At 37.9% G+C, this 144,179-nt stretch overlaps 1 protein-coding gene and 2 long non-coding RNA genes across 3 annotated transcripts; 1 reads left to right on the forward strand and 2 right to left on the reverse strand.

Annotated features, from left to right (window-relative positions):
* Positions 1–13,690: 13,690 nt before the first annotated feature.
* Positions 13,691–27,854, reverse strand: LOC128818944 (uncharacterized). The gene is made up of 3 exons (XR_008440606.1): positions 27,776–27,854; positions 14,781–14,838; positions 13,691–13,764 (listed from the first exon to the last, which is right to left on the reverse strand). It is a non-coding gene; the product is annotated as an uncharacterized LOC128818944 (long non-coding RNA).
* Positions 27,855–45,662: 17,808 nt separating this feature from the next.
* On the reverse strand, positions 45,663–77,246 carry TRPA1 (transient receptor potential cation channel subfamily A member 1). The gene is made up of 27 exons (XM_053990924.1): positions 76,974–77,246; positions 74,345–74,507; positions 73,077–73,252; positions 71,239–71,346; positions 70,714–70,822; positions 70,230–70,375; positions 68,914–69,050; positions 66,621–66,669; positions 63,522–63,621; positions 62,443–62,543; positions 60,990–61,159; positions 60,737–60,901; positions 59,964–60,078; positions 58,429–58,595; positions 57,496–57,589; positions 56,822–56,881; positions 55,793–55,891; positions 54,934–55,004; positions 54,341–54,488; positions 53,673–53,762; positions 53,275–53,444; positions 51,072–51,201; positions 50,764–50,946; positions 49,795–49,863; positions 49,066–49,176; positions 48,510–48,607; positions 45,663–46,745 (listed from the first exon to the last, which is right to left on the reverse strand). Exons 1-27 carry the CDS (start codon positions 77,244–77,246, stop codon positions 46,514–46,516), a joined length of 3,534 nt encoding a protein of 1,177 aa, XP_053846899.1. The 3' UTR covers positions 45,663–46,513.
* Positions 56,857–60,386, forward strand: LOC128814755 (uncharacterized). Its single transcript, XR_008439474.1, has 3 exons — positions 56,857–57,004; positions 58,775–58,813; positions 60,205–60,386. It is a non-coding gene; the product is annotated as an uncharacterized LOC128814755 (long non-coding RNA).
* Positions 77,247–144,179: the final 66,933 nt, after the last annotated feature.

Below are 144,179 nucleotides of genomic sequence, written 5' to 3' on the forward strand. Positions count from 1 at the left end.
TATATAAATTTAAGTTACAATTCCATTGATTTATTTGAAGTTAAAATAAGTTTCAGCATTGCTGCAACTGGAATCGACTTTCTTTCACTCTGACAAAAAAAGCCCCAAAAAAACATTTGCTCTAGATACAGGAATACTTGCATAACCATTCATATGAATTTTATATCTTAGAGCTCTTTCATGAATTTCTAGTCAAATATTCTATCTACAGAAGCATGACATATATAAGGAGACAAATGAAAACAAAGTAAAAGCAGTTTTTAATTAAAAAAATTATCCTGAATTTAATTTCAAAATCTGAACCTTGAAATTTTGAAATGATCTTACAAATGCTCAGCATACTTTCATGCATCCAGCTAAAGGTTAAAAAACTCCAAATCCACCTCTGATGTAAATCAGTGCCTGAACTTACTTACCCAGCTGCTAGCCACTTTGTCATCCTTCAGTTAAACATTTCCAATATTCTTCTTGCAATAGGTAATCTAATTAAGATGTATAACATAGCAGCCAGGACCATATCATTACTCTGTGTAAATATATATCCTCATTTCCAGGGGTGCTGAGATCTCATCATGCTTCTAATAGGATCATTTTTTATATTAAATTATATTAGGTTTGTATTATCTCCTATCTCATTGCTCAAGTGCCACATTCCCTGACACAGCAGCGTGTGTGCAGTTTGCTGCCGGCTCCCTGGAGTATCATTGTGAACTAAACCTGGCATTATTCTTTGAACAGGATACACTTACCAGTATGAATTCTTAATTTGTAGTATAAGAAGAACTGATTGAATTTAACTAAGGTTTTGGTTATCTGTGTGAGGATTCTTCAATGTAAAAATAAAATCCCTGTTTCCAGAAATCCTTAACTTTGTACTTTGCCTCTATTTAACAAGTCAGATTTCATCAACCAGCTCTGTACAGCTGCCAGTAAATTAGCAAGGGCAAATCTGGTTCCAATGACTATTTGTTGGGATTTTCATCCAAAGTTGTTACGAGAAAGACAAAATCATCAGCTGCAATGTAGTCAAAGCTGAAGATTTAAACAATAAAATTTGGGAACAAGCCTGGATGCAAGTAAAGACAAGCATTCTTGGGAAAAGCAAATTTTTCCAGAAATGGCTAGATGAATGTAGAGAGCCTACAAAATGCAGGCTTATAGCTTAGTGCCTGCAGTGGAAAGCAAACTGCTGTTCTGCATGGGTAGGGAGGGGCAGAACGCTATGTGGATACAAGCACATTCTTGTTCCGAGTGGAAGACAACTACAAACTCACTGAGATGAACTACTTCGTAAAACCAAAAAACCTTTAAAAAGTCATTTTTTAATGTGAGTTTTCCAGTCCAGGGACAAAGATGAGAATTTATTGTGAACCCATCCATCTGGTGCAGAAATGGAGCAAGTGTGTGACAGTTCTGCTAGTGAGCAGATTATATTTTGGCTGACTGACATCATGGTAATGAGAAATTTCTGAAGATCCAATGTGTACTTATATCAACTGGCAAAAAAAGAAAAAAAAAACCAAAAAAAACAAAAAAAACAGAACCTTGGCAATGGAATGGATCTGTTAGGCCTTTGGATTCACCCTTCAAATTCAATGTCAAGAAAAAAAAATGAGCTTGATCTTTTGCAGCTGTCTGGCAGCTGAGTTTTTGGTTGAAGCAGAACATAGTCTAGATAAGCTAGTAAAGCTTGGTATGGTCACTATTCTCCCTTCTCTGGGGAAGACCAGAAAGTTGTTTTGTGTTATAGAGATGGTTCATAATTCCGACTTTTCCCATTTAATCTCTCTGACATATTTAAATTGAAGCACCTTATCAGCATGTGCATTTTCTACTATTTCTGTCTAAAAATGGTATATTCTGTTTTCAAACCACTCATAATGAATACAGTCTATTATAAGAATCATGAAGGATTATCCTCACTGAATGCAAAGTGAATTTCCCTGACCTTATTCCCATTGATTTGATCTGGTGTTAGCAAAAGAACTAAATCTCACACTGGAAATGTTGCATTGTGGATATTCTCTGATATTTAATTCTCATCTGCCCAGTCCCATACAGGCTTCACTTCTGATTTTAAGTATTTTCCTCATTTTCAACAGCAGTGATAGGCTCCAGTGATTTATTTTATCACTGGGACACCTCGTGCTAACAGACACTGAGGTGTCACTGCCCAGGTGTGAATTCTGCCATGATTATTTCACAGCCACTCACAACTGCTTTGAAGAAACATTGGCCAAGAATGAATCATAGAGTCATAGAACTGTGACACCTACCAGCTTTGAGGCAGCCCTTATAAATCTCCCTACCCCAATGGCACTAAGCAACTGTGCAATGACAACATGAGCCCCATATTGAATAAGTTCTAGTTCATTGCACCATGAAAATAAGCTCTGTCTCTGTGCCAAAGTATAGACAGTGAAATTATTATATGAATTAGAAGAAATAAATGCAATTTGGGTCAGAACCAAAGTTCATGAGTAATTTTCTTTTTTTTTTTTTTTTTTTTTAATCTTTTCACTGTATGTCAAGGAGATTTTTCTCAACATAATTTAACATGGTGCGAGTGGTTTGCCTTAAGTCAGCAAGAGTAGACCAGAGGAAATATTCTGTATTTTGGTATCAGGAAAATATTTCAATGATTCAGAGCTACAAGAGCCTAGCTACAAGAGCAGGAACTAAGATCCCATTTTTAGCCCTGACTTGATCATTTCACTCTGGGGAAATTGGAAAACAAACACATGGTCAGATCCTGATCTCAGTTCCAGAAATGTACCTGGATAGCTCCAGTCCTGTCGAGGTGACCTGTTGTGACTCTGCTGAGGCGTTTATACAGATTTACACAATTCACCACCACAGTGATTAAAATTGAAATCTGTCCCATAATTAAGCAAATATGGATCCTCTCAACAGCCAAAAGCTACATGACACAGAAACATAAGGATACAAAAATATGACATTTTTCTTAGTTCATGAATGAAAATTCATTCTCATAATCTCCTTTGCTGGAATATTTATTTTCCACCTTTCTTTATTGCCAGCAAATCTAAAATGACTGTACATAAAATTAACCAAAAAGAATAAGCAACCATTGGTTTTAATCAGAAAATCACAACATACATAAACATATGGAGTAGATTGATAATTTGACAGAGTAAAGCTGTCTACACTGACACATAAATAATTCAATACATATATTTGTGGCTATCAAAAGCAATTTTAATGACATACTAAAAAATAATTTGGTTGAAAGAAACAGAGGAATCTCAGAAGAAGCAATTATATGAAAATTTGTATTTTAAGTGCTTAATAAGCCATTTTTAACTCTCAAGGAATCCCATTGCACTCCTCTGACTCATAAACACTCAGCAAACACAGGATATGATATAGAGCTTTATCTCACCAAGTGGCTTCCAGTCTGTGTCTGGAATTATTTTTTTTCATTTTCAATCATTATGTGGGTTTTTAATAGCAAGCAACCTAAGTTCTAAATGAACACAAAAGCTATGTTTTACTGCAATGAACAATTAGGAATTCCAAACAATTTGGCTCATCAATCAAAACTTTCTCATTTTCAAAAAAAAAAAAAAAAAAAAAAAAAAGAAAGGCCTACATCTAGCTGAACAGTCTTTTCACCTGGGGCTCATTAGTGCTGCAATTATTTCTCTCTCCTGTTTCTAACTAATGCACTGCTGGGAGTCCAGACCAGGTGCTCCTTTCAGTTCTGTCTGCTCCCAGCAACTCTATCTGAGAACTCCATGTCTACCCACACCAGGCTAATGTAACCTTTGGCTCTGCCCTGTTAAATTAGAGCACCCTCCAACTCCACGCTAGCAAATGGAATCATTAGCAAGTAGCAAGTTAGCAATACTTGGGTGACTCAGATACATTTTGAGAGAGCATATGCTTTGTTTTGTTTTGTTGAAACTGGTCAGATCCACAGGTTTGTGGATTTTTAAAGGGCATGTTAGAAAAGTTAATAATTATTTCTTTATTTCTTTCAGTTGTAGACTGGTTTTATTTAAACAAACAAACAAACAAACAGAACACCATTTGTGTGATTTAGAAATGACAGTTGACCAATTCCCATCCTTTAGTCCATGAACATGAATCTGGAGTAGTGCTATTTGACTGAAATTACAAATAACCCTATGGGTTTTAAAATAATTAATTAAACATGCCAGGTAATAGAGGACTGTTGTAACCATCAGGGAATCTGATGCCCTGAATCTGAGAACTTTGCTTGATTTATTCTTTTACATATATAACTTCAAATAGCATGGGATCATTAAAAAATGCAATTCTAGTTTTTTAGTCCATTACCTTTTGACTTTTGATCTCTGAATGACAATCAAATAAGAAATGATGTTTATTGAGGCTTCCTGGTTCTGCCTTCACTCACAGTAGAAATAATCTGAGGGACCACTAAAAGCAGGGAATGATTATTTCAGAAGGGACTCCCCATTGACTTTCAGACAATGCTGAAACTTATTTTAACTTCAAATAAATCAATGGAATTGTAACTTAAATTTATATATATATATGCATTTACAGACTGTGAGCTCCAGTAGGCAGTATTTCTTAAAGCTTCCACTAATGTATTCTGTCATAAAGTGACATTGTTGTTAAAACTGTGCTGTACATTATCACAAGTGCAAGGTTAGTTCCAAATGCTCCTTCATGTTTCACTTCTCACCAGTGCATGAAGGTGCTCCAAACTGATTAGAACTTAGAGAAAGAAAGTTCATGGGTAATTTATCCTTGGGACCTGCACAAATAGTTGGGCAGTCTACTAGAATGTGAGCCGTAGCATCTACTTTAAGATCTTAAATGGGCAGGAGATTGGATAAGGGGAGAAAAACCTGTCAAACACTAACACAGGCTGATCCCATTTCTTACCTTCTCATTGGTTCTGCTGCTTTCCATGTCCATGTTTAAAATATCTACATATAAATTGCATGGAATAATGGGATGCTTTGAACAGAATTTACTGGGGAATATCTTATTAGGACAAGATTCTCTTCTACCTATTATTTTCTGAACTACAACGTAGGCAATAATTTACATCTATAATCTTGTTGTCATTTGGGATTGCACGAAAAAATTCACAACAGAGCTTCCTTATTTAGCAATTAAGAATCAGGATCATAGTAAAAATACAGCCATCTTTCAGTTTGCAACCAATTAGGAATAAACTAACTTTGTTTCACTGCTGTATTTTTTCCTCTAATATTATTTTTAAATAAATTAAATAAAAGTCCAGTGACCTCTGATGAAATATTTTATTAAAAATTGTTAAATTTTTACCTAGAAAAACATAAAATAGTGTTTAATTTGAGATCATCAATTAGTTTATAGAAAGAAAGAGACGTACTTTCATCATCATAGACAGTCAAACTTAGATCTACTATTTTCAGTAGAAAGTTCAGATTTTTGGCTTGGTAACTATGCTTGGCAGCCCTCTATACTTCCACGTCTTCTGTGTTGGATCTACCTGGTAAGAGATATTGCAGGGATACACAAGTTATCATACCTGCTGAAATATGAAATCCAAAAGATTATCATGGATCCCTAAGAAGCAAAGAAAGAATGCTTAAGGTATCTCTAGTTTTAGGTTGGATTTTGGGTGCCTATCGAAGAAAGTATAAAAAACGTATGCAGATATATTGCTATGATCCAATCCCACCACAGAATCTGGTAGAGGTAATGTAAGAGATACAGACAGTAATCTATAAATGAAAAGTGATCACAGCATATTAGGTTTAATAGTAAAAATGGCCATGAGTTGCCTGTCTGAGTGTCCATTTAAATCTCCAGCTCTGTATTTAAACTGGGCAGAAAATCTCCCTTCAGGATATGCATCAAATCAAAATCACCTGAGCACAAAAATGCTTTCAGTTTAGGACAGTTCAAATTCAGATCTTAATTCCAGCTTTAAGGACAGAGCTCCTCATTTGACTTAAGTTTTGTTTTCCTTAGCTTTTGTGGATTTCAGTTGAATCACATACTTCCTGTTCTTTCACAAAACCAAACATATTTAATGGGTTTCTTTACCCTGCTAATCCGACTAGGACTAGGTGCACAAGAAACAATTCTAAAAGGATTGCTCTAGAATTAATTGTTAATTTCATCACGGTGTTGCTCAATTTGTCTTCATGTATCAGGCCTCAGTCATAACATCTACCACTTGTTATGCAAAGATCCTGCAAGTGATTTATGGAACTCAGCATGTGTTTTATTTAGGGGCAAAACCTCAGCAGGGACAGATTCCATGCCTGTGTGTGACCCTCTGTTAAATTGCCTACTTGCTGCCTCACAATAAATGACACATGTGCAACTCCAAACATTTCTATGCTTTTACAAATTATTTGCAGCAGTCATGTGCAGGCAAATGAGACCCCTGGGTACACTTTAGAATTGATGTTTGTAAATTTTCAAAATTTCATCTCAGGTGACTGTCATAAAAAACACACCAAAATTTATATTGAAGATTTTCTTAATGAAATGTGGATGAATGAGCAAACTAAAAAGCTGCTGAGAAAAGCTGATGGTGTTTGGTGCATTAGAAACTACAACTGTAAATCCTTAGCATTTTTCACTAGACATTTTCCTGTGCAGCAGGACTGAAAATGGACATTAATATTCAGAAAGATACTAAAAGCTAGTAGACTTGAACTCCTGTCACAACAAGGTTATTAAAGTTTAATATGTAAGGAAAGTACTGAGAAGGACCTAAATTGCATGGCCAGAGACTTAATTCTGTGCTGAGCAGAGTTAGCACTAGTCCATTTCAATCAGTGGGACTAATTGACCGAGTAAAGTGATCCCCAAGATGGATCTGGTACCTGCAGACAACAAAAAGTCAAACACAGGGAGATTAGAGGCCCCTGGAGTCTGTGAAAGAAGCTGAGTAGCTGTTACATTTTTCACTTGGTCAGAGCATGGTGCTAATAACACCAAGGTCGCTGGCCCCCACACAGGACATTCACTTAAGAGGGTGATGACTCCATGATCCTTGTAGATCCCATCCAGCCTAGGATATTCTGTGATTCTGTGTAATCCTGTGATCTTTGCAGAGAAATTCAGAACAATACAAAGCAGGTGAACTTGATGGCCTTTTGATGTGGAATGTCAACACACAAGAGCCCTCCACTGAAAGTACTGCTGACAGTGGGTATAACTGGTCCTGAATAAAGAATATAAGGGGTGAGGTAGGAAAGGCCCCTTTGCTGTGCATTCAGTGCTGCACAGGAACCAGAGGCTGGGCTGAATCTCTCGAGTCTGGCCACCTTGGAGACCATCCCAGCTGTCTCTGCTCTGGCATGATGAAGACAGCATCAAGCAGAGAGTGCATCTGCCATCCCTCATGCAAAGGCCCACTGGACAGACAGGTAAGATTTGCAGTGGTAGCCAGTTGCAAGCATGCTCATGCAACCCACAGTGATGGCTGTGGATGACCCAACATGGCCCAAAAGATTCCTTAACATCAGAAGGTGCAAGACTAAATTAAGATGGTGAATTAATCAAGCCAGGCATACGAAATGTCAATCTTTATTCAGTTACACTGCTAGAAAATAGAAATAACTCTCAATTTACAGCAATCCAAGTGAAAGAGGAAGCTGTCCCAAGATAACAGAAGAAGATAATGTGAAAAGTGAAGTAATCCTGAAATGTGTCAAGCAGTCCCATGCTTACACCATAGTTACTGAAGCAATAGCTCACAGTTATCACAAAACATCAACCTAGGGCAGAGGAAACAATGCTGCTGCATTCTTGCCAGCAGTTCTGGGGAAGCTGTGCAAAACCTCTGCTGGTTTTATTCACTCTCCACACAGGCGTGGCTTGGAGAAGTGAAAGAATGCTGTAAGAAAGGGAATACTAACCAGAAATTAAGCTGGGTTTGGCAGATGTGAGGGAAGTGCAGCACTGGCAAGATAAATAAGGCGCTTTCGGGAAGAAGACATTCAGAGTATTTGTCCAGGAAATCATGACACCCAAAGGAGGGAACAAATGATTTGAAAGAAAGTAAAAGAGTAATAATCTTGCCTCCTTAGTGCTCCCAATATGTTGTGTGTTCTCTCTGATCTTTGATAGTAGAAACTGGGGGCAGCCCAGTTTAAGAGTGCTATAGGGACTTTTATATAAAGAGAAATGCCTCACATGCTATAGATACAACCAAAGATATGTGCTATAGCCTATGAATTGATGAATAAATAATTCTGTTCATTGGGCTAATCCTGTCACTGTAAACTGAATTAAACCCTGTAAGGCACTAAAGCAGCAGGGTAGGGGAATGACTTTCTTCTGGAGTAAATTTCTGCATCAATTTCTGTGAAATGGGGCAAAGGTTTTAGGATTATGAAGATTTCTGTCCTTAAAAGCACATGTGCAAGCAGGTAAAATCTGATTTAAATGAAATATTGGATGTAAGCTTTGTGTGGGTAGACTAAACTGGCTTTCAGAAATCTTGTTTGCATTCATAGAATTGCAGAATCATTTAGATTGGAAAATACCTTTAGATCATGGAGTCTATCCACATGTAAGGAATATTTTAAGATATTGATAAAGTTGCTGTTTTCTCATGAAGGGCTTATCTTGGACATCTCTGTTTTCCTCCTGATTCCCAAAAGAAAGTCTGTAAATAAGCCATAGGACAGGGAGTGTTGGTTGATTGGTGCTATAGGGGACTAAATTTTAAAAGGATGTATACAGGGTTCCTAAAACCATTGTTCATGGGGCTAAATAGGACCCCATTTGAAGTAAATTGCTGCTTGGCATGGGTAAGTTGGCCCAGTTTGGTTTGGGTCAGTAAGAACATGGTAATTGTGACAAAAGGTAGGGTTGGGGAGGCTGCTCACCCTCTCCAAGGGGCAGGAAGTGAGAGTCTGAGACTCACCCCGTTGCTGTAGCTGTCAGGTAGGATCTCACAAGATCAGTTTCCTACTGCTGCAAGGGATACTTCTGGGAGCTAATTCCTCCCAGTCATCACCTCCCTGGCTGGCATGGGACTGCCAGGAGCATCCTGTCAGGATGGCAATGTATCCAGGAGTGCTGTTGACTTGTCAGGATGGCAATATATCCAGGAGTGCTGTTGACTACAGTGTTTCATTGGACCCAGCCATTCACAGATACTTTGTTTTCATGCTGTCTCCACATTGCAAAGCTGAGAAGTGGTCTGTGGATTTTGTATAAATTCCAATTTATCTCTATCAATAATCATGTATATTCATTTTTAACACAGAGTTCCTGCTATTGATGTATTAGGCAGAGGAAGAAATGGGAAAGCAGGCTTCCCTAAGATGGTAAAAGTCAGCATTTTAAATGAGATCTTTATTTGTCTTTACATACCAAATCCATCAAGTTTACAAAACTGCTGCTATGTTTTATAGACTCTCAGAATATAAATCTCTTAAAAATACAGTATTTTTAAAGATCTGAAGACAGGACTGGCAGTCTTAGCTCAGTTAATTTCTATGATTTGTTTTTTCTTCTAAATTGTTTAAATATTTGACATTCACTAACATTAAGATCTGTTTAAATTTGACTAAGCAAAAAAAAATTGATCTTGATAAGTTATAGCTGCATTAGTTTAAGGATTTACACTGGTGTAGCAAATCAATAGACTTGGGAAATCAAACCAAATTTCCTCTAGGAAGTTCCTAAACAGGAAGTTTAGAAGTTTACCTGCTTTATACCAGAATCAATTCAAAATTTAATTTTCACTATAATTATGGTTACTGTAATACTTTAAAGAGTCTAAAACACTAAAATAACAAAAATATGAGATAAAACCAAGTTGTTGAAGAGATTTTAAAAATTATTTGTAAATTCTTTGATATTTTAGATTTGTAAGTTAACATAAATAAGCGCTGTTCTTCCCTTTACTTTTTAAAGCATATAGTTTATCTTTCAGTGAAGTAAGGTAAACGTTTCTCTGTTTTTAGCTGAGTAGTGATTTTTCCTTTAAAAAGACTTAATTCATCCTTACCAATTATTAGCAGCATCTTTAAATGGAATTCTGCTAATTAATCAAATACTTCTGTGAGCTCAGACAAGCCAGCCCCAACTGACCTTGAAAGTATATGAAGGCACACAAGTAAAAACAAGAATTTCTTGGCCAAAGAAAACATCTTTATTCTTTTAATAGGCATGGAGGAAAAGACTGCTTAGTGCAAAGAACTCCATACGGCTGAGCTCTTTTGCAGTTTTAGGTGGAGCAAATGAATCCACAAAAAAGAAGTATTTTAAATAGTATTCAGGCTCTCACTGAAGTTAGTGGTAAAGATTTGTTCTATTTCTGAAAACAAGAGTACTGCAGAAGTCCTCACTGCCTGAAGAGTGAGGGTGCCCCAGCCAGGCTGTTGGCAAGAGTCACCATTCCCTTACTGACACACCAGACCAGACACTGCCTACCTGTGGAAAAATAGGCAAGATCAGGATAAAAACTATCTCTGCCTGGCCCAGGTTTCACACACCCTGGGTAACTTTTATTATGAAACTGTCTATCCCTTTTCAATTTTCTGTCAGTGTTTCCTTAAGGACACAGCACACACATTCCTTACTCAAAACTACCTATAGCCAAGACTGAACTTTTAATTTTCTAACCACTGCAAGCCATTCCAGTACAAAAACATTTTATGAAGAAAGGCATTCAGTTAAAAAAAAACAACTTTTTTTTTCCTTAAGGAAAGGTATGAGCCACTTCCTTTAAAACTTGAGAAAAGTTGCATTTTCCAAATATATGATAAATATCTGATTTGTCTAGGTATTTTTTATTATTCACTGCCTTTTTGAAAGAAGGTGATAGTGACTCCAGACATATTGAAGGAACTGTTCTGTAGGTCCATGCTCCTCGTATTTGCTCCACTCTCACTGTATTAACAACTAAGAACAATAAACAAGACTCTAATAGATGAGAAGAATAGATTTCTGAACATTATGTTTTCTTTTCTTTTTTTTCAAGTCTCCTTTTTATACAGTAATTGGCTGACTAGCCTTGAAAGCGCTGTCTGCTTAAAAATTATTTACTGTTATGCAAACAGCCATGTGGCTTCCTTAGACTTAATTTAGAAAAGAATCCAGGACCCTAAATTTAAGGATAAAATGAGGCTGTTTGTGTCTCTGAGGAATCTGCTCAGCAGATACAGCAGCAACTGTGTACTAAAATGCCAGCAGTGTCACAAGTTCATTTTCATGTCAGACTTCATCTGGAACTGCAACACAGCAGCAAGCTGTTGTCCAGCAATAGTCCAGTGTATTGTTATACTCAGGGTAAGGCAGTAGTATGCTCCCTGTGAAAATGTAGGTAAAAAAATACTTCTGGTTTAGTTGTGACACAAACCCTCATTAAATAATTCATTTGAATACCTCTGAGTGTTTTAAACCAAGCTCTTCAGTGGCAGTGTTTCTTCTCACAAAGCCCTTCTCAGATGCTGCACTTCAGTGGCATTAATCTCTCATTGCCAACTCTTCAACAAATAAAATTCTTTTGCTGCGATTTTAGCTTTCTCTTCTTTTCCACTTCTGATGTGGTTTAAAGCCTGCAGTCACAACTCTGATAGCTTGAAGGCATTTGATCCTACAGTATTTATCCATTTTTTTTTGCTTTGTTACCCAAAGGAAAATTAAGTGCTGTGCCTCAGAACAGTGAGGTCTGTAACATACTGATGCTTTTGGAGATCTCTGACAGACATCAGTCTTTCGTAAAAAATGGAAAACCTGCATCACTAACTTGGGAAGACAGTTTTTAGAAGTGCCTGTCTTTGCAGGTGCACATCTAATAGTTTGTCACAAAAACTGTACTAAGACATGATTGCTTCTGATTAAATGATGATTCAATGTTATTTTAGTTAACAAAATATCCTCTACAATATTGAAACACAGGAAGTTTCACCTGAGTATAGGGAAGAAATTTGCTGTAAGGGTGACTGAGTACTGGAACAGGTAGACCAGAGAGGTTGAGGAGCCTCCTTCTCTGGAGATATTCATAATCTGCCTGGACACAAACCTGAGTAACCTGCTCTAGGGAACACTGCTTGAGCAGGGAGGTTGGACTAGATGACCTCCAGTGGTCCTTTCCAATCTTACCTACCCTGTAGTCCTGTGATTTTGTCTTTCATTCTCCTCATACTCATCAGCCTGAAGTACCCTAGTAGGGCAAATCTAGGGATATGGACTTTGCTCGCTTTTAAAAATACAGTTTTTTGAAAAGAACAACAGAGAATTTCTTGTTTCTCAGAAAATGCAGATTTCTTTAGGTAGGAGTAGGACATAAGTCTGCTGACACAAAGCTTCTCTACAGCACTGTGCATGCTTGTCTTAAAGATTGCTGGGAAATAAGTATGCCCTATTTTATTAGGGTTAGGTCTTAAAATATACTCAGTAAATTCCTGATACACCTTTAATCCTTTTTGACATGCAAGAGTATATCTAATATGTGCATTACAACTTAATGTTGTAAGCAAGTAATATTCCCTTCTTGCAATAATTTGTAGGCACTGGGGAAGGAGTTTATACCATTTTTCTTTGATCTGAATATAAAGCTGCAGAGATGCTAGACAGAAACTTGAAGCCTCTCAGGAAGACATCTAATATGTTGCTCTGTCACAGGAATAGACTAAAAGCCTCATTTTGGCTTAACTTCTGTCAGCCAATGGGTTCCTGTTGCATGTTGAAGCTCTTCAACACTCTGCAGGTTAAAGCCCAGGAGAATCTAACTCCAAGTCACCCTATGGGAGATTGGCAGATGCTGTGACAACCTCTTTTAAGCTGATTCATGGAATAATACAAAACATCAACCCCACAAAGCTGTTCTAAGCATAAAGGATGCATTAAAATGTAAAGCCTTGACCTACTCAATGTAGGAGAGCTATTCTCTGGTATTAAGTTATGTGATCAAAATCCTATTAAAAGGATTGAGGTGATTTACACAACATTGAGCAAAAGATCCTTAGAAGTGTTATTTGTTTTCAAAAAAAGCAGGGAATGGTAGAGAACCAAAACTCTCACCCTTACTTACACTAAATATGACAAGGCTACAATTCCTGTCATTTTGAGACAGGACTTGAGCAAAGAATTTCAGTTAATAGAGGAAGACATATTGTTGAAGGTCTTCTTCTGACATTTTAAAATTGTGCAGCTACTTACAGGAAAGCCTATGAATAAATCTTCAGGCTAAGAAATGCCATGAGAAAATGAGATCAGAGCTTGAAAAGCAGCCTTCATCAAAAACATATCAATAGGAAGCTCATCTTTTTAGAATTAAATAAGACTTGAGTCAAGAATAGAAAAAAATTTCTCATTTTAAAGGGAAAGTATAATCTGAGTATTAGACTTCAGATCTGTAGCTGAAATAGATTGATATTATCTTTCCTGGAATCAGTAGAACTATGTCAGCTGAAAGCTCAAAATTTGGTATGACAAAAAAATAGTGTAGCAAGAAAATCATCATGGCAAAAAGCCTGTTTGTTTGCATTCATACTTAAAATTCTCAATATTCGCCCATCAGTAGGAATCAACAGCTATTCGAAGAAAATATAGTTTTGCTGTCAGATACACAACTCAGGCTAGGCTTAGTTAGCCAAGCAGACACTTGGAGGCTTTTCTTCTATAAAAAGTATTGTAATTGCTTTCACATATGGCAAATACAATTATGTATATCACCAGTAGGGTGGATTATAAATGCAATCCATGAACAATGACTTATATTTCAATAGATAGCAGCTGTGTTTCTGTAAGGAATGTTGCAGGAACTTGTGGCTAAAGCTAAAAAAAAACAAAACCAACAAGGCAGTCAGGTAAAGGGGAAATGTAAGTTCCTGATCCTGAGAAAAGAAAGAGCTAGACTTAAATTAGCTGCTCAGCTTGCTGTACTCAGCCCTATTCAAATATGCAAGAATGATTGATTTAGAGAGTATGCAAAACTTGTCTCTCTCAGAAAGGGTACAGTTACTATTGAAACATGTGTGCCTTGTTTTAAACAATCTCCATGACAGAAGGGCACAAAATGCTCATTTGGACTAAAATTATTTCACAGATTATGGAATTTACTGTGTCTTATTTATAAAAGTGGCTACCATCACAGATGTGAACTGTACAAATGGACAGAACAGATTGATTACTCCATAGATAATCTCATTTCACACATAATTAAGAAAAATTAACATTTGAAATATGGGAATAAGTCCATAATCAATTTCATTTCAAGAATAATAAATAAGTTGTTCTAGATGCATGAGAAGTGCAATTAAAAAGGTGTCCCAAGTAAAAAAAAGTTTGTTATGAGCACTTTATTTTCTGTTTTACTTTTTGTTTTCCTTTTACTATTAACAGATCACCTTACATTAGCCATATACTATTGCTGCCCTAAAGAATATCAGCAACTGAAGTTCAAGACAGCCTGTGAACACAGTAAGAGAATACTGTGGTAGCCTCTGTCTTCACAAACTCATGAAAAACATAATAAAGTGGTTTGTGACATAATTGCCAGCAACAAGAGACAGTCAGTCTTGCATGCACTATGTATCTCTTTTGGAGCATGATTTAAGATTTAAACCAAGTTAGAAATAAAGTCAGTTTCTTTTAAAATATTTTACCCAATTAAAAATTAAATTTTAAATTTAAAATCCCGACTCCATTGAAGTCAAGGATGTTTAGTTATGATCCTTTAACTTGTGACTTAAGATTTTCTAAAACAGCCCCTCTATAAAATTTTACTGACATATAATGAGCATTTACATGACACTAGTTCCAGCAGAAATCAGAACCTTTCTGTACTTTACCTGCTATGAGAGACCATCCAGCCCTGGAAATCCATAATTTCCATCTATTATCATCTACCTAGACAGAGGAGACAGAGGTCATTGTAGTAACAGAGGCAGCAGAGGGATTTGCTGAAGCAAATGATACAATACAGCCAAACATCCTCTATCACCTTTTGCTGCTATGGCTGTTGTGCTGTTTTGTCTGTCCTGTATTTGACTTTGTCCACAAAACATACTCTTCAAGCACCTCCCAGAAGTAGAGCTAATAAGCTTCAGAATTTTCTTGCACACTTTATTTTCTCTGGGATTTTCTAGGGAAATAGTTTTATCTGTAGTTGATGGCTTGAAAGAGAAGACAAAACAAAACAAAATTCCCAAATTTAATATCTTCCAAAGGCTCCCACAGGCTGTACGTCTAGCTGAACTCACAGGACTTGTTTTGTCTGCCAGACAACATTTGTATTTTTTGTTGTTTGAAAATTCTATGAGCAGCGAAAGTAATTTCCTTTCCTTACAAGTAATATTTATAAAAGGACTTTTTGCTTGGGCTCCCAGATACTAGAACCCTCTTAAACCCCCACCCACAAACCAGAGTGAGTAGGTCTGATCATACATCTGAAGGGTGGAACTTCTGCCACCAAATGGAGGGGAGCAGTGGGGGCCTACGGCTCTGCTGCTTCCCAAGTTCTATCCAGCCTCTTTAAACACTGCATCAGACCCTCGACCAGAAAAAAAAGGAAAAATTAACTGCTCCTTTGCGTACGATTTATTCCATTAAAACAAAAAAAAACATTATTGCTGAACCATTGTCAGAAGTGCTTTTTGCTCCAGCTTGGTCCTGTTACTGTCTTTCCCCCTCACCTTGCTCTGAGAGGTACATTATCTTCAAATATATTATGGGATAAGTGTCAGTCAACAACCGGTCTTAGGCACTTAGCAATCCCCTCTTCTGAACTGCAATCAGTCATGTCACCATTTCAGCTCAGACTGAGAAGAAGGTCTCAGGGAGGTGAGCTGCTGCCCTCACACCTTGTTCTGCCTGCAGCCCATCAGCTGCATTGCCCCGGGCCCTCAGCAGGCTCCACAAAATCATGTTTGCCCAAGATTGTGTTCCCCTCTCCCACCAGCCATTACCTACATGGGCATCACCTTTCAGACCCAGAATCTGGTTTGGGTGTGCCTCAGAATAGCTTTGGATATATAACCTCACCTTGTTCCACAGAGAGAAATAATTGTCCAGGAGAAGAGAAAAAGTCTCACAAGTATGATACACTTCTGTTAGTGTGCCCAAGACAAGGAGAGAAACCCAGCAAGTCCTGGACAGTGAAGCCATCAGTGTGGAATTGTACTGGTGGTGTACAGTACTGGGATTGCTTTGAAGCATAGCCTTGCCCTGTGGTTGCTGAGAAGTCCCCTAAGCTCTACCCATCTCCCACGTGGAAGAGATCTTTAATGTTCCTAGCAAGATCACTGTTTTTACACACTGGTAGTGACTGCTAAAAAATACAGTCATGATTAAAAATCTAGTGTGAGAAGTCACCCAGTATAAATGTTCCTGAAGGATAAATATCTTGTGAGAGTAAGTAAAAATACCATAAAACCTTGGCTCATGCACAAGGAGGAGACTCCCAGGGAAGGAGGAGGCTGCTCAATATTCACATGCATAGGACAAGGCCAGGAACAAAATAGTGACAAGATCACAACTAACTCTCAGTTGTGTAACCCCATGGGCCAACACCTTGTTTCTGTACTTTTTAATGTGTAGTACAAGGTCTTTGTCTCAAAACATTTTGGGACATCACCTGAAAGCTGTAAATTTTAAGCAGTTTATCTGATGCTAAAACCAGACCAAAATTCCATCTCACTCATTTTCTTTGTGGTTGTGAAAGTTAAAACCTTCTTCTTCAGGACAATGGAAGGAAGAATATGTAGATTATCTGTGTATAATTAGTTCTGTAAGCATGGATCTGACCAGTTCCTCATCACAAGCAAAGTGATTTTCTTTGAAAAAAGTGATGGCAGAAATTTTCATGTGGGAAATTGTACTACATTATCCTCAAAAATTTTTGTTACAGTGTTTGCCTACGATTTGCTGGACTGTTGTGAATCCTAAACTGCATTTTATGTTTGTCTTATGGGAAAAAAAAAGCCTTAACTAAATCATTTCCTGTGTGTGGTCTGAAGCTGGTTATCATGAGTCAATCAGTCACACTTTCATACACCTCCTCTGTAAGTCTCTGGGGTATGCAGAGAGTTATTTTTATACAAAACAACTATATTTCCCTGTACCTCCAATAAACACAAACTGTGTCTCATATTTTCATCACAGGCATAGGCAGACCACGATTCCCTGCAGCCCTGCAGTGCAAATCATACGTTGTGTGTGATGGAAACTCTGTAATTTACTGGCATTTCTGAAACCAAGATGTATATCCCTGTACCTTATTTTCTCCCTTTTTCAGTTAAGACATTTGCTCAAACATTAACATTGTTGTCAACTGTATGGTGAGTAATGCCTATGAAGTTTAGGGGAAGTGTGAAGCAGGGGAAAGTGTTTTTGGGGTGATAACTATCTGAAGGAAACAGCATGTAAAAGATTCACAAAATCCCAGAAAGTATTTTCATGCAAACCTGCAGATATTCTCCAGAGTCTCTTAAAAATGACTAAGGAGGTGCTGCCTTCACTGAGTTTGTAGAGCACTTTCAACTTTAGTCTCTGTCTCCAGCACGAGGTGAAAAGTCCTGTGATGTTTGCTACTACCCACATCTAATTTGAACCATTTAGCAAGCCTCCAGTTCATTGTTTTAAAATCATACATCTTAAAACTGCACAGCTGTTCACCTCTTATTGCCAGCTAGATAACAGCTATAAAATGCAAGCCATAAGACAAATATTTCTGCAGATTTGCTAGGTTATAGCTATCCAAAAATATTCCCTCTGCTGCCCAATATGCAAACACCCTTTCTACTGTTAGGTTTTATGGCTGCCAAGGATGGAAGCTGCAAAGAATGTGATACCATTGTGCTATACCATAAACTGCTATTTCACTAGATTTCGCAATTTCTTTGGGGAAATCTAGTACCAAGAAAAGAAAAATATGTGGAAACCCCCCTTAATTTATTAGAAGTCCCTTTCTTCTAAGATACAGTCAAATACATTATCATAAATATGTTTTACAAATAGTGCTCCAAGTACAGAGACCACCCTAACTAATGACCATGTATAGAAACCTGGGGTTTGCCTGCACAATACTGCTTCTCCAGTTCTAACAGTTATGCATTAATATGGTGTGAAAAACCTATATATAGAATGCTTTTGTTAAAATCAGATTATACTAATTCTATATGAAGTGCTTTAATGAAAAATGCTTAATGGCTGAAATACTATAAGACTGCAGTTAGAGTGCAGGTGCAAAAATGATATTCTACACTCCCTGGAGAGCAAACTTGTACATACTGTGAAATATCAATTAAAGTTTATAGTTGCCTGTACTGGTTAAATGTCTTTTTCATGGGAAATTTTCATCTTCTCTTATGAAGCACTCACTCGGGTCAAAATGTGTACTGAATTATGTGGGCATTTTGAGTTATTAAGGAATAGATTTGTTTTACAAGCAAGCTGCAAGCATTCTTTGCAGTTTTTATGAGGTCATCTACATGACTTTTAAATGGTGCTCTTGGCCAGCCTCGATTCTCAGATCAGTTCATTAATTCACACAGCTGTCTTTAAAAACTACAAGAATAATATATACTGGAGTCTGGAAGAAAGAGGTGGATTTCAAGGCTGTATTTCAATCAAGGGGCCTGTTGACATCATAAACTATGAGGGGACAGCCTAAGCTGTTTTGTGAACAGCAGCAAGCTCATGATTGAAATACAGCCTGTTTAATTAATTAATTTAGAATATGTGGAGAAAGGATGCAAAATTCACTTTCATGTGAGCACACCTCCCAGAAAGTGTCAGCTGGGACTTGTGCAATGTTCAGCGTTGGCAGAGGTTGTCCCGAATAAAATCTCCTATTCTATGGTATATGCTATGGTAGTCAGCCTGCTCACACGTTTCTGGATCTGAATGGGGAAGACCTGGATTTAATTTCTGATTCTGCCCCACTTCTTGGGTGGTTTTGGACAGGTGGCTGACTTCCCTGTGTTTCTGTTTCACGCTTTTAAATTCTGGGATAGTACATATTTTTTTCATTTCTTACCTATCTTTTTTCTATCTTGTTAAAAGTTTGTGCCATAATCTGTTTGCCAAACAATGTTTGTATCATAGCTAATGCAAACTCTTGAGATCTCAAGATGCTCTTGAAGAGCAAATAAAATCTTAACTACATTAACACAGGAAAAACTTGTTAGGGGGAATGTTTAAAAGCATGCAACACAGGCTGAAAAATTTGTATCAAAACTTTCTAAAAACAGTATGTGCTCCCTATTTTTAATATGCCTCTCCATAGTCTAGTAGAGAGCAAAGGTCAAAATCTAAGAAATACTTGAAACTAAGCAGGTTTATAGTAGAAAATGGATTCATTCAGAATGTGGTGACTAAGGCAGTGATGATCCACCCCAATATTTTATCTCTTCCCCTTCCCCTTTATTTATTATGCAAATAAAAACTGGCATTAAGAGTGAGTACAGAGCTAGAAATTGAGATACATTTATACTTACCTTTATTTATTTTTTCAAGATATTTGAATTAAGCCAAATAAAGTAGTTTAGAGGCATATTTGAGCTGATTCTCCTGCAGCTGATTAATGGATAATGTTTTCTGAATTCACTAAATTCTGAATGCATTTATAATGAAAGCAGTCATCATGCAGTGTGCATTCCAGGTTTAAGCCCTTTCCTTTCTTTGACTTTAGGATGAAGCTATACTGAGAGCTGTTTGCAACTCAGATTTTACAGGTTGATGATCTGAGACATCCTTAGAAAACCTGCTGTAACCTGCTCTATCTGCCAGCCTCAGCAGGATGCTCAAGGCCAGAATGTACCCACTGTCACTGCTGCAGAATCAGAGATCTCCAAAGGTCTACTCAGGAAAAAGAGTAACATCAGCACCAACAGGACCTTGCACTGATGCTGGCATATCCATTTGCTAAGTCAATACTTGGATTTCAGTCCTTAGGGTTCTTCTCTTTGGAGTTTCAGATCAGGTTACCAGAGTTCTATGGAAGGAAGTGGAAAAGTACTGGCAGTGACACATTTATCACCACTTTACCTGTAAATGTGTGACACACAGATTATTTACCTTCCATTTGCTCTCTGCCTGGCAGCAGAGACTGAAGCAGGAAGAGATGACAGAGCAGTTTTCCTGAGGAGTTGTGCCATGGCTGACACTGTTCCCAGTCTGATTGACAATTCCCTGTCATTGTACTCAGCCTGGCCCAGGATAAAACATGGGGACAGGAGACCAAGGTACCCAGCCTGCAGTGGGAATGAAATTTTCCATGCCACATGGTGAGAATCATAATGAGGGATGCCCTCAGCAGCCTGCTGGTGCATCGCAAAGGTGCAATAGGAGTCCCTGTCAGAGGCACTGCCATCCAAGCAGCAGGTGTGGGACACCAGAAAATAAATATTGGCTACTAATCAAATGAACTGACTTTGAGGAAAGAAATGGAATAGGGCCCTTCATTTAAAACATGGTGCAGTTAAATACCAGTGGAGGAGCAACATGAGGGATGCTGGACAAAGAGAAGCAGAGTTCCTATCCTAAGCCTCCAGGGCATGACTTTATTAACTAGCCTGAGGAGAAACACTGTAAGAAGATAGCTGAGTCTCTATTACGACATCCTGTAAGGAAGTCACTGTGCACATTAAATGTATAGAGAGCCCATAAATGACATTGTAACAGTGGAAATCATTGAAGATCACATATAACCTGCTTTTTAACTTAGAGCAAGGAGGAATAGCATAAACCATCAGCATTGGCTAAAGAAAGCTCTGAAAAATTCAGGATGTGTGCTGTGAGGAGTCTGGATACTATTCTAACCCCATTTTTGTCAGAGCTCAAGGACTGGAAAGAACAGAGCTTTGGGGTCCTGCTAGGCACACCACTGCAGGACCTTGGAAAGGGTGATGGTTTCCTGCAGTGGGCATTTTTCCCCCCTGCTGCCTCCGTGAAATCCAGAACTGTGTAATTTGAACACCAGCTACCTATTGATAATATATTATTTGAAGAATGCCCCTTCCCTGAAGAAGCACTCTAAGGGCTGCCACTTGGGTTTTGGCCTGTTTTTGCATTTTAACCTCTTTATTAGTTAATTTTGTGTTTTATGAGCCTCTCCTGTGAGACAATGCTACTCAGTACCACTAGTAATATGCAATATATGGGCAGCCAGTCCTACACTTTGTTTCCAGCATTACCTCTCAAATATCTCATTCATAGTTAGTATCTTTAGTTCACCAGTGAAAAATGTTATAGTTTCTCAAAGTCCAGTTTGCCAGTTAGGAGAAAAGAGGCAAGTCTTCTATATACCTCATGTAGGAAACAAGTTGTGGATCTTCCATCCCTGGAAGTGGCCAAGGCCAGGCTGTGTGGGGCTTTGAGCAACCTGGTTTAATGAAATGTGACCATGTCCATGGCAGGAAGGTTGGAACTGATGATCATCAAGGTCTCTTCCAACCCAACCCATTCAATGATTCACAAATAAAAGTTTGCAAAAGCCTCTCAAGTACTTATTTAGAGTCTACACATCTACTTTTGAACACTGATGCTTTAAATTGCATCTCTCATCCTCACGTCTACACAGGAACTTGTGACAAGTATATTTGTGTCTAGAATGCCCTTAAAATATCTTCAGAAGTGTCTGGAAAGAGCTGTAGGCTCTAGCTATGCCTCTGGAAATCTCATTATAGTCCCTGACTCATTCAGGGCAAGCAGGCGGGACATCCACCATCATGGAGAGTGTGATGAAAGCTGGATGGTACATGGATGATGAAATTCCACACATTGCAAAACCTATGCCTGTCAGGACAAATGGTTTTCTCTTCCAGGACAAATCCCTTTTTCATTTTAAGCTAGAATCGCTGCCATTGAATGTGCTGAAAATAAAAAAAAAAAAGCTAAACCCTGGATACAGGGCTTCCTTAGTCCTTGACAGTGTTGGCATTTTGTGGAAAAGCAATCAAACAGGTCATAAAACACTTTGTGCAGTAGTAAGCCATTTGTAATTGTGAAGCAGGAAAGGCTGTGACACCACATGAGCATCCCCAGGCACCATTGGAAAAACTAACCCTTGCTTCTTGTGCTTCTCTAAATTTTCTGTTAGGAAAGCACCCACTGCATGAAAAAAGCCATATAGATGGAATATCATTCACTCTTCAAGTCTCTACAACCACTGCATCTTCTTGTTGCAGGAACCAGGTAACACTGGCTACTGTTGGTGGTACAGTTAAGCTCTCTTTGAGGTCTTTGCTATGTTTGGCAGGTAGATGCCATCAAAAGGAAAGAATAAAAGAGCTGCCCAGTATTGCTCAGCTTGCCTGTTAGCTCAGCTTTACTGTTCCCATTTCATGATACCTTTATTGTATAACTCATACAATGTTCAGTCATTTGGCCTCATAGGTCACTTTCTGGACAGAAAACACACCTTTCCAAAGTCACATTCTTCCGTAGATTATTTTAGTTATCCCAAAATCTTTCCTTGTAAGACCCCTACACCTTCAAGCTTGCTACATATGCTACATATAACAGTTGAGAAGACGGCACTATTTCCAGTATTACTTTTTTTTTAGCGTTGCTGGCTTCCAGGAACATTTGAAAGTATTAAAATCACCTGCTCCAGCTTTCTGCCAGTTCTCTTCCAAACTCAGACTACTTCAGTTATTCCATTTTTCTCACTTATGCACTTTTTTTCTAACACTCTGTAAAAAAGACATGACATGGGAGTTTTGGCAAGGATGCTCAGGACTTTTCCTCCTTGGGTCATTTCCAGGATGTAGTCACGTGATTTTAAAAGATTTGCCCTTGCTTCAGGCATGAATTGGCCACAGCAACAGCTGTGCTTCACTGATGCTTTTGCACCTCTCTCCTCCATAACAGGATTTTAGGTGATGGAGCAAAGCAGACGGTTCCTAATTGTCCTAACTACTCCTACATGGCTTCCTCTTCTACTACTGCCTAGAAGTGAGCAGGAAAAGCAAATGGAAAACACTTCTTTTTTTGTTTGCAACAGTTGTTCTAGTCTGCAGCTGTGTTTAATTAATTACTTGGGTAAGTGAGATGGATAGAAGAGCTTTTCAAAGCTGTTGAGAAGAGAGCTGTCTGCAGCTAATTATACTGTTATAATAATCCCATGGCATTCCTCAGACTTTTCATCCACTGACTGAATAGCAGTTTAGCAAAATATCCAAGGATCACTTGCAGTTTTTAATAAACAGCTGGGAAGAGTGGTAAAGCAAAATAGAATCCAGCTAGGAACAACTAAAAGATTTTTAGCTTGCTCACAGACAAATCATAAAAGGTCAGATACCAGGAAAATACAAGCAGGATTTTCAAAATGTTTCTCCTCCTTTGCCCAAAATATTTATTTAAGTTTGCTTTTTCATTCTTTAGCTAGTTGACATGATTCATTTTAACAAAAATACTTAATACTTATCAGAACCACTTGTGAAAGCTCCTTGTAACTGCCAAGAGGGAAAACCAACCAGAATATCATATAACATTTTGCTCATTTTGGGAAGAAAAATATATATGTGAAAACTGAAATAGTAATGCCACAGAGCCAAAAGAAAGATTTTTCAAGGACTTTATAGCATGGGTCTTTTTTTTTTTTTTCCCCCAAAACATACTTTTTGTCAAACATCCTAGGTTACACCTGAGAAATTAGACTGGGGGAGGCAAAAGAGAAACATTAAGTAGCTGGTGAATTGGGAGACCCGTAATAACAAAATGACAAGTTGTTTTGTTCTTCCATAAAATGATATAAGACGGGTTTCTTCTGCTTTGTATGTGTAACTCCGCATTGCAAATTGCTCATGCAAGAGACACAATGTATGAATCATACTGTGAAAAGTAAAGAATAAAAATGGAAAAGATCTTCCAATCTCTGGCCAGAGAAGTAGTTTTATTTCAATATGTTTATCTCTGCATAAGCCTTGGTGAGCTGTCAGTGCATAGAACATTTCTCAATGCTGCTACCTATTATAAACAATATCCCAAGAGGCATATCTCTCCAAAAAACACACGTGAAAATAAAGTGCACACATGCAACATTAGTAAAATCAGTGCCGGCCAATGTCTAATGATACCCATCAGAGCCACTGCTATGAAGGTTTTCTGTTTGCTGAGCTTCCATTCAGGCAAAAAACCATGATGGGAGATGACATTTAACATCAATCTATATCTCAGTTTAAACATCATGATTTTTGATTTTGCTGTGTACAAAAACATGTTAACTCAGAATGTTCTCTTGAGCATGACAGGTTTAAACATTAATGGAAGTGTTAATTCAGATTTCATGTCGACAGTCCAGCTAATATTGCAATTGTAGCAGCCTTTCTCAAAAGAGACACATATTTGCAGAGCTCAGTATGCAGCAGCTACTACTTTGACAATGTGCCAGTAGCAGACTCTGTAGGTAGACAGTGGAAAAATATTTCACTTTTGTGGAATAAGCCTGAGTATGGGCAGGCAGAAAGGAGACATCACTGTCATGCGCAGACAGCCAGTGCAGACACAGCCTGGAGATTTCATTTGGCTGCCAACTATAGACAATTTTTTGCAATGGTTCAGAGCTCTACACACCGAGCAAAGACAACATTTTTCCAAGCTAAATTTAAGCCTGACACTTTCATTTGGAACATGTCATTAATAATCTCACCAAAAGGAAGTATCCAAACACCGAGCATCCACAAAAATATCCTTAAAGCAGTTGTTGCAATGCAACAGCTTTTAAATCCTGTTGGTGATTTTCTCATGTATTGATAAACCCCATTAAGGGGGGACTGAGCTTGCCAGTACTGTTTCTCCTGTCTGCGCCTCACCTTTCCCTCAAAGGAATAGGGCAGTGTTTTGTTATGTTTTTTTTTTTTTTTGTGGGGAGCAGGGGTGTTCTCAGTGAGGACAATTAACACTTGAAGCCTTAGAGATGTAGCTCCATCTCACCAGAATCATGTGTGCTTATCATGTGGGCCTCTGGTGTCCTCTGAAGGTGACTTACTGTCTCCTGAAGGGTCCTAATGGAGGTAACCTCTGCCTGGACAGACGTGGCCTTTCAGAGCTGCTTGCGTCCCTTGATCTCTTGGAGATGACGCAAAAGGGAATGGAGTATGGGGGGAAATACTAAATGTGCATCAGGTGATGTCCTGTTTCTTTCTCTGATATTTCTTTTGTAATTATGTTTTCTTGTTTCATAACATGGCCACATAACCCTCTCAAATGAGAAGACACCTGCAAAGTCAGCACCCAGAATTAAGTACTTATCACGGAAACAGAAGCCTGGATCCTAGATGGGACTGGATCTCAGTCCTCTGTGGAGATGTGACCAATTCTGTTTAGCTTGGTCAGGAAGAGAGTTTGCCTCCAGCCAAGCAAGATGGCATCGATAACTCAATTGTAACAATACAGCTTTAGGCTTTGTGCCATTTCCTTTGACTTAGTCCCTACAGAGTTTTCAGTGGCCTCTCTGTGGTTCTCAGCTAGAATAGGTATGTTCAGCAAACACAGGCATGCACATAACAAAAACTATATTTATGGATTCTTGTTGGCAATATTTGTTTTTTTGAGTGTGTTTTTCATTTAGGGGTTCAATTAGTCCTACTGAACACTTGAAAGATCAGCTTCCAATTTAAAGGGGATTAAATAGTGTTCTTTTAAGTTCTACTGGCTTCCAGTCTTCTGAATATGAAATAGAAAATGTCACCACAGTCAAGTGCAGAGGGTATGATCACATAATGACTGTGAGAAGCATGGCACTCAGCCCCATCTGAGGCAAAAAAATGTGTAATTTCCATTTGGTATTTCCAATGCTAGTTACAGCTGAAGTCAACCAGCCACATTTTCTACTGCATGTTGCATGACCTGGATTCCCCGGTGCCAGTGGGAATAAAGTAAATGAATTCAAAGGATCCCAAGATGATATCAGATAGGCTATCTCACATGGGATTTGCACACTGAGAACCTTTCACAGTGCTCTGGACAGCAGCAAACTCTTGCACTAGTGCTGCAATAAATCAGCTACAAGAGTAGCCCATCCCTCCTGGCACCCAAAAATCTCAAAAGTGATGGAACAATAAGAGATGATAAAAATCAAAAAAAAATGGAGACCGGAAAGGGGAAGGAGAGTATGGCAGACTAGCATGTTTCTATAGTCACAGATGTATAGAGTCTGGTGACCCCATAAAGATGTAGAATATGAGTGTACTGCATTTTCTGTCACTTCTCTAGGGATTTTCCCATTTCAGTGACATATCTCAGTGCTGGAGACACTTCTGCCTGGAAAACTTTGTGCCAATCATTCCTTGACTCTGGTTCACAGTGGTAAATGAACAAGATATGGGGGAATCAGGAGGTAATACATGGTCTCCCTCCCACCTGGTCTTGAGATAACTCCTTCAAAAGATAAAACTGCAAAGTGACCACTGAAATGGACAAGGCAGCAAATATAAAGACAGAAAATGTATTTCCCTAACAGCTCCACCACTGCTAATTGCACGTGACATTTATAAATGAGCTGTATATAATACAGAAAGGCTTTGTTGATTTGATATGTAGCAGGGGGATTTTGGGTTTTTTTCTATCTCACCAACATAGTTTATAGATCACTTGGCTTTTCATTAGTGATTGCACAGCACTCCTGGTGCACCAATGAGTGCTTACACGGTAAGTTGATATTCAGGCAACGTTTGTAGGATAATTTAGCTTTCTTTTGGCAAAAATATTGGATGGAAGCCATTATAGGATTCAGCAACATGTGACCAGTGAGCCAGCCACAGCTCAGGGGCGGCCAGCTGATGGTCCCTGTCCTATGTCATATGTCCACCACATGGAGGCTCTGCTATGTCACGGTACTAATACCTTCTACAATAGGACTATGTTATTTTGATATGTGTGCTGTTATTTAAACCCCACTCTGCTTGTTTTGGAGAAGATCAGCTGTAGAGGAATCAAAACTTGTAGCAACTATAGGGTAGAATTTATATTAATCCCAGGTTATTGAAGTTACTTTCAAAGACAGTCACCCTGTGCACCATATCTTATGAAGAGCAATGATTTATTGTCAAGAGAGTACACTTTATTCTAATAAATTTTTCTTTGGAAATGAAGCTCAGCTTCCAATGGGACTTCACACATTTTACACTTTTCAGAACATGAATTTTAGATTTTTTGAGCTGGAACTGAACAACAAAAAAATCCTACAGTGATATTAGGTAATTTTCTCTTTAATTTTGGCTAAAAGAACACTGCTTTTTGAAATGCATTCCCAAAATCTTTGTCTAATATATTTTTTAATCACTCATGCGTTGGAACCTCTGACATTCTTCTTTAGACAATATTCCCAAATCTAATCAACCAATTAACATTTTTTCCCCTCCTATTTGAATGAAATTCGCTGCCCTTAAATATTTTCTTTGAAATTCCACTTTGGTTAAAGACTTATACATATTATAATAATAAGATAAAAAAAACCCCACCTAATAATGATTGTTATATGCATGTTTGTTGCAGTAGTAGTGTCGTCTGTTCAAAAAAATCTGATCCATATGTCAGATATATCCTGATGGACAGTGGAACCCTTGCAGCATGGATGCTGTAAAAGAGATTGGCATCCTGTCAAAGCCAGAGTGCTTGAGGGTGAAATGAGGCACAAGCAAGAGGTCCACTAACCCAGTGAAATGTGCTTGATTGGCTGTGCACGATCTCTTTATCTTCTAACTCCTTCTAGATTCTCCTCCCCTGCAAGGTCAGGCTCTCAGAGGAGCAATTTATAAACTCACAGCTCATATTCTGGTTGCAGTTCCAGAACTGACACAAAATTAAATCAGTCTTGAGTGCAGCAGGATACAAAAATTACCTTCCCAGTCTACTGAGCCCTTCAAGACTTCCAATAAATCTCCCAGTGGCAGCATTCCAATGCTGGTTGCCTATCTTCCTTGCCTTACAAAAAGACCTTGAAATGGAAAGAGAAGGGTTTTCTTTGAAGTCATATTTCATAGCACAAAAAGACATGCACAGAAGCAGCTGACTTAAGTGGTTTCCCTCTCTCGTTCAAAGTATTTTCTGAAAAGTCTTAAATGGGACTTTTTAGTTAATCCCCAGAACTATTAATTGCAGGGGCCACAACACATATCAAAGCAGGTGCTGATATCAACAAAGGCTCCTTTTAAAAAAAGATGAAGGCAAAACACTTCAAAAATATGCAGGCTAGAAGAAACATTGTTAGGCTTCATCTAATTGCATCCCTCCCCTGAATATTATTGCAATCCTCCCTAAAAATCTTAAACTTGAATAAGTATATTCACTTCATCTTAGAACTGACACTGAGTGCAAATGTAATATATCCCTCTGTAATTATTAAATTGAGCAAGCCATCATTATCTCTAGTAAAATTCCCTGGGCTTCAGTAAGAGATGCGCTGAGTTTTAGAGCAACCGTTTCACTTACTCCTGTGGAGAAACAGGAATGGGTCTTGAGGCTGGCTCTGGTCCTCTCAGAGCCCATTTTGCTGGTGTGGGACCTGGCATGGGCTCCCTGCACTATCATGCTGGCTTGTTCCTCTTTCCCGAGAGCTCATGGTGCTGGAGGACTGGCAGGGCCACCTGAAGGCATGGTGCCTGAACAGAGGGGCCCAGGAGATGACTCCACACTATTACCTGAGGATGATGCCACTCAGGGAAGGAACAGCTCCCAGCAGGGAGAGGGTGACTGCCCTGACACAGGTGACCACAGGCATCCAGAAAGTTTTCAGAGCCTTCATGAAGGTCACCCTATCCTTTCATAAAGGGCTGCTGTGGTTTCTTTAATGTCAGTCTTTCTGTTGCTTGAACCAGATAAAATACTGTGCAGTGGACATGGATAACAGCCCTGGCACCTCTCAAGTTTTGGTCCTGATGCTGATGCAGGCTTTAGCCTGGGACCCACTTCTATTTTAGGTGTAGAGCCCTCTGAACCTGTCTGTGCGCAAGTGGGCTCCAGGAGGAACTCCCATGTGAGTGACCCGTGAGGACTTCATTTTGTTTAAGGCTGCTTAAAGTGTTATTGGAAAATTCTGTAAGGCAGCTCAAGTGAGTGAAAATGATTTGCTTAGGATGAATGTAACCACCAGTGCATTACTTCACATAATCTAAACAGAGTTTCAGGCACACTTCATCTATCATTCCCTGAAAGAGGGAGGCTGAGTTAATGCTCTCTGACAAATATTATGTTTCTCAGGCAGCCCTGGTGCTGTCTTCCACGTTTCCTGACCCACTTTGATTAGATATATAAACAGCACGACTAAAACACAGGTTGGATTTTGCTGTTGGAAATGCAAGATAAGGATACCACAAAGGCTCATCAACACCCCAGCCCTCTCTGTAAGAGACACCCAGCACTCATGAGATTGGAGATTCCTTCTCAGTGCTGTAAGATGAGTCACTTGGCTAATAACTATGATTTATAACAGCATTTTAATTGCACCCTGGGCTCTCTGATGAAGACAGAAGAGGGCAGGGTGTCACACCTCGGGACAGTCCTTCAGGGCAGGGGGAGAGGGGAGAGCAGGGCTGAAGTCCAGCGGTCAGTGAGCATTGCTCGGAGGGCTGCTGGAGAGGCCCAGGAGGAAAGAAGGAAAGGATGCCAGGCAGAGCCACTGATGGCAGCTGGTTTGCTAATGCTGACACTCTCCTCTGAATCTAATATGAATGTCAGGGACAGGACTTGGAGCTGGTAATGAAGAGGGAAAACTCCAGCTCTTCCATGTTGCTTCTGCTGCAAAAAATGTCTAGCAAACCTCTGGGTGCCACACCTCTGTAGTGAGTGTTTGAGTAGGTTAATTTTGCCTTAAAAACACCCAAAGCCTCAAATTCATTAGCTCTAAGTGGGCCCATAGCCACATCTCTGGGCATGTATACAAAGAGTAATCAGAAGAAAATTAGGACGTTTCTTTCCAAACATGTAAACCTCCCACATCCATCAAACTGCAATTCCCCTTAAGTCAGTCCTCACTGCTCACTTTCCCAGAAAGAAGTATTACAGAGCAACTTGGAAGTCAGCAAAAAAATGTACAAGGCACACATCCTCACTACATTGCTAATCCAAAGGGCTCAGAGGTTAACTCAGAGTTGGCAGGAACAACAAAAGAGTTTTCTCTATCTGGTTTGCCTGATACAATCACGCTGAAACTTTGTCTGGAGCAGAAAGGCTTAAGACAACACTCCAGAGAGCTGACCTTGTGCCCTATCTTTGCATCTTCACTCTTTTTTTTTGGGGAGGGGAGTACAAACTGAGCAACGTCACCTTCCTCAGGCTGTACAGAGAGGCATCTTTCAGGCTGCTAAATTGTCACTTGTTATAGCCAACCTGACTGACTGAAACCCAGATGTAATTCTTCATTTTACACAGGAAGTAAGAGTCTAATCCTACTGTCTTGTCTGTCAGATATCCAATTTACATTTCTACTGAATATTGAGATGGGAAGAAGTGCATCCCAAGGTTAGTAGTATTGTTTTATGTGGGTTATAATAATGGGATCTTTTATTACATTTAGTGAAATCTTTATTTAGAGACACCGAAGTTTTTTTAATGGGAAAAGGGAAAAAAATAGCAAACAAAAATTCTGTCATGGCTATGAAATAAAAAACAGCTATGGTTGTCAGCCACAGCAACAGACAAATAATTAAATTGGTTTTAACTGCTCCCAGAGATTGCCACACCAAACTGGTGTGTGGGGGGGGATCTGACTACAGACAGCTTATGTTTGGCCAGGTTATGCACAGCCCCAGCAGGCAAATCTGTGATCAGGATAAATTTACAAAAGAGAGGACAATTTATTAAGGGTCAGTTTCTACAGTTAGCAAGAACTCTCCAGCGTGCAATGGGCTGATGCAGCAGGGGTGGGAAGAGGCCTGACAGCCCTGCTGCACCTGCACAAAGGGTGAATTGGATTCCATGAGCCTGCTTTAACTTTCTGTGGGTGAACATTATTGTCTGAAGTTCCCTGTGAGCAGAGCAAGGCTCTGTGATGGGTGTCACTGTTCTGTGCAGGGCCAAGGTAAATTTTGGACAACCTGGAGCCTTGTTCAGGGTCAGAATAGCAGAGAAAGATATCAAGGCATATCTTAGTCTGCGATGACAACTGAATTAATTTAGGTATTATGAAGAACAGGCTAGTGTTTTCTATTTTTCTCTCCTTCTCCACTGGGACTTGCTTTCCTTTAATTGATCCATTTTACTGACTGTGCTTGGATCATCTTCAGGTTGCTGCCTACATTGAGCCCCACTGGAAGCTGATTTCAAGCTCTCTGAAGTAGAAATGGAACTTTGTTTTCAATGATCTGTGGGACTTTCTCCATGGTCATTATTATGCTGTCACTTCTGTGCAGTTATTAGTTAGCTTAACAGCAAAATATGAATGGGGGAATGAAGAATCACTGGTGGGTTTGAGGCAGTTACACCATCCCTCCACTTCCACAGCTGCAAGCTGTGTTACAAATGCTGGCAAGTTGTGGCATTACAGAAAGGACATCCATGAGGCTCTGCAACCCTGAAAGCCTCTCAGAAAACATCACATGGCCTCAGTTTGGAAAAGACCACACACATTACAGTACTTGTGACACCTGCTACATGTCTTGCCAGTCACTACCCTGCCTTGCCTTGCTGGTTTTGGTATAGAAGGTGATCTGGAAAAATATCTTCTTATTTTTATGACATTACCACAGTAATACATATAAACATTCAGAGGCTGCATTGCAGGAAGAGTGCAGGCCACTGAACCAATGAAAACCAAATGGCAGAAGCTCAGTTTCTACGGAAGATTAGAAGATTCTAATTGCTTAGGGTGGCCACTGGGGCCACCACAGCTCTGGGAGGTTATTTTTGTCCTGGAATATATAACTCGCACTGCAGCACCTGTTTGGTTTTCCTCGCTGCTAGTTGTTAAGTGCACCCCACAAATGGAGATGGGAAGTCTGGGGGGTGCCTGGTGATTGTGTTTCACATCCCTGTGACTTGCTTGCACTGGCTGACCTGATTCTGCTGATAGAAGCCAAGAGGCAAGAGCTGTGCTAGCATGGAGGTGTGGCAGTGAACAGCAGCTTGATGCATTTTGAGCAGCAAGGGACCACATACTCTGGTTATGCTTTGACAGAAGTACAGGTTTGCTACTCCTTCATATTAGAATGGTCTTGGTCTGGGATTGTGTAGCACAGGGCAAAATGTCAGTGGTAGTTCTCCTCTGGATGTATTCAGACATCCTACACAAGCTCTGAAATCTGGGATAGTTTGCTGGAAGGTTTGCATGTTCTCCAGCATTTCTAAAGTTTTTCAGGCTGGGAATGCCATACCTTAACTAAGATGCAAGCACCAGTGTGTGTCCTCTGGCAGGAACCAGGATTGCAACCTGCAATCAGAAGGACCTTCAAGCATTTCCTAAATTCCTAGGCAATGTAAAGGGTAAATGTGGCACTAAAGTAGGGAAGACTCACTGCAAAAACTACCTCTTACAAATAAAAAATGGGGTATCTGAAGTAAACTACCTAAGGCTCTCAGTTCCATTTGAGTAAAGCAGCAGACCAGCTGCATGTTGCACTCTGATGGCTTACAGGTAAACAGATGGACCTGGAAGGCATGGAACAGGGCTCAGAGCAGGTTGCCTGTGCTGGGTGAGGGCTCAAGTCCCATCACACTGGTGTGATATGCAGGCTGCATCTGGGTTACTGTGTCCAGCTCTGGGCTCCTCAGTACAAGAAAGACAAGACACTACCAGACAAGGTTTAGCAGAGAGTTACAAAGATGATTAGGGGACTGGAACATCTCTCATGAGACAGGCTGAGGGAGCTGATCCAGTTTAGCCTGGAGAAAGAAGACTGAGAGGGGCATACAATGCATACAAATATTTACCTTAATGGCCAGACTCTTCTCTGGTGCCCAGGGCCAGGACAAGGGGCCAGGACAAGCCCAAACTAAAATCTAGGAAAGTTCTCTCTCAGTATGAAGAAAACCTTTGTTCTTCTGAGAGTGAAAGAGCACTGGAACAGGCTATCAAGAGATTGTGGGGTCTCCTTCTCTGGAGATATTCAAAAGCTGTCTGGATGAGATTATGTGCAACCTGCTCCAGGTGAACCTATTTTAGCAGGGAGGGTTGGGCTGGATGATCTCCAGAGGCACCTTCCTACACCAGCCATTCTGTGATTCTGTGATGTTAATTTTTCCTTTCTTCAGCCTCTATTATTAGAGGTTTTAACTTTTCTTAAAGTCTAGGAGGAAAAAAAGTCCTAGATAGGTATTATTGCTTTGTTTCAAAATTCAACAGTAAGCACTTTATTGATTATTCAGTCTTTATTTAAAGGCTATTTTGTAGGTTAGGATTTTAGACCTAAAAGAGCAGTCTTTTACATCAGAAAATATGCATGCTGGAGCTAGGATTCCATTGTTTCACTCTAGAGTCATTAATACATGTTTTATGAGTTCCTCAGGAATAATTGGCGCATTGTTGTGTTTATTCAGATAAGTGGACGATGCTTTTTAATCTCTTCTGGAAAACTGAAAAACCTCCCTTGTGACTCACAGCCCTTGTGGACTCTTGGCTCCATCCTTAATTCCCCCAGCATGCCTTGCCTTTTCTTTCACCAGTGAAAATTAAGAAGCTTTAATAGCACTGGTGACTTTGCTGTCCCAAACCCAGAGGTCCCAGGTGACCTCTGAGCCAGTGTCAACACATGGCTACACATTTTCTCCCCTCCTTTAAGATCTGCCATAATTGCCTGCAGACCCCTGCTTGGGTCAGATATGCTTTTTATTTGCAGTTCCTCCTCCTCCTCATCTGACACTCACTATTCCACATTGTTTTTTTCTCAGCCTCTCTGTTCATATCTATACATTTCACAATTAAGGAAACAGCTATTTTTACAGTGCGTGTTCATTTGCTCATGCTTTCTGGAGAAAGTGAGATTGTGCACCTCAGGGTGTGCCTCAGCTGTGCCATGGCCAGGAAGAGGGACTCAGATGTGGCATTCTCTGTGCCACCTGTGTCTGACCTCTCTGTGTGACAACATCGACTACACAGGCAAAGGAGACATCACAGATCCACCTCAGCTGCTGTGAATCAGCAATTAGGATAATCTCCCAAGTCAGGGGAGACTTCCCAGCTTCAGGCCACAGCGGATGTTGTGTCTTGGAGACAGCAGATGTGGATTTCAGCAGCCACCTTCACTTTCTAAGCTCCTTTTACAGTGTTTAGAAATGCATATTTCTGCCTTACATTCCTGTGAGAAGTTTATGCAGGAAACACTTTTACTTCTCCAAATGTTTTTTGTGGTTGTACCATCCTCACTTTTGCCCCTCTATCCTTCCACAAGACCCCACTTGTCTGGTGGGTGGGAGGGTAAATGTGCACGCTCCTGATTGTGGTTGTCTGCCTCTGGTTCATCTGACATAATTGTTGCGTGTATTTTTTTTATCCCCAGTACTCATTTGCTTATGTTACAAAATATCAGAGAACTTTTCAAAGCAAAATATCATTTATTTGAGTCAGATGAAGGAATGAAGAGAATAGCGAAATCTTTTGGCTAGTTTTACATACTTATGAAGAAACATGAAATGACAAAGGAGCTCCTTTTATATACTCAAAGAGAAAAGTTTTACAAGGGAATAAAATCTAATGAAATTAAATCAGTCCAGCTCCATTAATTATAAAAGCTTTTCAGGTTAAGGTTAAAGGCTGAGATGATGTAGACTCCCTAACTTTTCCTTTGTGTGTGAAACTTGTCCACAAAACATTTCACAAGGCTATCAGCCAATTTTCTTGAGGGAGAAATAGTCAGGGCCCAAACTTAGACCAGCTACAGATTTGAAACACTAATCATCCATCTCCTCAAAACTAAATGAGGTAAGCATATTCAGAGCACCCTACAGACTCACTAGAGCCATCTGAGATTCAAGCTGTCACCTTTCCTTTTGCTGCATATTGACACCACCATAACTAAAATCCAACAAGGGGAGATGTCTCTCTCAGGTGGTCTTTGGAGTGCCAGACTCCAGCCTGTTCCACACAGCTTAGGGGAGCAGCGTCCCTCTGCCCATGGACTGCTCTACCTGGGGTGGGAGTCACATTGCCAGTGGCAGCATCAAACAGTGATTGCTTCCAGCCATTTAACACAATTGTAATTATCTCACAAACTAGGCAGATAAGCCAAGAAAAGTTAAAATCTGAATCTGCAGGAAGTGAGTCAGCTGAGGCAACGAGAAATCACTCCAAGGTACATTATGGCTATCTCTCACAGCATCACTTCCATGCTGCCTTGCTAAATCATTCCCATGGACATTGCCAGCTCCAGGGATTATCATCAGGACTGAATTGAGAAGCACACTTTCTGCTTTTAAAAGTTTAAATGTTCTTAACTCTCCCTATCCTTGATTCCATGTGCCTGAATGCAGCTGAATTTGACATTGCTGTGAGCAGCACTGTTGTACTCAGATGGGCCAGTGGTACCTTGGGGCTTTCTGTCCTCTTTAATGTGATCACTAATGTCAATGTTAGTCCGAGTTCCTTTCCCTTTATTATTTACTCCAAGTTACTAGTCTGTTTGATCCTTCTGTTTTTCACAGTCCTGTTCCCTGCTGCTTGTCAATTTTTAGATAGCAGTCACCTCTCTGGATAAATAAATACTAACAGTACTAACAATTTCTGAAATGAATAGCTTTAAACTTTGCTCTGCTTTTTAAGCTGTGATTCCCAATTATGAAGCAACATAAAATGCATCACTTCTTATCACTTTCATTACTTCCTGTCTTGCCTTCTAAACCAAATCTTACCATTGCTGAGATTTTCCCCTGCCTGAGCGTCCTGGTTTCTGCTGGATACACTTAATCTCTACAACACTGATGCATTCAAGCATCTGAAGCATCTCTCCTGATCACTGTGAAATTGTCTTGGTGCATTTCTATAAGGATGCAAATATCTTTACCTAAGAGGTTCAGATGTGCCTGAGTGGCCTGTTCATGGACCAGCCCCTGCCCTGGCTCACGTGAATCTCTCTTGCAGTGCCTGTGTCAGTAAGGATTTACACCTTGGTTGGTGCCAAGGTGTAAATCCATACTGACACAGGCACTGCAAGATGGTCCTTCTAAATAAAAAAACAAGTATCTTTTACTGCTCAGAAAATGCTGCCTTTAAAGCATTGATCTTACTTTTGGTATCAGAGATTTTCTCAGCTCCTGTGTCATTCTTTGTATTTTCTCAAACATTTAAAAGAGAAAGCTCAAAAAACTCTCCTGCTGACTGTCACTCTAGGGTGAGGTTTGCTGCACTCCTATACTCTGTCTGTTCATTACATAGGCCTAATTCCTGCCTACAGTGAGACTTCTTGTCCGACAGTTAATGTAAAGAGAGCTTACAACTGATGCATACCATGTTGTAGCCTAAGTGATGCCTTACACCTACAGGGCAGGGTAAAAGGCCATTAACCTAAGGGAAAATCTGCCTCTGGCTTCTTCTCTTGGGTCCTCCTCTACAGATTAAGGATATTTTCTCATATTTTCTTTCTCTTGTTACATGCTCTGCTTATGGGTATTTGATCTTACAGAACAAAAAATCTAACTAGTGAGAAGGACCACCACTTTGTTCATATAGATTCCTCTTCTTTCTTAATATGCATAGCCCTCAAGGGCTTGAAATAATTCCTGGCTGATTTTGGGGAGTGGGGATGTTCTCCCCTACCAATCCTCTATAACACAATTTTTCATACAGAATTTTGTTGTGAAATGTTTCACAAAGCCACATTTTCAGTGTGTTGCAGACAGCTAAATGGCTTTATAGAACATAACAAGGAGAATGCAAGACTATTTCTTTGAAGAAAAAATGTGAGTCAAAAAATGCTGGAGACTTACTTACAGAGTGGCTTAGTCTTTCTTCCAGCAGCATATCATGGAGAACACCAATATGCACATTAGACAGCTTGAAGGAAGCTATTTCCTGTGTACTGAAAAGAGTCTCACTCTAAGCCACTTCAAATCTGGGCACTTCAGATTTTCTGCTAAGGATGTATTTTATTGCTCTAGCTAATTTTAATTTACATGGGCAAAGTATTTTGCTAGTCCATTCTTATCAGCAAGAGTCTGATGTTAGAAAGGCAGGCAACTGGATCTTTGGTTTCAGCAAAGGATTGACATCTTGTTTCAGACTACCAACTCACACAGAAATGTCATTTCTTGTCTCAAATTGTGACCTTATGTGTCACATAGATGAGGCACAAATCAGTCTTCCCAACAGGAGCTTATGGGAATGATCTGGTTTTTGTGGGAGGAGAAGGTGCCATTGCCTGAACCATACTGCCATTCATCTTGAGGAGAAAACAGTGACAGCACTGATGAGCAGCAGGAAATTAAATGGAATATTTACCCTCACTATCAGCAATATTTGATATACAGTCCTGAAAGAGACAAATGGTGACTATGTGTGCCTACAGAACTGCCAGTACCCCAACTGAAAATGTGTTACTTCCATACAGACTGAGGGGAAGTGGGTGAGTATTGGATACAGATACACACCCATCACAGTTTGCAGATTCTATATTCATACCCAGCAGATACGTTTCCATTGAATATCAATTCCTAATTGTGAATTCAAAAATTCTCATTGTGACATTTCTGGTTAACATATATTTAGCTGTATTTAACATGTAACACATTGAGACAGGTGAAGGTTGCTCTCTTCTCCTATGTAGCAAGCAATTGGACAAGAGGAATTGGCTTAAGCTGAACCAGAGCAGGTTTACCTTGGATATTAGGAAAAATTCCTTCACTGAAAGGTTGGTCAAGCATTGGAACAGGCTGCCCAGGAAAATGAAATCACTGTCTGTGGAAGAGTTAAGAAAACATGCAGATATGGTGCTTAGAGACATGGTTGAGTGGTGGACCTGGCAGTGTAAAGTTAATAGTTGTACTCAATAGTCTTTTACTTTACTTAGAGGTCTTTTCCAGCCATAGTGAATCTAACAGGATTGCTTCTAGAGATTGCTCAGTCTACACAAATTTTTAATCATGATTCATATTCCAGTTGTACTTGTACTTCTTCTTAAACTCTACATGTCTTGTACTTAGGCTCTATTAGATAGTTCTACCACATGACAAATAATATTAGTCTGATTTTCCATAGAAAGCTAAGTAGTTAATTCAATGTTGTAATATTTGCTAATTATAAAATAACTTCTTTCTTTCTTTTGATATAAAATTGGAAAGGAAAATTTTTCTGAAATTGTGAACACTCAGGAAAGCTGAGAGGCAGCTGTATATAAAGGTCTCAGAGGTCTGTTTAAAGAGGCTTGAAAGGCTTAGACTTTAAAACTATGAGTGCTGACTGCTTTGTTCCTGCTGTAACCATACTACTGTTCTTCACTCAAACCAGTGCATTTAGGGCCCATTTACTTACCCCAAAATGCTATCACTCACTGCCATCTAGTGTTAATGGCACAGACTGCCAGGAATTTAAAATTACTATTACATTTTTCAAGTTTGGCCCTATCTGAGAACTTGGCCATTCTTTCTACTGATAGAGGGAGCTACAGATGTACAGCAGTGCAGAAAACCTGAACAGTTTATTCACAGGAACAGATCTGACTTTAGGTGCCGGAGTCTTCCCCGGATTTGGGTGACTCCGGATGGTGGTAAAGTCTCTCCTCCAACCCGTGCCTTCAAAGAAAGACTCAGTAGTCTTCAGTCGTCCGGTCTCAAGGCAGTTTATTGCATATTATCTCAAGGCACACAGACTCCCTGACATTGTCCCTGACTCTGTCTGTCCCCGTCTCTGGCTGTCCCCGTCTCTGGCTGTCCCCCTCTCTCCTCCTCGAAGGGAGGGTGCCATCTTTTATATCACACATTACGTATTAGGTGTTTATAGTTTTTTCCCAATGCCTACTACCTATGTTGAACAGTGACTTTCTACTCTAAACCAATCTGTGAGTGCCAACACCACCAAGAACATGGAGAATAGGAAGAAGAAAGAAGGAGGACAGGGCACGCCCAAATCCCTCCATCTTAGAACCTCTGACCCCCATGTACAAACCTCAGACCCCCCTGTACAAGGCCTAAAACCCCCCTGTACAGCACTCAAAAATCCTACCTTTCACCTTGTGACTACTTCTATTATAATATCTAAACTTTTGTGATTTCTTGTTCTTCCTGCAAGGTTGGTAAATTGTTCCATGGGTCAAGCTCAAGACCACAGGGGTCCCTGGCCGCCTGCCAGGGTCTCAGAGGCTTCTGCCCTGGGCCCAGAACATCCAAGAGTGTCTGAGGGACACCTTGGGTTCCGACATCTCCCCCTCCTGTTTGCACCAAGAAGACCTGTCTTGCCACTTTGTCCATGACCCGCCGAGTGCATAGAAAAATGCACGGCAGAACAAGCAGGAGAACTAGAAACCCTGTAAGAATATAAAATGCTATCTTCAAAAGCTCCCTCCACAATGGTGAGAGACTAAAAAGGTTGATGAAGTCATCCCACCATGATCCTGTAACCTTTTGCAATTTGTTGATGCTATTTTGCATTTGTTTTATGTTTTCATGGATAGATTTCGAATGATCAGACAAGTTCATGCAGCACATTCCCTCAAATTCTTCACACCCATGTCCGTGTGATAGCAGCAAATAATCAATTGCCGCCCTGTTCTGAAGTGTTGCTTGTCTCGTACTGTCGATATCTGTTAACATGTCGCTCAGTGCAGAGGAAATGGCACGAGTGTGTTTGCTCAACCAACACGCTATGTGGTCCAATTGTGTCAAGGCCACCCCCGATGCTGCTTGGGGTGAGAAAATTGCTACTGCAATTCTCCGAGCCTTGTTCCAGGTATAAACCTCATCATCACAATTTGGGCCATATCGTTCAATGGATCTTATTTTCCTGTGTGACTGTTCCCTCAAAATTTTCAAATTGGGTGTTATCAATGAGAGTTCTCCAATGCTGCATGGACTGCCCCTGATTTTTGCAGGGATAGCAGGCCAAATTCTGTCCCCACAAATCAAGAAAATTCCTTTTGGTAAAACGGCTGGATTCTGGAGGGATAGTTTGCTCATCATCTTGGTGTAATTGCACCAGGATGATGCATTTCTGTAAAAGAGCTGGTTTGGAGTGACATCTATCGTGTGGTTATCTGTCTCTGTCACTCCCGATGGGTTGAATATGATGCAAAATTTCATTCTTGTTGACCCAAAGATGTCCAATTCCTGGGGTTCGAAATGAGCCACAGGAAGGAACTGTGTCCAGACATGCCATCCTTTCATAGGATCCGAAAAAGATTTCAGAACCTTTGGAGGGATGTTCTTTGGGATCGGCCATTCCTTCACTGGCACACTTACCAAACATGTCGAGAATGGTTTCCCTGGCCTTGAATGAGTCAGACAAATGCTGTCCAGACCTGCTGCCTTTGCCAAAGTTTCCCACACATTTCCCTTTGGCTGTCTCATGGGAAAATGTGCCCTATTGCTCATGGCAACAGGCAAAAGAATGAAGCACATGAACACTATCTGTCTGAACCCCATGCCCATGTCCTCACTCTCTGCGAGAAACCTTGCAGTGCAGCAACACCCGAATGACACTCGAGTCCCAAGAAGAACCCCAAGTCTCTGAGTTGTCAATCGTTGTCTGATGAGATGTTTGCAGCGCCGTTGTCTGCCTTCGTTTGCGTGCCTGTGTCTTTGCTTCTTGGATCTGCGTCCGCTTGCGTCTGCACCCGGTAAGGTTTCACGTGCCTTGCTGACACCCACTTCAGCCCTCGCCCTGTGGAGACACAAGCGAAACCCTTGCCCCAAGTGATTAATGTGAATGGGCCTTCGATTTGTCCTGTCTCTGGGTTTCGGATCAGAACTAAAGGATTTTCCCTTAGCTTTGCTTGCGTGTTGTTCGTGAAGTGCCTGATAATTGGTGGAGTGGGCTCTGAGGAAGAGCCATTTAAAAAATTCAACACATACAGAGCTTTGTTCAACCGCATATAAGGTGTTGCACCTGCCTCCCCCCTTTTCTGCTTGTTCTTCTCCGAGGGTTGCTCCTGCTGGTTTTGCGTCACCGCCATGATTTGTGTCGGAGCGCGCTGGCGATGATTCGCGCTCTTTTTCCCGTTTCCCGAATGCGGTAGAGGTCTTCCATCCACATCTGTCTGCGAATGGCATTCACTCACAAGATGCCTTCCTCTCCTGCATCGGGGACAAAGATCTGATGGTTTATTGAATTTTGCAAATTGTGGGCAATTCTTTTTAATATGTCCTTGTGCCCCACATCCAAAACATCGCCTCCCTGTGTTGTCACTGTTCTTTGTGTAATTTGCAAGAACCTCCTTGACACTCTTCTTAATCTGCTCTCCTAACTCTTCTTTCACGATGGATGCCACATGCTGTGGTGTCCCCACCTTGCTGCATGCCTCTATTATGTCTGCCAAGGTGGCCTGATGTGGCATCAGGCTGATGATCCGCCTGCACTCCGGGTTGGCATTGGAAAACGCAAGGCTTTTGATCAAATGTGGTTTCGCCCCCTCTTCGACTACTTGTCGTTCCACTGCTTGGGAAAGACGATCCACAAATGAGGAGAATGGCTCCGAAGGACCCTGCTTGATCTCCGTGTAGATGCTGTCCTGGACTCCCGCCGGAGCAATCTGTAGGATTGCTCTCCGTGCCGCCTCCTTGATGTCGCTGAGCACGTTCCGTGGGAGCCTCACCGCTTGTTGAATCGGGTCGTCTTCGGGAGGATCACCAGCAAGCTGCACCATGGTGAGGTTCGCGTTTGGTCCGCCCTGGTATCTGGCTCTCAGCTCCTCCAGGGATCTCCTCCATGCCTTTTGCCATCCAAGAGCCTGGGTGTCTGTAAGAACTGATGTTGCAAGATATTTAAGATCATAGGGTGTTAAATCATACATACCAAAAATGCTCTTCAACATTTGTTTGAAGTACGGTGATGACAACCCGTTGTCTCGGATGGCTTTGGCTAAGTCTTTGATCGCATCACGATCCAGGCGTTCCCACCTTGGGTTTTGTCCCTGAGCATCATAGCTCACTGGCATCATGATGTTTCCCGAGCCCTGCAATAAACCTTTTTCCTTTTCTAATTCTGCTCGAATGTCCTGCCAGTCTAGCTTTGCGTTCGGTAAAGCTGGAAATTTTGTGGGTACTTGCCTGTAGAGTGGAGTTATTTGTTGTGATTGAGGCTTTGGTGCAGCAGAACTCACCGACATCTGTGGCATCTGCAAGGCTGAGGGCTGGGTGCTTGCGGATGAGAATGGAACGTCTGCTGCAGAGGAAAACACATGGCTGCCCTGTATTGTTTGAGAAATTTTCGAAAGATGAGTCAGCAGCTCTGAATGTGCCTCCAAGGCTGTGGTCAGATACTGTAAAAGAAACTCAACAACTCCTTTTGATATTATAATTGACTCTCCCTGACGTGAGGAATCAGCAGACCTTGATGTTGGAATTGTCCAGACTGGGACACCCTCCGAAGCAGTAATACATACAGTATCATCCCGTTGCTGCGCCTCAGCAGGAGTGTCCTGAGTCTCATGTCGTTCTGGAATCAGCGGAGGTTCCCGCTGTCGTGCAGGTGTAGTCTTCCTCGCCCTAGACTTCTTCTTATATAAAACTGGAAAAAAGTGTTGCAATGTTACAGACCCACCACTGGGTGGCGCGATGGCTTGGGCAACCGGCTCCGGCAAAACCTCCTGCAATATTGCGGTCCCGCCACTGGGTGGCGCTGTCGTCTGACCGGCTGAGGTCGGCACTGCAAAAGACTCGGACGTTTGTTCCCCTATCTGTATCTCTGATAAATCCCTGTGCAATTCTTGTAACAATTGATTTACACTTGCAAATCCCGCAGTCTGGGATGTCGACTCTCGCTGTATCAACTGTTTCAGCTTTACAATGTCTGAGACTGGCTGGGATTGGCTGTGGGCACAGGCTGAGTGCGCATGAGTCGATTGCCGTGGGAACGGTGTGGAGGCGGTGCCCTGGCAAACGTTTGCACCCTGGACACGCCCCATCTCTGCCTGTGTCACCACGGGGGTGTGGACGCTCCCGCCCCGACCCTGGTCGCGCCTCCTTGCTCTTTCCGGCGCAGCCGCGATCTCGGGAGCGCTCTCATCCTCCCCGAGACTGACGTCGCCACCTTCCCGATCCCACTCCGGCTCTGATATATCCACCCCATACTGCCCATCACTGGGACATGCCTCTCCTGACTCTGTGCCAACGCCCACAACCCGAGCGCGTCCCTTCCGTCCCGTCTGTGCTCGTGTCGCGCCCGCCGCACGCGAGGTGCCCTCCCCCGCCCCGGCTTCTGGGTTTCGCTTCTCCATTCCACGCATGCGCGGTGCCGCTGCCGCGAGACGAGCATTTGCCATAGCTTTTCGCTCTGTCTCAGCCTGCTGCCTGGCCAACGCCGCTGCTGTGGTTTGGGAGCCTTCACCCTGTGCCTGCCGGGCGGCTGCCGCTGCGGCAGCGCGGGCTCTCGCCATGGCACGCGTCACGGGACCCTCGGGACGTACGACCGCCGCGCCCGCATCCCCCGCTTTCTCACTGGTCCCCTTTGCCCTCACAGTCCCCCCCGCTCTCCCTGGCACCGCGGGCTGTTGCAAACTGCCCGCCGCCGCTGCTGTGAGAGACGGCTCCCCCTCCTCTCTGGGTTCTACACTCCCATCTGCACCTTCCCCAGCCTGTGCTGCTACAGCCCCCCCCCCTGTGAGTGTAGACTCGGGGTATTCCCGATCTCCTCCCTCACCGAGGGTGACAACTATCCCCGGCTGATCTGCAACCGACTGAGGGGTTTCTGCATCGGAGGACCCTAGAGATTCTGGGGGCTCAGGGGAATCTGAGGACCTGTGGGAATCCGGGGATCCTGGGCGTGCTGGAAAATCGTCCCCTTGCTTTTCCACGGGAAGCGATTCTGCTTCCTCTTGATCTGTGGTGAAGAGAGCTGCCCCATGCTGCTGGCTGGGCAATTCTCCCTGTGCTCCTCCAGGAGCCTGAGCTATTTGGTGTAAAACGAGAGACCCCTTGCCGCGTTGTGAAAACGACTCTAACATTATTCTCGCGCAAGGTAAAAGTTTTGCGGCATTCTTATCTCTTTTTGTGGCCAGATAATGCAAATGCCTATTGATCTCTTGCCAGAAATTTGGTTCGAACAAGAGATGTGTCTCTGTGTGCGGGTAATTACACCGCACCCACAACAACAGAGCCTTTAGCTCTTTTGGAGCCATCTCCACAGGATGTGTGGATGCCACCCCCTGTAGGGCTGACAAAACTTGGGTCTGCTCTTGGGAGTATCCCCCCCCCATGTTCTTAATCTCAACCGATCTCACCAAAAGCCGAGTCAGCGCAAGGTCGGTCCGGAGATGATCCTGATTACTGTCCAGCAGCTCACAGGCGAGAAATTCCAGGCGCGCTTCTGGTTTTTCTCCTCTCCGGGCTGTCCTTGGGATGATTTGTTTTGGTGAAGGTCAGGATGTTTCGTCTGGAGCTGTCCGCTCTCTCTCTCTGCGGAGTCTTCGGGGTGTGCCTGTTTCTCGGGTGGAAGTTGGAGGTCGTCTGGTAAATTAGTCTCTTGTCAGTGCCCACCCAGGGACGCCAGGTGCCGGAGTCTTCCCCGGATTGGGGTGACTCCGGATGGTGGTAAAGTCTCTCCTCCAACCCGTGCCTTCAAAGAAAGACTCAGTAGTCTTCAGTCGTCCGGTCTCAAGGCAGTTTATTGCATATTATCTCAAGGCACACAGACTCCCTGACATTGTCCCTGACTCTCTCTGTCCCCGTCTCTGTCTGTCCCCGTCTCTGGCTGTCCCCCTCTCTCCTCCCCGAAGGGAGGGTGCCATCTTTTATATCACACATTACGTATTAGGTGTTTATAGTTTTTTCCCAATGCCTACTACCTATGTTGAACAGTGACTTTCTACTCTAAACCAATCTGTGAGTGCCAACACCACCAAGAACATGGAGAATAGGAAGAAGAAAGAAGGAGGACAGGGCACGCCCAAATCCCTCCATCTTAGAACCTCTGACCCCCATGTACAAACCTCAGACCCCCCTGTACAAGGCCTAAAACCCCCCTGTACAGCACTCAAAAATCCTACCTTTCACCTTGTGACTACTTCTATTATAATATCTAAACTTTTGTGATTTCTTGTTCTTCCTGCAAGGTTGGTAAATTGTTCCATGGGTCAAGCTCAAGACCACAGGGGTCCCTGGCCGCCTGCCAGGGTCTCAGAGGCTTCTGCCCTGGGCCCAGAACATCCAAGAGTGTCTGAGGGACACCTTGGGTTCCGACATTTAGGGGCCACAACAACTTCGGAGACAATAGTCATATTTTTACTTTTTCTGCTCTGACTCTGCTTACATGTTCTCTTCCCGTTTCACTGTGTCACAACAGGCTTGGCTCTGGAGCAAAGCTGCTCCTCCAGCAGCCTCCTCCTTTCTCTGTTTTACCTGGCAAGGATTTAAAGTCTCAAAGCTGGGATAGAGCAGTTGGGTGAGAAAGAATTTTGCCTACTGAACATCTGTGGCAATTTTAAGGCACAAGTCACATTAATTTATGGTGCATCTTACAGTGTTTTCTGAAGACTGAACAAGTTCTGTACAGTGTGAATTACCTCCTGGTGACTTCCTTTTAAATAAACAGGAATCATAATTGGTTTTTATGAGAAGAATTAATGTATACTAAGTTCTTGAAAAAATGTCTGAATTCAAAAGCAGACCACAGAGACTTACCACCATGCATAGTCATAATTAGTTTATTAGCACTGGCTTTGAAACAAATATATTCAGGTACTTAAACACATTTTAATTAATGTTTACTAAATTTAATATATTACCATATATTACATAATGCACTGAATATTCAGTAAATGAATAATAAAACCAAAGTGCAGATTAAAGTAGCAAGATCAGTTTTAGGCTATCAGGAAGGCCCAAATCACATTAGCAGTATAAGAACAGCAAGTTGTAAATGACTAATATTAAACATGTCATTCTATCATTGCTACATGCATGCTAGTACAAATGATCCCACTGTGAACTGCTTCCACTTATCTAGATAAGAAATTAGTTCTTCCCTTACATTACAACTTCACGATCCTTCATTTCCTACCTTTCAGGCCTGATCCTGCAGCCCCTACTCAGCAAAACTTCCAACGCACTCTGTCAGATTAGTTTTGTACTTTTTCTTTAAGCTATACAAAGCCCATTGGCTCTCTCCAAACATCTGAATAATAAATGACTAGAATCTAATTTCTAAAAATTTAGAAATTCTAAAAATATTCGTAACAGAAAATAATGTCATTACATACAGACCTAAGTGTACTGGGGCCAAATCCAGGAACAGATCTAGACCGAGGCCTTGGGAACTGCCAGGACAGCAAGGTTGGCCTCTGTTGAGTTAGGCACTTTCCTGATTAGCCAGTCACTTTTAGGATCACAGTTTTGGATGTAGACATCTCCAGTCTCTTTAAATACTGTTTTGAGCACCTGCATCCTGGTTTTGGATCTGGCCTTTTTTTATGAGTACATGATGTATCACATTAACATTACGCAAAGACAATAAGAGAAGTGACCCTAAAGTAGAACAAAATGATAATACAACATGATATCATAGCCAAGTCTAGAAGAAGCTATTGTTCTTTTCTGTTCTTGGGTTAGGCACATTTGTTTTAACAGCTTTTAACACTGTATCCCATTTGCTATTCTTGTGCTCTAACTGCCTTTTCCTAAATTTGTGCTGAAATAAATCATTGCTGTCTTCATCCTCAGCCTCTGACACTATCTCCATTTTTTGGATAATCAGTTTAATGAGGTCATGTTGCTTTTCCAACAATGTTGATATATCTTTGAGCCTAAAAAGCAATCAAACAAATAAATACACATCAGGTTTCATCATTTGATTTCCAAGGACATTTAAATCATTAAAATTACAGATGCAAAAATTGACAGTACTTAATAAACCCTTCTGCTAACAAAGACTATTTTCTAGAATACATTTAATTCTTCAAGCTGAAGAACTTCTCCATGTTACAGGAAATAGAATTAAAGAACACATCTGTGGTTTTTGTGGAAAATAACTTAATAGGTAGTTAACGTAGAAGCAACTTCACTCTCAAAATAAAGTTGTTGACTGCTGTATCAAAAGTTTTTCCTATTGATCCATTTCCTTGTCTGGCAAGAAGAAGGCCAGAGGTGCAATGGCAATAAAACAACCAAAAACATTTAGTGAAATTCACAGCTACTTTCACAGCATATGAGAAATACTGATGAGGCTCTTACTGATCTTTTACAAAGTGCTATCCAAAGTGCAATTGATGCAATTAAATAGTTAAACTAAGTTAGCATCACACATACAGGACACAGTATCTGTTATCTCTAAGGAAACAGTGAAAGAAATGGGAAATGTGACTAGAAGCTGTCTTTATAAAACTACCAAAGAGGCGTTTCGAAAATCTACTTTTCCGAATGTCTAGACTCACAAAATTACAACATGAAATCTGGTGTGACTGAAAAGATTCTTTGTGAAGAGCAGTTGAGGGGCTTTAGATGTAGTTAGGTTTTTCATTGTTTTGTTGGTTTTTTTTAAACAAGAAATGGTAATACATCTTAAAATATGTGAAAATCACAAGAATTAAAATGCAAAGCAAAAGAAAACCCTGCCCCAAGCCAAAATGCAAAAAAAATGTACACCCAGCACTGACACTAGCTCCAGTAGTAACTGAAGTTTGTTTTGAACTCTGGTAAAAACACACTGGCACCATACTAAGAATTTTCAGTCAACATTTTCAGAGTAATAAAAATTACTTTCCATAATGATAAGGTCACAAGTTATTCTATTGCAAATAATTTTGTAAAATTACAGTTTTCTTCCATCTCTGTAGGAAAAAAATCCCAACCAAGCAAGAGTCTGTTTTATTCTGTTTTATAATATAATGATGTAGTATGCATTTGAAGAAAGCCTTGCTAAAGTCCCTGATTTGCCTGTATCTGTAGGGTGTAGTCTGATCTTCAACTCCTGCTGAGTCTTTAATTTAAAAAAATACTCAATCTGAATCTGTGCAGGCAGACAAAAATTTGGTAGGTTTAAAAAAAAAAGGAAAGGAAAAAAATGGAGGAAAACAAGTGCAGGGGAAAGTGAGACTGAGTGAGAATACATTTTTCTAGTTGTACATTCATAGTAAGCTTTTTTGAAACCATTCTTATAGATATGTTGGTATGATAAGTAAATCAAAAAAGCATAAAGAATTCCTTCCAAGGCTTTGGGAATCATGCTTGGAATCAACACCAATTCATTTTTGGGGAAACAATCTGAATTTGATTTACCCAGTAGAAAGTCAGTAACAGATTGTGTATCCTTGTAAACCAACAGAATTACATCGCTTGGGAGTTCTGAATAACCCTTGAAAACCTCAATTTGAAAAATTCTAAAATGAAAATCCATCTTCCCCATTATTTCAGATTATTTTAATGATTAAAAAGCTGTGCTGGTTTGGGCTGGGGACACAGAATTTTACTTTTTAGATACAGTATGGAGTTTTAAAATACTTTTAAAAAAAAGGAGTATGTTTGTAATATTGGTTCTATTTATTTTTATAACTGTAAAATATCAAAAATACCTGTATTTCTGCTTCAGAACTTCCAGTTCTAGTGTTGTATCAGGGCTCTGTGCATACGTGGTAGAGTCCTCACACCCAAAGCAGTATTGGAACACACTCTACACAAAACATGGAATCAAACTGAAATAGATCCTATAGTCTTACAACAGATTAAATATGTGAACAGTAAGTCTTCATACAGTGTTCACATTGAAAAGACTTTCTGTTATGATGTTATTTTCTTATATATTAAAACATTTGTTTTATAAGAAAATTCAGTCTATCAAAAATAGCTCAAATAAAAGAAGAAAAGCCAAAAGGGAGTAATTCTACTTTTATCTGAACATCTTTTGTAGCTTGTCTTAATAAAGTTACAGTTCACTGAGTACTCAAACACTAATTTTATCTGAATACAGCTGCACTTAAACTGATTTATCATTTTCACTGACCTTAGTCAAGGTCTAATCACAATTCCCTTGATGTCAGTTAATAACACAGTGTCCTTAGCAATGTGTGTACAAAGTCAATCACATCCATTTTTGGTAAGAATTCTTCTATCTAATATTCACCATCTTACCATAAATCCACAATATCTCGGCCTGTTGGGATATACAGTGATTGATTCCTGGTCCACCCGACTTAAGAACCAAAAAGGCAGCTTCTTCTCTAAGTTGGTATGGAGATTAACCTAAATGTGGTTTTGCATTTAGAATCAGATATGTTGTCTTAAGATAAATACATATTATATGTGAAAATAACAATCATGCCATTATGTGCAATTCACTAGTACTACCCCACACTGCAAACAGTGGCATAATATTTGAACAGTCCAGCCCAAACACTAAAACTACACAGTCATACCAGTATTGAGTATCTTAGCAGAATTAATTTCTCCACATAGATGTGCACTCTTTTTACTAATGAGAATTTAGTACAGCAGAATGAATTTGTTATCCTTTTGATTTTTCTGCACCTTCTTTCCACTGCATAGGTTCTCTACTAAAGGAAAACTGCAATTTCAAGCTTTGCAGTGACTGATTTTGAGATTTTGGTTTTGGAAAAACTCAGAATTGCTTGAACTGATGGTTGAAAAATTCCTTAAAATTGCATTTGCTTGTACACTTCCTTGGCAATGACTCATATGAATGAAAATGAGATTCAGAATTAGATCCCATGTTCACCAATTTGCTTTACAGATCTCCTAAGATAGTTGGGAATGTGATGACAAATCAAATAATTATCTAAATGGTGTTCTAGCAATGATATGTACTTCCAGCATTTGATGCTTTCATGATGTGTTACTCACCTGCATTGCAATCCTTTTGAGTGCAGCATATTTTTGTACTTCAGCGATATCACCAACAGCCAAACCAATCTAGGAGAAAGGGAAATAGTTCATTATCTATTTTTTCATAATCTGTGATTTCAATTGTATTTCTCATTCACACTTAAATAAAAAATATTCTAGAGTTAACTTATTTTTTCACTTGAATTTGGAAACATTTTTTGTATATTTGGGAAGTTTGTATCAATAAATGTAGAGAGTGTTTTTACTGACAACACTCTGTTGGTAAGGCACTGAAGTGCTACTTTTGCCAAGAATAACATCCCTTCTTTTACATTCTTCATTACTGCTGTAATGTTAAGAAACCAGTTGATCTCTTGATTAAGTAGACTCATGGCCACAATAAACAAGTTTAAAAAACATGAGGCGTTTGACTTTTATTGCTCAGCTCAAGTGAAAATGTGATTTCCTAAATAAAAATTATATTCAATGGAACATGGCTGAAGATATATTACATATTTTCCCCCCTTTTCACCATTATTGTGTTTTCTGATTCTTAACTTTTTAGTTCTATCACTACTTCTGATTGCTGCTTTGTGTGCAGTGAAGATTTGAGTTTGGGCTTTTTGGACTTTATTTTTTAAATTTAAATTATTGTTAGGTTATGATACAACAAGGGATTAAACAAAAATCATTGTTCCCCAATTTTGCTTATCAATACCTTAGAATAATACATTGCAGCTCCAATTCAAATCCCATCACAGTTATTACCTAAGGATAGTCCTGCAGGAGTGAGGTGGGGGAAAATACTCAGATCAGTAAACTGGGTGGAAAACAAGTGCAGAGAACAGGGACATTTTATTATGTTACTGAAAATATCTGTTAAGTAATGAGTGGCTGTCACTAACTGCAGTAATTCTACACACTAGAACTCTCTATACATACTCATGTTTAACCACTTCTGTATATTAATAAATAGCTTATACTTACTAGCAAGTTCATAAGGAGGATTGGAATAAGCAAGGTAAATATAATGAGAACTGTATAACTCAGGAATGGATATGGCAATTCATTGCTTAGTAAAGGATCAAGGAATGCATCATGGTAATTAATGTCTCCCAGCATCATTGCAAATGTCTTCATTACGGAAAGCAGAGGTGTGCTGTACGTTTGCTGCAAAAAGAAATATCAAAATAAAGAAAAAGCCCAACTGATGGAATTTGCAAATAAAGTCTTGAGATGCTTTGGCAAAGATAATATTTATAATGATAAAAACTTAACTATAGTATTGAACTAACCTGTGAACCCAAAAGGACAAAGAAACTCAGCCCAAAGGCCAGTATCAGGAAAAAGAAAACCACAGCAATCCGAATCAAAGTCCTCAAAATTTCCCAGAACATCACAACATAGATTCCATAGTTCTCAAATCTAGGCAATAAATAAACAAAAAAGATATAGAATCAGTCATAGAATCACTTAGTTTGGAAAAGACTTCAAAGATAATAAACTCCAACCGTTAATCTAGCACTGCCAAGTCTACCCCTAAACCATTAAATATTGAAGTTAGAGTCCCTTTCAGTTATTTATGTAAGGCAGTAAGTAATGCTGAATTTATTCTGTGGAGAGAGACACTGCCCCTCAGACATTCTGTGATAGTAACAATTTGTTCTACTTTCACATCCAAAAGAGTGCAAGTGATCCTACTCAAAGCAACTCTAAACTGCATAATCTTATATTTTAATGCACAAGAACAGCTTTCAAGATAGTATTTTTCATCTATAACATTTATTGTCTCCATAGGTATAGGCAGTACAGTATTGTATCACTGCTGCATTCAGAAAAAAAACATCACCAAATTATTCAACTTTTTTCTGCTTCTCAAAGCAAAGTAGCAACCAGAACAAAGGACAACTGGCAACATAATCCACCTTGCAGCCACGTGCCTGATTTAAAAGATTTCACTTTTTACAAGATGTGAAACAAATGACATTATGTAGTTTTAGTGTAATACAAAGAATGGAAAACAAACAAACAAAAAGAAACATGCTGCTCAGGAAGAGAAGAAGAATAGCATGATTTTAAAACACCTGTGTTTCTAACAACAATCTGTTGTTGGCAAGCCTCTTCTATTCTTGGTTAACACAAAAACTAAATATCAGAACAGGAATTACCATAAAGCAGATTAAATTACTTTTTCTTTCAAACCTGAACTTGGGAATTCATGTCCTCTCTCAAATCCAGGGACCAAGAGATTTTTTTATGCTACTACAGTAGCAACTGTGGAAATCCCTATGTATGTCTTTCTCTCTGAAACATTATGTTCAAGACTGAAAAGGTCAAGCTGGAAATAAAGCAAGCCCAATCTTCTCCTACTTATCAGGCATTTATTAGGCAAAATTCACTTGATGTCAATGGAATCACAGGTTGCTTTGGGAAAAGACAGCCTGAATGAATTAGAAAAATCATGTGTAGAGTTCTACTGCAACACACTTGAAAAAACAGGCCAGGAAGGCATTTCATCCAACAGAAGAAGAAAGGTTGTGCAATCATCTTTTTCCTGTTTAGGTTCAACCCCCACTTTGCCCAGAGCAGACAGGACACACCCATTCTTTGGTCATCTAAGATCAGACATGGGGAGGAGGACAAGGTTTGCAGCAGAGGCAAGACCATAAAGGTACTCTCTTTGACATTAACTGTTTACAATCTGTGTCCTTAAACATCCCTACTACAGTAAAACAACCCTGAAATCAAATGTTATGTTTGTCTGTCTGCAAGACTTCATGGGGGTGATTAGTGCATACGTACAATAAGAATTGGAAGAACATTTATGCAGTGTTACCACATGCTCAGACACAAATGTGTTTAATTTATTAGTCTTAAGCACTACACCCACACTATTTTTTCCTCCACCCAGCTCTTCTGCAGTTCATAACTCTTGGACACTATTGTACCAGTGACAAGATTTAAGATAATTAAGGGCAATAAACAGACATGATGTCAACTGAAGGACTAATATCATCAATTGTAATTCTTTTACAGGACACTATGGCATAAAATGAGACATGCCATTTAACATGGGAAATGATAAAGGAATTTACCTTCTCCCAGGTATTACTCATAAAACCTGACTTCCTTATGCCATTCATAATTCATACCCTTCTGGGTTCTTTTAAAGTCAAAGTCTATAGAATGTAGTGAAAGATGATTTTAAAAAAGATAAAATTAAGCATGGCTATGCTTAATTAACATTAAAATAAATATTGTTATTTCTATAGTTGCTATAACATATGTTGTGATGTTCTACATGAAAAACACTGAAAATTACTTTACAGCTCATCAGAGATAAAAAATTCCTATGGTCCTAATCTGGAAACTTGTGTAGTTTGAAAAAAATAAAAATACAAAATGGGACTCTCAAACTTCATCAGTCAGAGTTTAGGATATGTAAAATATCTGAAAATACCAAAATATTCTATTGTAAAGCCTGTAAAAAATTTTTACCGTTGAAGATAAAGCAAGAAGTTCATCCAAGACAAGTATACAGCAATTGCTCCACATTCCCACTGCAAATGAGCTGGTGTATTAATGAATAAAGAAGACACAAAAATTATGCTTGTAGTATAAATGGTCCAGTCCAGTAAATTGGAGTAATCCAACAAATATTTCAATTTCTAGGATTTAAGAGAGAAAGGTTAATATTTACAAGTCATCCACCATTAAAACACTGAATTCAATACACTATTTAAATTATCTTATCAGTTTTAATCGTTATATATAAAAATTAAAAAGTATAAATTGGCATTCCCTTCTAATCAGGAAAAAGACAGATTAATTACAATATCATACAAACTGCCATGCAAGCACACTGTCTGATTAATGTTATTTCTCTATGTATTTACCTGCTGAATCAGCTGAAATATTTCTTTGCAGATGCCCAGTAAACTCATAATTAAAACTAAACACATACACACCCTTGTGAAGTATGAGTCCTGAAACAAAAATCAGAACACAAAAGAAATTAGAAATTATTAAAGAAATGTTCATTTCATCTCTACCTATTATATATACATTATATTACCAAATAAAGTAACCCTGTTAGATTTGTCATGTACTTATTACTATCTATATTCTGTTTTACTAATATTTATTGTGAAATCCATGTTCTGATTCATATATATTTTTTCATATATCAGGATATCTTCAGGAACCTTTTATAACCTTTGAATTTATTTTATTTCATAGTTCTAATAGCATATCCTTTTTGAGTTCCTGCTTCAGTTCTATGCTTTTTCTCTCATGTGAATCTTTTTTCTTCAATATTAAACAAATATTGTTCAGGGAAAAACTGAAGTAACCATGTACCAAATGTAAATTTCTCAGAAACAAATAAAAATAAGAAACAAGAACTGAAAATTATTGAAGAAGTTGCTGCTGAATGTTTAGAAATATATACTTCAATTTAATTCCTTAGAGTTGCTAGATCATAAATTAATCTAGAAATTATGTAAATAATCATACCTTTTTGCTATAAAAATGTGAAACATATTGTAATTACTAATAAAAGTACCTTGTATTCTAATGGTCTTGCTTCATAGAGCTCTGTTCCATTCAAAGGTCTTCCTGGTTGAATGTGAGTGACCAGAAGAGTCAGGGGGATGAGACCAAGAGAATATATGCCTAAATTCATTAAATGTGCTCGAAACCCATAGGCCATCCTTGAAAGTGAGAATGTTAGAGTTAGAACACTTTTCAAATTTAGAAGAGCATGCAATCAAATTTAACAGTCAATTATCTCTTCAAGATGAGGAAATAAACTTTTCTTGAAATATTCCTTTGTGATGAATATGTTCATCACTTATATGGTGTATTTTGTCCACCTATGTGGACAAAAGTGTATTTGCCACTCTGAAATACCGTTCCTTTCATTTTTAACTTGGTAACCTTATTATATATTTTTGCAATAAAGAGGAAATAAAGATAGTAGCTGTCTTTGTTGCAAATATCAAAAAATCTTTACTAAATATGAAGTTTTACTTTATGGAAAAGACATTTGCTCAGTCAACTCTATAAATAGGTACATTTTAATAAACACCTTTCAGGCAAAATAGTCTTTCTCTTGACATGCAGTATTATATTTTAGATCCATTAAAACAGACCAACCATTTCATAAGCAAATATTCTTTACACACAGGATGGCTGAGTAGCTCCATGCGATTGTGGCGCACCATGGCCTACAAAACACAAATACAAAAGGGTCAAACTGAATTCACCTAGGCAAGCAAAGTGCTTACAAAACTGGCTAGGTCACCTTTTTTACCTGAATATTAGCCTAATGAAAAGTAAAATGTGTGTAAGATATGGCAAAGTTCTTTTGATTAAGGACTCTGTGCCAAACCCAGCACTATCTTGCCCTCTCTGCCTGCTAAGGCATTCAGCTTCTCTGCTGGGCTCTGTAAGTCTATTTCAAGCTTCAAAAATTATACAGACTATTTTCAACAATACCTGTGAGATCACACTTTTACATTTAATGAGAAAATTATTTATTTATTTACTATTAGACAGTATAACAACTAATTGCCAACAGGAATCCCAAAAAGTAAAAATATTAAGCCAGAAAGTTTGTTGTAATAACATTTTCTGACAAAGAATGAGACATCAGATTAACAATGCAAAGAACTAGTAAATTTGTTTCAGGCATCATAAGTATTTTGCAATCAGCATATGAAACAAATCAGCTTGTCAGGTTTTTCAGTGCCTTACATTACAGTGGATGGTCACTACAATGACTGAAGTGTGGTTTTCTTTGGTGTACTACCTGCACGTGCAGCACAATATCTTGAGCATTCATAGTTTTATCTAAATTTTATTTATTACTTAGAACTTTGGCCCATACTTTATTTCAATATACTTTTAGTATACAGAGTCATGGGCTTTGGAGAAGAAATATTATGATGAAAAATTCAAATATCTTATTTTATCTAAACCAAGACAGCCGGCAATGATGTCAGAGTAAACTTACATTTAAAGTTGTAAGTGGTTCATAGAAAATATCTTCACCATCCTTTACTTTCCTGTTAAGTGTCAAGGGACACTGAAGATATCTGAAGTTATATTCAATCTATATAACACACATACACCAGAATTTAAATATAATGCAAATGATTATCTCAGTCTTACAAGATGTTCTTGATACAAAAAAGTTTATCCTTTAGAGAAAAAAAAGCATATTGAGTCAAGCTAGTCAGAATCAAGATGCATATTCATTGTTAGCTGAACACATCCCATCAAGATACACTTCTGAGATGGCAAGATGTTTAAATGAACAGCCATTTTGAATTTGAAAATAAAAAGTGCACACTTCTTACTAAAATATTACTATTAAGAAAGGTCATTTTCATAACTGTCATTTTTTTTAATGCCAACTTTAAAGAAAAAATTGTCTTTAAAAGTTATATGGCCTTGATAAAACAATATAAAGAAAATGCGCAGTAGCAAAAAATTTGCAAATTTTCTGTTAATGATATGGACACAATCCAATATAATCATTGATAAGGTGGTTTTCAATATGGTTTCAAAGGTAACATAAGTGGAGAACATTCATGTCTCTCTAGCATTAAAAGCAATCTGCTGCTTAAGATTTTGGAGAAGTGTTTACAAAACAAAGAAACATGTTGAACTCTAAATTATTGATGACAATTGTACTACTTATTATAAGCATACTTTCAATATGAATAAGTAGATATTACATGTCTTCTCTCACTGCTATTTTGAAATATCCATAACCTCTGATACCCAGCTTGATTGCAAAAATTAACACAGCATAGATACAGTTTATGGATTGTAGAAGTTAATTGTCACACTTATGTAAGAATGAAGATTACAGTGACTGAACTTCAAACCATTTACAGTCCAAAGGACAAAATAAGATCTGTCTCCTGTGTTCTGTGTATATGAGATTCATCTACAATGGTACCTTACATGTATGAGCTTGAAATGTACATTAAAATATACGAGTTTTGTACTTTCCCAGACCTTTTAATCTACTTACATAGAAGTCTCGACTTGTCTTTTCCTCTGAAGACTCAATTATGCAGTTGTCCAACACCAGCTTTGCAGATGAACAGAAAAGTGAATTAAGGTGATACAGACAATGTTCAACAGAAATAATGTGTTTAGACCAGAAGAAAATCATCATCAAATACAACAATCAGTTAACAGAAGTGATGACTTGGTCAGATTTTGTGATGTATGTTTTGAAGACATAAAATTCCAGAGTTTTCATGTAGGAGTTAAATATAAATGCAGTTTACAAGGCTACATGCTAGTTTACAAGTATGAAGTGTGAAAAGTTTATGAATACATACGTACCACTTGCTATTTTAATTGACAAACATTTCTGTTGTCTCATTTGGCAATTAGCTAAGAGAGTAAAAATATCTCAGATGATTTTGAACCCAAATCACTTATGACTGTCATTACATTTTTATATTACTTTTATAACTCTATTGATCTCAGGAAGCTAGGAACTTTTCTAATACTGAAGAACTTAAACTAGACAAACTGAGACTATTAAATAATTATTAAATACTATTAAATAGTTTTTTGAATTTATTTATATTTTGTAATAATATGCATTGGAGAGCACAGCAAGCAGAAAAATGAATGCAGCACAACTAAGGTTATTTTGTGAAGTCATTTCTTTAAAGTGTGCAGAAAACTTACTTTAAATGAATCAGGAAGATACTCAACCATTTCCAGCAAAGGACACTTATTGGCACTGGAAGAGTGAGAGAAAGTCACAACAGCTTCTTCCCATCTGCAAAAAATTGTTTCAGATAATGGAAAATTAATTAATTACATCCGGTTTAAATTAACTACTTTTAGATTATTTGAGTTTTATGTAAGATATTGAAAAGTATAACATATAATGTGCTAATTGTATGCACTATTAAATGGAAACGAAGCTGTTTGAGGAGTAGCTGAGTAATATTCTGGACACTTCTGTAAGAATTATTCATGTTAAATACTGTTATCAATTAAGAAGAAATATTTTGATTATGTTAGGGCCTCCTAAAAAATATGAAACCAGAATGAATTTTGGAATCTTGGGTTACAAAATTAGGCAAATAATAATAAATACAATAAAACCCTGTCAGTTTTCCTGTAACTTTAATCAAAAGATGTTATCATTAGGCAATGGTGTATTGCTTTACTCCAAAAGTGGGGTTTCACTATACCTTAACCTAAAATATTCCAAATTGCAGTTGAAATGCCACATTTTAAAATACCTGCAACATTTAAAATCATGATTTAAAATTAAATCTCTTGAATGATTTCAGCTGTATTCACATTTTGATTAAAATTTTATAGGCATTAAAGCCTTATGTGAAAGGTCAAAATTATGTCTGATGGCTTCTCCATGTTTTTTACACACAGAATCCAAATACTCAATGTAATATGAAAAACAACTTGCCATATATTTGATGTACATTACAATTATGCCATTTTTCATTTGAGCTCATTAGAACCTCTGGGACTTTAAAATTAGTACTTAGTTTTACTTATTAAACTACAGATTTTCAGAACTAAATCTCATTTAAGAAAACCAAAACAAATGGGCACATAAATTCAAGAAGTGTTTTCTCTATACTTTACCTTTTGTGCAAAATGACAGCAGACACCACGTCTTTTCTCCTATTGTGTATTGCTTCATGGAAAAAAGAAGCTACTGCTTTGTTGAACAGAATTTTCGCGCCATAGTCAAGAAGTAACCTCACTGCTTTTGCATGTCCTTCTCGTGCAGCCAAGTGCAAAGCTGTGTTCTGTGCAGACAAGCAGCACACGAGTAATTAAAAAAAGTACATTTCAGTGCTTTCCCACACTGAAAAGCCACATGCTTTTCTCAGCAGCAAGTCTCAAATGCTTTTACTAGCAACACAAAACATTAGAATATTGTCAGAGATTCTGACAGAGATTACAGACATGTTCTTTATGTCTACAGCTACAGTAGGGCAAAATCTGAAGAGGAAACTCACTATAGGTAAGAAAAGCCAATTCATTAATATCTTTTAGTTTTGTAATTGATGAACTGCAAGTCACAAAGAGGTAAAAATTATAGTATCTATAGACACAGAACACCTGCATTTGATAATCAAGAAGAGAAGCATCCAATTATATCCAGATGTGCTCATACAAAAAAATCTGCAAGAAAATCTCAGGGCACAATTTTGTAAGTGGAACATTTATTTTTTCTTTGGTGTTTTCAAAAAAGTAAAGGAATCAGTGGTTTAGGAATCAAATTACACTAAAATCGACTTTTGAGAGTCTTCTGAATGCACACAGATTTCTCTGATTGAAATTAAGTACTTCTCATAAATTGAAATTAAGGTTTCTCATAAATTTATAGTCAAGATTTGTTTCTAATGTAGTAATTCTAAATGTTTTCAACACCAGTTCTCAGAGAAATTTGTAACAGCTTCTGTGTTAGGAATTAAACAGTTCTTTAAAATGATCACCCTACATTTCTGATGGGACAGGTTCATACAAGAGGCCTTCAATTCAAGAAAGGGATTCTGTCTTGACCTAATACACACTGCATTTGTCCAAACTCCAGAGCAAGATAAGTGCTGTTTTTGTTGGACACCAGTGTGCAGTGGATTTCAAACAGTATGTTAATGAGCTATAGTTGATAATACAGTCAAAAGCAAGAAATTCCAACCAAGGTGATCTTTTAATGACACATTTGCTCCTAAATAAATATGGAAATAAATACCAACTTCAAAACTGCTGGTTCTTGACACTACATAATCATGTTTAAAACAAAGGAACAAATGTTTATTAATTTATAACCAAATTTTTTCACATCTGTGTAAGTTCTTTAAATTTGCATTACCAATGTTTGCACTATATTGCTAAAATATTCTTGCACGGTATAGGGGGCAAGAGGGACATGTCTAATTCATTCAGTGTTTCATGTTTTCTATTAGAATATTTAATCTTCTTTGTCTCCCACTTAAAAGAATTGGATAAAAATTTCAGCAAGCATATATTTATCCAAGAAATCTTTTATCAGTGGTGAAATATAACAGCACTGAGTCTGCACAGTGCACAGTGGAAACTACTAATAGCTTAGCCCTGACATTTCATCTAGAAGTAACAGCAGACAAGAAACAAATAATGTTAACACATACCCCTTCTTCATCCACTCTGTCAGTACACTTCACATTAGTATCCAAAATTATCTGCATTGTGCGAGTGTATCCTCCAAAGGCAGCATGATGCAGGGCTGTCCAGCCTTTATAATCACTTACATGCAATGGTATAAAATTAGAAATTATAAAAAAAAAAAAAAAAGCTTTTTGTAAATTTAAAGTGAATGTAAATGCCTGCTCCTTTGACTTGGACCTCTTTTCTTTGGCATGTCTACTGCAGAGATGTCCATACATTCTGTCAAATACTACGTGATGATCCATTCACCATTCAGAAGTAAAAGGTTCAACTCAATAACAGTACTTAGATCTCTCCCTTTTCATCTCTTTCTGAGAACTGAGGATCTTTGACCTGAAGTCAGGACTGACAGTGCAAGGCAGGATGCCTGTGAACCACCAGTCCTAAGAAACCCTTCTCAAGCCTGTAAGTGAAGCTGAAATTATTGTAATATTTCCAAACCATTTTTGTCATGAAAATGTTCAATAATCTTCTCTCAGTTGGATTTAGAGTAACCTCAGTTCCCCCAGTATTAGAAGTCTTGGTTTTACAGCTAGTTATTCTCTGTTTTACAACTATTTTGTAACCATGCTCTTATACTGTATGTTTCTATTGGCATATATTAATATAATAATTACTTTAATATACTGTACTTATATTTATATTGCATTAAATTCCCAGCAGATTAACATAAAACATAGGAGGACAGGTTTTTTTTTTTTTTTTTGGCTTAATAAATGAAAAGCTGTACACTTACCAGAGGAAGAGAGCCCCTCTCTTCAGAAGAAATTGAACTACCTTCTCATGACCATTCTGGGCTGCCAAATGAAGGGGAGTCATTCCCTTCTTATCACCTTCATTCAAAAGTCTTGTGTCTTTCATATCTCTTATAAGTCGTTGACAAGTATTGATGCGCCCATAGCTTTGCAAGATACACACAGAAATTAATGTCAAAAATACAGGGATGAAAACCATGGCATGGATTCCATGGCCTGGACTGTGCTACTAACCTGGCAGCAAAGTGTAATGGCGACTTCTTGTCCCTGCTCTTAGAGTAGATGGAAACGTTGAGGCTGAGTAAATTATTTACAGAGAGGGCCACACCTTGTCTGCATGCATAATGCAACGGAGTGCATCCTTCATTATCTTCATCCACGACAAGATTTTTAATATGTTCCATCTGTTATCCCCCAAGAAGTACCCAAAAACAAAAACACAGAATTACATCTCTAGCTCTTCTTCTGCTCCATAGTTTCTAATAGTTTGCAACAATAGCATTAAGACTCTAAAGCAGTATCTAAAAATAAGAAATAAACTTAAGTAAAATTTAGACCACCTTTTTTATCTGCTGATTTGTGGGTCACCATTTTTTCAAACAACTACATTTCAAAGAACACAGGAGTTTATCATCCTGCATCCTTACTGCAACCCATCAACAGCACAATAAAGGAAATTCTTCTTTGCTGCCATTCCAACGTAATGTTTACTGCTGGCAGCAGAAGGCTTGCACCATACATAAAGGCAGTCTTATAGTCTATATTCAGTAGCAAAACCTCTGACTGTCAAAACCCAGCAGTTCACTGTTTTACAGTGTTAATTTATTTTCCCTGCTCCTCTTTTTCATCTTCATTTCCCCATTTTCCTTGTCTAACACTTTCCTACAACCTTTCTTAAAGCAACTAAAAACTCCTCCCACCATCCAATCCACTTGTCTGAATTATTAATATGACCAAGAATCAGAAAGTCAATGCAGAAAACTGAGGGTTATCATCACTGTTTTAAAACTGATTCACTACATCTGCCAAAAAGGGAGGTTAAATCCATTCTGAATTACAATCAAAGGTGTTCACAGATTTCAGCACATGTTGTAAGATGAGTTATATTTGATTCATATTTAAAATGCTATTTCTGGAGCTCTGGAGGCCAGCAAATTTAATTTTTTCAGGCAAGCTTGGGCTCTATCAATACAAATGCTTCATTTCAACATAGCCAAATACAAATTTATGTTCAAAATATTTTTAAAAACCAAATCCAAGACTTCATTATGGCCCAGTTCACAGAAAGCTACTGCAGAATATGCTGCAAGCTATTTATAAAGTTCTATATCTTGACTGTTTATGAGCATGACTCCTGGCTTTACTGAAAGCAAGCTGGGAAAATAGAAGTGAAAAGTTCTATATTTTATTGCCTACCTCTTGAGCTATTCAATCCCCCAACAGCAAAATAATTTATGGGATTATGTTATTCCTTTGCCTGGCAATAAGAAAACTGTATTATTGGCTTTGAAATGTTTTCATGAGAGATATGTGATATGTACCTCTTCAAACCATTTTTTGTGACACTGGGCTATTTAACAATTGTCACGAATTTTTACCAACATACCAAAATAAAATGGTAATTGCTTTTTTCTTTACATTTTCCTAGAAAGGGTAACCGAAAGACATAAACTGATGCTTACTGTACCTGCAGATATTTCTCATTCAGATGCTGTAGTCCTCCAGGCTGCAATACGGTCAAATGCAAGAAATTCCGACCAAGATGATCTTTTAATGACACGTTTGCTCCTAAATAAATATGGAAATAAATACCAGCAACTTCAAAACTGCTGGTTCTTGGCACTACATAATGATGTTTAAGACAAAGGAACAAATGTTGGACAAATGTTTATTAATCTATAAAATTTTATAAAATAATTCTTATAAAACTTATAAGACTTATAAAATATTCTTATAAAACTTATAAAATATTCTTTCAAGTCAACCTTGAAACATATAATTTTGTTTCCCCCAAAAAATCACTCCTAATGAAACTCAGCTTTCAGCATTTTCTTGTGTTTATGAGTTTTGTATTTCATCACAGCACTAAGTTTTATATGGGGCCCTTACATTCCAAGATGCTGATCAGCCACAAATCAAGAGGAAATTTAAAGATGCAGATAGTCACCTCTTCTAATATTTAAAGCTGTAACCTTTTAACAGTTTCAAAACCTACTATAAAGCTTATAAAGAAAATCAGCTATGTTATTAACAAGAGGAAATGCAGTAATAACCATTAAGTTACATAAAAATGCAGCAAATGAAAGAGATATAGCTCAAATATTTACAAGGTGACTGTGATTTTATAAAACCACAGGTAAGGATTAAATGGTGGGCTTTAACATCTAAAGCTTGATTGCTGGCATGAAACACATCTCTGTTTAAGTGTGTATTTATTCTGCAGTTCTGCTTACTTTGTGAACTGCTAAGGAGTGCAGGGATGGAGTGCCAGTGCCACCTCCACCTTGAGAAGCGTGACACATGGCATACACATTCTTCTACAGCCTGTTCATGCTGTAGTGAAAGGGGTGAAATTATCACATAAATTCTTCCTTTATCTCAGGGGATACCAGCAGTGTGCAGCTGTTTAGCTCAGCTGCTCCTGGGCTGGATGCTGAAGTAGTGAATTCAAATTGAGAGGGAAGCTTGACACAGAGTTTTAAAATGAATGAACCCTGTTCAAAGGAAGTATATAAATACATATAGTATGTGTATATTCCTTCTTACCTTTCGAAAGCAGTAAATTCACAATTTTCCATGATGCACAGGAAGTGGCCAGCAGAAGTGGGGATCGACCTTCTATGTCAACACTATCAATATTAGCCCCCTGAGAAAAAGAATTCCAAGTTTATGGTGAATAATGAATAAATGAAACTTTAAAATGGTGCTGGCCTTTATAAGCATAGCAGAAATACAGGCATTCTTAGTAATTCCAGATGATCCAGATAAGTAATTTCACATTACCTAAATAAATAAATAAATAAATAAACACATTACATCTCTCCATAAAACTACTGGGTTTTCTAACCATGAGTCACAGTCCAGTCATCTATATATATAAAAATTCAGATGCCAAAATAATAGTGGCCTACTTTTATGTATACTGAACTTACAGCTTATGACCTTTTGTTAGAGAGCCTTTCCATGTATTTTCAATATAAAATTCTAACTTGAAAATACCAGGATTGACGCTATGGAAAAATGTAAAAATGGTTGCCCTTTGAATTATGTGGTCTTACCTATAAAACAATTAGCAGAAAAAGATATTTTTCTAAATCTCTACACTGTATGAACACAATTCAAGAAGTAATGCATCCCAAAATTAGTATAGTTCAATCTGCATAGGTGAATCCAAATTAGTTTCCTATCCTTTAGCATAAGTGATTTGAACCAAGTCCATCTTGATGCCAAAGCAGCTGTATCAACAGAGGGCATATTTTATTCTGTTTTGTCTACTTTTGCACTGACACATATTGCCAGGACAGTATGGTCACTATAGTCACAGTATCACTATGGTCATATCAGCAAAGTATTACTATAAGCATAAACATATTTATCTAAAAAATCCCACCAAGGGAGCAGGAAGATACACACAAATTAACCAATGAGATGCATGTATATTTTATGACAGTTTAGATATCATTTTTGCTAGATACTGAGTCATACTAGATACTGCTAATCAAACTTGATGAGTTGAACAAAGTACACAAAAAAAATCTATTTTATTTCAGATAATATCCAAAGATGATTGAAAAAAAATCAATGGCAGTTTTTCCATTAACTTGAATCATCTTTGGGTCCAGTCTTAATTTGAGAGAGATTTAATCACAATCCTGAGCAATATTTACTTTCCAGGATGGTAGCACCTGTAGCATAGTAATAAGAAGCACATAATAAATGTGCAATGATTACCACAGAGAACAGGGAGCTTCCAGTGCAGGTTCATTACACATTTGGGAGTAATACATGCAAGACCCTTTCCCCATTTACCTTTCTACAAGATCAGACAACATCTTAAAAATGATATTTTTCATCAAGAAACAGACCTTTTTTATCCAAGTGTCTCATTTATTGCAATGAATACAGGGCAGCGATTTCCAGTTCCTTATGTAATATTTATTCACCTTCCCATCAACTAACATAATTGTCCAGCTTTCAGTAAAATTAATTTGGCAGCATTCAAAAATATTATCACAGAAAGAAGTAGCTTATATACTGCCACGTATATTTACCACATTTACAATACAGCTGAATTAAGAGTTTGTAAAATACTTTCTGAACGTCATTTAATTTTCCATTTCTGTTGCCCCAAATGCATTAACATAAATGAATTAAACAGATATTAATATAAAAACAAACATGACAGTTTTGTAAATATCAATTATTATTTATACCTATTTAATCTTTCATTTTCCTTTTAGAGAAGATGAAAGAAGCAAAAGGGGGGAAAAGTCCAAAAATGGGAAGAAAATATGTAAAATTACTGCTTATTTATTTTGAACAAAAGATGAATATTTAATGTGTAAAATAAATAGATGTTGTTCTGTACTAAAACTGGAAAACCTTTATGAACTGGAATTTGCTAGTCCTTTCAGGCAGTAACATTGCTGAACCTGTTCTTTTTCACCCTCATGTACACCACTGCAGAGGCAGAACTCCATGATCTTGCCAGGAGTCCAAGGGAGGAGACAGCACAGGTTGTACATTCAACACTCCACTACTCCAACTGACACATTTTGATCCATTCTCAGACAGAGCAAAATAAAACAGTTCTAAAGCATCAAAACCGACACAGTTTATATGGAATGCCAAAGAAACGCTCAGCAAACCTTCTATAGAAGAGGCCAAACTAGTCAAATTGCACTCAAGCAATGAAAGTTTGTTCTTAGCAAATGCAGTGTTAAAGATATTTATGATACAATGTTTTGTACACATAAGCCTCCACATGCAAAACGCGTACCCGCATTTCTCAGATAATGAGTTTTGTTGACAGTTGATTTTGTCAAACAAATTTGAGCAGTCAAACCTCACCATTTCATATTTGAATCAAAAGTAAGCCCACCCAACATCTAGTTCTAACTAAATCAAATCTCTGTAACAGACTTTCTGAGAAAAGCAAAACTGTATGTAGAAGATAATTTCTTTTAGTACAATTGCCATGAAATGAAGCAAAAATCCTAAACACACATAAAACAAAAAAGAAATCTGATTATTTCTGAATATGTCCTCAGCTGAGTGGGGCACAAAATTATTATGAGCCTTAGTTTAATTGGCACAAATGGACATTGGGAGCATAGCCAGTAGCATGTCTGATTATATTTCTTCTCTTTATTCTTCATAATTATTTACTGAAGAAATACAACCAAACCACACAGAATAAAAAATATTTCTAGATCATACACAAACTTTGATATATGGCTATATTATCCCATAGTAATCATATGTACATTCTTTAAATAAATGATTTATGTCTTGAAAAAAGTCAGATGAAATTCTATGCATGCGTAGCATTTTTTTTATATTTCATGCCTGAAGAGTAGGATGACCAGACCACCACTTTCAGTAAAAGATGTTTATGAAACTTTTCTGAGTAAGTAAAATGGAAATTAAAATGTAAGATTTCATTCTCTGCAACTGTGGGATGATATTATGGATCAACAACTACTGTTGAACTGTAACTCAATTATACATTATGAGATGTATATATCTACCTATCTAATTAGTCTACACCCGAGAACACATTCTACTTTATGACTTTCTCTATGCAGACCTGCAGTAATAGATAGCAATAATCTCTCTAAACATGTTGCTTGATTAAATATTTACCATTGAAATCAAATACTCCGCCAGTTCATAATGATCAAATAGTGCTGTTCTGTGGAGAAAAATGCAAAAATACAGTAATATTAGAAAGGACAAAGACGTTTCAAGGCAAACATTAGCATTCTTCTCCATTTTCTAATATTTTCAAATAAATCAATTTTAAAATAAAGAGACAGAGGTATACCCTTATTACATAATTCATCTTAATAAGCTGGTTTTATATTTTTGCATGGAGTTCTTTTCAAATTAAGTTCAGTTCAGTTATAACATTCAAAAGTCACTGCAGGAAACAAAGACCTCATTGGAAGGTAAACAGGTATTTTACCACCAATTAGGAGAACCAGTAATTTCATATGTCAGATCACTCAGTGTGCCACACAAGGTCAATACAGAATTCCATACATTTCATATGCAGTTTTTTTCCAGGCGTGCCTGGAGCCTCAAATTCATTTCATTATTCAAAAATAATTTGGTTATATTTTGTGCAATAATGCCAGTATGAGGTTAAAATGGCAATGTCTAAATGTGTATTCTGACTATGGCAGGCAGGTCTACTTGAAAAAATATGAACAAACTAATTGGTATAAATTAGGCATTTGGAGTACAGTCAGTAGAATTAGTTAAATATACTTATAAAAAGGTTATGCCATTTACCAAAAATATTTTAAAGCTGTCTATACATTTGGAATCTTCTCAGATTTTATTCTACAGTAAGGCATTGAATTATATATTACAGGAAAAAACTGCTCAAAGCATGAAAGTATAGCATAGTAAATACACACAGACAAAATGTTTTCACAAGTCAGACCTCTGCGAAATATTTTGATTCAATAAGCAACACAGAAGGACAGTTCCAAGGTTGGACTGTATCTCAAATGATAACAGTTGCCTTAGCATTATAAGAGGTAATAAAACATTGGGTGTACTATAGTTAGAACTGATTGCTCAAAAGACATATTTAAAAATCAAGTCATGGTTCCAAATATGTAGAGATGCCTCCATTATCTGTAGTAGACCTTTCCAGCCACACATTAATACTGAATGCTTCACAAACACTAAAATAAATTTCAAGGTGACTGAAGAGAGAAAGCAAAGTTATTTTATGAAATATTTAATTAGAAACATGACAGTAGGAATGCAAAAGCATCAAGTCCTACCTATACTTCACTGCTGTTTTGTTTCTCAACAAGTTAATGTTCCCACTCAGTTTTTTTTATATTCTTAGATATTTGGGTGACTTTCTACCTTCCTGATGATTCTTGATAATATGATTTTTACTGTTTCACAGACACAGGGACTAAAATAGTGTTTTCCTTTTTACCAAGCTGTTTCCAAGGACAATAATTTTCAGAGATAAGGCAGCCAGTTATCTATTAAATAGTACATGTGTCTGCACAATTTGATTTGGCATTCTGTCATCACTTTGTCTCCAATCATGTTCTTCCATGGTAACATTTCCAAGTGTACCCAAACATTACCCTAATTTTCCAACTAACTCTTTTAATGTCTTCAATTATCTTTGAATCATTCCACTTTATACTGTGTCCAATCATCTCCACTGCTTCTACCACTTATTTCATACTGTAAAACTTGTAGAATAACACTGTCAAATAATTGCAGTTAAATACAGCAAAACATATCTTTCTTGCAAAAAATGGGGAAATACATTAGATGCCATAGAGTTGGAAGCCAGCATGTTTAACTCAGCACCTTTCTGCTACAAAGGATTTAGGAAACTTCTCCACAGTCTAGCGCTCTGGGTTTAAATGGAGTACGAAAGACTAGAAGTCTTAAGGATTATGATATAGACAAATACCATCTCTGCAACTTTGAAGTCATAGAGAAGTGTACAGACATTTCCTTCTACCTGATCAGGTATATGGGATTTTTGAAAATAAAGGAAAATATTCTTTTAAACAGTTCATATTATTTTCACCCATTTTCTGGAGAACATCAAGTGATTATTTCAAAGCATTTCTTCCACATTGTCAGAAGGTGTTAACAATTCTATAAACTTGTTTCCCTACAACTTTACTGGAGTAAATTTTTAATGCCAACTGTTAGTGACCATTCCTTGACATGGTTCCAAGGTAACTGGAACTGTTTTAATTTTGGTATCATCACCAAGATTTTTAACATTCTGACCAATTTTTTTCCTCTTTCATACTGCACTATAACCATCTCCCATACCATGGAGAAGTTCCAAATTATGTGGAAGGGTGCTCCGAATGCAAGGAATAACTAAGAATATCATGGTTCACAATTCATAGTGAAATCTGGCACAGCAGCTTCCTACCTGTGAAGCAATGTTTCCTTGTTCCCATCTACAGCATCAATAATGGATTCCTCCCCAGCATAGGATGATATCATTAGCTTTACAATCTCTGTTGCTCCTTGAGTGGCAGCAAAATGAAGTGCTGTGCATTTTTCGTTCTATAAATGGGGAAACAAGACAAAATACAAATATTTAAACCTCAGAAACCTAACTTCCAATCTGTTAAACACACTAGTGAACCGGCCCAGGATTTGTAATTCATAAATACCTTAATTTCTATGCAAGTAATAAAGCTTTAATCTTTAACTGTAGTAGAATTCTAAAGAGATTGACAAAACCAAAAAAGACTAAAGAGATAGTTTTAAAAGATTACTACAAAGCTTCTTATCACTTTATATGAAGTCCCTAAGATTGGAAATGATTATATTCTTAACAACCTTTTGTAGTTTAATTAAAAACCAGAGAGATGCAGCACCCTTTAATACAAGAGATGAAGCAAATGAAAGCTCCAGAAAACCATATCTAGGCCAATACAAATGAATAAGCAAACAAATGGGCCTATATTATAGAGAAAATGCATTATTTTAAAATCTCATTGACTTCCTAAAATTGAATCCTCCTTAGAAGTATTTCTTAAATCAACTTTTGTGCAGGTAAAAAATAACATTGTCCAATATGCTATAAAACTATTATAAATGAGACTCATAAAATAATTAAGCAATATAAAGATGAATAGAACAATATTTGCCAGAATAGGATTTTTATTTTGCAAGATGGGACTAACCAGCTTTGATATATGCCTGAGGGTTTTGACTTTCTCATTTTTAGAGCAGGACCATTTTGGTGAATGCATTGGAATGGGCTTTTCCACAATGCTATAAGCCTTCTCAAAATAGTTTTGCTCATCACAAAATCAGTAGCATAACTCACCTCATTCAAAAGCTGTGTGTTCAAAGAATCAAACCAGTAAAAAAAGGCAAACTACATTTTAAAACCAACATTGACCCTTACACCAGAAGTGCTACACCATGGAAGCAGCAGTAGTATCATGAATTTGTGTTTGCTTACAAAGCAGATATTGTAAAGGCCAAGGCAAGGCTGAGGATAGAGAAGAATGATCAGAAAGTGTCAGACTGAAATCCCACTTCTTGGAAAGGATGACCCAATGTAACCTGTGTAAAGAAACATCACATTCTGCCTGATTTGAACCACAGACTTGCTTTCGTTTGCTGTTCCTTCTGCTTTGCATTGGAAGAGAGAAAGAGCAATGATTATCTGCTCATCTTTTTTTCATACCACTTAGAGATTTAGAAACCGCACTCCAATCTTAGTTTTACCTGTTTTAGATCAATTTGAGCTCCAAATTCAATGCACATTTTAATCATTTCGAGGTCACCGCTCTGAACTGCCAAATGAAGTGGACTGCACTTTCCATTATTGGTAAAATTGATGTGGGTTTTAGCAGAGTGACCCAATTCTTCACCTGAGATATGAAAGTAAATGGATTTTTTATTTAAGTGAGAATGAGATAACAGAAGATATAAAGGCTTTCAAACCAAGCATGTTAAGTGTGCAATATTATTCTCCCCTCTCAAAACATGAACCTGTCACATCTATCATTTAACAATGGATGAACATACATTTAGGAAAGCAGCTAGTTTGCTGCTGCAATCATACAAAAGTTATCAGCATAAATCACCCATAATCATAACTGCAATAACTTCTTGTAAGTTCAAGTACAGTTACAATTGCTTGTTTTCACAGTTATTTGAGAACTAAAGCAGCAAATTGCTACTCACTACTTGGGAACATTGTATTTACCTTTTTTCAAAAGAATTTCCAGACATGTTTTTGCACCTGAAAATGCTGCTGCATGGATAGGCATACATCCTGTTTTGTTTGGTTTACATATTTTTCCTCCATTTTCAATCTGAAAAATAATGTCTCAATACAGCTTATTGACATACACAAAATCTGAAAAATAAATATACTATTACAGATATAGTCTCCTGAGTAGCTGTCTCCTTTTTTTTAATTGTACATATGTTTTATGAAGTTTTTATACAAGTATCTTTTGCATGTTATAGCCATACAATGCATGTGCTTCATTCTTTATTCTCATGACCTTCAAAATCAGTTTTGTCCCTTGAGTTGGCCAGTCAGGTAGCTATAGATATGATATACCCTCTTAAAAGATTAAAGTTTCTTAGTAACCCATGCAAAGACAGTTGAACACTAGGTCTATGATTAACCTTCCTGCACTGAACAAAGACCAAATCCAGGAACAGAATACCTGCACCAAGGTAGAGAGAATCATCCCAAAAGATGATGGATAATTATACCTACCAGGAGTGTCAGCGCTTCAGGATTGTCCTTGTAACACGCTACAATTATAGGTGTGTTCCCTGCTTCACCTTCCAAGTTAACATCTGTACTGCTATGTTGGACTAAAACCTAAATGTTTAAGAAAACATTCAGTCAATCATAAGACAAACACAACAATAAAAACCTACTGCATTATTTTTGTTGTTTACAACCCATAGAACCCTTGAAACTTCCTTGTTTTGCGTGTCAAAGGCCCACAGTGCATTGGCAGATGAGGGGAAATATGAAGGAGAATGCCAAAATGTGCTGGTGAAAAATGCAGATATGAACAGATATGAAGTACAGTTCCTTCCAGTGGGCAGCCAGGTAACTAAGTTAAACTCTGCACATAGATGCAAAGTATTTTAAAGTCTGATTCAACAATTTCTCAATAATGGGAGAAAGTATTTTCTGTAGCACATTGCAGATAAAGATTTTTAACTGAAGTTTTCAACATAAAATTTTCTGGCAAGTGGCAATGTTTGGGAATCTGCTCAATTAGAAATCTGCTCAATTGAACAGTAAAATGAGGGGAGATGGGTCTTGATGAAAACTGGGACTTTGCAGTCCTGAAATATTTTTCCAGTCTCTATGCTAACAGCTGAACTATCAGTATGATCAATTATCTCTACGACTGCTTCCAGCACTTTTTGAGAAGCAAAGGATCTGGAAATTATAATGACCATACTGGCTTATTTATTCCCCTAGCTCCATATTTATTTAATTGTCATTCAGTAATTTCAGTTATTTATTTTTTCTGTGCTAGAGGAACTGGTACATTTAATCAATCTCGGGCAATTTGGCAATAAAAACTAAGGAAGAATTAGCTTGAATAAACAACAGAGTGGAGAAAAAATAAGAGCACAGATTTAGTCAAGAACCAAAGCAGGGAAGCTGATAAAAAGCCCATTTTAAAAATGTCATTGATTTCACATTTCATTGTTCTTAATTCATAATACAGATTTTGTAAAAGATTTGAGGACACTGAAACATTTCCAAAGAACTCTTTATTTGTCTTGAATACAGATAATATGTGTTTCTTTCTTTTGCATGGATGAACTGGAAAAAGAGAAAAAAAATAAAGAGAAAAAGAATTGTTGCAATTTTAAGGTTTTATTCATCTAAAAATTAAAGCACTTTAAAAATTTTAAAATTCTAACTCTATGCTGCATATGAAGTGAAAACATTCTCACTGCACTTAGACAAATGGTTAAAAAAATTATGCTGCTTAAAATCTCAAAGCTATTGCTGTTTTACAAGGTTCAACATGGACACCTTAGTAATTTAATCCCAATATATTTTTGTGATTTTTATTGCAGATTTAGTTCTGCTACGATTCAATTGATTATTAGAATAGTGATTCTAATAACTGTACTTTCTGACTAGTTTTAATCTGGTCTTTATTTTAAAAATACACTAGTTTCAAGGATGTTAATACTTCTAAGACACCCCATACAATTGTAAAAAAAAAGAAACAGAATATTACAATTTGAAATACACATGCCTACATGAAGTTTCCATTTTAAAAAGAACTTTTAAAGAAAGTTCCTTGTGTCTGGAAAATTGAAAAGCATTTTCTGTGAAACATAAGGACTACTATCATAGCACAAACTTCAGTATTTCTGTAAATCAGTAAGTTACTTTTTACTGGCAGTGCTAAGAGGACACCAACACTTCTATAGGCATCATGTTACACATCCTGCTTGCTAAAGAAAACACGAGGAGATATGGCATATATAAACAAGGCCTTGGTGCTCTGCACACGGCTGCTGCCTGAGCTACTCATCAAGTGTTCGTATTTGGGAAGATTTTAGACTTACCTTCACAATTTCATTGTGCAGGGACTGAACAGCCATATGCAAAGGTGCCATCATATTGGAGTTGAGAATGTTTGGATTGGCTCCTCTGCTGAGAAGCAAACGAACACTTTCAACCTGGTTTTTCTTCGTGGCCCAGTGCAGTGGGGTATTTCCAGAAGAATCCATCACATTTAATACTAGGTCAAAGGAGAGAAAACAAAACAAAGCAAAAAAACAAAGCAAAACCATCAAATGTTCTGATTGCACTGAAACAAACAAAAAAAAAAGATGTCTTCAGTGTCAGGTTTAGGTCTGTGCTACTGCATTTCTTTGGAAAGGGAAAGGAACAGATTTCATGAGATGCAGTGTACTGTGTTAAATTGATTAAATATTGTGCTGAATATACAGCATTGGTGAAAGGAATGGAAGTGGTGAAACACCTGTCTATTTATTGCCCACTATTATACATGTTTTTCCTCACTCAAGAGTTACGTGATTTCCCTCTCTCCTTGATTATTCTTTTTCCTATTTTATTTGACTTCACAACAATTCCTTTAGAGGCTGCACAGAATAAATGAGTGCAAATAACCTAAATAAGGTAATAAGGTAATAAATATGTGCTTGTAAACTGTAAGAAAATTAAGGACCATATCTACTCTGTTTCACTTCAGAACACAAAGATAAATCAATTCACATCAGCTACAAAAATGGTCTGTTCTAAATATACATTTTGAGCTTGAAAACTGAAGAAAAACTTCTACAAATATCCTAAAAAAATTAGGACAAAAATTACAGACTAAAAATAAAAAAAAAATATATATATTTCAACCAGAATAATTTAAATTATATTTGCTATCAATAGGTGAAAAAACCAAGCTTTTCAGGGCCATTGTAGGTTTACTCAGTAGCATACAGTCCATCAGTGGAGTCCGATGTAGTTCACAATGCTGATTATATAAGAGACACATAACATGAATAAGGAAGAGAGAAAGTCAAGTCTTCTGTTCAATCATTGCAGTTTTCTTTTTCACATCTGAAGACTATATATCTGAGTGTCAACTAAAGCAAGACATATTGATTCACTGCATTAGAGAGAAAACAGTCCTACATAACAAGAGCGACCCAAACCACACCTGAGAGAGTGCAAACTGCAGCAGACAGTTGGAAATATATTTGAATCTATAAATGGAGATAACAATTACCAGTCCTATTTCAGTTGGGTAATGGACACCTTGGTTATTGAACTTTTTTATTGTGCTAAATAAAGTAGCTCATAAAATGCATGTTACCTTCACAGGAAGAATCATCTATGATCAACTGCATGAGTTCTATTTGCCCTCCTTCTGCAGCATGATGAAGTGGGGTGGCATTTAATTCATCCACTTTTGTAAGCCCAGAACGATTCTTCTTAATGAAGCTCCGTAGCCTACAGGCACTTCCATCTGAAATAACCTGTTTTGGGTAAAAACATTCTCATTTTCTCATTCCCCTAAATAGCAGGAAGTTAGCAATGCTGTAATTACCACTCAATAACTCCTGCCCAGTTGTTTGGGCTCATACAGAAGTTCACAAATCCTGATCAGATTGAGCCAACAGTGAAACTTCGATTGGTTATTGGTTTAACTGACTGCAATATAAGATCCCCACGAGAAACAGTGCAAAATGAACAAAACTGAAAATCATCTTGAATACACTGTTCTCTCTTCTGTAGTGAGATCAAGATCCTTCCTTCACCATGGAAAATCTCAAACAAGTAAATTCATCCCTTATGTTTTTATACTCTTTCTTGCAGTGGGGCAGTGGGCATGTAATATGAATTCAACAGAGAGGAAAATTAATAGTCTTGATAAACTCCTTTTTTTTAGATATTGTTACAGAGATTGACACCATGTCCTTGGCTTTCAAGTTCAGCCATTGGGCTTCTGTGATGTTCTTTGTGTCAGAGAAATCAATATATTTTTTAATTTCAGCAGCATGCTTAGAACATCAGACAATTATCTCAGCCTGAAACAACTCAGTATCTTCCCAGCGATCCCACTAACAGCTTGATACATTCCAGGTACTATGCTTTACAACCAAAGCCCACTATGAAACTCTGCTGTTTATTATTTTATTATATTCTCCAAATATTTTTGTTAAAGTTATTAAAATCCCATATTTCTATGCAAAGTGATAGAATAACATTATTGCAGTAGGATGGGCAGGAATTTAAGAAAAAGATACTAAAAATTAAGAGAGAATAAAAAAGTAAAACAGTTCAACTACATTGGGAGGAAAAAAGTGAGAAAAATGCTTATCTGAAGTAATGCAAACATTCAAATTGTGTGTAGGCAAGCACAGAATAAAAAAAGGGAATTCCCTAAAATCACTGCTCCCTTCACATCTTAAAAAAAAAAAAAAAAGAGGAAAACTTTGTTTTCCAGGACCCCCTGAGTGGCAAAGACTCAATAATTTTGTATATTTAAGCAAATATGCATGACAGGGCAGCCCATTCATGTGCTTGAGCACGTGTTTAGCTTCATTCAGCTTAATAGTCCCACTGACCTCAGTGAGGTTACTCATGTCAATAATGTTACAAATGTGTTTAAACATTTATAAGACTGAGGCCAAATAGAGGGCTGGTCTCTGCTTCAATAGTGCAATCAGAAAAAGCTAATTGAAAACATGTGATATAATTGAGGAAAAGATATTTCATATGAATCCACTGTCACAAAAAGAACACCTCAATTACACACACAGTATCTATACATTTTAAACACACCAAAAATCTGTCTAAGAAAACCTTATTAGAGAGCCCAGTATTTTCTATTCCTTCTAACATTCTACCTTTATTATTTCAATTGATCTAGACCACATTTTTCCACTTTTAACAGTGGATTTATTTCTCAGTGTAAGAGAAAATGTGGCATGATGATAATTTCTATTGACAAAAGTAAGATTTATCAGCAATACTGCAGTGTTTCACTAACAAAATAAGGAAGAAACAAGTCAGTTATGTGTTCTTGGTACTTGGGTTAGCTAAAAACAGCAAAGCAAGCTATTTTAAACAACAGCAGCTCCTTTGTCTTGTGCTTGGACAGCTCTGTAGTGACAGATCACCCACTAGAGTGACCAGCCGTATGATGCTGAAGAGATGCTGCTGCTCAGGTCTACAGCTAGCACATAGAAAACATATGTGAATGGAAATTATCTCAGGAGATATTTTAACCGACCGACAAACTTTGTCAAATTTGTTTAGCCTGCTGTTAAAAATCTCTAAAGTTATCCAAGACTTCCATCCTGTAAGCAAACTCTTCCTTTGCTTAATTATTCTTAGGCTTAAAAAAGGCTTCACTGAAGTTTGGTCTAGGTCTCCTTAGCAGCAATACAAATACAAGACTTCTCATCCTAATCTCTGTTAAAAACGGGAAGATATTCTGTCCTTCCTGGCTGCAATATCACTTTTGTAGGTTGCACCGATGGTTCCGTTTCCCTTCGTAACAGTTCCAGTGCTTCTAAACTCTTTCATATCACTTTTGCTAAGATGATCTATTCATCTTAGACCATCGTGACTTCGGCTTCCCACTAAGAGGGGGTCTCTTTTTGTGCCCAGGGGAAACGTGAGTTCTGCGTCAGCAGCCTGCTACCCACATCCTCCTTCTGCTCCACTACCTTGCCGCTCAGCCTGGGCCACACCACATCAGTGTCCTGTGCTTTCACACCCACGGCCAGGGCAGCTCCCAGGCTGTCTCCCATCCCGCACCGATCCTCCTTCCCGGGTCCACTGAGCGAGCGGACAGGGTCCCCCGGAGGAATGGGTCCCTGGCACATAACCCCAGCCGAGCCCGCACAGCTCCAGAGACCCTCCGCCCCCTCGGCCACCTCACCCTCCACCTTCATCCCTCTCCCAGCCCGGGCCCGCCGCCCCTCCGCACGCACCTTGAAGACATCCTGCGAGGCCACGGAGGCGGCATCCGCCTCGCACACGACGCCCTGGTAGGCGCTGGACGCGGCCGCCTTCTCCCGCGAGCGGCAGAGCCGCAGCAGAGAGCGCTTCATGCCGCCCGCCCGCCCGGCTCCGAGCAGCGCCCGCCCCGTCCGCTCCGGCGACCTGCGAGGCGACACAGCGAGTGACGGCAGGGCCCCGGCGGCGGCGGGGGAGGCGGGGAAAGCAGGGAAAGCAGGCGGGGGCGATCCCGCCGGGGCGGGCATCCCGCCGGGCGGCGGCTCCCGCCGCGGGCGGGCGGCTCCGGGCGGACCCCGCGGGAGCGGAGCGCCCGTGCCCGTCAGGAGCCATCGCCTGAACTGGTGCTGCCTACCCCTGCGCTGCCCTCCCGCCCCTAAAAAAGCCGTTCGAGTTTTCTATACTATTAGGTTCTCTGTGTAGCCATAACATTTTCTTGCAGAATTGGTTTGACCAGACAGATGAGGAGGTGCAGGAAAGGTGTAGGACGAGTACAGAAAGAAGGAGCATGAGGTGTTTCAAAGGCTTAATCCTAAAGAGTCAGTCTTTACGGAAATAATGTGTAACTCGGGGAAAAAACACTTAACGAGAGATGGGCAGTCCTGCTAAAGATCCGGTAGTGGAAGGGGCAGAGGGTTAGGAAAAGCAGTAGGAGCCACAGGAGGTGACTTTTTGCCTGTGTTTTCATGGTTTATGGCAAGCGGCAGCTTAAGGACTGCCAAAACCAAGTGTAACACCCCATGTAGCCTATTTAATAGCTGTCAACAAGCAATTCTCCATTTTTTCGCTCATTCCTTTTTAATATCCTTTTTATACTGTCTGTGCCACAACATCCTGTGGCACTAAGTGCCATAATTTCATTATATATTTGTGAAAAAAAGGTTTTCTTTTACCACTGGCTTCACTTAGTGATCCCTAGTGTTTTTATTTCGAAAAATGGAGTATTCTTCCCCCTTTTATTTCATCCCTGTTAGTGCTCATTATTTCACAAAGTACTTGCTCATTGATGCACTTTGCTCATTGATGGGGCCTTGTACATGCGGTTTTCCTTCTTACAGATGCCCCTGTTTATCTCTGAATGGCCACATCCTGCTGCTCTGAATCTTTTCCATGTTCCTTTAGAAATGGAATGGGAAGACTTACATGGTCAAGGTATATTCAGGCAGTGGTATTCATTGTTTGATTTTTTTTTTCTTCATTCTATTCATAAATGTTCACAAATATATTTGGGGTTTTTTTAATGCCACTGAGCTAAGTTTCCACAGAAATTTTCTCCACCACAGTCCCTTTTCTAGCTGGTGATAGTATCAATAAATAGCATTCAGGTACACACTCATGTGAAGCTAGTTAGGGTTATGTTTCTTACAGCTACTCACCTAGAATTTATCAACATTGAATTTCATCTGACATTTCATTACTGTATCACAAATCTTTTGCGAACTGCCACAATCATCTCTATTTTTGGCCATTCTGAGAATTCAGTGCCTTCCAAGTCACCAGAATGTTTTTTGCACCTTTATATCATCCCTGACTTTAAGGGGTCCCAAGGAATCTCCTTGCTTTACAGAGTTGTATTCCTATTCCATATTTTTGAATGTTTAACCGAATTCAGAAAATTGTTCTTGCCTGTCCTGTGACAGTTTAGTTTCATTAAAAGACTACAAAAAGGGACTTTTTTGAATAACTTTCCCAAATCCACTTATCTCTGGCATCATTTGTACCTTTTTTTTGCTTGCTGATTCCTTCAGGGAGTTTCACTGATATGCAAAACAACAGACTTCTCTCTACAAATGCTGTGTTTGTTATTTTGATCCTGTTATTTTTGAGCCTGTAACCCCAGGAATGTTTGTTGTAAGTTGCTGAAATTACAAATCCTTAACTAAGTAGTCTTTAGACCATAAATCTAAATAGTTCTAAGACTAAATGGTTGAGTTTAAGTGTTTGTGGTATAAACCCTCATTCCTGTCAATTATCAGGCAACATTTAAAAATGAGACAAAAACTTTCTTCCCCTCGTATGCTGCTGTAGCCACAGGTATTGCGAATAGCAGTGCATTAAGGTACGTTTTTGTTGCTACATCATCATTAATTAGGACCAAAAGGAACATTTATACTATAGCAAGAAAGCTATACTCAGGAAAGCTAGCAAGTAGTGCCTGCAGAGATTCTAATTATGTGACCAGGGATTAAGATGCTGCAGGAGATCTTTGTATTTCCCATCATTTTCATGGTGTCTTGATTAGAAGCATCCCCAGTTGGTGAGCATGTTCACCTTCCTCTGGTGAGATCCCGTTGAATTCCCTATCTGGCCTTGACTTTTCTGTTGGTCACAGTCCTCTTTATGAGAAATTAAACTCAACATCTGAGTATTGTATAAAGGAAATAAATGCTGTTTTCTGTAGGAATCATATCTGGAAATAGAAATGTCACTGAAATATCAGTAAGAATTAGTGAAACTATCGTCCATTTCTTCTTAAAATCCCCTAAATTGCACCCCAAGAAATACTGTGAAACAATAGAAGTCATGAACCTCAATCAACCATAGCTTTACTAATTTGCTTGAATCTGATAATACTGCTCCCTTCTTTTAAAATTACTGCTACATTTTAGTCTTCTAGTAAGTGTTCAGAAGAATGTTCAGAGTATGAAAAATAGTATAAAGGTTTTCAATTCCCAGTAGGATTCAAATGGAATTTTAAGTGGGCTGACCACAGCTTTTATTTCTGCATAATGATTTGACATAAGGAACTAATTCACAGAAGTAGTCGAAGAGTAACCTTTCTTACAGCTGTTTTTCCCTAGAGTGGATTAAAATACATTTATACCATTTTATTTCAAACATGGTCTTGCTAATGGAAGGAGTGGATCCATTAGTACAAGCAAAACTCACTAAGGGTAATCATACCACAGCATTTCATTAAAAATATGATTGTTTAATAATTAAATTGTATATACAGTAAATATGCACCATTAGAATACTGGAGCCTGAGTAACACAGTACTGCAATTTTGTTAATTTTCCAGACCCAGGAACCATAAATTCAAGCAAGTGGCAGTAATGAAAAGGATGCACTGTATGTTTTTTTGCTTTGGAAGTGATTTATTTGGCACCAGTATTATATAAATTATGATGTGTAAAATGATCATTAGGATTTATTGAATCAGCTTAATTCAGTAAGCCAAATGAAATCATGATGCTACTTTAGATATTGATTACAGCCATTCAGAAATAAATCTGAGTTACTGCCTAAACAAGCAAGAATGCATTGTCTCCTACAAATTTGCAGAAACATGCTTGTACTTACCATGGAGAAAAAAATGCTACTGTCATTGTCAAACAAGTGAGGTCCATTTGACTAACACTTTACACTTACGTCTAATGGATTTTTCATTGCATTCTTTGTTCTGGAGATTTTGCTTTAGTAAGGAATATGCTGCTATACCCAGCAGAAGGATTTAAGTTATTGACAGGTTTGTTACATGCCTAATTGTAAAAAAGGGGGAATATAGAAAACAATAATTCATTTTATTACACTGCAAAACTTTTTTTCTCTAATGATAGAATATGATATGAAATAATATCTTACAGATTTTGAGTCCTACTCTTACTATTTTGGACCAGAAGAAATTTACATAGAGGCCTGCAGAGTAAATCTATGATTTGAAAGGAAGTATAAATAGATTTTATGGTTAATATCTACTGTAATAAGCAGGTGTCACTCCTACCATTCTTGGTAGGGATACTTCCTAAGGTATCCAGTGCAGCCCACCAATTAATTGAAGCAACTACTGGCTTCAAATTAGCTCCTAGAGAAAAACTTTATGCTGGATCTAGAAGAAGTTTAGGGGTATGGTAGCAAAAGTGAATGTAAGCCCTTGTCCCTGGGAGGGCTGAATGCTTCAGAGTGGAGTGTGTACAGGTAAAGGGTGACTTAGGTACCCATTTCAGACAGCAATCCTCCTGTGAAACTGGGAGCTGAGCCATCTCTTGCAAACTACCTTTTAAACGAGTGAAGGGCTCTTACATAGCAGGCATCATATGTCTTCCTCAAATTAAAGAGATTAAAACATTCTCTCTACTTCGTCATAAAAACAGTCATGGTCACCAAATGGCAGCTTGCTTTCTGAGAGTGATGATCTTTCCTTCTCCTGTTTGAGCTCTGCCCATGTACAGCCAGAGACTGGGTCAAAGTGCTGATGTTTCATTCTCCACCACCCTGGAAAACTCACCTTCTTGTTCCTGCCTTCAGCACTTGTTTTGTGGTTTCATACTCAGTTACCACTAACCAGACCTAGAAACCATCTGTGAAGTTAGGGAACTTCATCCCGGGCTTTCCCTAACCATGAAATTTAGGAAAAACTGAATTATCAGGCTTCAGAAACTTTCTGATCCCTCAGTCCAATGACACTAAGGCATTGAATATATGCTTTACACTGCTTATTTTGAATGAACTTGTTTTGGTTTTGGAGATTGTGGAGATATACCTTCAGTTGTACCATATCTGGAAAAAAAATAAGAATCTAGATAATAAAGTATTTAGAACTAAATATTAGTTTGTGTTGGAAGGGACCTTTAAAGACATCTAGTCCAACCCTTCTGCAATGAGCAGAGACATCTTCAGCTAGATCAGATTGAAGATACTGGTGCCTCAGGGTATTTATACATGTGAGACTTAGACAAGGATTTGTTTGGGGTAAGACAGTCCTAGATTTTGGAAGCTCAGATCCCACCTGCAATCTAATTCAAACACTTTCTTGATGACCAGTAATACATTCAGAAACATTATTTCTAAGTGCTACTTGGTCTTTCCCCTGCAGCTGTGCGATTTACATCACCAAGGCATCACTAATATGCATCCACAGAGCTTTCCTCCTGTATATTTGCTGCCTGTCAGGGAGCACAGCATCCTCATTGCAGTGGTGCTTTGTCATACATTAGTTTGTCCTTTTAAAAATCCTTTTCTCCTATGGATGTCCTATCCAGCCAAATCTGTCCTCTACAAAGACATCTTAATCACACAACTTCTACTCTCTTTCTTCGTCTCTGAAAAGAGCCTTAGGTTACTTTTGTCCTTCCAAAGATGTAGTCTTTGGTAGTTACTGATATTGAGCTGTTATTGAGAAATGTCCTTAAAGGTGGGAATTCTTAAAAATGACTGTATGAAGAAAAACCTACCAGAATGTGTTCTAGTAATTAATAGCTCTCTATTGTGATGTTCTTGTCTTTACCATATGCAGTAACAGGAGGACAAAATAAGTAGGAATAATTTCTTATCACAATTATATAAACTGCATTATTTATAATTCTGTGGAATTTTTCCATGCATACATTATTTTCTAATGAAAACATGCAGTAAATGTTAAGCTCACTGGCTTGGAATTCCCCCATTTTGTCATATATTTCCTCAGAGTACAGTGTATATTTCACTGCTGAACCAGAGAGCTCAAACCTTTTCATGCTTATAGCTGTTGGGAACTGGTGTTGGATAATGCCAAAGATGTTCCCCCTGCCACCAGTTTGCAAATATAGAAAATGAAGAGTGACAACCTCAAACACGGAAAAGTCACATTAGTAAAGTAACAGTGCACATGATCTCCAATATCTTCATGCTGGCATTTCAAACTCATTTTTATGACTATTTCTCTAGTTCCTACTAGTTCCTACTATCTCTCTTTTCTGTTCTTCTCCCTTGGCTTCTCTCTTTATATTTCAAGTCTGCTTAATTGTCTTTCTTCTCTTCCCCTGACATTACTTTATTTCTGTACATATTATCCATCCAAAGTCTATCTTCCTCTTAACTTCTGCTGACTATAGTTTCTCTTTTTTAAACAAAGAGGATTCACTTAACTCTCTAACTTTCTTAGGGACATACATTTTCTGAAAGCACTTCCCTAGTTTCTAAAGAGAGATATGGATCCTGACTTTCCAGTGGTTAACCTGACCCTCTTGTTTAAGTAACTGGGAATAATGAATGGAATCTATTTTGCAGACACAGGCAACACTGGAAATCTTCAGTAAATGCTTTCTATGGATCACCACAGACTGCAACATATTCTTCAAAATAGAATGCAATTTCTATTTTCGTTGTCAGATTATACGTCAGGTCTTCACTTCTTTCAAATATCAACAATGTGTTTTGCAAGTTTTCTGTATCACTTCTATTTCTTCTCAATGAATTACCCGTGCAATTGCACTGAAATAAGGAAGGATAATTTTGGTATATTAAACTATATTTCTATCAAGTTAGAAAAAAAGACTTATTGAAAATTAACTTTATTAAAAGATAAGTTATATACTGCACATAAGATATATATATAATTATTATATAATGAAAGAAAACATTATCTTGAAAATTGTTACATTTATAATAACACAAAAATGATGCTCACATACCTGAATCTAAAAAAATTGAAAATATGTAGTCTTGTTTTAAATTAGCCAATTTAAACAAATATAGTTCAGGTAAGAAGAAATAGAAAAAATAATGAAACTGCTATAAGTACAGTACTGAGTATTTTAGCTCTTCTTTAAGACTTGTTGACTACTGACTTGATTTCCACAAGCTCTGGCCATTCCTGTCCTAACTGAAAGATGGTACCTAAGTTAAAATCAGTCAGACGTGTCTCACTGCCTAAGATTAAGCTATGTAGGCTTATTAGATGGAGTAGATAAGGGTATTTGTTTGAAATATATTTTCTATTTCATATTTGGTAGATATGAAACTATGATCAGACTTTCATCAGTAATAGCCTATTTTATTCTATTTAAAGCGTATTTAATTAAATATTTCATTTTTTACAAGCATCACTTGGAAATGGAGTTACTATCTACCACTAAGGTAGGTACAATACTTAGAATGGTCTTTTTTTTCAAATGGATATACTGGGGAAAATAAACAATGGGGGCCAAAAAGAAAAAACGAATTGTGAAAAACTTTTGCCAATAAAAAGAAATGTAAAGTCCATACTGAAAATGAAAGGATGTAATATTATTTGTATATTACTTGCATTTTCCTGCCTTAAAAATATAGATTTTATGAAAATCAACTAAAATATGTATACACATTTTTCCAATTAGCTGAAATTATGTCAAATTTACATTTCAATACGACTTCAAAAAATTCTACAATGCATTTTTAACCAAAAAATCTTCCTAAAAGCAAAAGAAAAATAGGCCCAACAAAAATCTGAGTGACAAAATTTGAGCGAAAAATATATTACGCTTACCATTCAAGAAGTTTGCAGATGATTTCTCTCTGAAGCAATACATATAAAAAGAACACAAAGATATGACTATTTGAATCCTTATCTGATGTTTATATCAGTAAGTTCTTGTGGCAGGTGAAGCCACCAGTTGTGTCATCTGGTAGCTCACTTTGTGTAAGGAGATGCTTATTTAAAAGAGGTAGGTATGCATTGCTCAGTGTGGGAGGAGCATCGGTGCTCATCAAGGGATCCTTGAAGCTCTCTATTTTTAATACCTCTAATCCAACCCCATTTCAATTCTGGCTGCAAATGTACCTTCCATACAAGAAGTTTTTTTTCTAATGCAATATCTTAGAGTAGTTTCAGTTTGTCAGGTAGTCACTGGAGGGTGCTTGTTTACCTATTTGCAGAGAACTAATTGCCTTTAATGGAAAATCTAAATATCACTGAAGAGAAAAACTGCCTACTTATGAAATTCACTTTACTAATAAATGTTTCAAAAATTAGAATTACCATATAAAAAGTAGTGGACTGTGATCGATTCCTAATGCAATATGGAACAGTGTAAGAGTTGCATATGCTTTCTCTTTGAAATATAAATCTTACTTTGTCTTCTGCACTTTATTTTCAAAGTGCCACAATGTTGCTCAGTTCACTTGAACTAATTCTCAGAGGACTTCTTGGCCCCATCTGCGTTAGACTGAAAGCAAGATTGCACAGTTCCCTGAAGCTGGAATAGTTACAGTGGTCAGCATTTTGAAAAAGAACAAAGTTTCCTTGTACTAGAACCTATCAATTACATTGTCTTATCAAATATACTAGAATACATAATTGTGCAGTCTGAGGAAAATAGCTCATATACTTTAATCAGTATCACAAATTTAAGTTCTGTGCGATTTCATATTCTTTCAGAATCCATAAGCCGTGCTGATTCTCAAACAAAGAATTGATTTTTGGTTCAGAGAGTGACATTTTCAAGCTTTTCTATCATTTTGATAACGTAGAAGCTGGACAGTAATAAAACCTTCAGAATAAAATACTTATTTTAAATTTAAATAAAAATTTATTTAAATTTATTTTTAGATAAAGAAATTTAGAAAAGTCTCCTAAATTGACATCGGCAAAGGACAACTGGGGCTCTTCATTCCACAGCTTATCATTGCCCAGCCTGCTGAAACTCACCAAGCATTGTCACTCAGTCATGCTAGTACTGGCTTCGACCAGATTGCTTAGGAGAAGACAGATGAAGCTTCCTAATTTCTCAACAGTCAAGCAACGTGGGCATGTCTCCCTACAAAAGTTGTCAAGCATCACTATGTAATTCTATTTATCTGTCTCTTTGGAGATGAAGTCTCTATCTCAGTAAATTGAAAGCAGATATGAACACAAAAATAGTCTAAGTGCTAGTTGAAGTTTTACAGCACCACATGATTATCTTTAAAAAAAAAACCAAGAAAGAATGGTCTTCACAGACTTTGTGATTTACCAGTGCAGTTTGAGTTGTTTTCCAGTGCTGCTGTACAGTGCTTGAGGCATGAAATTTGTTGTTCATGGGCTGTTGTTACAGCAGATAACTAAATATTACAGTGCACTGTTTTATTAATGTGGACATAGTTGGAATTTTGTGGATATTGAATAGTGGTTGTCAGCTAGAAAACCTAATTTTCTAAAAATTAAAAATTCAAGTCACCATGGCATTTTCTTTGAGGAAACTTCAAAATGAACAATTTTTTAAAAAGGGATTTTCACTAAATTCAGTCATCTGATAGCCCAGGTGTTCCCACCATATCATTCACCAGAGGAACAGTTTCTACCTTGAAACCTGTTAAGTTTCTTGCCTCTATTTTTTCTCTAGTATCTTACTGCTTTCATAGTTAGGCATGTTTCTATAACTCCCAAATTAAATTTATTCATGATCTAGGGATGCTAATTTCCTCTTGATCAACACTGTATTCTGTTTTAAGCTATCATTCCCTCACTGTGGTGTCTCTCTCTATGTTCTGATTTACTGTGAAAAGGACAATACAGCCCTTTACAGCCATGATTTTGTTAGACTCAGCAAACCAAACTATTCATTCATTTTCTTTTCAAAAATTCCAATAGCTTCTCGAGACCTCTCTCCTGTTTGTTCTTACAGTTTCCAAATTGGCAGTTTGTGGGGTTTATCTTCTGTGAGTATTAAAATAGGCAGCTATGCAAGTAACAGCACCTTCAAGAATTCCAAGTGTACGCTAGGACAATTTCAGAACATTTCATGGGACCTCATTGCACCCTTTCTGTTGTCCTGAGAGTGTAGTCGTGCTTTTCACTGCTCAGACATAGACTAGGAGTGTTTCAAATGTGTCTCCCTTGTCTCTCTCTCTCTCTTTTCCCGATGGTCAAATTGATGGTCAGCTGTTCTCATACACCTCTGGGGTGCAAATCAAGTATGAGGGCTGAGAACTATAGGACCCATGCTTCAAGGATATTTAGGCCCCTAATTCCCAGATATCATCCTTAAGGAACAAGCAAGGAAGAGACAGCATAACATGAGAAAGGAAAACCTCCAGGATACAGCTGTGTGAGCTAGAGGAGTACCTAGGTTGCATATACATGGAAAAAATATTGCAGCATCTTTTATATACTTTGTTATATGAATATCAAAAGCATTCTTTCAAATTTAAAAGCCAAGAAGAGCTACATTAAAGATAAGCCCTGTTCAAATGAATGGGTATAAGGTGCTTAAATATTTTTTATCCATTTTTAAGAACTCAGTTTTTAAAACTGACACTAAAGGATTAGGAGGACTAACTGTGAAAAGTTTACTTTCTTGTCACAGAAGTGACGCAAGTTAAGGGAGAGGCTGGGATGGAACCAGCAGTGCTCCATAAGTCATGTGTCAGCTGGTGATAATGTATACAGAGAGAAGCAGAAAACACACAAAAGTACACTACATCAGACAAAAGTATAAGATATTTTTGCAGCATCAAATGCAGATTAGCAGGGCCAAAGTCAAAGGAAAAATTTTACAAAGGCCATCTATTGCGTACAGAGCTGAGATTCATAGATTCACTATATAAACATTAAAAAAAAGTGAATAACAGGATAAAGGGAGCTATGGGGGTACCTTCATATGGTGGTGCTGTGAGGAAGGGAGGGCAGAGAGGAGTTAAGTATTAAAAGTATTTCAATGTTTTCTTTCTTGAAGGCAAGTTGTCCTTTAATGAAATTAATTATAATCTGAAGATGAGAAAACCTATGCACAAGGCATGCTCAGTAACAAAACACATCACGTACTCAGCACTGTAAAAGGTGAAACAATATTGGAAGGTTCACAATTAGAAGATTTTAATAAAAAATGTTGTCTAAATTCATCCTGTTCAATACACCCTAGCTAATTTGTTCATTTATTTTACAATTTTTTCCTCTCCTAATGATTTCATTTCTGCTCTCTGGAGTGGAGATACTGCACTAGATTTCAAAGTAAGAAGCAAGATAATTATTACTAAAATTACATAGAATGTATATGAAGGTAAAACTTGTATTAAGTTCAAGCTTATTGTTTGAAACTGGGCTATCTTCTCAATGAATATGTGACTTTCATGAAAAGACAGATTTTTTTTAATATAGAATTTCATTATCACTTCATTTCATTAAACTATAATAGTTAATGTCAATAGTTAATTGCAAACAGTGTGTTACACCCTTGCTTCTTGGATGCATATTTATTTTTACATAGGGAAAATTCTAATAACTATGAATGCAAGTGGCTTCAGTGGGATGACAGTGTGAAATACTTTATCTAATGTATTTAAGGCATTAGTATGTATTTTAAAGAATAAAACATTTTTAAAGAATTCTAACATTTTGACAGAATTCTTTCAAAAAGGATCATTGTGAATCACCTATCTGTTATTGTCAAACCAGAAGTTATCTTTCAAAAAAAATCAAAATCCTTCATTTTTTCTTGAGTGTGATTTCTGGCATTTATTAGAACATCAAAATTGTTCCAGTAATACAATGGCTGTTCCAGTGTTTGAGTTACTGATTCAGCACCAAGAACATTAGCATGCTCTGCAACTGCCCTGGGAAAGCAGGATGGCGTCGAGCCACTCCTTTCCTAGCACAGGGTTCTCAAATACTGGGTACATAAAACCTATGTATTTTTCCACTGTATTTTTGCAGTTTCACCAGCCCAGAAAAACATAAAAGGATACCTTCAGTGGAAACGGAAACTGTATCTTTGATTTCAGAACTAAAGAGATTAAAGCAACTAGGACTCATTCTTCAATTCTATAGCTATTAGTACTTGACAAATAGTTATTTTTTTTTCTAATAGTCTACATCCAGTGCTGAAAAAGTATGAGCTGTTATAAATTTATTTTCCTCTTATGTCTAATCAGCTTGTATGATTTCCTTGTGCATATTATATTGACCTTCAGAGAGATTCTGTATTTTTATTCAGGAATTAAAGGTAGCAATTAGCATAGTTTATTTGTCTTCTTTCCAAATTTGTTCAGTTTCATGTAAGAACCTTATATGTCAAAATATATGTTTTCATTAATCTGTATGAAATATGATGTGAAAGCAGACTTTCAGAAAAGCTTCAATTATACTTTGTCTCAGGACCAAGAAGAAGGTTAATTAACTGGTTTCAATATTATTAGCCATTATATTTGCTGTTCTCAAAACCTGTTGATTTTATGGAATTATTTATAAAGTTAAAAACCTGTATTAACATTAAATAATTATTTAGTAATTATGTATTAAAACTGTACATTTTTGCCAACAGTCACTCTTTAGTTGCTGGAAAATAGTAGATCCTGTTATAGTGCGTTCTAGTAGTAATTTTCACTGAAATGACACTGGATTTTTAGATAATGAAATAACTGTAAAATCTCTCATTTTGTCAGAAACTCCATGGAATTACATGTGAATTGCAGAAAATTAGTAGAGTGTTAAGTTTCTGTCTTTCATAAGTGCACAGAAGACCTCAGGTTATATGCATCATACCAGATATTTCTAAAATTAGAAGAAAAAGTTTAAACCTTATGTCAGGGAAGACAGGAAGAAAGAGAGGGAAGAAGGGCTGAGAAGGGCGAGTGAGGCTGGCAGAAGGCAGGAAGGAGAGGGAGGCAGGTCAAGGGGAAGATAAAGAGAATTCTTGGCCACTACTGCTTCTACACTGTCTCTTCCTCTTTGGCAATGAATGAATTGATTTGTCAACACTTATCAGTTTTTAAAAGTAGCCCAGCAATCCAGACCTTTATGGTATTTTTGTATCCATGACAGGAGCCAATTCACTTTATTTCCTATTAGTACATTTAATGGATCCCTACATGAGAAAATGGTAGAATGGTTTGGATTGGAAGGGGCCTTAAAGATCACATAGCTCCAATTCCCCTGCCATGGGCAGGAACACCTTCCACTAGAGCAGGCTGCTCAAAGCATCATAACTACTCCATTAAAATGAGGTTTGTAACTGTCTTAGGCACTCTGAAATGCTTTACTTGTCAGCTTTGCCCACTGCATTGAACTTCCAGACGTGTGTTTGGAGTGGCCATAGTGATTGCATTACTTGAACAGAGCAACAAATAGGGTGACAGCCATATGCCAGTCAATTGTGTTGCACAGGAAGTCACAAGACACCAGCATGTTTACATCTGGTTACAGCATTACCACATCTCTTAGTGTGACTCATTCTGTTTAGTGAAGGTCATAAGCTGTTTGAAAAATATTTTTTTCTGTTAAAAGTATTGTTAAAACTACTCAAAGATAATTGGTCACTCCAGCTGAGAATACCTTGCCATGAAAAATGAAAATACAAGTGGGAGTTGCTGAAAAAAATAAGAACATGTTAGAGAGATTTGTAAGATGTTTGTGTCTAAAAGAGTTTCAATATACAAGCTGAAAGTCTGAAAATGTTGCATGTCTTTCAACAGCTCATAACAACTAAGTTATCAGATGATGGAAAAATGGGCTCTCCAACTTCTCCATCAGACTTAGGTCATGCCTTGCCTCTGTTAGAAGCTGGCTATCAGGCTTGAAATACTGTCTGTATCTGTCACCTCCATATATTTTATCTAAAGCTGGATGAGGATCTGTGTGATTTAAATATTTGCATTGGGTCCCTTTTAATGTTTATAGTGTTAGTAGAAACTTTATTACGTGGATTGCGTCAGGACTGTAAATATTAGCTTGGATATTAATAGTAGTCTTACAAACACAGTAAACAGACTTCGTTTACTTCCCTATTCAGTCTAAATTAAAAATTGTATTGTTGGAAACAATACAACAAGAAGCAAATCCCAGATGATGAGGTGTTCAGTATGTACACACAGCTTCTTTCTACACTTCCCTAATGACAGAAAAGAAAACCTGACATGCAATTGCACAAAGCCATCAGTCTGCTCAAGCCACTTACACTGAACTGATGTAAAACAACTTTGGGGCAATAAAGCTGATGAACCTCAGTTCAGTGGAATGTCTCATTAGTTAGTGAAAGCGGCAGAATCATTATAGACTGTGCTTCAGGATTCGACAAACTGAAGGAAAAACAGGAAATACAGAAATGTAATTAGAAAGTAATAGAAGAAAATAACCTCAGTTATGCAGTCTAGTTTTGAGAGTAAAGCCTGATTGTTGTGGAATATCCACTTAGAATGACCAATATAGCATGACAGTCCATTAGAATTCCTTACAAATAGGTCCACTACCAGGTGGATCTAATAAATCCTCTCTCCGTACTGTTTGCCCTAGCTAATGGCCTCAGTGTTTCCATTTTAAATCCATCTTAAACATCTTGATTTTTTCCAATATGGAGTCAATACATGAATTTTGTGGCTGTTACTTGTTCAGAAAAGAAGCAAAGCTGGATCTGTCACAACTGGTGGCTGAAATTCTCACCAGATAATGTGAACTATATTCACCATTGTATTTTTAAGAAATGTATTTACATATGTGTTTTGACCAGAGATTAAAATGTCCCAAGATTTATCACCAAAAGAAAAATATTTATACATATTCATTTACAAATTTACATTTAGCTACATATGTTGGTTTTAAAAATGGGGCCAAGATGTGTAGTATGTTATACAGCTGTATATATCTGATAGTAATCAGCTCCAAACTGTATGATGTAATCTTCCATGAAAAAAAGGCTATTCTTAAAGTTCTTCAGAAAGGCAGAAGAAAATCTTAGTAAGACAAGCCAAATATACGATCCAGATGGGCAAATATTTATTTTTGTAAGAAGAAAGCATCAGAAAATTGCAGCTAAAATGCTGCTATGACTTGACAGCCCAACAGATGACCAAGGCCTGTGGCTACAAAAAAGACTGCACTGAGAAATTTCACATCAGTGATGTTGCTGTGCATTAGGGAAGATGGTAGCACAATATGTGAGAATTGACAAAATGCAATAATTCTATGCTGAATTGTGAATTGATTGGGTTAGGCTACTGAAGAGCAGATGCTTGAGCACAGAGGAACCTGAAACCAGACAATTTGAGTACAGCACAATCCATTATAGGCCATATTCAATTATAGTGGAAGCAGATTCCACAAGCAATTGCTCTTTGTTCAGAGGCAGAATCCAGATGTTACAATCATGGTTTCCTGGCCCTATGCACTGTACAAACCCACAGATTTCACTTCACCTGCCTTACAATCCAGGTCAAAGTAGGCTATAAGAAGTAGTAAGGTGAGTATATAGCTAATGTGAGTCTTTGTGGGTTGTTGATTTTTACTAGCCTTTGCCATAGTAGTATTGTCAGATCATAGTCTAAATACACATTTTTAAAATATAATGACTTCTTAATAGAATTTTTTAAGTCACTTATTACAGATCTCAGCAGTAACAGCAAATTCCTTACCCAGTTTGTGCACTGTGTGCAGTACATCAATGGAAAATAAGCAAGGTTTTACTAGCTTATTCTATCTAAACTGTTTCTTCTATCTACACCATTTTTTCTATCTGAACAATTTTTTCTATCTAAAATTGTTATCATTTTGTTTTCAAGCTAAAACCACAATACATTTTTGCACAGGACATTACTTACCCATGGCAAGTTTAGGTTAATGAAACTAAAAGTCCTGTGTTTCCAACTTTTCCCCAAGCCAAACCAGCAAAAGGTATCCAACTTTTCCATGGATGTCCCGGACAGTGCATTAAAACCTAAATTCTTCTAAACATCAGAACTTTAAACAAAACCACTCGAGATAGCAAAATGGATCAATTGTTTTGGACACCTGCCTGCCATTGACAGGATTCAAGTTCAGTCATCTGCTCTTCCAGCAACTCCCTAGGGTGACAAACACAAGTCATTAGCGTAGCCAAGCCATGAAGGCTTTTAAGACTGTCCATATTTTCTCTGGCTGTGATATTGGCATATCCCCAGTTCTACCAAGACACCTGGTAGAACACCGAGATGTTTTAAACATCTTTGAAGTCCCCAGCTGGCTGATCTTTCTGCATACTTCTTCCAAGGGTATGTTGAGACTCTTGGATACATAATGATTTTGGTTGATAGCTCTTAGGATCAGGAATATTATCTCCCTTGAGTACATAAGTCTGTGAAATAGATAGAGAGCCAGTTTTACCAAAAATAAGTGTTTTCAGAAGATTTTGCAAGCATTTTTTTCATTCCCCACTCTTTTAACTGTGCCATGCTGGCCTGAGAGTAATTACCACTGCCTCCATGAGAAAGGATTCATGTAATCCATGTAAGTATTCATTAAAATCCATGGCATCTGTGGAGACACTTATTCATCAGATGTATGTTCCCCATCACACATGCTTGTTCACATGTCCAGAAGGATCTGTTCCATGATCTTACCAGGCACTGAGGTACGACTCACTAGTGGGTAGTTTCCAGGTCATCCTTTCCCCCCTTTAAAAACATGGGCTTGCTGTTTCCCTTTTCCCAGTCACTGAGGACTTTGCCTGACTGCCATGACTTTTCAAATATCCTTGGGATTGGCTTGGCAACATCAACCAATTCTCTCAGGACTCTGGGATGCAACTCATCAGGTCCTATGGCATGATATATGCTTAGGTTCATCAGGTGGCCTTGAACCTGATCTTGTCCTAAAATAGGAGGGACTTCATTGTCCCTTTTGCTGCCTTAAGGTTCAGGGTCCTGAAACATGTAGGAAGAGAGATTACCATTGAAAACAGGCAAAAATATTGTTGAGTTCCTTAGCTTCCTCCATGTGGGTTGTCACAATTTCTGTCTTACTGTTTTCTTTAATCTTCACTTTCTGGCCAATGTACCTGTAGGAACCTTTATTATTTTTTGCATCCCTTGAAAAATTCAGCTCATGACTTAAAAGCAGCATAAAGTTTGAAGCCCAAATCCATGAAGACACTTTGTACTTAGCATTCTATTGGCTTCAAAGTGAGATGCACTAGGAATGGACTTAGCTTTCCAATATTTGGTAGAGCTAGGTCTTTGTCTCATACATTATTCTATCAACATAATAAAGAATAAACCACAGAACTTTAGCTATTAACTTTTCTTAATCATTTTTGTATTGTCTGGAAAGGAACATTTGAAACACATATTCAAAACAGATTCTTAGTGCCTTTTATTTCAGGTTTTTGTTCTGCATTTCAAAGTAGTTGAGAATTTAGTTTAATGTTACAATGTTTTTCCCATGAGGTAGACTAAGTAATTTTGGCAATTTAAATGTTGATTCTGAGGTATTGTTATGGGCAAATGCAGCATTCATTATATTCACTGCAGTAACTTGGAAGTAGTTCCAGCCATTAAATCTTGCATAATTGAAAACTTGAATACAACCTAGGACACCATTGCTTGTCATCTTTTGAGCATGTTCTATGACTTAGAACAGAATGTCCTTATCCAGCACTATCACTGGAAATACTCAACAACCATCTGAACACAATCCTGTGCCATGTGCTTTAGGATGACCCTGCTTGAGCAGGGAGGTTGGACCAGGTGACCCTCTGTGGTCCATTCCAACCTTATTCATCCTTTGACTCTGTGATTATTGAGACTGAACTCATGTAAACTTTGGATGGAGAAACACCAAACATAATTTGAAACTAGGATGAACAGGTATTTGTGCAATCCACTGGAATGTTTAGGTAACTGTCATGAACAAATGTATTAATGCAACTGAAAATGTTTGTAGTGGCAGTGACTATGAAATCTTGAAGCTCCCCATGGTCACCAATGTCCCCTTACCCACCATCAAAAAACTGTTTGGTCTCTTATAATTTGGGCTGAAAATACTTACATGCATTTCTTATGGGGTCATATGACAAATATCATGTAAATGCTGTTTTTTTTTCTCCATATATTCTGAAAAAGTATTTTGGGGTTTTTTTCCCACTCAATTTGACTTTCTAGTGTAAAGCAAAATGTAACAAAACTTCTGAATAATGCTTTGATGTTCAATATTATGACCCAGAATAAACAAAGTGCAAAATAAAAGCAGAGTTAAACCTTTTGAAAAACTGAGGTTAAAAAAGGAATTAAAAATAATGAAAAATATGTATTGGGCTAACAATACGTTGACACTGAGCACATGGCACTAGAAATATATAAGTACATTCATGATGCTGAGGAAACAAAATAGTCTGGTACTGGGACAGGCTCTTTTGAGTGACAGTAGAATTTCCTGGATGGTTGGTCTGGTTCCAATTGCACATGGATCCTTCTCTTTGGCCAGAACGTGTGGTGGTGCAGACATTGCCATTCCAGGGTGTGATGTACCCAGCTAACAGATAAGCGTTCTGGCTTTGCTGCACTCCACAGTGTCTAACACAGGCCAGAGTGTTTCCTCTGGTTTGCTATCTCTGCAGCCCTGTTTGTAGCCCTGACGTGCAGATAATTGACTGGCAGTGAACTCCATAGGTATGAGGAGCTCTAGACCATCACACCCTGGCCTTCATCTCCACTGTAGGAAAGGCACCATACTATTGTAGCTGCAGGCACTGAGCAGCCTGCGGAGGACTTATGGTCACTGGTTTTCTAACAAATTCCCTCCAAAGGTATGCCTCAGTCTCACAACTGCTTGTCCTACAGTCATAAGATTACTTATGTCAGTACTTAAAGAGATAATTTGCATCAGGAAATACAAAAACAGCAAGGATATGGGAGAACTCTTTGGCACTGTGGTTTTCATTCAGCAAATGAAACACACCTCAGATACTTCAGTTCCTTCAATCTATGTCATGTCAGTGTTGAAATCCAGGAAATAATCAATTCAAGTGTGGGGAGAACTTCCACTTCAAAATGGATAATATCCCATTTTTTTCTTCCAAAGAAAAATTCACAGATTTTACCATTATAAACAGCTTTTTTGAATTTCTAATTATTAAAAAAAAAAACAAAAAAACAAACAAAAAAACAGCAAATGCAGAGGGCAAAATTTTTTAAAAATTGCTTTCTATTGTAAGATTAAAATTGGGTTTGAACTATCTGGTCACAGAAATTATTACTTTCCCTTCTCTGTTTCAAACTGGACAGGAAAAAATCTCCTAAAATCCTTATGGAACAGGAAAAACTTTTTTCAAGTAGCTGAATGCATAATTCTCTTATAGATGATACACAAAAAACATTTAGTTGTTAATGTCCATGTTTCTTAACCAAAGAAATCAGGAGTGATCAGGTGAAAAGAGAAAATGATCAATCAGATGAAAAGAGAAAATAATCACTCTATTATAAGCATGAGTGGGAGCAGGTAAAAGGTTCCACCAGATATTACAGCAGTAAAAGGCTACTATCTTCTGCCCCTGATGGGGAGTTGTATTCATGCTTGACTGATCTGTAGTTCAAAGTAATCTACAAATACTGAGTATTTCAAATGTCATACTGAGGCAGGGAGCTGTTATTCTTCCTGCTGTTAGGAAGAATTGCCTGTTAGACTGGGCAGAGAGGTCAAACAACTTGCATAGGGTCATGGAAGGAAAAAGAGTGTTTCACTGCAGTGTTAGCTTTCAGTCCAGTGCTGAGAAAACTAAACTATTTTCTTATCAGCCTAATATATTTGGGGAGATATCAACATATCTCAAAAGAAAGACAGACCAAAAACCAAATGAGAAAACACCTGTTGTTTAATCATCAGCCTCTAAATGAGAAAGATGTCACTTTTCTAAACATCTCTTCATGTATTTTCTCTCATCTTGTATTTATACTTTAAATGTCTGTTTAAATACAGTGAGACTATAATATTTACATTACTGACAGGTGTGATGTACTAAGAGGTTATGGGGGAATAAGAAAGGCAGTAAATGTTCCTGTGCTCCTTTATCCTTATACTGTTTTGACATAGCCTATTTGCAGGAGACTGATCTACTTCTCCAGCCACATTTGAGTGGAAATGAGAGAGAGCTTACATTAGTAGAGAAAGGAACACAGTGAAAAGATGCCAGCCTTTAATCTAGCTTTCTGTTTAGTTGTTAAATCTCCTTGCATGTTTTCCCATCCATAGGCTGACCCTTTGAACACTCTTATCTTTTTGCAAACCCATGTATGCATTCCAGTGTGGCAAAAGCCATGTCCATATTAAGTGTACAGGCAGTGATGTACACGTATGGAACAACATTTTCATTCAAATGATGCATAAAAGAAGTGTCAGACCTTTAGACAGAATTTATAGTACTGCCAGTGAAAATAGAAAAGCAGAAATACGTCTTGCAGGTTCACTTATATATGAGGAATGGAGCTGCCGTTGCACATCTGTGTTCATAGTACCCAAGCTTTTGTTTCCCCTCTCCTCCTTATCTTAGAAAGGAAGACTGAACACTTTTAAACTGAAGAGAGTGGAGGAAAAAAGCAAAATGGCAAGAAAGACATAACAAAATACTACAAAGGAGGAAAGCTATGAGTCAAGAGGAGCTGCATATACAAAATCTGTTTCACTGGTTCACAGAGTATCTGCAGTCAATAACGTGCCTGCTCAACCCATATGGGGGCACTCAGATATGAACCTTCAACTCCCTGAGAACCTGCATGAGTGGGATATACTGCACAGGTAAGAAAGTCCACCAGAATACCAGTGAATTTGAAGCAATTACTGATTTGTTCTTTTGTCCTATGGAATCTTTCTCTGAAATGCAGATTAAACCTCAGGGATTTCATTTGTGTCCATACCTTCTTTTGTCTCCATAAGCTCCAGAAAAGTGCAGTACGGTTTTATTAACTGATAGTCTGATTTTATGAAATGTGCTAAGAAAGAAGATATGTTTTGAACACAAATTTAGTCTATAGTTGTATTTAGTGTATAGTTGTATCTAGATAAAAACACACATTACGTCCAACCTAAGCAATTCAATATTTCTAATGTTTTAGTTTTTATAACATCCATTTTTTAAATCATGGAAGTCTTTCAAAGTGCTTAAGCGGAATGCCTTTCTGTAACTTGATGTGAGTGGATTACCCACAGTAGGATTTGATCAGAGCAAGGTTTACAATGTACCAAATGCATAAAGCTAAGGAGATGCTGAAACTGAAGACCAGTAAATGAAGGAAAATCCCCCAGTGTAGATACATTTTCTAGTAGAAAGAATACTCTGTGTTTCCTTAGGGATTAGGAAGAAGTTACTTAAAACCAACGTTGAAATTTTTCTGACCTCAATCACTACACTATGACCACTACACTACTCATTCTTTCATGTTTTTTGTTGATTTTGGTTTGTTAGCTTTGAATTAAAGTGCCTTAAATTTTGAGTTCTTTCAGTCTCAAGAATGTCACACTCTCCAGGATAAATTACCTTCTGTCACTTGGTTAGAATGCAGTAGGTCCTTTATAAAAGTTCACTAAAATACCTGAGATTTTCTGAAGAATTCAACATCTTGCTTCATACATCCATATTAATACTTCTATTTTATACTATATAAGATGGGAGAAACAGAGTTGTACAAGGTAAAAGTCAAAAAGGGCAATATGTACATTCCTGGTGCCTTTCCACTAGAGTTAGAGAGCAGAATTTCCATTTAATATAGGTGGGGATTAAGCTCTGCTGCAAGAATTTCTTCAGACAGACAGAAGGCAAGGCTGTCATGAAAATTTGCTAATGGTATAAATACTGTTTCCAATTTGATTATTTGAAGCACATTCTGTAGCCTACAAGCTGACTTCTTCTTAGAGAATAAGAAGGAACTGGTTCAGGTCTACTCAGGAAGAGTAATGGCTTTAAGATGAAAGAAGATAAATTGAATTAAATGTGAGGAAGACATTCATAACTATGAGGGTGTTGAGGCACAAGAACGTGTTGCCCAGAGAAGTTGTGGATGTCCCATCTCTGGTAGTGTTCAAGGCTGGGCTGGATGGGGCATTGAGCAACTTGTTCTAGTGGAAGGTGTCCCCAAGGGGGCTTGGAACTAAAGGATCTTTTAAGTCCCTTTAAACACAAACCACATTATAATTCAGTGATACGCTATGAGGGCATAGCATATTGATCCTACATAGAAAAATGTAGACGGATAAAAACTTAAAGAGTCTTCTTCAGCATCTGGGCTCCTTTTCTACTACTTTAATTTTTGACTAGAGGCCCTAGGGTCTTAAAATATTAGACTCCAGCAGGTGTTTAGAACATAAAATATGGGCTGAAGCCCAGAAACAAATATTTTTACATTTAGACATTTAGTGGACTGACCCATTTTGGACTTTAATCTTCAGAGTGAAATTGAATATACATTAAACATTAAATGTATAATTGCTGTCTGTCCGTCTTAAAACGTATACTGGGCTTCAGCTGCATGGCCATAAGAATTTGCATTTTTCCTCTGGAAGGGCTTCAACAAAGAGGCCAGAGAAGACTTGAATCCTAACTGCCCTCTTGCTTAGCCATTTGGCACACTCATTAAATATGAAATACAGATTTGGATGTCTTCTGCACTAAGAAAGAACTAAATACATGTTTCTCCCTGCATAGATGGGCTATTAAAAAAGCTCCTAAGGAATAGTACAATACACACAGTACAAGTTACAGAGACACTGCTTCAAATGAAATGGGATGTGACAGCAACATTTTGTAAGGAACTCATGTAACAAACATGGAGAATATCCCAAGTTCACCTCCTGGACTGGGTCAGCCACAGGAAACAGGAAAACAGATTATTAAACTGAATTTTCTAAGAAAGACTGTGTTAGAGACAAGGGTGAGCATCACAGAGCATGACAATGGGACAGCTGTTTTGTGCATGTATATAAGCAGAAGTCCTGCCAGGCACCCACCTGAGACAGGCATCTTGAGGATCTTTCTTGTGATCATGGCGTGTGTTTTAGTGGCTAAACCTTTTGGTTCATTTGCCATCTTCTATTTTGCCAACAGACAACATTTTGTGGACTCTGCACTACATTTCTTTCAGAACATTTTCCTCACCCACTCAAAAAGGAATGATTTCCTGAAGTAGTTTACAATAGTCAAGAAAGTCAGGAAGATGTTTCCAATTATGGCTGAAACCATCATCCTAAGCTATTACACAAAACCTCAGTTCTCTGTGGCAATACTGGGATTAGGGTTTCGTTGCTTTTATTGTGAAAGTTTGAAAAGTCTTTCTTAAAGCTTTTATTGCCTTATAAAGCAGAATCCTTGCTGTACTACAGAGCTTCAATTTTAAAATGTTTTAAAATGAAATAGATTGAAATGTCTAGCTTATTATTCAACAAAAAGAAAGAACATTATTGACCACTTAGAAATTTAATGCTTACCACAAGAAACAACAATATCCTTAAGGCACAAAAATATGATTTTAAGGGACAGTTATGAGCTACATGGGCTTTTTTCCCTCTACTGTATAAAAGGTAAGTAGTGTCTGAACCTCTGCATACGCAACAGAAAAACAAGCTTATTAGAAATAATCCTTGCTTTGCTCAGTGGCAAAACGTATTTATTCTGGAAATAAATAGGATCATGGAATCATGGATCAAGGATAAAGGAATGGCAAGGACTAATTTTCAAGACCATAAATATAATGAATTATGTTCTATTGGCCTCAATGAAAGATGACAATACTATCATTTTATGATATTAAAGTTTCTTTAATAAGGAAAGATGTTTTCTATTTCAGTTCATTACTGAAGACTGTTTAATTACCATTAAACCAAAGAAGATGTGCCATAAAAATGTCTGGTTTTAATACATAAGTCTGAAGAGATTTGTCTTTTACTTTACTAGGATTTTTATGTGGTTGCTTTCCTCTTGGTTCTCATGGTGTGATGCAGCAGTGGGTCATAATGAGCAAAGTATCTGACTGATGATTCTTTCATTCACACTGGCTTTGTAGCTTTAAATATCCTACCAGTATACTCAGTCTAGACTATGACCCATGAGACAATGTTGTATTTTTTCTGTCCTTTGCAGTATATTCAGCACCTAGCTCCATTTCATTCAGTGTTTTGAAATAATTTTTAAAATTATTTTTTAAATATTTTTTTATTTATTCTAATATAACTTTATTATTGTTAATGAGGCAAAAATGCAAAATGTTGATAAAATCTTTAGAAGAATTAACTTCCTATTTCAAATCCCTTTTCTGCATCTGTCTTTGGATCAATCTGCTTACACGCTGTCTAGATATTAACTGGATACCTCTTTAAAATATTAATGGAAAATATACATAGAAAGTAAGCTGAAAAATAATTCAGAGTCAATTTTCATACATGTTCAAAAGCTGAAGAAACTCAGAAATGCAAATTTCTGCACTTAGTTCTGTAGTGCCTTCAAAGTGCTCTAAAGTATCTCCATACACATTCACTGTTGATTTTGTATTCACTTTTGTGTTAAATTTGCTGCCAACTAAATTCCTTTTCCTAGAGTTTGTAAACATATCTGTCCAACACAAAAAGGAAACCACCAGCAGTTCATTTCACATATTTCTAACAAATGTTCAGGAAAATGTTACTTGCATTCACTATTGAACTTGCCGAAACTTGGATGAAATTCCTTTTGACAGTGAGGAGTATCCTTTTTACACACTTGCCCTCTGCTTCTTACTAAAAAGAGAAGAAAAAGAACAAGAATTTCAAAGTTGACATCATCGTTGTTTACTAACAGAGAATTGTAAAAAAAAAATAGCAGGTATTTCTAATATTGTTATTTAACAATGTTTACTGATTATTAAAACTATTATACAGCCCAAATTGCAAATTATGTAGATGTTTGGTATAGATGACATTTCCCTGTTTCATGCTCATGCTGAAAGCATGCTCATTCATATATCGGTAGGATTTGTATGCTAAGAAATGTGATACATTTGCCAAATACAGAAACGACTACATATAAATATTGAATTTCTTTGGCTTCTGATGGTGTTTTGTATTACTCTGCCTTTCTTTTTTATTATTCCAGACAATGGTGGTGAGAAATAAGCAATAAGGTTTTGATAAAGTTGTGGGAAAGAAAGGAAAGCCTCAAAGAAAGGCATTAGCTTTGATAAATTTTTAAAATTAATATTATTTTCCAGGACACAAACTCATCAATATGCTTACATTCTCTACATAAGACTACAAATAAATTAGACTATCCAAATACCAACCTATATATGTTTAATTACTTTCAAGACTCCTTTTGTTTAAAGCAGTGCATTAATTTCCAAATTAGATTTAGCCTGTTTGGAATGAGCTGAGAGAGTAGATTTAGACATGCCACAGGGGACAAGCAAGAGAAAGATAAAACCATATAGACCCATGAATTTTTTTTAAATATTTTTTAAAATATTTTTTAATAATATTTTTTAAAATATTTTAAGTAAACTAAATCATCTGTTTGGCTTTGCAGAAATCCTTTAAAGCTCACTAAAATGTGCATTCACTGTATTCAAATGAATTTTGCCTATCAATTTTCAGGGCTCAGTACACTGAACAGTCAAACCACACCTCTGCACTGAAGGCACACTTTAATTAAATAAAAATATACATTTAGTTTAATTCCTCTAAAGGCCTGGAGAAGTGGGTTGAGACAGGCTGTACAATGTTTAAAAAGGCTGTCAGAGACAGGTGGCTTTTGCTGCTCCTTCTAGGAGTGGCACCACTCACAGGTGGTTACTAATGAGCTGGAGCATAAGAATGCTCCTTTTTCACAGATGTTTTAAGCATCTCTGCTCTTTTCCCTTCTCCCTTCAGCATTCCTTCTTCTGCAGACTCAAGTGCTCTATTACAAGCCGTCTTTCCTAGCATCAGTACTATGAACAATTTCATCTCAGGACTTTTGGCAAAACTCACACTTCCTAAAAACTGTTTTAAAATTTCACCCAGGATGATTTTATTCCTGTCTGTGGAACATTAATTTTACAATTTCCTTGTGAATACACAATATTTCAACAAGGAGATGTTTTCTGTATTTTTTCCTTGTGATCACAGTTTGATCCCTGGAATTGCCATCTGCTCAAAACTGTCATTTACATGAAATATCTTGTTTCAGCAAGCAGAGCATAATCAGGAGCCAGTCCTCCATCTCCCTTTAAACAAAACCCCTATAACTTTAATTTGGAGCATTCAGGCTTTACTAAAAAGTTAGAATTAGTTAAATATAAGGCAAGTTGTATAATGCTGCTTGGCAGTTTGAATAGATCACTGCAGATGTATCATTCTTATAGTGATTTACGTTATAATATATTATTTATTCCCCTCCATCAAAAGTTAGTTAACCATCAAAAAAAAAATTGCAAGCAATATATTAATACAACAATGTACTTGCACCTCTCTTCTCCTTAGAAGTGAAGTAGCACTCTCTAACTTGAGTAAGTATTGAGAGAGTTACTTTTCTTTCTGCCAAAGAAACAAGAGTTTTCTCTGACGTCTTCATACTTTTGCATCATCTAGTTTGATATGAAGCACCTCCTTCCTTCCCATCCAACCTGAATGCTGCTGCAGAAGAGTCCATCTGATCCTGGTGAATGGGAAAGAGCCAAGAGGGTGGATGCAGTCTCCAGTGCCAGGAGGGAGTGCAGGATGGGAGCCAAGAAGGCTGGTAGGATGCTGTGGGAAGGACACGATGCCCTGCACAGAGGTGACAGGATGTGGGATGCTCTCAACTCCAGCCTAGGAAGGGAAAAAGAGAACTGTGGTTAGTAAAGATAGAGAATTCTAATATTTTCTGTGTAAAGAAATGGTTTTAAAACAATATTTTACAGGGTTTAAAAAAAAATTAGTTTAGAAGATCCAGCTCCTGGATTTTAAGCGTCCTAATGAGCTTGGGGTAGCAAGGGCCTCACACATAGTCCAGGGGCGTAGGGCAGCTTGTGGGGCAGACTGACACATGCCAGCTTTGTAGTTCCCACCAGCATTTCATGGCAAGGCTGTCCACAGCCAGCAGTTAAGCAGCATATTTTCTTGAGATGTTTCCCTGACAATGAACTACTGTTTTTCCTGGCATATATATTTTCACTGGACTTATTTTTGCTAATTTTATTGTTGTTTTCAAAGTGACAGTACATGCTTAGTAAATCTGTGGGCTTTGGGTGTTCAGCTTTTCATCCATCATGTCATGGGCAAATGAATGAGATACAGGGAAACGAAAGCCTTCCATCCCTTAGTCAGATCTTCTCCATGTTTCTCCTCAGGGTGCCTCTATGCACATTCTTTTTTCTAAGATAAAAAAGCATCTAAGATTTGCAGTACTGCATTGAACTGCATTGAGAGGTTACTGAGGGACTAGAAGCAATCCAAACAAACAGCTCTGGCTTTAAATAGCCAGCGTAGGAGTGTAGAATAGACCCAGGTAGTTCTGAATACTACCTACAGAAACAGCTCAAAATGTCTCTGTTTAGGTCTCATTAAAATGATCTGTTAAATTGTGGGCCTTCCTTGTCAAACACAGAGGTTTTGTGAAGAACTGGTAAGTGAAATAAATGATTAATTGCCAGTATATCAGAGTTATATATGCTCCATATTTGACACATTCTTACTGGAATACGAAATGATGGAAATATAGGCTGGATATTTTATTTTAGTTTAAAATATTTTGTACTGTAGAAAAGAGCACTACTGGGTGTGCTACAGTAAAAGACATGGAGATTTGAATGTATCCCATTTAATTAAGATATATCAATTGAAAATTTAGTAATCCTAAACACTGCCAGCAGAGGAAAAGAAGAAATCTAGTTCATGTCAGATTTTTATGATAAAAAGTTTTGAATGAATATTCAGGTAACTAAGTTTTTCTCTAAAGTACTTAGAATTGAAATGATGGACTCCTCAAAGTGCCAAGAAGAATGCTGTTTTGTACCAGCACACTAGTGCAACCTTCCCTTCTACATAAAACCTTTATGCAATTCACTCTCCTGGATTCTTGCTGAAGGGCATTCTTTTTTTCTGTTATGATACTGAAATACTTTGTGTCCTGTGTCCATTTCACCATGTGGATGAGGCAGCAGTTCCCTTCCTGCTCAGGAGGCACTCTGGGTACTCCTCACCTGGATGACTGTGAAATTTCTCTTTTCCTGGTGTAGGCAGCCAGACCTGTGGGATGCCTGGCTGTTTGTAAGCAGCCATAGGTAGAAAAAAAAAAAGTAGAGGCAGGGAAAAATTCCTAAAGTACCACAAACAACAACAACGTTGGTTCTCAGAGCAACAATTTATCCTTCAGAATGAAAATATTTGTTACCGAAATATATGTATTGCTAAAAAACCCGCAATCTTCCACAGATATATGCCCACAAAATCTTTGCTTACATTTTTTAGCAGAAAGCACAGGGATGTTTGATCTTTTCCAAAACTCTACCAGCTCCTTAACTCATTGCCCCTTGTCACAAAATGGCTACTCCCACATGCCCAGCTGATATACAACAGCCCGGGAATCCATTATTCCAAGATCCCTAGCACAGTATTTCACTTGACTTGGCATAATGTTGTCCTTGGAAAAGACAGTAGGAAGCTAACATTTTTTTCAAAGCTAAGCTTATGCTTTGCATATTTCTTTCTAAAATTCAAATTTCCAGACTCTCTAAAATTCTAAACTTTAACCTCTATTTTATTTTCTGACTTTTGTCAGTATTACATCTATGAACACAACGAAGTGCAGTTCCCAATATTAGTTTTCTGAGCTTTGCTAACTTCAGTGGTGTTTGATCACCTAGCTCTGGGACAAGAAAGTTCCTATAGTTTATAGAAGCTATCTTATCTGGGCTTACATAAGTTTATGATGGCACTATCCATACCACCTCTGTCTTCTCCTGAAAGGCACATTGTGTTCACCACCTCCATTGAGCAATTTTCTATTGTACTGGATAATCACCTTTCATAAAAATATATTGATTTGTATTTACTACCTTTTAGCTACTAGTTGTTCATTAATTGCTCTACATATGAAGAAGGTTTAGCTGTTTCAGACTGCTGAACTTACATAGACTGGTAAGGAAATTCCTCTTAAACAAGTATGCAATAGCAATGGTGGGTCTATGTATGAGGATCAGTTATTGCAATCACTTTCTCAGGTTTTATCCTGCTGAAGCCAGCCCTCTGCTCTTTATTCCTATAATTTATATATGTGATATCCTGAATGTAAGAAATATGCTGTACAGTCAAATATAGACATGGCAAGTGAGATTCAGTCAACAACTCCAAGTTTCAGAAAGACTGTAGAAAGTTGATCCTTTGAAGCTTGCTGACAATATCATGATGCTGTGGTAATCAAGCCCCTTTGTGGAAAGATTTCTTCTGAAACTATGTGGTTTGTTTAGTATTCCCAAGACATTTTCACAGCCCTCCTTGGAGAGCAATATATTTTCTAGGTTAGTATGAATGAATACAAAATATGGAGTTTTCTCGTTTTATCTATCTTGGCAGTGTGCCATTTGGATTGACTTCAAATGTTAAGGAATTAATAAGTGTGTTTATTTTTTAATGTAGGAAGGTTGTGCTTTTCTCTAATGGACAAAAAAAGAAAGTAGGCTTCCCTTCTTCGAGTCATTTATACCCTTGTTAATTTAAGAAGTCAACAAAGGTTCAGTTCATTTAACAAACTTGCTCAAATACATGAAAGGATTTTTCATATTTTAAACTGTAATTAAGCCGTTGCCTTTTATTGAGTACAGATGTAATAGGCAGAACTGAGTTTTGTACATTACCTAAAAATATTTGAAAAACTAATTTTTACAAGTCTTATGCCTCAAAGTAGGCAAGAGATTTCAGTCTGTGACAATATTTAATGCTACTATTTTTTTAATGTGTAAACACCTACAAGTTTTGCTGTCACTGGACATAAGAAATAGAGGAAAAAAAGGAGTATGGAGGAAATGCCATCTGAAAATCAGGTTCCAAGTCTGAAAAAACATACTTCCAAAGAAAGATTACATTCAGAAGGAAATGATAAAGCTTCATGCATTTTGTTTTAATTTCTCTCAATATTAGGCATGCTCTGCAACAGCTTTTAGGACAGACAAGAACTTTATGCTTCATGAAAGTTATCTGCCCCCCTCCTTCACAGAGAACCCCCCAACACACAGCTACTTGAATTGCTCTCTAAGTCTGGCATCATTACAACCATAGATTATTGCAGGTAGAGCCACCTCCATCTCAAAAACTATTTGTTTATTCTTGGTTATGATTAGGTGATTTTTTTTTATTTAGGCAGAAATTTGCTATTACTGTCTCCATTTTTTTTCCAAATAGTAGTAAGAAAATAAAGATTATATTTTTAATCATCCAGATGATGGCAGTATTTTCACAATTTAGGTACACAGTAGGAGAATATTGTTGGCAAAAAAGAGATTTCCTGGTCAAAGCTCAGGGGTTTTGTCTTTCTTTTTCTCTAATCTTCAATTATTCCTGCATTATCCATTCCTGTCCTTGTACTTCTTTACTTAACAAAAAGAGCTTTACTTAAGATCTTGCTGCTTTTCCCCAGGCAACTCTGAAGTGCTTTCTGCACCATCACCTCACTATTGTCACTTTTCAAAACAAGTATTTCTGAGCTGGCTGTGCACAGATGTGCAGGAAAAGAAAAGGTGACAGGGGACTGTCCTGACAGCCTCCAGCCATCACCCTGTCCCTGGAGAAGCTCAGCAAGTGCAGAGGGAGAAAGGATGCCTGAAGTATGGGGGAGTCCTGCCCTGCAGCACTGAAGACACTGAGTGCTTAAAATATCCTCTTTTCTCTGCTGAGGACTTTATTTGCCTGTGCCACAGGACCTGGATCAGTCAAGGGAGAAAAAGCCTCTGTTGGTTCTTCCCCACCTAGTTTGGGAGCTGCATCTAAGGAGAGGACTCATACCCTTGCTCTTGCCCCACATGTCCTGCCACCCTCCCAGTCTCCTGCCAGCCTGGCCATCCTGTAGCCCCCAGGTCACCCCTTGTTGTAGGCAGGCCCCTCCAGCCACCTCTAGATCTGCTCTCATGATGAGGAAGCTCAGGCTGGGCTGACATACGAGCCCAAGTGAGCTTTGGAAGCATCCACCCCATCTTCCCATGGGCTCAGAGCAAGGTGCCTCCCTGGAACCTAATCAGCTGCAGAGAAGCAGGTGAGGGCAGGTCCCATCCTTTATCACCACTTCAGAAGCCAGAGCAGCTCTCAGAGGATGGACAGGGACCCAGCTGCAGCTCACCCGGAATGCAGCACCCAGCCTCCTCTCACCATCACTGCCAAATGGGTGTCCTGCTTGCAAAGCACAGTGAGCCTTGAACTCCGTGTTCCTTTCTGGGTAAGGATGGCCAGTGGCTTCCTTCCACTCCTTACCAGCCGTATCCCTCTGCTAGGTGCCAAAGGAACACACCAGAAAGTTGAAAACAACTATTAGCCACATGTTGAGAATGGAAGTGGATGGACCTTTCCTTTAACAAATTTTGCAGGAACTGGGGAAGAGAGGGGAAAGTAGGAGATGAAAGCCTGAAACCTCATTAGTAGCCAGGCTACATTATCACTTGGTATTAGGGGAAACGGAGTTAATGGAGCCACAAAAGGTGCTGCCTTTTCAGCTGCTGTGATAGCACTTGGTATGTTCCTCTCTTTGAGATCAGTATCCTTTACACGGGCTGGAATCCCCTGGATATTCTCATGTGTGTGAGGCAACAGGCCCTTTGCATGAAGTTCAAAGGCAAATCCAGGTGTATATGATGATTATTGTCTTCTGTCATGCCACTCCATTACTAATTTATACATGTTAACCAAAATGATAGAATAATAATTCACAGCATGACATGAATATGTATATATTTGCATCTCTCCTGACTTCAGCAAGGGTAGAGTTAATATTTCTTCTCAGTAGCTGTTACAGTGCTGTGGTTTAGATTTAGAATTAGAATGGTGTTGATGGCACACTGATGTTTTGGGTTTTTACTAAGTTGTCTTTTACCTAAGTCAAGGACTTTTTATATTTTTTTTACTTGTTTCACACTCTACCAGTGAGGATGTGCACAAAAGAAATTGGGAGGGAGCACAACTGGGAGACAGGTGATCTGAACAGACACAAGGAAGAGAACATCATGTCAAGTATATAAACTGGGGAGAGTTATCTGAAAGAGGGACTGATCCAGTTTTGGGATGGGAAGTCAGGCATTGGTCAGTGGGTGGTGAGCAATTTCATTTGCATCATTTGTTTTATCCCTTTTTAGTATCATAATTATTAATATTATTTACCATTATTATTACATTTTACTTTATTTTCAATTATTAAGCTGTTCTTGTCTCAACATATGAGTTTTACTTTGATTCCCCCCCCCATTCCACCAGGATTAGGGGAAGAGAGTTTGAGTTAAATGGGCAGCTGTGTGATGCTCCATCTCCAACTGGGCTTAAAACCACGAAAGAATCACAGAGTTTTCCTATTGCATGATGACAGCTTACTACAGGAAAGGAATTTTATTTGCAGCATAGTGCAAATTTCCTTTTACAGAATTCCCATTACAAATTTCCTTTCCCTGAAGCACATGGTATTACCCATGCCCAGAGGCAGCATACTTGACAAATAAAGAGTGACACAGCATTTCCCCTATCTCTACACCTGAGCTATGGCTCTCCAACAGTCTAGAGAGGCTCAAGTCACTTTTCCCATCCACTTGCTACTGGCCAGTCATGTCTGTGACTTATTTAATTGGTCCATGAAACCACTCCTGCATAGCATCTCATTCTCCACCACCCAGTTGCATCAGAGCTAAACCTGCTTTTTATCTGGTAGCATGACAGAAGGCTTAAAATTAATTCAATACACTTATTCCCTGACTGGACTACAATTTTCATATGTTTCTCAATCTAATCACTATCCGTGGATCCTGGAGTCAAACTTCACACTTGTATTAAAACCTCTCAACCCCAATGGGTTGCAAATATTTTAGATTAATTTAAACCAACATTTAATTGTAATGAACATTACCAAAGTTACAGCTAATCCTATTTAAATGAGGACTCTAATTGTTATTTAAACAGTTGCCCTAAAGAAAAGCCTACCCTAAATTAACTTCCTACTATTTTTGGCTGGTTTGGGTTTTTTTTTTTTTAATGAGTAAAAAGATGTCATAAAGAATGTATCTTGCTGTTGTTCATTACTCTGAGTCTTTCATTATGGTGATATAGCCACATCTTGTACTCTTCCATAATAAGTGCTGCTGCCTTCTTTTTAGAGGGGTGGAGATGAAGCTTTGTGGTAGCTGGTAGTGTTACAAAAATGGGACAGGAGGTCTGCCACAGCTTGGCACAGGATTGTGTCCAACTAGCTCTTGAATATCTCCAGTGAGGGAGACTCCACAGCCTCTCTGGGCAACCTGTTCCAATGAATAGTCACCCACACAGTAAAGAAATTCTTCATCATGTTTGGATGAAATCTCTTCCTTTTCATTTTCCAAATAAAAAGTCTCCAATGTTAAGGTAACTTTTCTACATTCAAAACCGTCTCTAGCACATTCCATTTTAAAACAATGCTCAAATATGCTATACACAGACTGAGATATAAATGGCCTTTGCTGCCATGACTGTGGCTCACCTGAGAATTCACTTCATTTCATGTTCTAGACAGGACCACTGACATCCAGGCAGGTAATATTGAGCCAGTAAATATGACAATTAGGAGATTTGTAGTTCATCTCTACCAGGACACAATCAGAGGACTCTTTAAAAGATTCTTGATTAGATGAATAAGTGGAGATACTCCAAAAAAAGAAGCAAGGATTAAGCAGCTGAGATGTCAAAGACTCAAGTTTAATGACTGTTTACAGCTGACCTTTTGCAGTAAGTACACAGAATTTTAATCACTTATGCATCTAAAGAGTGGTTTGTTGGTTTTTCCATATGCTGTATTTACAATGCTCATAACTATGCTGCTGGGTAATGTTAGGGTTCTGTGCCAGAATCAACAGCAGGCTTCTTTTTCATCTGCTGCCAACTAAATGCTTAGAACAGTTTATCATCCATAAATAATTATGTGATGTATGTAAGAATTTGTTAACTATCAGTCAATATTTTTTACTTTATGCATTGTGGACATGTTCTTTATCTGTTTGGTGATCTTTAGTTAATACTGCTGGTTTCTTTTCTTTCATCTCTTTCCAAAATAAAGATTACTACAAACAAGCTTACGGTACTCTTACAAGATCTATGGCCATGAAAATTAGTATTGCAACATCATCTTCTTTTCTTGTTCCTGAATTTATAGTTCTAAGTTATTTCAAATCATAAAAACATCATTGTGGTTATATATACTTGTCTAGAAGAATAGAAACTTCTGAGATTTTCCAGTGTTCAAGTATTCAACAAAACAGATGTGCTTATTACAAATAACTTTAATAGAAATCATCAGCAAAGAAATGAGTGGGAATGGAAACAGGAAAACATGCAGTGGTCTTTCAAGTTTTTAAATCTTTTGGGGAGATCTTACCAAGTATATACGAAAAAGTCTGAGACTGCAAGTGCAGGCACATGACTTAGTTTTATCCTGTTGTCCAGTGCATGTTGCAGAGAGAAAAAGGTCTGTTGGAGCCTGGTGACTGGAACAACTTCCCAGAACAAGTAACACTGACAGCACAGACTCCTTTTGTGCCCTCTGCTGCTGCAACATGCAGGGGTGCCAGCACAAACACTGTGTACCACTGATGTGCAACCACTGAGTGCTGCTTTCAGAAGCCTGAAACATGGCCATGAGACCTCACAGTGCCAGCTAACCCAGACATGGCTTAGCTAACCCACACACATGCCTGATAGTTAGATGTATATTAGAAATTTAAAATTCATTCAATTATCTCTCGTTTGTTATACAATCAGCTGAGCTGACAAAACAACCCCAAAAAATGCTCTCTATGAAAACAAAAGTAATGAAATACTCCATTAAGGCCAACTGAAGAAAATGAGGAAGAAGAATTAAGTTGTTCTGACAGTAATAAATGATTACATCTATTACTGACATTTGCTAATCAGATGGTGGTTTTTTCTTTCTTCTTTTCTTCCTAGAAATGCATTATTTTAAAAACAGCAGGAAAAAGGAAGAATAGAGCAAAATCATATCTGTAATTTGAAATAATTTCTAAATCAAAACAGATGGCAATAGAGATTGTGGAAGAGCTGACTCATCAGCTGAGCTGCATTTAAAAGAGAAAAAACAGCAGAGATCATCAGATTATCTCTCTCAAGAAACTGTGCATCTGTTTGGAAGAATATTTGCAATATGAAAAACCTGCCTTCCCCCTCCAAAAACCGCATTTGTTCTCCTGAGAGAGATCATGGATTGCAAATTGTAACTTCTATTTTTATATTGGGTCTTAAAACCAAACAAAGACATTCTAAAATTAAGAAAAGGGTGAAACAGACCCCCCTGTTTTAATAACTTGGGCAGAAGGATATGCCTTGGCTTTCACAGAGTTTTACCAGCATCAGAACTTCAAAGATGATCCAATCATTACTACATTTGGTAATAATATTTATATTTAATAGTTGTTTTTACTACAGGTATAAATAATCACCAAAGCATATTTTTTGTAAAACACATTTAAATTATTGCAAGCTTGATTCATCTTGCAGAATTCTTTTTGATTATTCGGTATAATTTGCAGCATTCTTATGGCAACTCTTTTCTTTACCGTAATTCTTTAACTGGCATTCTCAGTCATGCTTTATATTTCAGGTGAAGTTTTTTTCTTTTTTTAGCTATACACATGGAAATACCTAGAGCTATGCAATTTGCTAGCTTTTAGGAGAATTCATGCCTGATTCTGACAGAGTGATTGTAGCACTGGAGTATAGGCTTGGTTTTACATTGGGCTCTATGTTCTAGGGTCATTTCATTACACGAAAGAAGTAAAGTTTGGGGTTTTTCTCACTTAATATAAATGACTATGATCTCTCCTGGGAAGCAAAAAACTGATCTGTGTCTGGGTAATATCTTCTTTTTCTTTTTTTTCTTTTTTTTTTTTTTTTTTTTAATTCTTGAGAAATACTACAAAATAACCTCACACCAGCAAGTCTCTGGTGTTATACATGGTTTCAAAGTAAGTGTTTCATCTTTAATGAAAAGGAGAAGTCATGTTTCAACAATCTGATAAACTTACACAGTGAGATCATTGGCCTGGTAAAGGAGAAGACAGCATCTGATGTTGTCTCCCTAGACTTCAGGAAGACCTTTGGCATTGTCTCCCATAAAATCATCACTGTAAAGAACCCAGTTTAGGGTTGAATATGCAGACAGTGAGGTGAATGGAAAACTGTAAAACTGTCTGAATGGCTGGGCTCAAGGGTGGTGATCATTGGAAAAAACTTAGTTAGGAGGCCAGGAAGTTGTGTCAGGGGAGGTTTAGTTTGGATATTAGAAAAAGGTTCTTCACCCATAGTTGGACACTGGAATGGGCTTTCCAGAAAAGCGGTCACAGCACAGCAACCAGATTTCAAGGAATGTTTGGAAAATATGGTTGGGCACATGGTGGGACTCTTGGGGAAGGAGCTGTGCAGGGTCAGGAGTTGGGTTCAATGATCCTGATAGGTCCCTTCCAACTCTGCTAATTTTATGATTCTGTGATTCCATAAAATAGTTTTTCTAAAATTTGCTTAAATAGAAGTAAATGAGCCTCCATATGGACCTCTTAATTTTGTTTGCCAGCATGACTTTGGGACCTTCCTGCCTGCAGGAAAAAACCCCAAAACATTTCAGGCAATTATTAGTAACTGTCCTTGTGAAGTCAATAGGCCTTTTAAATTGGTTTCCATATGTTGATTCTATGAATCAAATCTAATCAAGCTGCCAGACATCATAAACTACAACTACAAACACACTTTTCTTCTTCAAAAGAGACTGTACACATTATATATCAAATACTCACAAATGGCTATTTTCTCAAACTCTAAAAACAATGCAGTTAATTTTCAAAGGATCAATTTTTTTGCACACTGAACCTATTAATTCTCAATTCATGAACACAAAAATGGCTAAATATGAAACTAAATAAAATATTACCATGTGAATTAGTTATCCAGCCTTCAACCAATGCCTCTTAAAGTCATCCTTGGCTCTTTTATTGTATCACAAGGAAAATAACTTCATAAGAATTAGAGGTACATAATTTCCCTTCAGCTTTCTTTGCCTCATCCTTTGTCAGACTACATATAAATAAGTTCTTTTAAGTTGTGTCTGTGTGGTGCTTACATAAAGTCTAAAGCTGGATTATGCTAAGAACTTCTTTACTTTTTCCCCTAAGTCTCATGTCTTGTAAGTTTGACTGCTCCCATTCCATCTGCAGCAAAACCCCAGAAGTTGTCATTGTGATGTATTTGTGTAAATAATAAAATGTAAAATGTGTAAATAATAAAAGGTGCCTTACCATTGAATGGTATTAATATACTACACCAGAAATTTCACTGATGAGCTGGAAAACAATCAACAAAACTGAAAAGTAGAAAGGCCCTTCTGTTGCTTCTCACAGGGGCTTTTATAATTTGAGGATATGAATCTTATCACCTCTATAGTTAGTAAAGTGCTTCTGTGCTTAAAATTTTGTGAGGAAATAGAAACAGAAGCTGAGGATATGGTGCTTTAAGAATCATTGCTTGTCAACAAAATGAGAGTGACAGGAGATTGGAAAAAGGGTAAGATTAATTGTAAGGAACAAGTGCCTAGTTGATCTTCCCAAGTAGATAAAGCCCCAAAAACTCATCAAAAACATAAACAGCATAAGCATTGACATAACAAAACTCAGATGCTGAACAAAACATTGTGGTAATTCAGAAAAATCATTGCCTTAGTCACGGTGCTGGATAACATCTGTCTATAATATTTGCCTGCAAATATCACAGAATCATAGAGTGGAAACTTAAAGGTCATCTTGCTCCAACTCCCTGCCATGGGCAAAGACACGTTGCTCAAAGCCCTACCCAGTCTGGCTTGAACACTTCCAGGCACACCCACAACTTCTTGGATCAGCCTGTATCAGCTTCACCATCCTCATAGGGCAGTATTTCTTCCTAATATCTAATACAAAGCTATCCTTGCTTAGTTTAAAGCCATTACTCTTTGTCCTATCATTACACGTCCCTGTGAAAAGTCCCTCTCTGGCTTTATTTTAGGTACCCTTTAGGTACTGGAAGGCTCCTAAAAGAGAGTCTTACTTCCTCCTCAGCGCCTTCTCTTCTGCAGACTGAACAACCCCAGCTCAGACCTTTCTCAGAGGAGAGATGCTGCAGCCCTCTCATGACCTTGGTGGAGTCAATTGGACCTGCTCCAGCAGGTTCCCATCCTTCTTATGTTGGGGACCCAAGAGCTGGGCCCAGCACTTCAGGTGGAGTCTCATGACAGTGGAATAGAGGTGAAGAATCTCCTCCCTTGCCCTGCTGGCCACGATGCTTTTGACATAGCCCAAGGTACAATTGGCTTTCTGGGCTGGGAGTGCACACTGCTGGCTCATGTTGAGCTTCTTGTCAAGCAATACCCCCAAGTCTTATGCTTGGCCAAGAAAGTGAAAGTTAGAATAAATAAAAGGCATTTTCTCTTAAAATAGCAGTTATTTCTAATCACTATGACTAGAGTGCAAGATGTTCACTATCCTCAAAATCATTCAGTGTTATTCCAAAGAAGAGCTACCACACAAGTTTGTTTGCATTTTGAATCATTTTTTCTTAATTTTGGTTGGCTTGGTGTAACTTCAATACTTTTGGTTTATCAAACCATGATGCTGTGAAATGCCTTCTTAAACCACTTGATGGCAACAAAGCAATTCAGATACTAAAGGAGTTTTGTTTATGCATATCAAGGTCTACCTGTTCAAACAATTTAAAACATTTAAATTAACCTATGAGTACTTGAAAAAGCCCGAATAACAGCCTTTGTCTTTTAGTTTTGCTGCTTTATTTCTTTGACTACTATTTCAACTTAGAAACAAAAACTGATAAAAAAGAGTAACTGTCAAAAAATTACTTCAAAGCCACCTCCTACAAGGCTGTGTGTCAGAAATGCAAAATGATACACTCCCCAGCAGGTCAGCTTTCTATACAAATGGGAGAACTGCTCTAGAATTTCAGCTTGTTTTCCAGCAGTGGCAGCTGTAACAGGGGGAGGACCAGAACTGCTTGGTAGCTGGCAAGGAGAATCACAGGTTAACACATTCACCTTTGGTCTGCTCTGCACTTGATAGTCTGGGTACTAAATCAGCCACCGTTTCCCAGAGTAGCTAGGACAGCCAAGGGAAGAGACTGTGGCACAAAGGTCTGATAGCAGCACTTAGCCTGGAGCAATGGACAGAAAAATACAGATGAGAGAATCTATTTTATTTATTTCCTCTCTGGACATGTAAAAACAAACAGGAAGGTGCCATATTCCTTGAAATAAAACACAAACGCCATCCACTTGTCTTCCATTTCAAATCTATACCCAAACCCCATTAGAGAAATCTCCAAATTGGTGGAGTGACAGATATAGCATGAGGGAAGAAAATGTATCTCTTCTTGAGCCTTTTATAGATACAATCCATATAAAATGCAGATTTAGCAATTTTTATAGATTAATTTCTTATGTGACTAATGACAACCAAGGTTGGCTAAAAATAATAAGACTCAAGTGGAAGAAGATAGGTGTCTTCCTTAATTTGAAATACATTTCTCTTGCACAAGAACTACTTTTTAAACTGTATTGCTTTTTAAACTATTGCTTTTAAACTGCAGTTTTGCTACTCTGTAGGGCTGCAGACTTCGTATACTCAGTAACCCCTGGTAACTACATCTTCTGTTATGCAGACATACTTGTATACCCTTTCTCCATAGGACAGCAGTGCTCACCACATCTCTGATGTCTTTAAAAACAGAATCAGAGTTTTTATCCTATTTTTTAATCTGCTGCATGTTTTTTTATGAATTGTGCCCCCTATATAAAATGACTCAAAAATATCCTAACATTAATATTTTCAAAACTTTAATATGGTGGAACAGTCAATTACTTGACCAGGTGGCTTGTGGTGCATATTAAAAATCTGAGGAGGTCCTGAAGGTGTAGGTGATGTACAGCCTACAGTGTCTTTATCCATCCAGTACAGCTCCCCCATATTATATGAACAAATATGTCAGCCTGTAGACATCCCCCCTGCCATGAAAGGCAGGAAGTATTTTAACAGCCCCTCACCTGCCCCTCTGCAGCTGGTATCAGTTAAAACTTGTCCTTGGGCTAAAACCTTGATGGTGTCTTTCCATGTGCTTTGGCAAAGAGAGCTCCTGGTTTCTCTCACAGTGTCTACTGCTTATTTCACAGCCTGAATGATTCAGTCTGAAACTTGGTTTCACTTCCTTTTTCCATCTCTACTGATCTTCCTCAGTATGGCAGATGTGCTTTACAGCTCCTTCTTCCACCATGTAAATCATCCCTGAAGCCAGACCCACCATGACTTTTAAAGTCCTCTGAAAGTCTCTCTAGTAACTTATTATTATATAGGTTAGTTTCAGCATTTCATTAACTAATCTAAAGGAATATGATTCAATCATCACCAGTCAAAACAGAATAAAAATAATAGAGATTTAGCAGCAATTATTGCTGTTGTAATGAGATATCTGGAAGCTGTAGGCACTGAATTAGAAATTACCTAGGGAAGTACTGTAAATACGAGACTGGAGCAAACTTTTCATGCATAATATATGAGATGAAGATAATCTGTTTCATTTCAGTAACTGAGCCAATGAGGCTGTTGTTCAGCACCACTTTCAAAAAATAGCAACCTCCTGGGATGAGATGGAAGCAGAGCTGGAGTGCCAACATTGCTTATAACTCCTGGGTTGCCCATGATGCTCCTGTAGGCAACTGGAATGAACCAGTCCAAATGCCTGTGCAAGGGCCAGTTCAGCTCCTGTTATTCATTTGACCATCCTTTAGAGAGTGGCAGTGGTTAGTACTTGACTGTCTGGTAGATAGTAGTGCATATCAAACATGCTAATTTTTTGAGTGGTAGCATTTCTATAGTTGTAACTGTCCCGTACCTTTTATCTTGTAACTATCTATGAGGGATGTGAACTTTTACAAAGACTCCAGTCCTCGATAAGTGAACTTAGACAAAGGCATGTTTGAAGGATAAGTGCTATGAAACAAAACACAATACAGGAAGAAGTTCTTCCATAGGGAGCAGCTGAGAAAAGAGGAACTGCTTGTGATTGTAGTAGTTATACCAAATGATGTGCTTTCTGTACAAGGAAGAGAATAAAATATAATAGAGTACACTTACCATTAAAAATTATAGACTCCCCCCAAACTGAAGTCCCTAGGCAGAAGGGACTAGAGCTTTATTATCCTCCTGGCCTAACCCAGAAAGAAATTTCTTTCTATTTCACCTGTATGGATCTGCCACTTCTAAGCATTCAAGATGCAACAAGAATTTCATAAACCCACTGCTTTTGAGTCCACATTGTGACTGTCTAAGAACTGAAGTTCCCTGTGTCCTGATGGGTGCTCCAACGAGCAGAGGGTTAACCTCATACAAAAGACTGCTACCAATGTCTGATAGAGCCTAGCCAAGTCATCTTAGACACCTGACGAAACAGAGCAGGCAGACTGATCCTTCATTACCACCACTTTTATGGGACTTGAATGAGTTTGGCAGGCATTGCCAGGAATGTTGGAAATATTCCTTGTGGATACAAGTTTTGAAACTTTTACTACATACAGTCTTTCTAGTGTTCATGTTAGTATATGAGGAACTTTCCTGGTGCACTGAATACAGAGCATCTCTCTTCCCCACAACATGGTTGGAGCTTGTACATCCTACCTTGAGCTCGTTGGAAGTTAAGAGCTTAGATGCAGTTGGTGACTAGAGCTGAGCTGACACACCATGGCTCTGTAAACCAAATGAAGTTGATTGTGTGTTTGAGCCTGGAGGGTTGTCCTACATAAAGGCAATGTTATTTTTCTGATGTTATTTTTCTGACATGAGGTGTATCACTGGATGATATGAGGCTCAGCATTTTCAGTATGCTTGGTTACCAGGTAACCTGGTAAATGGTTACCTGATATGAAGGATAGAGAGCTACATAAAGAAAAAGTTCAAGGTAGCAATGGATCAACTACATTTCTGTTAAATAAATTAGGCCAATTTAGATACATCTGAATCTATCTCCACTTTCCTTCTTGCTTATATCATTCTATATTTTCAAACCTCTGACCACAGAAAGTACTGCATGTTACAGATGTCTCCATCTTTCAAGTAATCTGATAGGCAATTAGGCTTTTCTCATGGTGTCTTTTTGTTTTTATTTTTTAATTTACACAACTAGCTCACATATTTTGTTTTATATTTTATCAGATAAACCAGATGTTTTACATGTGGCTAGCTAGCTCCCACATTAGCAAGGAACATCAGTCCATTTCAGCAAAGCAGACAGAACATTCTAGGTATAAAACATAGGAGCCATGCTGCTATGGGTATGCACTGCACAGTGGGTTTTGGATGTCTTTACTTTGGCTGTTACTATCTTTCATTTAAGATGCCACACACTAAGTCCTGGTTTGACTTACTCAGGGGTGGTGTGTCGATAGCAAATATAGCACTCAGACGTTGTGAAATACAAATATTGTATTTGTTACTGTTGCTCTTTCATTTAATTTAGATGCATTCATATCAGTGAAGAAGAAGATACTGAACTGAAATACTACATATGTAATTGCACTCTGTGCTCAAAGCATTCCTAAGGCCAAAATATTATTAGCGGATCAATAGTTTCCATTTTCTTTCCAAATGTAATGCATTTCTGACCCCTTTTTGTTGTTGTTGTTGTTTGTTTGTTGCAGAAATATGTGTTTTCTGCAAGCTTAGCTTTATATTCAAACTGGATTTATTGCAATTTTAAATTCCTAATTTCCAATCTCACAATTTTTTTCAAAAATTCATCTATCTCTTCTCACACATCTGCAGCATAGCGGACGTTAGAACTGAAGGTAAGACCAGTGTGGCAGGATTGCACAGTTAAGGAGCAACTAGAGAATACTTTGACTCCAGCTTGTTTATGGAGATTAATAAGAAAGAAAAATGGATTGGATAAGATATTTATCTAGTTTCAGACATTAGCATCCTCAGACAGTAAGTAAAATAGGATCAGTAAGGAAATATCTCTAAAAATACCTCAGCAAAAGATATTATAATTTAATCTCATGACATTCATTTATATTTGGTATTAAGGCCTGTTACTGTGAGCACTGCTAAGCCAAAGTTTCTGAGTCTCTGTTCTTTTCCTGCATAGCCCTCCCTCCTGTTTCACAATTTAGTTGGTTGGTTACACTGACCAAAATATTGCAAAAGAGAGGCAGAGAAGCAAAATGAGACTTGATAAGCAGATGTCAAAAATCATCTGCAATCAAGTTATCATCCTGGTTATATAAGCAGAAGGGAAGAGGCAAAAATCAAGTGAAATTTGCTGTAAATTTTAAAAGCAAGGAGATTCTGTTGGTGAATCGAGATTCGCTTGAGTTTTACTCTGAAGAAGGCATTGCTATATCAAACTTGTTTGATACAAGTTTGTAACTGCAGAAATAACCTTTCAAGTTGGAAACTGTGGGTGGTACAGTGTCACTAAAGAGCTGCAAGAGCAACTGGCACAGAGGCTGAAATACATCGCAGGACATCCTGTTCAGAGCTTCTGACAGTTTTTGCGACTCCTATTAAAAGTTACTATATCTGCATCTCATTTTAATGTATATTTTTAATGTCACGTCATACAAACCAACTTTTTAATTGAACAAAGCAGATGTATTTCCAAGATTTCTGTCTTCAAAGAGAGATAGAAGGTGAAAGTCACGTGATGGTAAACATGGATAACTGATTAGAGCTGGCCTGACACACCACATAAGCAACATACCATAAGGCAAACTCACAGAAAGTGATGTTGGCACTCCAATAAACCTTTCCTACTGCAAATTCTTCACTGGGTGAGGAAAACGTTTAATATTATAAAAATGCCTAAATCTTTGAAGGTCAAAAATTGCTGTCACAAACCTTGGGATCGTGCAAAGAAAGCAGTTGCTGTGATGTGCATATGTCAGCATGTTTTAATTCTGCCCTCCCTACGTCTTTATGAAGGCAAAAATAGCTGTGTTCTGGTGTTCCTCAGGCTCTACTTGGTGTTCATACAGGGGGTTAATTAGGAAGGGAGGAAGAAGGCACAGTTTTAAAGTTGAATGGTATGGAAGGTCCCAGAGCAAGCAAATGAAAGTAGATGAAATCTCACACACAGAACAAGTTTTTTCAATTGTGAGGCACTTCTGAGGTCCCACTATACCTAGAGCTTTTCCTGCAGAAGGAGTGGAGCTTCCCACACTGCACTGCTCCCCTGCTGGTCCCCCATCCTGTAGGGGCTGGAATGTCACATCAAGAAACATATGCAGGCTCTTAACCACTTAACCATCACATTCCTCACTATGACCGTCTCACACTCCTCTGAGTTTTAAACATACCCATGAATCAAAGAATTCCTATTTTTTTTAAGCCTTGAAGGAATAAATACATGCATTTTACTAGCTGCTGTGTTCTGCTTTTAACAAGGATGGCTAAAAAGTAGTAAAAAATCAGTAATATTTCATGCTCAGCAGTGTCACATATTTTCACTGAGGAGAAAGGACTACCAGTAAGCAAAATGCAACTGTAAATACATGGCCCAAGTGAAGGGCAAATTTCACTGGGAGAAGAGGTACAATAGTAGCCAAATCCTCAGGGGAAGTCTGTGAAGAGCCTAGTGAAAAGCAGGTTGGCTGTATCTGTGAAGACAAACAGGAGGCTAAGGAACCATTTATCCTCCCCTTTAATGAAGAACTTTGTCAGGGTGCAATTAGCCTTTGTTAGAAGGTGTGACTAAGTAACTGTTCAGAGACTCAAACAATTTTACAGTAATAAACCAGAAAGTGAATTTCACAATTTCTGGAAGTCAGAACTATGCCTATATATTTTATCCAGAAGGCTTTTTGCTCTGACAAAACTATGACTGCAAACTTTGAACCTAGAGCTTGAAAAGGCAAAAGCTACAACAAAAATAAGAGCCCCTCCCAGGTTTGCAATGGAACAGTAAAATTGTCTTGGCACAGTCCAGCGACCTGTTTATATCTGCTGACCAGTGATTTACTTTTGCTTCCTAACCTCATAGGGTTGCACTTCCCAAAAGCATTTTAGACATCTGAGCTGAGGCTTTTGTTTCAGCAACTAAATACTTACAACATTCCTAGTGGTAAGTAATTTCAAAGTCCTGCCAGGGATCTATCTTGGAACATATTCTGTAGTTATATGCTTTCATCCGGAAGTATTATGCATTCAATCGTGTCTGATATCATCCAGAGATACCTGCTGGCAATTTCAGACCTCATGAGCTGTTATTTGCATGCTTGCATATGCCAGAAACTATGTCCTAATGGCCTTTGTGATGTCTCTGGCTCTCCTCCCTTTCTGGGGTAAAAGTTGCTTCAGAGAGGATTTGAGCTGAGATTGTTGTTATTTTTTGGGGATGACCTGGTAATTGTTGTTGGTGATTCATTTTTCATTCTTTAGTTGATTTTATGTTTCCATTTAGAGTAAGAACTGAATATTTACCAAAAAAAAAAAAAAAAGGTAGAATTGACAATGCTGTTTGTGGGTAGTTCAGATGCACTGAGCCATTTGAAAATTAACTCTGAAGTTAGAAATTCCTCAATTCTTCTGCCTTTGTCTGCCCTCTTTTGTCGCTGCTCTGTCCATGATTTACTGCATCTCTGTCCTGTACTGCCACACACCAATGGATATGTCTGGGGGTTTTATGGAAGGAAATTCAGTCCTTACATATCAGTTTCATGCTTAGTCATTACTCCTGAAATACAGCTATTGCTGGAGGGAGAGCATGGGGAAGAAAGACTGCTCTGAGGAAGGCTGAATGAAGCCCAGGTGAACCCAGGGAAAGCTTCAAAAGCCTCAAGCTGAGCTCCCCCAGGCTCAGAGGAAGACCTGTCAATGCCACCATGGGTCTGCTCAGGAGGACTTCCCTGGCAGCTCTGTCCTGGAGCTGAATCCTTGTGACCTTTGCTCAGTAATTTCTTAGGCTGCCAGTGTTGCAGCACTAATGGTATTTTCTTCATGGGGTTTTTCAACTCTGCTATTTAATGCAGCTCTCTCAGATTTCTCTTGGATCCTGCCAGAAAAAAAGGAGAGGATTTATCTATTTTGAAAGTGCTCTGTCTCTTCTCTGCTATCAGAGCTGGTCACGTTACTCACTATGACCAGTTAACTGACAGATTTAACACTTCTCTGTTCACAAATTGTTCCTGATCCTGCTTTATACTGATATATTTGTTACTTGGAAGGGTTAGACCAAGCATATTCATGAATCTCTTTGATCCCCTGGATTATTCATAAATTGATCATAGCGACTATTCAAGTGCTTAATCAAAGCTGGATTTAATCAAAGCACTTCTGATTTGTCATTAGTCACTTAAAAAGTCACTTGATGTTGCCTTATCACTGGGGTTATGACTGCAAGTATTTCATCTGGCAATGATGGAAAGCAGATTTCCTTTTCTCATACACCAGAACTGAAAGAAAATATAATGCTTCTGATGTGGGCAGAGCTTCAGCACCTGCAGCAGTAGGTATTGTTACAGAAAGCTGTTGTTAAAAAACAAATTACTTTTGCTTCAACAAAAGTTGAATGATAGAATAACTTCTTGCTGTTAGTAGTCATGATTAAAAGCCTGAAGTTTGCTTTCTTAAAATAGTTATCTACACCACGTTTTCAGTTGTTGGATCATATATAAGCAATGAATAATAAGAGGGCAAGTATAGGCTAATCAGATTCTTGTTCAGTCAACAGACCCCCAAACAATTTTTTCATTCATTTATCAGCTCCTATCTAATGTGGTGCATGCAATTTATCATATATTGAAATTCCTGTCAGAGTGATGACTGGATAAATGGAAGCTAAAAGGCCAGTAGCTGATTATTTAAAGAAAATGGATGACAACATAGATGAAGATGGGCTATCAGTCTTGAAGACTCGCCACACTATGATCCTTGAAACTCTTTCTTCAGCCACCTTTGCTGCAGTTCCTGCCTCTCACACACTGCTCTGCCACCCATCCCCGGCACACAGGGCTGGACAGAGCTTCATATGTGAAGCACAGCCACAATTCTGTCTTTATTCTCTCTGTGGCTGTGTATATATGCATATGTGCAATATGTACTTGTGCTCTATGTGTGCCTACTGGGAATATGTGCTCAGCCCTGTTGCTGGTTGTGTGGAGATGTGGCAGCTTCACCTCTGCCACTTTGCCAGATTCAGCAGCCCCTTAGCATGTGCACCATGAAAAACACACAGCAAGTACCTCAATGTACCAAATAAACCATTAATACCTTCCTCTTAATCATTCAAGAACATGTCTTTACACAAAATCCCACTTAATCAAATGATCTGTAGTATAAAACTGATGTAAAGAGAAACAGATGTGGCCTGTATGTTCTCATATAGCTATAATTGAGGGAATATATAATTCCCATTTTAGGCAAGCAGGTATCTGGTATATCTACATTTAAATGTGTTACAGTTAGCACCTTATTCTTCTCTTTCCTCTATTGAGTGCCCCAAGTGATAATTTCCAGTGAATTCAGAAACAGAACAGTGTGAAAGGATTTTTTAAGAGAAGAGAACAACACCTACTGGAAATACAGGGGTAGTAATTTCAACCTTTTCCTCTTATTTAGAAATAAACAACATCAGGCTTCAGCCACAGAAAATATAATGAATACTTAGAAAACTTTCACTGATATTCCCACTCACAGCAATGCCTCAGGTTTTGTAAACAAGTTTGGCTCCAAATGCTTTAAGCAACATCTCTTGGAAGGAGTACCTAAGTTACTGGCAATGGAGAGCCTGGCAAGCAAGAGAGACAAGTATTTCTGCAGAGCATTCAGATGTGAAGACCAGAGTGACCTCCTGCAATGATTGTTCCTCTCCACTGATCCTACATGAAGCACAAAGCAATTGCTACTGACCTTGATGTTTCAAGGATGTATCTAACCTGAGATAGGATGTGCTATGTTTTATTTGTGTAGATGATGCAGAAGAGTTTGTGCTCCCGTGCTGCACAGGTTGTGCAGTTACATTTTCTCTGTTACCAGTGCATGAGCTGGAATCACAGATGGACCATCCAAACAGCAGAACAAAGTGGATGTTGGTGGGTTTCAAAGAAATTAGGTAGGCACTGGTCTTGAGAAATAGTGTGAAGTGTCGTGTTGCTTTAGATCATGGTCTCAAATACTCATCTTGGCCTGATATCAATACTCAGATGAGATCCAGGTATTTTACAGTAACACCCACTGGGTTTGGAGCACACCTGCTACAGGAAAACATTTTTTTCCCCTCGTAGTGTTTTCCTTTTCCTTTTGAAATAAGTTTCCATAGTTAACAGCTATGCACTGTGAGATAAACAGCTCTGTAATCTTAAAAACTGGACTTGGATTGGCCAGTGTTTAATACCTTCCCAAATACCATAGAGACATAGAGACATTTGCAAAACTTGCATCTGCACTACATCTGTGCTGAAAAAAACAAAGCTGAGTGTGCAAGCAAGCAATAACAATCCCAAAAATGAAACCCCCAAACATATTTCTAAAACATTTTTAGAATTTGCACTTCTGAAATTCTAGATTACAGCCTTGTGATTCAGATGACCTTTTAAATTTAATTAATTTCATAAAATGATCCAAAGCTGAGACATAAGTGATTCGGGCTACCTGTAAATAAACACTGGAAGGAAACCCCTCATATATCAAAATCCTTACAAAAAAAAATTGGGAGCATTTACTTCATACAAAAATTGCTGTATTAGAAGGGAAAACCTCCCCTAGAATACCTCTTGCCCCTGGAACTAGCAGAACTTTGGAGGACCAAAGCAATGAGAGAAGTAACAAAAAAAGAAAGGCCTTTTATTTATTATTTGTATGAAGAGTTTTATTTCCAAACTTCTCCCAAGGTAAACACTTATGAGTGATGTGCAGAGGGTGTAGCAGTGACACATTTACAGCTGCATCCATCTCTTACACAAAGGTTTCTCTACTTGTGTTTCTACTGTCCTGGTTTTCACTAGGATAGAATTCATTTTCATTTTAGTAGTTTGTACAATGCTGTGTTTTGTATTTAGTAAGAGAATAATACTGGCAATGCACTGATGTTTTAGTTGTTGCTTAGTAGTCAAGGACTTTCAAGTCTTCCATACTCTGCCAGTGAGCAGGTGCACAAGAATCTGAGAGGGAGTACAGCCAGGAAAGCCAGCCTGAACTAGCCAAAGGGATGTTCCATACCATAGGATGTCATGCTCAGTGTATATACTGGGGTAGTTGACTGGGAGCTGCAGATTGCTGCTCAGGCACAGGCTGGATACCAGTCAGCACCTGGTGAAGCAATTGTGTTGTGTATTACTGGTCTTTCTTGGGTTTTGCTCCTCTCTCTTTCCCCCTTCATATTTTTCATTTTATTTATTATTATTATTATTATTATTTTCATTTTGTCATTATTTTTACTTTATTTCAACTAGTATAGCACCTTTGTATCAACCATGAGTTCTCCCACTTTTACTTATCAAATTCTGGTTGGATATTAGGAAGAATTTTTTTACTGTGAGGATGGTGAGATACTGGAGCAGGTTGCCCAGGGAGGTGTGGATGCCCCAACCCTGGCAGTGTGCAAAGCCAGGCTGGATAGGACCTTGAGCAACTTGGTCTATTTGGAGATATCCCTGCCCTCGGCAAGGATCTGGGACTCGGTGATCTTTGAGGCCCAATCCAATCCCTTAACATTCCACGAATCCATGATTCTGTGATGCTCTCCCAATCCCACCAGGGGAAAGTGAGTGTGTGGCAACGTGGTACTTTCTTGCAAGCTGGGGTTAAACCAGTAACAAATTTCTAAATCAGTAACAAACTTCTAAGTCACAGGTTTTACAATGCCTTGTGCATACCAGCAGTACATTTCTTTACCTGATAGCGTTTCTGTTTTCCATCTCCTTGGGCAGATGCTTTGAGTGGGTTTTCACATCAACATGAAGCCTCTGCTGTGTTTGAGGCAGTGTGGCTCTGACTGACAGCTCCCAAGTCAAAGTCAATAAAGTAATAAAATTAGAAACATAGCTCACACCTCTTTAAGCCTGGTTCAGCTGGAAGTACACAGCCTTTTCTAGTGGGATCTGCTGGTGTCTCTCATGTGCTGGCTTGCCCCAGTAGCTACCTGGCTTGCACACATAGAGTCTTTTAGATGCATGAGAACAGTAGGTAGAAGCTACTTAGACAATAGGTCTAGAAAATTAAAACAGGAGGAAAGATTTTCCCAGAAGAACACACAGGTTTTTACATTATTTAAAACACTCCTGAGAAATGACCACAAGTGTGTGTCAATGCAAGAGAAAAGATATTAATTGTTTTAAATTTGTTGCATAACATCTGGATATTTCTACTAGTAGCTTTCTCCTGGTTGGTAAAATGATTCTGTATTTCCATGCACAAATACAAAATTATTGAAATTTCACATGCTTGGGCCATCCAGGTCCACACAAAGATTCTGTCATGCTGACCCTCATGGAAGGAGTAAGAAACAAGTAACCAGAATAATGGGGGGCAAAATCAAACCTGTGAAGTGATTGTTGAGCTTAATTAGAAGGGCTAAATTTGCTCCAAAATTTTTTTTTGCTAAATTAATCTCTACAATTTCTCTTTTCCTAAATATATTTTGGAGACAAGTTATCCATCACTCCTATTGATCTGATTCTCCTGAAAGGGCTCCTGTAGCATCTCAGCCTCCTCCCTAATCACCTTTCCCCAGGATAATATGAAATAGCTTCTGGGTGGTTCATTCTCCTTTTTTTTTGTTCTGTTCTTACCTGCAGTCACATCTTGCAGAGCAGCTGGGCTTGCTCTGGCAGGGGCAGTTGCCCATGGCAAACACATCTCACACAGTTCATCCAGGACTGTCAGAGCCAAGTGCCTTTCTCAAAACCTGAAAGCACAAAACAGCATGAAGACTAAACTTTATAAACATGACTCAAAGCACCAAACTGGATGTAAATTAATTATTTAAGTCAAGAAAAATGGCAGGAATCAAGCACTAATAATGGAAAAGAAAGGATGTCTTAAAATACTTCCAAACAGATTCTCTTCCTCCTATTCTTGTCTCATTGAACTATATTTATCTGCAGTACAGGAGGTTCATTCTTTCCTTTGGTTATTTAAGAAGGACAAACAGTTTTCCACCTTGATAACATATCAGCTCAAACAGAGCAATACATCTTTTATGAAAGGTCAAACAGAATACTTGAAAATTTACCAAATCAATGCCAAAGACCAAAATGCTGCTTTCAGACATTAGAATAGAAATCCCTTTCATAACATGGCAGGATATTTACCATGTTGTAACCTTATTTTTTGAGTGAATTTTTCATCAGCCTTATTGAAAACAGTCTCTAGCCTACAAGTGAACTGAACATCTATGCAAAAAGGCTGAATGGGGTGGTCTAAGCTGTGTGAATAAACACTGCCTTATGCACTAGACTCTTCTATGGCAAGAATGTATCTGATCTGTCTGGCTGTCATGCAATATCACGTATGTACTAAAAACTGTGATTACATCCATTTAAATTTAGTACTTTTGGAAACAGATATGTAGCTAGCTAGACCATCAGCCCAGTTGTCATCTTGAATAGGATGTTATGAATCATTTTCCCATTTGGCTTTAAGAAATACAATCCCTTTTACAGAGACATTGTGTGAGGGTCAAATATATTTCAGAGAACTGCTGGAAAAGTAGAGAAGAATGGAACAACTTTCTGTCTGTTTTAGAAAGACTAGTATATTAATTTGGCTTTCATACATTACTTTTTCTTCTTTTTAAAAACCCTAAGTAAAACCCCTAATTTGTTTTAAAAACCATAAAAAGATTTTGGTTTGGAAGCTGAAATGTGCCTCTAAGCACTGAGGAAGTACAGAGTGAGCCTTTGTAATATAAATGATCTCTTAAGAATCTGAGTTCTGTGCCAGAGCTCAAAATAGTTATTACCCAAAGAAGGAACATTTTCTTCCCCAAACAGGAGTACTGAAAGAAAGAAATGGACTCTCACCCAACTTATGCATGTTATCATATACCAGTTGATAAAGTAAAAAGCCTATTTTTGTAATTTTTTACTTCTACTTCATTGATATACAAAGGATTTGAGAAGATAAATATAGCAAAACTGAAGATGGAAAGAGAACTCTCAACACACTGTTCCTTTGTATGCTTTAACTATGAATTCTCAAAAGGTCTGTTTCTTACTGAAAAGGAGCTGCTGTCATTAGTGTGTGATGTAGTTTTCTCAGAAAATACAAGAAGTGAGAACAAACAGAACAATGAGAATAACACAAGTCATTATTTCTGTCCTCAATGTGCAATCCCATTCAAATGAACTTTTCTAGAGAAGACAAGAAATAAAACCCTGGAACACTAAAAGCCTGAATTAGTGCTTTTAACTAATGGCCTACAATTAATTTTATTCATCACCAAATCAAGGTATATGGTGTTTGTTTTGCAAGTGTGTGAGAGTTGCTATTAAGCAGTACAAAATGCTTTATTACTGAGGGGGAGGAAAGAGGATCTGGTGCTTATTACCCAAGTTCTTTTCACTGAAATCTGGTATTCATACAACTGGTGTTCTTCCCAACTTTGCCTAAGACATTTATCTGCTCCCAATATTGATCTTTCAGACTGCAAACCCATTTTGACAAAAATTTTTTAAAGTCATGAAAATCTAGGGTCTCAAAGATTACATTATTCTGCTTGAGAACAAAATCCACTTGTAGACACACCATTAAATTTGCTTCAGAGGAAAAAATACTGATTTTTCATGAGTGTGTCATTTACCAATAAAAGATAAAGAGATGTTGGGTGGGAAGAGCTGGGAGCCAGAGGCCATTAGAACAACATGACGTTATACTACACTGTGGTATCACATTCCATTAAATTTGTTCTTAGAAAAACATAATCAAAAAGGGGAAAAGCTAGCACTTGGAACAGAAAAAAAACCCAGGCCAGTATGATTTTTTCGTAACATGCCCAGTGAGATGAGACAAGTATATTCAATAGCAAAGCTGTAATGGCTCTCTTCAGATACAATGAAAATGTTCCGATGGTCAACTCCAATTACCCTCTCCAGGGTTTTCAGTCACCAACAGAAAATGAGCCAGGTAGTATGACATGGTGATTATGCAAGCCAGCTGTCACTGAAGAATAGCCTGACCCTGATGTCACCCAGGTTTTCTAAACAGACAGATTAGACAGGGAAATAGTAGATTTCTGTGACCATTCTTCAGTGGGGTAAAAGGAAATAACCTTTGGAAGAAATCCCCTCCTCCTCCATAAGAAGACTGCCTTTTGAGCTGTTTCAGTATTTGGTCTGTAAAAAAAAATACTGTAGGTGATTCTAGTAAGTAAAAATCTTAAATGAAAAATTATCTTTCTTGAGTGAAAAATATAACTCTCTGGGTACATTCCTCTCCCTAACCCATAGCTATAACCAACTTTCCTAACACTACAGGGCATGTGGCACCTTTTTGTGGGCTACTTCTGGACTGGAGCTACCCCAGGGGCAGAGGATGCCCTGGTGAGGGATGGTGGTGAGGGATTAAATCCGCCCTGCAGCCAAGCTGGTGTGCTGTGCCTGCAGGCAAGGCTCAGAGCAGGGCAGCATCCTTGCACAAGCCCAGCCCAGCCGAGCAGCACTACTGTGGTGCCAGAGTTGCATCAGGACTGTTTCCAAGCTGCATACAAGAGCTGCAGATTGACTATCTTTGCAACCTGCTGCCAGTTACAGAAAATACATTTGGAATGTGTGTAAACTATAGTACAAAAGTCAGCTTCAGTGAGGGGGCTCCCCTGTACTGCCTGCAGCATCACGGTGACTCACAGAGCTGACAGCAACCACAGCACCAAGGAGCAGACATGATTCTACATAGATGTCACAACCCAAAAAATCCTGCCATCATTATGGTACTGTTGAATAGCACATGGGCTAGGTGATTTACGTTTTCAGCTTCATTCAAGTTTGACAAAAGTAAAAGCAACTGAAAACAGAGTTATACTGGGAAACACCATCTGGAGCTAGGACAGAAGTCAGAGTCCAGATTTGGATCTGGCATTTCAAGAAAGACTTCTATAGACTTCTCACATATATATTTGTATTTTAACTTACATGCAATTTAAAGTCTGCAGATTTTGCAGGACAGTACAGGAGGGACTTCTTCTTTTGCTAGGAATTTTTCAAGAAATTCATACCCTTCAAGATGGTGAAGGGTCCTGACGAGAAGCCATATGAGGACAGATGAGGTCACTTGGTTTTTTCAGCCTGGAAATGAAGAGACTGAGTAGAGACCTCATTGCAGTTTACAACTTCCTCATGAGGGGAAGAGGAGGGGCAGGCACTGACCTCTTCTCTGTGGTGACTAGGGACAGGACCATGGGAATGCCCTGAAGTTGTGGCAGGGGAGGTTTAGGTCAGATATTAAGAAAAGAAAGGTTCTTCACCCAGAGGAAGTTTGGGGATTAGAACAGGCTCCCCAGGGAAGTGGTCACAGCACCAAGGCTGACAGAGTTTGATAAGTATTTGGACAATGCTCTCAGGCACATGATGTGGTTTTTGGGGCTGATCTGTGCAGGGCCAGGAGCTGGATTTTGATGATACTTATGGGTCCCTTTCAACCCTATTCTATGATTCCTTTTGGTACAGTGAGGAGAACAGCACAGACAGAATAGTGAAAAGCTGAAAAATAGCAAAGGATTATCTTTAAAAAGCACTGAAGATTTCTGAAGCCCAAAAATGTTGAATAAGTAGATTTCTTTCCAAAGCAAGGATAACACACTGTTCTGTGGTTTTATCTTGTTATCTGAAGTCATTGCTTTTCCTATGGCAAAGAAGATAACTTTTACAATCACAACCTATCTTCTGGCAAGATGTCATGTCAGCCAGAAATGTAGCCCTCCTGCTTTGGGCAAATGTAAGACATTCAAGCCCTGGCAGACCACCCAACACCAGCTGCAACCCTAATGCTGTCATGCACAATGAGCAGTCTTGCATGGAAACAGTACTGGCCACCCACGTGTATTGAGGTGGATAAATCTGAAAGAACATTAGCTGGATCAAGAAGGTAGGTATTTTTCTCTTTAGTCCCATGATTCCCACATTCTGTTCTGAGAGTGGATACAAAATTGTGAGGAACTGCCATTTCCAGCCACAAGCTTTGAACATTCCTTTTCCAAACATATTTTTTCCTTTACTTTCTCACATATATCTTCCTAACTCAGACTCACCAGTAATGACCATAACGTACATATATGTGTTTGCATGCATGCACAGAGCTGGGGCAGCAAGGGTGGGCAGGGTGTAAGTCAGGGACTTCCAGCCTCACTTCTAAAAAATTTTCCTTTGCTCACATGGCACAAGAGTCTCTGTTGCAACCATGTCTCTCATTTATAATTAAACAGATGTGCTAATGACATTTTTAAGTAACAGCAATTGACATTTTTCCCACTTTGGAACCTGACAGAGCAGTCTGGACTTCATTAATCTTTTGCAGTTTATTAGTGGTTTTGTGCTTTAGCGGAGCAGATAAAAAGGCAAGAACCTCCTTCTTTCCATGTAAATACCCATGCCAAAATAAGTTATATAATATATCCCAATAGACAGCTTTGTGTGACCAGGTATAGGTGAAGAAATATTCTCATTAAGCTTTATTACAGTGACCAAGAAGAAGCAGGTTAGGTCATTTACAACAGAGTACCAACATATTTCTGTAAGGTCACCTTTGAAGAATATGCAGTATGTTGACTGAAAGTTTTGAGAAAAAATGGAATCCCTCTGTGAATTAATATTTCATGAAGCAAAAATTTAGTTTGATCAGTACAGATTCCTGCTACAAAAGTAATCTCCAAATGCATTATTTACATGAGGCTCTACGACTTGCTCTCTGGGGGAAGATGTGGCGAGGCGCAGAGCATTTCCTACGCTGAGTGCCCACTGGCATTGCAGGATATGCCACTCAAGGGCAGAGCCAGGCAGCCTCTGCAGCACCTTGGGATTTGCTCTCAGCTTTAAGCAGCAAGCAGGGTTGTCGAACACCACAGTGTTTGCTGGCTCACCAAAGAAGGTTGACAGGCTCTGAAACCTTCTGTCACTTCCTAGTGTATCAAAACCAGCAATTACTGTTTGCTTTTGGTTCTGTGCACAGCTGTGTCTCTGACCAGGGTGCTTCACAGGCTAAGATAAAGGGGAGAGCTGGCTTTGAGATTCAGAGGAATGGCATCTCCTGTTCAGGGCCTATTGATCATGCAACACACATGTACTGAGCTGCTTCCCTGGTGGAGAAGACTCCTGATAATCTAAATAATTCCCTTTTGGATCTCAAGGCTTGGTTAGAGCTCAAAAATCTCATAAAAGTGTTCAGAAAATCTGAAAAATTCCGAGTTTGCACACAGGTCTTCTGTAAAAAAGAATAGGCACCTATGTATTTTGTTTGTGAACATTGATGCTATTTATTATCATCTGTAAAGCAACATGCATAAATGAGTTGGGAACACACAAACCCAACAGTGGGTTTGACAGCTACCTTTTTGCTTAAGATACTCCATTTGTTTAGATTGTCCTAGCTCTGAACTGTCCATTATAAACACAGAAACATAATGAGATATATGAAGCATTTCTCTGATTTCTCTATTGCTTTCTTGTCCTTTTTTTTTTTTTTCCTTTCAAGTTTTGGACAGTTTTCACAGTTATCTTAGTTACTTTGTTGATCTTATTTAAGTTATTTGATTCTTCAGGCTGTAAAACTCAGTACCTTCATTGTTAATATATATTGAAAAAAAAAAAAGAAAAATGGAAATGACTGATCAGAGCCCTTTCTTTAGTTATTCAGAACTCCAAATGAAGCCTTGTGAATCAAACAAGAAAGTTCTGTCCAGCCCATTGCTTCTTGTAAAGTTTTTATTATATCTGTTCAGGCCAAACACAAAAGAACTAAAAACTTGGAAAACTACCTGCAGTTTCCATTTATGTGATTTTAGTGCTTTTCCTTTCCTGGACTAAGAAAACAAGTTTGAAAGCAGATGCTGTAATACAATCAAATCAAGATGATGCAACCAGAAACCAAGGAGATTAAAAAAAAAAATAGTAAAAAAGGGTCTTTGTTAAATAAAGCCTCAGTTGTTGTTAAGGTTTGTATTGTAAAAGGGAGGCACTTTCAATGGCAGTGTGGCACCTCACTTGCTACTTTGAAATTCCCTGACTAAACTAGCAACACAATCAGCAGTACACAAAGGGATGCACTGTCCAGGCTGGATTGAAGTTCTTTTTGTACTGCAGTAATATTTCTCATTTCCTTCTGAATTCATCAGTCTTGTGCTGGGTAAATCTGGTGACCTTGTCTGAAATCCAATACACTATAATTTATATAAGCTCCCTAACTCTACAGCTGCTCACAGTACAGTAAGTGCCTATTTTGCTGTGTAATTCTTTTCTTCTCTTTGGTCCACTTCACCTATACCATTCATTACAGGATAATAAACGTGTTTTGACATATTTGGCCATTTCAGTTGAACACTTTCCTGCCCTGAAGAGATGTCCATTTGAGAGAAGTGTTTAGTACCCAGCATTTGAAGGGTTTATATAAAAACAATGCAGAAATGATCCTCAGGGACATACCCCATCCCCAGTTACTGGCAGTTCCTCAGATGTGTCTCCTACCAAAGGTTCCAGTCTTTTTTTGGCAGTGGGATGTAAAGTTCTAGTTCTTAGATACTTTCTAACTGGGTGCAAATTATTCCTACTACTGCCTAAGTCATGTTTTGCAATGAGAAGTGCAAAGCGCCTTCTGTCTGGAACAGGTTGCATGTAAAAAAAATCTTGTTCCTCTACCCTGTTAGCAAGTTGTTGATGGATGGTCCCTGTCTCCAGGACACTGATAGCTACAGCTCCTAATAGCAAGTACCCTCATACTTCTCGGTCTCTCTCCATGGCTTCTTCAGATCCCCATTTTTCAGTTGTTGAATACTTCCAAATGGCTCCCTTCTTAGCTTTGAGCTGTCACTGCTGTAGCTTTCCCTGCTTCAGTACTGGTTAAAATAAAACTACTCATGACATTCCTGTTTAGCTTCTGTTCCATCTGGACAATTCTTTCATTTTCTTACCCTTTTTTATCAATTATTTTTACACACAGATATAGATGAAGAGACAGTATAAGGGATCACAGAATTAAGTATTCAGAAAGAACTTGCAGGATATAGAAGTAGGAAAGGAGGGAAATCATGCAGCCTTTGGACAACTGTAGGTATTGAGACTGAAAATTTTCTTTCCAATTTTATTTAGAAATATATTCATGACCTCTTCATCCCTTGTGCAACTGCCCATTTCATCCCATAAAGCTGAATACACAAGGGAAATATCTTTCCTGCCCATTAGATTGCTATCAGTCTTAACATTAGGCTATTAAACTGTAAGGAACTGGAGATAAGAGTCTGGGATGGGTACAGAGCTGTGTAGGGATCTGCACTTCAAGCAACCTAACATCAGAAGCATTAATTCACCATAAAGGTTGATGCGCTTCTTTTCCGATTGTGTGATTGGCAGCCTGACTGCAAGAAGTTGCTATATGTTGTGTTGCAAGTAGAAAATTATGCCACACCCTATAAAGAAGAAAAATGCCTAACTTGTATGCTGTGCTGGGTGTGAAGAGGGCAAAAAAATCTCTACATATACTTGGATAAACAGGGGAAGCAGGGAAACTTCAAGTCTTAATGTACAGAAAATGTGATGCTTCTTCTAGAACTACGTTCTTGGGTAGAGCATCTATTTTCAGGATGTGCCTCTTTAAAAGACAGGGAAAGCAGCCCAGCAACTTTATGGCTGTACTTGCTTCATCTGGAGAATTTAATGAAATCCTAGATCTGCTCCATCAATATGAAATACTGAAAGTATATTATTTTCCATAAATGTCAGAAAACTGAAATTTATTTGATCAGCTGAAGTTCCCACAAATTATTTTAAATGCTGGCATGGCTGTGAAAGTGGTCTGGTAGTGACTTTTATGCAGCATAAACCTATTTAGCAACTTGTTAATGAATGGGATATGTTTCACTATTTTTGAAACAAATATATTTAATATGTGAGGCAGTCAGCTAGGCAGCTATTTGCATTTCTCTGGCTGTTTTCTGGGAATGAACTTAGACATACTCCATTGGTTTTGAATGTAAGGATCTCTAATGCTTAATCACTCTTATCACAGGAAAATTTAAACAGCTCTCACATTGAGAGTATCACAGTCACAAGAAAATATGAGCTATGTCTCTAAGCTAAATGTTTGTATTGTCTCCTCTGTCTTCTTTGTCACTACTTTCTTTTACAAAGTCTGAAGAGAAATCTTGGGGGGGAAAAAAAAGCAGAAAAATGATCCTATGAACTAAAGCAGCCTTGTCAGTGCATTTTTACAGAAATGGGCCCAACCCAAAACCTGTGGCCTATGATTCCTCTTCTGGAAATCCAGACACATTCTCCTTCTTTCCACACCACTTTCCTTCATCTAAGAAAATTTTTACCTGTTCAAAATTGAGGTAAGGCACTATCACCTGGTTTTGATGGCATGTAATGTTCTTTACATTCATTCTGTTCAACTGCATGTCAGTTTGCAAAAACATGTTTCTCCATCTCCCATTTGTTAGTTCTTTTTTTCCCAGAGGAAGACCTGATCATAACAAACCACATCCTTGCTACTTTCAGATAAACAGGAAATATTACACCTGATTTTCCTCATGATGGCTCCTCACAAAAGCTGGACAGCACTGAAGAAGAGGCTGCAGCAATGGGAGTCCAGTCTAAGGTTTCCACATTGCCATGCTGCGTATCAGTGAGAGCAGGTGCATAGAATGTCTGTGGCATGAAGAGAGTTATTAATTTGGCCATTGCTGCTGGTTCTCCCATCATCAGGAAGATACAAGAGCAACATCAGGCTTCAGAGAAAAGTAGAAAAATGGTCACAGGTACAGTATATTTTTCATGTGAGGAAGGACAAAAGAAACTAAATCCCTTCAGTCTGGAGATGGAGGATAAAATGAAGGTCTATAAAATGTCAGGGAAGAGGATTCCATTTTCCTTTTGTCAGTCCTCTTAAGGCAGTGTTCAGTTCCCATCTGGACTCACATCTGAGTCCTACACATTTAATCTCTTGCTTTTAGGTGCTTTTAATCTTTGTTATAAAAAAAGAGGGCAAGATATTATAGCCTGAATAGATTGGTGCTGTGTATATCACCAAAAAAAAAGATTCCAACCACAAATATGCACCTACAGAATTTGAAAGTGACACCCTAAATTGTGGAAATCTTACCTTTTTGCCTTTTACTGCTGTCTGCCTTTTTACTAGGGAGAAACCAGACAATACCAAGACAATGTATTCTTCCAAGTAAAAAGATGCTTTGAAATTTTTTCCTGTTCTATCTGCAGTTTGGAAATGGTTAAAATCCAGAATTTTAATTGTAGTAATAATAGAAAAATGATCAGTGCATACATTTGAGACTGTACTAATTATATTCTCGGCTTAGAAAATCTGTATTGTATACACTATCATTTAGTTTCTAAGAAAAGAATACTCTGATAGTTTTTAGCTAGGTTTTGGAAGGTTGCTTTAAAGGTTTTGTGACAACCACATAGGAAGCTTCTGAAGGCTTTTATATTTCTGTATTTTTAAGTATTTTCCTGTGCTTTTGAATGGTTGCCTGGATAGCCACATGGATGGTGGGGCGTTTTTTAAGGATACACTGGGTGTTAACAATGTCACATCTTAAAAATACACATTGTTGCAGCTACAGCCTTTTCTTGGCATGGTGTAATTGGTATTTCCCTCGTTCAGAGTTTTTCTTTGCACAGCGCATGAAAAGTGAGGAATACCAAGGAAATGTGTTTAATTAGTACTCCTATTCATTTTGTAACATGCTGCAGAATTTATCTTGGCACATCCTAATTAAAAATGATAGGTAATGTCATTAAAACTCTGGTTCCACACAAACAAGTTACAGCATAGATCACCCCATAGAAATAAAATGCTGTAGCTATTGATCTAGTTGAATGGATCAGTAAAAGCTAATTTCCTTTGGTTGTTTTATAATTCATTTCAGATCTTGTAACTGGTCATAATGTCATTTCAGCATAGAGACAACTGCCAATGAAGGCATCATATTATGGTGTTTCTGTTTATAAATAGAGATGAATCCTAGCTGATTTTGCCCTTTATACTGCTTCCTTTCTTCCTCCCCCTTTTGCTTTCATCCAAGTGCCTGGAATCATTATAAATCAGATTACAAAAAAGTCTTCTTCTGAGAACACTAAATCTGTTTTAAAATTGAAATTAATTGAAGCAAGAACAAGCAAAATTGTTGTTATTTCTGGTATTTCAAAATTTCTGGTATTGTCAGGGAAATCTCAGCTACTGTCTGCTGTAATGAAAAGAAATGTTGTTATCTGGAACACCTTTTCAAAATTCACCTCTCTATAAAAAGTAAATATTATTATACGTAAGAAAAAATTTACCCTTTAGCTAAGCCACTAAACTAGGTGGAATTATAATAGGAATAAATACAATCCATTAGGTCATATTCTGTTCAGGTTTACACCAAAGGAAATTGGAATTATCCCAGTGAATAAAAAAATAATAATAAAGTTGTAAAAGGAAGGCAGAGTAAGACTAACAGAGATAAGATTTTTAATTAGGCTTTGTATGACATGGCGACATTATCACAACAAAATATCACCATAGCAAAACATTCAAGTCTTAATAAAAAATTAGAAAACCTGAAATATTTAGTGGAACCATATTTTCCAAACATATAGAAGGGTTTTCATAGTTTAACAAGGTGAAATTCATGTTGGAAAAAACCTTGCAAACTCAGAAAAACAACTGAATTGATGTCTCAGGTTTTAGCTTTTATATTTTTCAGATTCTGCTCTACTTTAGTGTGTGGGTCTGGGCTTCATATTAGGGGATAGTAAGCTCTCTTCACAGAGTAGGCAGACAAAACAATTCCTTGTCTAGCTGGGGACCAAGGACAAATGATCCAGATCTCAGGCCCAAGAGCATAAACAATGGTGGACTGAAGGGAAAAAAAACAAGAAGGATGGGACTTCATGGGCTAAAGCTATAAGTGGACAATTAGCTCCAATATGCTAATGAACCAGAATTTATAAAAGTGTAAGACCTGGTGACTGGTCGAGCATTTTGTGACCATTTTGGGTTCACCTGAGGTGTAGCCCTGGCTGGGCACTTGTACTGCCCAAGGTGGATTATTGAGGCCTCCTAATAAATACCTACTTTATTCTTTAGCTCCGTCTAGTCTCTGTTCTAGGTCAGCCTACACAAGGCATCAGAATCAGCAGAAGAAGCAAATCATCATAAGAAAACATTTTCTTTCAGGGATGACATTTTGATAATTTCTTATTAGCTTGATTGTTTCATTTTCACACAGTATTTCAGTGGAAGACAGATGATCTGTTCGAATAGCTCTATCTTAACTGGTATGGGTTTGTTGCCAAAGAGACTGTGGATGCAGGCATGATACTTATAGATTTTTAACTATCAAAAATTATAGTTTCATAGAAATTCCTACTTTTCCTGCTGCTTTTATCCCTGATAATGTTATCATGTCAACTATACCGATGAGGTGCACAATATGCAGTGCATTGCTCTCTTCACACTACACAGCTATTAAGGGAAGTTATACCTCAGAGGTTATTGACTATTTATATAAATATTGACTATGTTATTCACTGTTGCAGACCAGAGTCCTCTTCTACACCTCTGCTTTCACTCCACCACCAACAAAACCTCAAAAGCTCCTTATAAGTCAAGTCCCTCCACCTAGGACTGCCACGTGTGTTGGCCACAACCAGATGTCCTGTCCTGAAGCCCTCCCTTCCTCCCTGTGCCCCATTAGACCCAATGTCTGTGCACTCCCATCTAAGTAATAGCTGTGCCCCATCCCAGTGTGTCATCCCAGGCTCCGTTATCTGCTTTTGGTTTTTATTTCTTCCTGCCCATAGCCAGAAATCCAAAATCAGCTGCAACCTCTGTGACAGCAAATTAGAGGAAAACATTTTGTTTTGTTTTGTTTGGATTTTTTTTACATTTAGTTTTTAGAAGTACTATCTCTTCAAATAGCATTGTCAGTAAGACTGGAATGAAAAAATAAGCTGTATACTAAATATCCTTGAAAATAGATGCCCAGTGAAAGTTCACTGTTTTCTTTAACCCGCCCAGAATACAGGGCAGTATCTTTGGGACTTCAGAATATAGAACATCCTGTTCTTTAGCTTGGTGTTTTCTGTAACCTGTTTCTTCCCCTCCCATTTATATAGAATGATGAGTAGTCTTCAGTGGGAACCACAAAAAGTCAGTGAAATCTGTGTCTTTTCTTACAGCCTTTGGCAATAACATCCTTTTGTTAGAGGACTATTCAAAAGCTGTATCAAATTATGAAGAACATTGGCATGTAGAGGCACAATAACCTTTTAATAAATGCATATTTTCCTAACATTCAATTAAAATGTCACACATTTTTCTGCATTTCCTCTTCTACTACTAATGATGCTCACCACAGAGCTATATTAAGCTTTCTTTTGTTTAATCAGCTCATTCATCTTCATCACCTACTTTAGGTATTCAAGAATCTGAAAGTGTTCGAGATATCATTATTATAACTATAATACATATAATAAATATAATAAATATAATAAATATAATATAATTAATATAATATAATATAATATAATATAATATAATATAATATAATATAATATAATATAATATAATATAATATAATATAATATAATATAATATAATACAATAGAATGTAATACAATAGAATAGAATAGAATAGAATAGAATAAAATAGAATAGAATATCATTAATATAATAGAATATCATTAATATAATAGAATATCATTAATATAATTCTGTAGTATTTTCTTGCCAAAATACAAAGGATACTTTGTAAAGAGTAATGATTTTCTTAACCTACCAAAATACCAATGGTCTGGGTGAGTTTACTCATATTTAGTACTTGGATTTAAAAAGTTAAAGTCTCGTCGCAAAGTTCAGTGCCAGCAGCCAACACCAGCTTTTCTGATTTATGGCCATCTGGAGTGGTTTAAGGATTTTCCAGTGTAACAATTCATTATTGTGCATCCAGTTGAGATCAATTATGAGAGAATATGTGCATGTTCAGAAGTTTGAGGCTCCATTAAAAAGATCCATAGGGGGTCTTTTTATGTCTATAAAACAACTTATATCAGGCCAAGTTCTGACTCCAATTCCATATCCAAACTTTTCCAATTCCAGATTGAGCTGGGTTCAGTTATGCAGTCCTTTAATACCAGAGCTGATAGAAGTGTCAATAAAGTAATCAGAAATACAGTTCTTGCAGAGCAGTAGCAGCTTTGGGCCTTTCACAACTGAACTGTACACAGTTTATGACAGGACAGCAATGAACAGAAGATTGTACCTACCATGGCATACCTAGGGAGAAAACTAGCAAAAGGAAAAGGGACTACAATATCTGTAAAATTTCCATGAGGCAAACCTAGTTGGAAGGTAGTCTATGGGTATCCTTGAACATGGCAAACAATATTTTCTTTAGGTAACCAACATGAGTTTTTACCTAATAGTGAGACAGTTGATTTAAGAATATGGTTGAGGTGACACCGAAGCCAAAGAAAGCCATGACTCTTCTTGAAGGCATAACCTCTAAATGCAGCTGAGTTACATTTTCATTTTCTGCTGATAAGTATACAGTAGACAAATTTCAGTTATCAGTATTTTGTAAGGGTAGTCTGAATTGTGAGCATAAAGTTACTTTCTTACTGAAAAAGCAACAAGAAACATCAAACAAAATATGCAAGTGCAGTCAGGGACTGGGAAGCACCAAAACTATGTGGAGAATTCCAGAACTGAAGCCCCTAATTCTCATCTGGAAAATTGTATGGAATTTAAGTGATCTAACAAGGAAAGTTAAAAGGTCCATATTTAGTTTGCTAGTGCTTGAGTCTAAAGGTTTAGGGAGTTCAAAGCTGTCAACTTACATTCTAGCATTATACTTTCACCTAAAGTTATCATTTATGTAGCTATAAATATGTTTTTATTTCAATGTAGCTTGAAAATATATTTTCTCCTTTCCAAATTATCCCATCGAGAGGTTCTGAACTATTAAAATGACCTTTTAAAATTGATTATTTATTCATTCAGTTCCCTGCCTTATTTGTTCACATTTAACTACAGTATTAATAATGCAGTCCACTGCACAATTTCATTTTACTGCAGATTTTTTTCATATGTCACATTTAATACTTTGTTGAAGCCTTAGGAGACTGTTCCCATTTTCCTTTATGTCATGGGTAAAGGTCTAGTATTGTTTAATGTTGTCTAGACTTGTCTTTAATATCACACTTAAAATAGATATTCGTGTAAAACAGGCAGTTTCTGGATGTTAAAAGAGGCTGGCTTATTTTCTGCAACTGGAAAGGTAACCCAAGACAGCAGCTGTAGGGTCACATCCTGGTTTAAATCCCATTCTCATGAATTTTAGTGAAGCTGGATCCCACCCTAGAGAACTAGAATCTGGGTGTCTGACACTGCTGCTGTGTTTCCAAACATTAATTTTTCTGTAGTGTTTCTGGTGTCAGGTGGAATCAAGTGGAATCTGCTCAAGAGGGCTAAAACTACAAGGAGATTGTGGGATACCCATCAAAACCAAACCCCCAAATCTCTGTAAACTGGCTAGTTTGGATTCTTACACAGGTATTGCCATTAAACCAAGAGCTGGTTTAAACCATGATGTGTACGCTGAATATCAACGTTCCTTAAAGCCCCTCAGGGAATGGAATGGAATGGAATGGAATGGAATGGAATGGAATGGACCATTTCTGTTGGAAGGGACCTACATCAATCATCTCATCCAACATCTAAGTCAGGCTGACCACAAGCTGGGCAACATTCAGTGGCATAAGACCTCCTCCCCAGTGCCTGGAGATCCCACCTGCCTCCTGACTCCACCAAGAGCCATGGACACGCACAGGAGCTCTGGAACCCAGTGTTTATTCTAAGCCCTCAACTAGTGCTGCTCACCAGTTGTCTCTGATTTGCCAACTTTGCTTTTTGAATAGTGAAAAACATATTGTTGAAAACAATGTTTTGATTTTACTGTAGGGAAAATTCTGGTCTAATTTTGCAGCACACAATGAATGCTCACCCAGCCCAAAAAGCAGCTTTGCAGCAAAACAAAAATAGGCTGAAGTTCAACTGTCTAGTTCTAAGTTTTCAGGGCTGCGGAAGCAAAATGATTTCTCATTGAGTGTCTGTGAGATTGCTCCTATCATTTTATAGCACTGAATTAATATTATTTATCATGTCTGTCATACATAGTATTGAACTTTATGGTATAGAATTTGAACATAAGGCAATTGCTCTTGTACAAGGATTTATTCAGCATTCTAATGGTAGGCAACTTCAAAATCATATTTTTCTAAACAGGCTATCCTAAGACAATAGACTTTGAATTGTTTTGCAAAATACAACACCACTAACAATAACAAAACAGTTGCCAGAACTGCTGAGTTAACCATGTGGCTTTTGAGCTTAGCCTGCCTTCAAAAATTCTGCATGATTCATGCCTTTACATGATGAAAATGTGTTAAAATTAAAAAGAAAATATATTCTTCTTTATGTTTATAGAGAGTCAAAGAAAGTCAGACAAATGCATGATATTGTTATAAAAATAAAACTACTACCAGAAGTGAAACATGTTTAGGAATTGCAGCTACTGGATATTTTGTAACATTTCTAAAATTTCCAGTTATATTTATCCAAAAATAGAAGAAAAATTAGGAAAGATTATTTTAGAAACAGTATTTGCTAAAAATTATTTCTGTCACATCACATAGAAATAAACTGATTTTTTTCATATAGAAATCAGATATTCATATTGAAATGACATTGAATATACAACAAGGTTGATTCATAAATGTAAGAGATAAAACTTCATGAAATTTGATTACAATTATCATTGATCTATCAGTTCATTCAGGGAAAAAAACCACAGAATTGATTAAAAATAAATAATTTTTAAAGGTCCTTAACAACAAATTAGTATGATATATGTGTTACTTTAAACCTTCCCCATAATATGCCTAATTACATCATGCTGTTTGATAATGTCAAGCTTAATCTCTCCCATCTCAGCAATAAACATTAACAGTAATTGTCACAGTAGGTGAAGCTGGATCTAATCTGAAAACCGTAATGTTGAGTGGAAGCATTTAATATGTCATGAATGACAGACAGGACATAATTAACTCTCCCATAGTTTCCTCTGATCGTTGTTCCCAAATGTGATCTGGGTATGAAATATATTTGAGCCAGAAAAATCATTAACCCAAACTCCATAATGACTCTCACACAATATACACTGAAGTCCTTTAGAAAAAATTTCAGAAAAGTCCTTCTGCCTGTAGAAAACCTCACATTGCTAAACTGTACTTTTCATGTTAGATGCTAATGTTAATCAGTCATGACCCTTATATAAGAACAAACACCAACGCAGA

This window comes from Vidua macroura, chromosome 1, assembly GCF_024509145.1.
Source record: "Vidua macroura isolate BioBank_ID:100142 chromosome 1, ASM2450914v1, whole genome shotgun sequence".
In the NCBI taxonomy this organism is placed as follows: domain Eukaryota; kingdom Metazoa; phylum Chordata; class Aves; order Passeriformes; family Viduidae; genus Vidua; species Vidua macroura.

Coding starts and splice junctions, on each gene's coding strand:
- TRPA1 (XM_053990924.1), bottom strand. CDS start 77,246: ATGCCCGCCCCGGCGGGATCGCCCCCGCCTGCTTTCCCTGCTTTCCCC. Junction 62,544..63,521: donor GAATTTACTGCTTTCGAAAG/GTAAGAAGGAAT, acceptor ATATTTATTTAG/GAGCAAACGTGTCATTAAAA. Junction 55,892..56,821: donor AGACAAGTCGAGACTTCTAT/GTAAGTAGATTA, acceptor TGTGTTATATAG/ATTGAATATAACTTCAGATA.